Source organism: Scyliorhinus torazame, chromosome 3, assembly GCF_047496885.1.
Source record: "Scyliorhinus torazame isolate Kashiwa2021f chromosome 3, sScyTor2.1, whole genome shotgun sequence".
Taxonomy (NCBI): Eukaryota; Metazoa; Chordata; class Chondrichthyes; order Carcharhiniformes; family Scyliorhinidae; genus Scyliorhinus; species Scyliorhinus torazame.
The window spans coordinates 63,542,526-63,684,930 of NC_092709.1; the positions used below are offsets into that span (position 1 = coordinate 63,542,526).

Consider the following 142,405-nt stretch of genomic DNA (forward strand, 5'->3'; position numbering starts at 1 on the left):
CCAAAAATTCCTCCAGACTGCCAAAGCCTTGAACCTCACATACAACGAGGACAAATGCGTTTTTAGCACCGATCGGCTAGCCATTCTGGGCTACATAGTGCGCAATGGGATAATAGGCCCCGACCCCGAATGTATGCGCGCACTCATGGAATTTCCCCTCCCGCACTGCCCAAAAGCCCTGAAACGCTGTCTGGGGTTCTTTTCATACTACGCCCAGTGGGTCCCCCAGTACGCAGACAAGGCCCGCCCCCTAATACAGACCACGACTTTCCCGCTGTCGACAGAGGCTTGCCAGGCTTTCAGCCGCATCAAAGCGGACATCGCAAAGGCCACGATGCGCGCCATCGACGAGTCCCTCCCCTTCCAGGTCGAGAGCGACGCCTCTGACGTAGCTCTAGCGGCTACCCTTAACCAAGCGGGCAGACCCGTGGCCTTCTTCTCCCGAACCCTCCACGCCTCAGAAATCCGCCACTCCTCAGTGGAAAAGGAAGCCCAAGCCATAGTGGAAGCTGTGCGACATTGGGGGCATTACCTGGCCGGCAGGAGATTCACTCTCCTCACTGACCAACGGTCGGTAGCCTTCATGTTCGATAATGCACAGCGGGGCAAGATCAAGAACGACAAGATCTTGCAGTGGAGGATCGAACTCTCCACCTTCAACTATGAGATCTTGTACCGGCCCAGAAAGCTGAACGAGCCGTCTGATGCCCTATCCCGCGGGACATGTGCCAACGCACAAATTGACCGCCTCCAAGCCCTCCACGAGGACCTCTGCCACCCGGGGGTCACTCGGTTTTACCACTTCATCAAGTCCCGCAATCTCCCATACTCCTTAGAGGAGGTCCGTACAGTCACAAGAGACTGCCACATCTGCGCAGAATGCAAACCGCATTTTTTCAGGCCAGATGGAGCGCACCTGATTAAGGCTTCCCGTCCCTTTGAACGCCTCAGTCTCGATTTCAAAGGGCCCCTACCCTCCACCGATCGCAACGTGTATTTCCTTAATGTAGTGGACGAATACTCCCGCTTCCCTTTTGCCATTCCCTGCTCCGACATGACCGCGGCCACAGTCATTAAAGCCCTGAACAGCATATTCACACTGTTCGGTTACCCCGCATACGTCCACAGCGACAGGGGGTCCTCTTTCATGAGTGACGAGCTGCGCCAGTTCCTGCTCAGCAAGGGTATAGCTTCAAGCAGGACGACCAGCTACAACCCCCGGGGGAACGGGCAAGTAGAAAGGGAGAACGGCACGGTCTGGAAGGCCGTCCTACTGGCCCTACGGTCCAGGGACCTCCCAGTTTCACGGTGGCAGGAGGTCCTCCCGGACGCTCTCCATTCCATCCGGTCGTTATTATGTACAAGCACTAATCAAACGCCTCACGAGCGTCTCCTTGTCTTCCCTAGGAGGTCCTCCTCTGGAACGTCGCTGCCGACCTGGCTGGCGGCCCCAGGACCCATCCTGCTCCGAAAGCACGTGCGGGCACATAAGGCGGACCCGTTGGTCGAAAGGGTTCACCTCCTCCACGCAAACCCCCAGTACGCCTACGTGGAGTACCCCGACGGCCGACAGGACACGGTCTCCCTGCGGGATCTGGCGCCCGCCGGCACCACGCACCCCCCCCCGGCACCATCAACCCAACCGCCCCCCTCCCTGCCACCGCCGCACCCCGCGACCGCCCCCTTCCCAGGAGGATCAGTCCCCCTCCCCTTTGCACCGACAGCTGAAACCGTGCGGCTCCCGGAGGCGACAACGCTGGTACAAGCACCACCACCACCGCCGGGGCCGAGGCGATCGACACGGACGACCAGACCGCCCGACCGACTCGTGGCGTCGATGTAAAATAAAGATGGACTGTCCAATGAACATTTTGTTTTTCCTATATCCTCTGTAAATAGTTGTAACAGTACGATACTGTCCAATACGGTACTACCATGTAACTGTTCTATCCTCCCAGGACCAGTACTGTAAACCCTTACCACCATACGAAGCATCACCCCGCCGGGTTCATTTTTGACAAGGGGTGAATGTGGTAGTATGTATTGGGGGTCATGTGGGACTGGAAGCCCTAATGTCATTGGCTGACAGATCCCGGGTCCTGGTTGGCCGTTGACCTCATACTCCGCCCTGAAGGCGAAGTATAAGAAGCCGGTGCCTTCCCCCGCAGGCCAGTTTACTATCGGGCTGCTGGGGAACAGACACGCTTAATAAAGCCTCATCGACTTCACTCTATTTGTCTCACGGAGTCTTTGTGCGCCACACTGCTTAGGGGTATCCATTAGGATAAGTAGAGCAACAACTTAATAACTTTTTTAAAAATTGAGGAGGTTCAGGAATTTTTGATCAATAATTTCTCTGAATCAAAGTTGTAAATGGCACACTCCGGGGTGGGGGGATAGCCGGGTTATGGGTGTGTGGACATGAGTTATTGCCAGGGGCAAAGTTCTCCCTACTCACCCTGGCCGTCCTGAGGTGGCCGTGCAGTTTTTTCCGGCACTGCTGGCCCGTTCGGACGGTATTGCTCACGGTGCTGACAGCCTCTGCAACCTGCACCTAGGCACGGTGGTCAGCAACGGGCTGGCAGCCTCCTTCCCGGGCCAGAATACAGAGTCAACTGCCTCTCCTCCACCCCGTCCTGTAGTGTCTCCAGCTCAGCATCATTGCTGCCACCTTGTTGGCTGGGGTGGTGTGTGTGGGGGGAGTGAAGTGCGTATATGTGGCTGCAGCTTGTCAGCCTCCTGGGTGTCAATCTAGGACCATGCGAATCTCGCACCGTTTCTCATTGGAATCGATTGTGTTCCAGATGCTGCTGGTGACAGCCCCTTAACAGTTGCTGAAGCGGTCCAGATGTGGCGCCAGTTTTGCAGTCATGGATCTCCACGAATCCTCTGCCGGCGTCAACACTTAGTCTCAAGAACGGAGAATTCCACTACAGACATTTTCTGCAGAGTGGTATTTGAGTATCTGCTCAGTGCAACACCAGTGTGAGTATCCCACTAGTTCCCACTATCCATATACCTTCGAAGAGGACTGGTCCATTTTCAAGTGGGCTGCGGCCAAACATTGTGTTACGGTGTGCAGTTGTGATATTCAGAGCTTTATAAGACCTTTATTTCTTTAAACCTTGGGCTGAGTTTAATGGCTGCTTTCAAAATGGACTCTGAGGGCCACCTGACTCTCTTCCCCTGGATTTCTGGAATCCCTTCAGTTAACTAAAGAGGAGCAAGGCAAACTGGGACAGAGGGACCCACGCTAGGTTTGGGCATGTGCAAGGTCTACTCCTGTACCTCCTGGTCCCACTAGATTGAAAATAAGTCCCCCATTTAGGATCCACTTCAGCTCCTGTTTCCTCCACTGCCCCCTCACCCCCAACAATGACCAGAGGAGACATGCCAGTAAAATCAGGGTCTTACCCTGGACCTCAGGTGGTAAATATGTTGTACATATATTAGGAGATGTACAGTAAGACCCTTTACTACAGGTACAGCGGTAGACCCTGCCTGCTGGCTCCGCCCAGTAGGCGGAGTATAAATATGTGTATCCTCCGTGCAGCAGCCATTTCGCCAGCTGCTGTGGGTGGCCACACATCTTAGAGCAATAAAGCCTCAGTTGTATTCAACTCTCGTCTTTGTCCAATTGATCGTGCATCAATTTATTACTCTAAGATTTTCAGAAGATGGACCTCCGCATCAAGCCGGATCGCCTGCAGCTGGATCCGCAATCAAGCGGCGCCTAAAAGGACTTTCAGCACTGCCCATCTTGTTTCGAGGCGTACATCAGGGGCACGATTCTCCGACCCTCCACCGGGTCAGAGAATCGCCGGGGGCTGGCGTGAATCCCGCCCCCGCCGGTTGCCGAATTCTCCGGCACCGGATATTCGGCGGGGGCGGGAATCGCGCCGTGCCAGTTGGCGCCCCCCCCCCCCGACCCCCCCGGCGATTCTCCGGCCCGGATGGGCCGAAGACCCGCTGCTAGAATGCCTGTCCCGCCGGCGTGGATTAAACCACCTCTCTTACCGGCGGGACAAGACGGTGCGGGCGGGTTCCGGGGTCCTGGGGGGGGGGGGGCGTGGGGCGATCTGGCCCCGTTGGGGGGGGGCCCACAGTGGACTGCCCCGCAATCGGGGCCCACCGATCCGCGGGCGGGCCTGTGCCGTGGGGCAGTCTTTTCCTTCCGCCTTCGCCACGGTCTCCACCATGGCGGAGGCGGAAGAGACTCCCTCCACTGCGCATGCGCGGGGATGCCGTGAGCGGCCGCTGACGCTCCCGCGCATGCGCCACCCGGCAATGTCATTTCCACGCCAGCTGGCAGGGCGGAAATCAGTCCGGCGCGGGCCTAGCCCCTCAAGGTTAGGGCTCGGCCACTCAAGGGGCGGAGGATTCCGCACCTTTGGGGCGGCGCGATGCCGGTCTGATTTGCGCCGTTTTTGGCGCCAGTCGGCGGACATCACGCCGATTGCGGAGAATCCCGCCCCAGGTCTACACCAGGCCGAATTCTAGAAGCTCAGAAAATACAGACACTGTACTCGAGATTGAGCTCCAAAGTCTTTCCTCTGATCCAGGACGTGCCGAACTACGACAAAGCCATGGCGCTACTGACAGAGAATTACGCCCAGCGGACGAACACGCTCTTCGCCAGACACGTACTCGCCACTCGCTGTCAGCTCCCTGGTGAGTCTGTAGAAGATTTCTGGCGTGCTTTAATTCCACTAGTCAGAGACTGTGACTGGCAGGCCGTCACGGCCACGGAACATTCGAACCTCCTTATGCGGGACATTTTTGTTACGGGGATTGGGTCAGACCTCATACGCCAGCGACTCTTAGAGGGGGCCACTCTCGATCTCGCAGAGACAAAGAAGCTAGCACTATCCATGACGGTCGCCTCGCACAATATTCAGGCCTACACCCCCAGCCACGCGGCCCACCCCTCCTACGCATCGTGGACCCCACAGATGGCCGACCCAGCGGGGGCCTTACCCAGCCAATGCGCCTGCACCACGCGCCAGCCAGCCAACCCCGGGGGTCCCCGATGTTACTTTTGCGGCCAACAAAATCAACCCCGCCAACGCTGCCCGGCCCGCGCTGCCCTTTGTAAGGCCTGTGGTAAGAAGGGGCACTTCGCCGCGGTGTGTCAGGCCCGCGCAGTCGCCACTAACGCACCGAACCTCCTCATTTACGCACAATGGGTGCCACCATCTTCGCCTCCCTGGACCATGAGCGGCCAGTGGGCGCCGCCATCTTCTCCCCCTCAGACCACGCGTGGCCAGTGGGCGCCGCCATCTTCTCCCCCTCAGACCACGCGCGGCCAGTGGGCGCCGCCACCTTCCCCTCTGCGGAATACATGCGGCCCATGGGCGCCGCCATCTTTTTCAACCCCCGCCATGTGCGGCCAGTGGGCGCCGCCATTTTGACCACCCCAAGATCTCCAGGCACCGCCATCTTGTCCACCCCAAGATCTCCAGGCACCGCCATCTTGTCTCCCCCATGGCACATGGGCACCACCATCGTTCCGGGACCTGTGCCCCCCGGGCACCCCATCATCCGACACAAGCGACGACCAGCCAAGACTCGCCTCGGTCACCATCGACCAGTCTCGCCCGTAAAACCTGGCCACCGCATCGACCAGTGTTATGATCGATGGGCACATGACCTCTTGCCTACTGGACTCTGGGAGCACCGAAAGCTTCATCCACCCTGATACGGTAAGGAGCTGCTCCCTCGTGGTACACCCCGCCAATCAAAGAATCTCACTGGCCTCCGGATCCCACTCCATGGCGATCCGGGGGTACTGTATAGTCACGCACACGGTCCAGGGCGTAGAATTCAGTGGCTTCCGCCTCTACGTCCTCCCCAACCTCTGCACTGCCCTGCTACTCGGCCTGGACTTCCAATGTAACCTCCAGAGCCTAACCTTGAAATTTGGTGGGCCCCTATCACCCCTTACTGTGTGCGGACCCGCGACCCTAAAGGTTGACCCTCCTTCCCTTTTCGCAAATCTAAGCCCGGATTGCAAACTCGTCGCCACCAGGAGCAGACGATACAGCACCCAGGACAGGACCTTTATCAGGTCCGAGGTCCAGCGGCTGCTTCGGGAAGGCATCATCGAGGCCAGCAACAGCCCCTGGAGAGCTCAAGTGGTAGTAGTTAAAACTGGGGAGAAACACAGAACGGTCGTGGACTACAGCCAGACCATCAACAGGTACACGCAGCTCGATGCTTACCCCCTCCCACGCATATCTGATATGGTCAATCAGGTTGCACAGTCCCAGGTCTTCTCAACTGTAGACCTCAAATCCGCCTACCACCAATTCCCCATCCATAAGGCGGACCGTCCATACACTGCCTTCGAAGCAGATGGTCGCCTCTATCACTACCTCAGGGTTCCCTTCGGCATCACAAACGGTCTTCCAAAGGGAGATGGACCGAATGGTCAACCGGTACAGTTTGCGGGCCACCTTCCCGTACCTAGACAATGTCACCATCTGCGGCCACGATCAGCAGGACAACGATGCCAACCTTGCAAAATTCCTCCACACTGCCTCTCTCCTAAACCTCACCTACAACAAGGAGAAGTGCGTATTCAGCACAAACCGCTTGGCCATCCTCGCCTATGTGGTCCAGAACGGAGTTCTGGGGCCCGATCCCGACCGCATGCGCCCCCTCATGGAGCTCCCCTTCCCCCACTGCCCCAAGGCCCTCAAACGCTGCCTGGGGTTCTTTTCATACTACGCCCAGTGGGTCCCAAACTATGCGGACAAGGCCCGCCCACTCATCCAGTCCACCCATTTTCCCCTGACGGCCAAGGCACAACATGCCTTTGACCGTATCAGAGCCGATATCGCCAAGGCCGCGGTGCACACAGTTGACGAGACGCTATCCTTTCAAGTGGAGAGCGACGCATCAGACGTCGCTCTTGCCGCCACCCTCAATCAGGCAGGCAGGCCCGTGGCATTCTTTTCCCGCACCCTTCATGCCCAAGCTATCGTTGAAGCTGTGCAGCATTGTAGGCATTACCTGGCCGGCAGGAGATTCACTCTCCTCACTGACCAACGGTCGGTGGACTTCATGTTTAATAACACACAGCGGGGCAAGATCAAAAATGATAAAATCTTTAGGTGGAGGATCGTGCTCTCCACCTACAACTACGAGATTATGTATCGCTCCGGCAAGCTGAACAAGCCCCCAGACGCCCTATCCCGAGGTACATGTGCCAGCGCACAAGTAGACTGACTCCAGACCCTTCACGACAACCTTTGTCACCCGGGAGTCACACGGTTGTACCATTTCATAAAGGCCCGCAACCTGCCCTACTCCGTCGAGGAAGTACGGACAATCACCAGGGACTGACAGGTCTGCATGGAGTGCAAACCGCACTTCTACCGGCCGGACCATGCACGCCTGGTGAAGGCCTCCCGCCTCTTTGAACGCCTCAGCGTGGATTCCAAAGGGCCCCTCCCCTCCACCAACCGTAACACATATTTTCTTAGTGTGGTCGATGAGTACTCCAGATTCCCCTTCGCCATCCCATGCCCCGACATGACATCTGCCACAGTCATCAAAGCCCTCAACACCATCTTCGCTCTGTTCGGTTTCCCCGCCTACATCCACAGTGACAGGGGATCCTCATTCATGAGCGATGAGCTGCGTCAGTTCCTGCTCAGCAGGGGTATAGCCTCCAGCAGGACGACCAGCTACAACCCCCGAGGAAACGGGCAGGTAGAGAGGGAGAATGGGACGGTCTGGAGAGCCGTCCAGCTGGCCCGATGGTCCAGGAATATAAATGCCTCCCGCTGGCAGGAGGTCCTCCCCGATGCACTGCACTCCATTCGGTCACTACTGTGCACCACCACTAATGACACACCCCATGAGCGTCTCTTTGCCTTCCCCAGGAAGTCCACATCCGGGGTGCCGCTCCCGACTTGGCTCGCAGCTCCAGGACCCGTACTCCTCCGTAGGCACGTCTGACTCCACAAGGCGGACCCGTTGGTAGAAAGGATGCTGTTGCTCCACGCGAACCCCCAGTATGCCTACGTAGCGTACCCCGACGGCCGCCAGGATACTGTCTCCCTCAGAGACCTGGCACCAGCAGGTTCCACACACACACACACACACCTCTGGCCTGGCTCCACCCCCCCCCCCCCCCACTCCCCCGGCGCTCCCACCAGCAACCCCACCAGGACCATCCATCCTCCCACTGCCCACGCCCAAGGATGAAGAGGATTTCGGCACGCTCCCGGAGTCACCGAGGACCAGACCAGCATCGGAATCACCGCCACCACTGCATCGCTCCAAGCGGCACATCAAGGCCCTGGACCGACTAAACCTATAACTGGTTCGAGACTGTCTACCCTCTGGACTTCAAAATAATTTTTTTTTATTGCGATACTGTACATTAAACTCAAACTTGCTGTATATAGTTCTCCACCACCCCCGCCGGACTCAATTTTAACAGGGGGTAAATGTGGTAAACCACTGTTGTACATATATTAGAAGATGTACGGTAAGACCCTGTACTCCAGTTACAGCGGTAGTCCCTGCCTGCTGGCTCCGCCCAGTAGGCAGAGTATAAATATGTGTATCCTCCGTGCAGCAGTCATTTCACCAGCTACTGTGGGAGGCCACACATCTTAGAGTAATAAAGCCTCAGTTGTATTCAACTCTCGTCTTTGTCCAATTGATCGTGCATCACCTCAGTACCCTGTTTCACATGGTAAATGGGCCTGTAGTGCCTGACTCTGGTGTGTCCCCAGTGAACATTGCTGTAGCCACAGTGACAGCAGTAATATGCTGGTGGGTCATTGTCCACCAATTTGGGGGCGTTGCTTGTTTAATTTTCTCCAGGTGAAAGGGCTGACCGTGCAGCCAAATGTCTCAGTGCTGGCTAACCAGAGGAGCTGCAGGCATTTGTAAATCAAAACCAGTGTTGCCAGTCACACCTGAGTGGATGCCAGATGCTGCAATAATTACTCTAAAAAAGCCAAAATCTTAATCTTACAAGTGTTAGTTCATCACATTATAGTTCACCGTATAACCTTTGTTGCGTCTGACGCTATCCCTCTTCCATCTGTCATCGCCTTTCTGAAGCAAAACAAATTAAACCCCACACTGCGTAACTTCCTGCCTTTAGTGTGCTCTTGCATTTCTCTTTTCTCAGGTGACACACCTAATGATCGTGAATACAAACCAACCTCTGAGCCATTGTGGTCTACAACACAGGTAATGCAATAGCTGACACAAATTGGTGGAAAAGATTATAGTTCAAGCAATGTCTTCAGATTCCTTCACCATGTTAAAAACAAGGCACAACTTGCACATCCACCCTGAAGCAAAAGAAAAGAAAATATGTACAAATTAGAGGAAAGATTTCTTACTCGTTGATTATTGGCATGATTGCATAAACCTCTTTTTAGTTGCAAAATGTTCTAGCTTACAGTCACTCACTTTTCCATTGGGTCGAGTAGTTACATTAAAATGGCAAAGACAACTTCTAACTGGCGATTATCACAGAATTCAGTGCTGACAGGTTTCAGCAGAAACTGAGATTGTTTTAATGCTAAGTGGTAAAAACTGGTTTTACCAGCACAAAGTGGGAGTGTGGGGACTCAGTGGCATCCCTCTTATTTTCAAATTGTGCCCCCTGGTTCTAGACTCCCCAACCTGGGGAAACATCTTACCTGCTTAACCCTGTCTGTTCCTTTAAGTATTTTTTAGGTTTCAATGAGATCACCTCCCATTCTTCAAAACTTTAGAGAATACAGGCCTCAGTTTGCCTCATAAGACAGCCTGCCGTCCCTGAAACAAGCCTGGTGACCTGTCATTGAACTCTCTCTAAGCAATAATATCCTTTCTGAGGTACATCTACCAGATCTGCACACAGTACACTGGGTGCAATCTGAAAAATGAATACCGCCCACTGTCACAAGTAGGCTCCAAATGAAGTTACTGTGAAAAGCCCCTAGTCGCTACATTCCGGCGCCTGTTCAGGGAGGCTGGTATGGGAATTGAACCATGCTGCTGGCCTGCCTTGGTCTGCTTTCAAAGCCAGCGATTTAGCCCAGTGTGCTAAACCAGCCCCTAACCAAGCTTCTATACAATTGAAGCAAGTCCTCACTGTTCCTGTACTCAAATCCTCTTCCGATAAAGGCTAACATCCCATTAGCCTTCCTAATAGCTTTCTGCACCTGCATGCTAGCCTTTGGTGACTTATGGACAAGGACACCCTGGTCCCTTTGTACATCTACACTTCCTAATTTTTTACCATTTCGGGAATACTCTACACATCTTGTTCGAGAACTGCTCCAGGCGCCAAATTGGTGAGGATACCGGACGAGAACTCCAAACTCCAAATTTGTTTAAATTTGTAAAACTGAGGGAAGGATACTTCACCCCAGGAGTGATGACCCGCTTTGACAAAGGGTCTTCAGGACTCGAAACATTAACTCCCAGACCTGTTGAGATTTTCCAGCATTTTCTCTTTGGTTTCAGATTTCAGCAGACTCAGTAATTTGCTTTTACCTCAATAGAAATGCCTGGCTCACCAAAGGCAGGAGCATAATGGTGAAGAGGAAGGGGTGGCGTGGCCTGCTCCGCACACAGGGATGAACCACAGAGAGCCATCGTTTGGAGGCGCTTCGCGAGACCCGGGGTCTATGGACAGAATCTGACGGACCTGCAGATGTTCGAGACAACTTGCGCTGAAGACTATTCAGGCGGCATGGTGGCACAGTGGTTAGAACTGCTGTCTCACAGTGTCAGGGAACTGGGTTCGATTTTGATATCAGGTGTTGCTCGTTTTAGCCTTAGTTTAATTGCTCTTGTTCTGTCACCTTTGCTCTTGAGTCACCAGGTATCTTTCTGATACCGCCACGTGGTTCAAGTCCGAGTAATGATCAATAATCCAACACACCACTTAGTAAGAGTTAAATCAACGCACATTTATTATACCCAGTAATCAATACTTATACATTAATTCTACTTCTAAGCTACTTCCTACAACTAACAGGCCAATACTTAACTTTGGAAATGGCCCACCAGGTCAGGGAAACAAATGGCCTTTCGTATGGGTTCTGAGCCTGCGGGATTCAAAGCTGGTACAGGTCGACAGTCAGGAGTGCCTATCTCGTAGCGAGCGTTGGAGTAAGACTAACGATTCTGGCGGCTGTTGCAGAAGGTCAGCAGAAGGGTCTCGAAGGGTACGGAGAGGAGAAGGGTCGATTTGAACTTGGCCCCTATTCTTATAGTCCCCAGGGGCTTCCCGCCTCTCGGGGCGGACCTTGTACCTGGTTCCAAGTGATTGGATTTGGTCCCAATCACTTGGTTTGATATTCTCCAATGCTGGAGCAATTCCTTGATCGAGGGGTGGTCATTTACCTCTCTTTATGTAAGCTCCTGCTGGCGCCGAAAAGTCTGGGTCGGTTTTGTGTTACTAATTTGTAGCATATTGTTCCCGGGGATTGCTACTTATTATGCAGATGGCTGGTGTGTTGTTGTGTTGATGGCTGCAGGTATCGATTCTGTCTGGCTTCCCCAGAGGCGAATACACTGTTTTACCTGCAGCTGTCTGTTTGAGTCCTGTTGGCTGATTTTCCCATCAGCCTCTTCTATTCGCCATTTTAAGTCGGGGTTTGGCCATTCTAATCGGGAGTCAGCCATTTTAAGCGGCTACACAGGTGACAGTGCAGAGTCTGCACGTTCTCCCTGTGTTTGCGTGGGTTTCCTCTGGGTGCTCCGGTTTCCTCCCACAGTTCAAAGGTCTGCAGTTTAGGTAGATTTGCTATGCTAAATTGGCCCAAGGTGGAGTTGCGGGGATAGTTAGGGGTTTGGGCCTAGGTAGAGTGCTTTTTCGGAGGGTCGGTGTACACATGATGGGCCAAATGGCCCCCTTCTGCACTGGAGGGATTCTATGGTTCTATGCATGTCCAAGAAACTAGTTGGTCACATCTGCCTCCTGCTGGAGAATTTGATGTCACAGGGAATTGGAGGATATCCACTGCCATAGTCAGTAAAAGTGACTGTGATGCTATATTTTTACACCAGTGGGTCCATCCAGGGTTCTGCAGGTGACATCTATAGGATTTTACAAGCCTCCGCGCACAAGAATGCCTGGGAGATGAAGGTGTCTGTGGGAGAGTGTGTGGTGTTGTCCCTTGAGTTGACAGCGAGTGAGATCCCTGTGGATGTGTGATGGGTTTGTGAGTGTGTGATTTGAAAGTGGTGAGAAGAGTGGCGTGGATGGAAGTGATGATTAATCTCTCAGCACTGGGTGGCAGTCCTCATCTGCAGCGCTGGCCACCCTCCCACTGCCTCCCATGCTGGCTTGGTGACCTTGCTTGCAGGTCTTTGCCCAGAGGATGGGTATAGGATATTGCGGTAGGCCTCCACCATATCCCGCAGCATTCCAGGGAGGCCTCAGTGAATTTTGGAGCTTCTTAGCTTTCGCAGCCATGACATCCCAGTGGCGTCCTTGTACTTGAAGTGTGTTAGCTGTGTGCAGGGCTGTCTTTAAATACATAGAAACATTCATAGAAAATAGAAGCAGGAGGAGGCCATTTGGCCCTTCGAGGCTGCTTCGCCATTCATTATGCTCATGGCTGATCATCAAGTTCAATAACCTGAACCCTCCGTTCCCCCCCCATATCCCTTGATCCCTTTAGCCTCAAGAGCAATGTCTAATTCGTTTTGGCCTCAACTACTTTCTGTGGTAGCGAATTCCACAGATTCACCACTCTCTGGGTGAAGACATTTCTCCTCACCTCATTCCTAAAAGATTTACCCCTTATCCTCAAACTATGACCTCTGGTTCTAGACTCCCCCACCTTCAGGAACATTCTTTCTGAATCTACCTGTCTAATCCTGTTAGAATTTTATAAGTTTCTATGAGATCCCCTCTCACTCTTCCAAGCTCCAATGAATATAATCCTAACCGATTTAGTCGCTCCTCTTTTTATAGTCCTGTCATCCCAGGAATCAGTCTGGCAAACCTTCGCTACAGTCCCTGATGTGTTGGGTGTTCTGGATCACATACAGGTCACCAACACTTGAAATAGTGCAACACTATTTTATTGAATCATTAACTGTTTAACATACTCAGACTGTGGGTTAATACGATACTAGCTTTAACTAAAGACCTTTGCCTTGTCCTAACCAGTCGATGCACTCAGCACATGGTGAATGTCTGTGTTGCAGGCTGTGAGCTCTGTCTTCCTAGCTAGCTGCAACTCAAATGAGCGGGAACTTTGATGCCCCCTGTCTTTATAGTGCGTGTGCGCTCACTGGTGATTGGCTGCGGTGTTGTGTGTGTTGATTGGTCCCCATGTGTGTCCATCAGTGTGTGTCTGCACCATGATATACTGGTGTATATTATGACATCCCCCCTTTTATAAAAAATGTACCTGCGTGGCAATAAATAGTGTATAGTGAATGTTCCTGACTACGTGTGTGTGAAATATTTACAGGACTATGTACATAAAAACTAAGCTATTTACATGGGAAGGTGCCTGGTGCAGAAAAAAAACTGTGTGTCACAAGAATAATGAGATGAACACTATATACAAACCACTTGAACGATTAAACGGAAGAACAGAACAAATCAGAAAGTCCATGGGCGAAATTCTCCGACCCCCCGCCGGGACGGAGAATCGCCGGGGGCTGGCGTGAATCCCACCCCCGCCGGTTGCCGAAGTCTCCGGCACCCGAGATTCGGCGGGGGCGGGAATCGCGCTGTGCCGGTTGGCAGGCGCCCCCGCTCGATTCTCCGGCCCGGATGGGCCGAAGTCCCACCGCTAAAATGCCTGTCCCGCCGGCGTAAATTGAACCACCTACCTTACCTTAGACTGGCTGGCATCGGTCGAAATTTTTTGTCTCTCTCGCTGGATCAAAAAAAGCTAAGACCGGGGACGTGGTGAGTTTGGTTTTGAGTTCTCTCCATTCGTGCTCGTGGGCAGTCTGTCGTCTTCCTGACCAGGTTCCTGAGAGCCGTGGTATGAGAGGCGAGGTTGGGGATGAACTTCCCTAGGAAGTTGACCATGCCCAGAAATCGGAGGACCTCCTTTTTGTCCTCTGGCGTTTTCATTGCTGTGGTAGCTGCCACCTTGTCCACATCCGGCCGCACACCCAACTGGGAGATGTGGTCCCCTAGGAACTTGAGTTCCGTCTGACCAAAGGAGCATTTGGCTCTGTTGAGGCGTAGGCCCTGCTCCCGTAGGCGTTTGAACACGCGCTGGAGGCGACTGACATGCTCCTGCGGGGTGGTGGGCATAATTATAGAACATAGAACATAGAACGATACAGCGCAGTACAGGCCCTTCGGCCCACGATGTTGCACCGACATGGGAAGTCAAAAAACAAAAGCCATCTAACCTACACTATGCCATTATCATCCATATGCTTATTCAATAAACTTTTAAATGCCCTCAATGTTGGCGAGTTCACTACTGTTGCAGGTAGGGCATTCCACGGCCTCACCACTCTTTGCGTAAAGAACCTACCTCTGACCTCTGTCCTATATCTATTACCCCTCAGTTTAAGGCTATGTCCCCTCGTGCTAGCCATTTCCATTTCCGCGGGAGAAGGGTCTCACTGTCCACCCTAGCTAACCCCCTGATCATTTTATATGCCTCTATTAAGTCTCCTCTTAACCTTCTTCTCTCTAACGAAAACAACCTCAAGTCCATCAGCCTTTCCTCATAAGATTTTCCCTCCATACCAGGCAACATCCTGGTAAATCTCCTCTGCACCCGCTCCAAAGCTTCCACGTCCTTCCTATAATGCGGTGACCAGAACTGTACGCAATACTCCAAATGCGGCCGTACCAGAGTTTTGTACAGCTGCAACATGACCTCATGGCTCCGGAATTCAATCCCTCTACCAATAAAGGCCAACACACCATAGGCCTTCTTCACAACCCTATCAACCTGGGTGGCAACTTTCAGGGATCTATGTACATGGACACCTAGATCCCTCTGCTCATCCACACTTCCAAGAACTTTACCATTAGCCAAATATTCCGCATTCCTGTTATTCCTTCCAAAGTGAATCACCTCACACTTCTCTACATTAAACTCCATTTGCCACCTCTCAGCCCAGCTCTGCAGCTTATCTATGTCCCTCTGTAACCTGCTACATCCTTCCGCACTGTCGACAACACCACCGACTTTAGTGTCGTCTGCAAATTTACTCACCCTTACTCACCCCTCTAGGTCATTGATAAAAATGACAAACAGCAACGGCCCCAGAACAGATCCTTGTGGTACGCCACTTGTAACTGAACTCCATTCTGAACATTTCCCATCAACCACCACCCTCTGTCTTCTTTCAGCTAGCCAATTTCTGATCCACATCTCTAAATCACCCTCAATCCCCAGCCTCCATATTTTCTGCAATAGCCTACCGTGGGGAACCTTATCAAACGCTTTACTGAAATCCATATACACCACATCAACTGCTCTACCCTCGTCTACCTGTTCAGTCACCTTCTCAAAGAACTCAATAAGGTTTGTGAGGCATGACCTACCCTTCAAAAAGCCATGCTGACTATCCCTAATCATATTATTCCTATCTAGGTGATTATAAATCTTGGCTCTTATAATCCCCTCCAAGACTTTACCCACAACAGACGTGAGGCTCACCGGTCTATAGTTGCCGGGGATGTCTCTACTCCCCTTCTTGAACAAAGGGACCACATTTGCTATCCTCCAGTCCTCTGGCACTATTCCTGTAGCCAATGATGACATAAAAATCAAAGCCAAAGGCCCAGCAATCTCTTCCCTGGCTTCCCAGAGAATCCTAGGATAAATCCCATCAGGCCCCGGGGACTTATCTATTTTCAGCCTGTCCAGAATTGCCAACACCTCTTCCCTACGTACCTCAATGCCATCTATTCTAATAGCCTGGGTCTCAGCATTCTCCTCCACAACATTCTCTTTATCTTGAGTGAATACTGACGAAAAATATTCATTTACTATCTCGCCTATCTCTTCAGACTCCACACACAACTTCCCATCCCTGTCCTTGACTGGCCCTACTCTTACCCTAGTCATTCTTTTATTCCTGACATACCTTTAGAAAGCTTTTGGGCTTTCCTTGATCCTACCTGCCAAATACTTCTCATGTCCCCTCCTTGCTCGTCTTAGCTCTCTCTTTAGATCCTTCCTCGCTACCTTGTAACTATCAAGCACCCCAACTGAAACTTCACACCTCATCTTCACATAGGCCTCCTTCTTCCTCTTAACAAGAGATTCCACTTCTTTGGTAAACCACGGTTCCCTCGCTCGACGCCTTCCTCCCTGCCTGACCGGTACGTACTTATCAAGAACACGCAGTAGCTGTTCCTTGAACAAGCTCCACATATCCAGTGTGCCCAACACTTGCAGCCTACTTCTCCAACCTATCCCCCCCAAGTCATGTCTAATGGCATCATAATTGCCCTTCCCCCAGCTATAACTCTTGCCCTACGGGGTATACTTATCCCTTTCCATCACTAACGTAAACGTCACCGAATTGTGGTCACTGTCCCCAAAGTGCTCACCTACCTCCAAATCTAACACCTGGCCTGGTTCATTACCCAAAACCAAATCCAATGTGGCCTCTCCTCTTGTTGGCCTGTCAACATATTGTGTCAGGAAACCCTCCTGCACACATTGTACAAAAAACGACCCATCTAATGAACTCGAACTATATCTTTTCCAGTCAATATTTGGAAAGTTAAAGTCTCCCATAATAACTACCCTGTTACTTTCGCTCTTATCCAGAATCATCTTCGCCATCCTTTCCTCTACATCCCTAGAACTATTTGGAAGCCTATAGAAAACTCCCAACAGGGTGACCTCTCCTTTCCTGTTTCTAACCTCAGCCCATACTACCTCGGAAGAAGAGTCCCCATCCAGCATCCTCTCCGCCACCGTAATACTGTTTTTGACGAGCAGCGCCACACCTCCCCCTCTTTTGCCTCCTTCTCTGAGCTTACTAAAACACCTAAACCCCGGAACCTGCAACAACCATTCCTGTCCCTGCTCTATCCATGTCTCCGAAATGGCCACAACATCAAAGTCCCAGGTACCAACCCATGCTGCCAGTTCCCCTACCTTATTTTGTATACTCCTGGCATTGAAGTAGACACACTTCAAATCACCTACCTGAACACTGGCCCCCTCCTGCGAAGTCAAATCTGTGCTCCTGACCTCTATACTCTCAATCTCTCGTACCCTAAAACTACAATCCAGGTACCCATGCCCCTGCTGCATTAGTTTAAACCCCCCCAAAGAGCACTAACAAATTTTCCCCCCAAGATTTTGGTGCCCCTCAGGTTCAGATGTAGACCATCCTGTCTGTAGAGGTCCCACCTTCCCCAGAAAGAGCCCCAGTTATCCAGAAATCTGAATCCCTCCCGCCTGCACCATCCCTGTAGCCACGTGTTTAATTGCTCTCTCTCCCTATTCCTCATCTCATTATCACGTGGCACGGGCAACAACCCAGAGATAACAACTCTGTTTGTTCTCGTTCTGAGCTTCCATCCTAGCTCCCTGAAAGCCTGCCTGACAGCCTTGTCCCCTTTCCTACCTATGTCGTTAGTGCCAATGTGGACCACGACCTGGGGCTGCTCCCCCTCCCCCTTAAGGACCCGGAAAACACGATCCGAGACATCACGTACCCTTGCACCTGGGAGGCAACATACCAAACGTGAGTCTCTCTCGCTCCCACAAAATCTCCTATCTGTGCCCCTGACTATCGAGTCCCCAATTACTAATGCTCTGCTCCTCTCCCCCCTTCCCTTCTGAGCAACAGGGACAGACTCCGTGCCAGAGGCCCGTACCCCATGGCTTACCCCTGGTAAGTCATCCCCCCCACAAGTATCCAAAGCGGTATACTTGTTACTCAGGGGAATGACCGCAGGGGATGCCTGCACTGACTGCTTCTTCCCAGTCCCTCTTACAGTTACCCATCTATCTCCAATCTTTGGTGTAGCTAATTCCCTGAAGCTGCTATCTATGACCCCCTCTGCCTCCCGAATGATCCGAAGTTCATCCAACTCCAGCTCCAGTTCCCTAACTCGGTCTTGGAGGAGCTGGAGATGGCTGCACTTCCTGCAGGTAAAATCAGAAGGGACACTAACGGCATCCCTCACCTCAAACATCCTGCAGGAGGAACATTGCACTACCTTCCCTGCCATCCCTCTAGCCTCCAACCAAGATCTGGTTAATAAATAAATATTTTTAAAAAAATATATATAATAATAATATAATATGGCACTTACCTCACACCAATGGGTCTTATTATTAGGTTAGAGGAGGAGGGTGGGTGGGAGACACTACACCACCCTCCTCCGCCAAAATCCAAAGGGCTGCTCCTGCAAAGGTAAGGGTTTTTAAAGTAAATACTCACTTCCCAGAAGGCCCTTGCGCACCGCTCCCGCCGAAATCCAAAGGCCTATAGGATTATGTTGTCGACATAGACGCGATGCCTTCAATGCCTTCCATCATTTGTTCCATGATCCTGTGGAACACTTCTGAAGCCGATATGATCCCAAACGGCATCCTGTTGTAACAATGTCTGCCAAAGAGGGTGTTAAAGGGACACAGTTTCCTGCTGGATTTGTCGAGCTGGATTTGCCAGAAACCTTTCGAGGCGTCAAGTTTGGTGAAGAGCTTGGCGCGAATCATCTCGCATGTGATCTCTTCGCACTTGGGAAACGGATAATGCTCCCTCATGATATTGCGATTCAGATCCTTGGGATCAGCTCGCCGGAAGGCTTTTTTACGCACACCATGGAACTGACCTAGTCGGTTGGTTCCGTAACTCTGGAGATCACTCCTTGGTCTTGGAGGTCCTGCAGCTGCTGCTTGAGGCGGTCCTTGAGGGATGCTGGGACTCTGCGAGGTGCATGCACCACAGGCGTGGCGTTCTGTTTGAGTAGGATCTTGTAAGTATGTGGGAGCGTGCCCATGCCTTTGAAGACGTCGCGGTGCTGGTCGATGATGGCATCGAGTTGCGCCCTGAAGTCAGCGTCCTGGAAGGCAGACATCAGGAGAAAGAGAGTGAACTCTTTGAACGAGGGTCAACAGCTTGCATGCCTGTGCGCCAAGCAGGGAGTCCTTCGAGGAGCCCACGATCTCGAATGGAAGGATGGCTTTCCGTGACTTGTGCGTCACTTCAAGTTGGCACGAGCCGGTAGCAGGAATGATGTTGCCATTGTAGTCCAATAGCTGGCAGGCCGATGGAAGGATGGCTGGTTTGACACGAAGGCTTTGGAAAGCAGACCATGCCATGAGATTGGCGGAGGCACCAGTGTCCAGGCGGAATCATATTTGGGACCAGTTGACCGTCAGGGTGGCACACCACTCATCGTCTGGATCGATGCTGTATACCGATAGCAGCTGGTGTCTTTGCTTCGGGGACAGCCTGTTTTTCATTACGACACCGACTCAAAAAGGTGCCTTCGGGTCCTCGGTGTCACTGCTGTGTGGGAGGTCCGCATCGGACTCGGTGACCGTGTGTTGAATTGCCCGAACATACCTGCGAGGCTGGCTGAAGCTTTATGAATTGGCAGGCTGAGCTGCTTGACAGAAGGCAGCATAGTGGCCAAGTCTTCTACATCGTAGGCATTGTCGGGATTTTGCGGGGCATTGCCGCTTTAAGTGGGCGGAGCCACAGTTGCCTCACGTTGTGACGTCAGCACGTTCGTTGCGCCACTGTGCATGCGCGGTGCGGTCGTGCATGGTGCGCGCCTGCGCATTACGTTCCTCAGCGTCGCCGTCCCCTCGTTTGGTGCGTACAAGCACGGGAGTCCGCGAAAAGCGTGCAAAATGGCCGCCCTCTTCCAGGCTGAGGCCCTGGAGGTGTTCAATCACTTGGACCCATTCCGCCTCGTGGGGACCTTGCCGCGCCGTTCCAGCCACTTGTATATGGGCATACCAACTCGTTTTCATGCAAGACACAGGTCTCGATGGTGGTCGCTAGGGTGAGTTGCTTTACTTTGAGGAGCTGCTGACGTAGGTGTTCCGACTGAACACCGAAAATGATCTGGTCGCATATCATGGAGTTGGAGGTGGGCCCGTTGTTGCAAGATTGCACAAGGATGCGGAGGTGCGTTAGAAAGGATTGGAAAGGTTCATCCTTACCCTGCAAACGCTGTTGGAACACGTAGCGTTCAAAACATTCATTCACCTCTACGCTGCAGTGAGTGTCAAACTTGAGGAGGACCGTCTTGAACGTCTTATCTTCGTCATCTGCAAAGGTAAGAGAGTTGAAAATGTGGATGGCATGGTCCCCGTCCGTGGATAGGAGGAGAGCAATCTTCCTGGTATCCGACGCGTCCTCCCTGTCCATGGCTTCGAGGAAGTGCTGGAAGCGCTGTTTGAAAATCTTCCAGTTCGCCCCGAGGTTGCCGGTGATGCGGAGCAGCGGCGGGGGGCTGATGTTGTCCATGTTGCAGGATGATGGAATGCTGGCGGAAGACAGATCACTTGCAGGTAGGTCTAAGAAGTGCTGATATCCCACCACTCCTGGTATCATGATGTGTTGGGTGTTCTGGATCACATACAGGTCACCAACACTTGAAATAGTGCAACACTATTTTATTGAATCATTAACTGTTTAAACATACTCAGACTGTGGGTTAATACGATACTAGCTTTAACTAAAGATCTTTGCCTTGCCCTAACCAGTCGATGCACTCAGCACATGGTAAATGTCTGTGTTGCAGGCTGTGAGCTCTGTCTGCCTAGCTAGCTGCAACTCGAATGAGCGGGAACTCTGATGCCCCCTGTCTTTATAGTGCGTGTGCTCTCACTGGTGATTGGCTGCGGTGTTGTGTGTGTTGATTGGTCCCACTGTGTGTCCATCAGTGTGTATCTGCACCATGATATACTGGTGTATATTATGACACTCCCTACATAGCAAGAATATCCTTCTTCAGGTAAGCACACAATACTCGAGATGTGGCCTCACCAATGCCCTATACAATTGAAGCAAAACATCCCTATTCCTATGCTCAGTGCTCTCCCTATGAAGGCCAACATACCATTTGCCTTCGTTACTGCCTGCTGTACCAGCGCACTTGCTTTCAGCGACTGATGCACGGGGACACCAAGCTCTCACTGAGTATCCACCTTCCTCAATTTACATCCATTCAAATAATAATCTGACTTCCTGGGCGGGATTTTCTCAGCCCGGGGCCGGGCCGGAGAATCCCCGCGACTGGTGCGGATTGCGCCACGCCGTCCCGATGCTGGGACACGATTCTCCGCAGAGCAGAGAATCGGCGCCATTGGTGCTGGCATGGTTGGCGCTTCGCCAGTTGGGGGCCGCTCTACGCGGCTCCCCCGCCAATTCCCGGAACGGGGTGAGGCCGAGCGACCGTCGTAAAAAACTGAGTCCCGCCGACACCGTTCACATGTGCTCTCAGCCAGCGGGACCTCGGCATTGAAGGGTCCGGGCCGGCCTCTCGGGCTGGGGGCCCCCTTTCTTCCGCGCCGGCCCCTGTAGCCCTGCGCCATGTTGTGTCGGGACTGGCGCGTTGAAGGGAGCCACTGCGCATGCGCGCGTTGGCGTCGGTGCCGCTGCACATGCGCGGACCCCGCGCCACCCAGTTCACACCAGGATCAGCAGCTGGAGAGGCGTGGGCCGCTCCAGTGCCGTGCTGGCCCCCTGTAGGGGCCAGAATTGCTGATCCTGAGGTTGCGTTGTCGCCGTCGAGAAACGCGACGGCGTTTCCGACGACGTCAACACTTCGCCTCAGGATCCCGCCCCCTATTTGTGCTACTGAAGTGGATAACCTCACATTTATTCACATTATACTGCAACTGCCATGCTATTTCCCAAATCAGCCTGTCCAAATCCCGCTGAAGCATTTCTGCAACTTGCTCACAGTTCACCTTCCCACCCAACTATGCATCATCTGAAAATTTGGAGATAATACATTTAATTCCCTCATCCAAATCATTAATATATAATGTGAACAGTTGGGGTCTTAGCACAAATCTATGCAGTACCCCAGATGTCACTGCCTGCCAATCGGAAAAAGGCCCATTTATTCCACTTGGTGGCACAATGGTTAGCACGCTGCCTCACAGCACTAGGGACCCGGATTCAATTCCGGCCTTGGGTGACTGTCTGTGTAGAACCTGTACGTTCTCCCAGTTTCCATTGCTTTTGTATGCCTTTTCTTTGAATCTAATACTGTCTCTCATTTCCCTTGTAAGCCATTGTTCAGCCACAGTTCCCGTTCTACTCTTGCGCCAAATAGGAATGAAGAACTTTTGGAATTCACCCATTCGTTCCGTGAATACCAGCCATTGCCTGTCCACTGTCCTTCCTTTCAGCAATGTTTCTTTGTGCATCATAGCCAACTCATGCCTCATACCATCATAGTTACCTTTATAACGTTCAGGACCATGGTCTCAGAATCAACTAACTCACTATCTACCTTGATAAAGAATTCTCTCATATTACGATCACTCATCCAGAAAATGAAATGAAATGAAAATCGCTTATTGTCACAAGTAGGCTTCAAATGAAGTTACTGTGTAAAGCCCCTAGTCGTCACATTCCAGCACCTGTTCGGGGAGGCTGGTACGGGAATTGAATCATGCTGCTGGCCTGCCTTGGTCTGCTTTCAAAGCCAGCGATTTAGCCCAGTGTGCTAAACCAGCCCCATCCTGTACACATTCCAGAAATTCTTCCTCTATTGCACTGTGACTAAGTTGACTCACCCAGTCTGTATGCAGATTCAAGTCACCCAAAATCACAGATGTTCCTTTATCACATGCATCTCTGATTTCCTGTCTGATGCTATTTCCCAACATTACCACTGACTGACATTTGGTGGTCTGTCTACCACGCGTACAAAAGTTTTTGGTGTTTCTTAACTCGATCCAGGCATATTCCACATCGTTTGTGCTAATATGTTTCCTCAATATTGTATCAATATCTTCTTTAATCAACAATGCAATTCCACCACCTTTTCCTTTCTGTCTGCCCTTCCTAAAAACAGAATAGCCCTCAATGTTTAGTTCCCATCCTTGGTCACCTTGGAGACATGTCTCTGTAATCCCAACTATATCGTACCCCTTTACATCTATCTGCACAACTAATTCATCCGTTTTAGTTTGAATACTCCGCGCATTCGGGTACAAAACCTTAAGACGAGTCCTTTTAATGTTCCTTGTCCTGTCCCTGCTATTTTTTACAGTGTCATTATCTGATACAGGTCCTCGATTTCTTTGCCGACCAGTTTTCTTAATCTCTTTGCTGTCTTTTTCTCTTGCTCTTGATTCCCCCTGCTTTGAATCCTTACATAGGTTTGCATCCCCCTGTCAGTTTAGTTTAAACCCTCCCCAACCCCTCTAGCAAGTAGCCCCCCCCCCCCCCCCCCCCCGCCCCCCCGCCGCCAAGGACATCAGCTTTGGCCCTGCCCAGGTGTAACCTGTCCAATTTGTACAGGTCCCACCTCCCACAAAACCAGCCCCAATGCCAGGAATCTGAAACCCTCCCCCTCACACCATCCCTTTAGCCACGTATTCACGTAGTTGGTGCCTGGATCATTGAAGTGCTGAGGTTGGGTGTGGGGGGCAAATCAGAGGTCGCCCCCCAAGCTGTACAGCATGGAACCCTCGTGCTTGCAAATGGTTTTGACTAAGTGTCGCACGATATGATGTAATAAGCTGTCATAGCCGTCGGCAGACTCAATGCCACTTTCCCTCTCCAACACCGGACTTTTCAGATTTCAGAGATGATGCCCACATAGAATCCTGAGGGGTCTTGACACAGTGCATGTGGAGACAATGCTTTCTCTTGTGGGAGAATCTAGAAAAAGAGTGAGGGGTGTCACTGTTTGAAAATAAGCGTTTGTCCTCGCTTAGGCAGCGCTTATACCAAAGTTGGAATGATAGAGCCAAGATTAGCATGGCCCCTGCACAAGAATGACATGCTAATCCCTGAAGTGTTTCAGATTTTTTCCTGGAGTGTGGTTTGTGAAGGATGTTTATTGGTTTGTTTTTCTCTTTTCCTGGACATAATTTAAAACGGCTTGGGTAAAAATATTGAAACAAATTAAGGGGTCACCCATTTATAACGGATGTGAAGCAAAATCATTTCACTCAGAGGTCAGTCTTTGAAACTTTCTTCCTGAAATGGAGGTGAAGCAAAGTCCTTGGGTGGGATTCTCCGTCCAGCGACGCTGGAATCACGAATTGCGAACGGGTGGAGAATCGTGTGTCAGTCGAACATCGAGGTTGGCGCCGGGCGCCCAACGAAATGGCTTGCATGCTCCAGGAATGGGCCGTGAGGTCGGGGTGCCCCTTGGACTGGCGGGCTGGGCATGGACCGCTACTGCTGCGGCCTGCAAGGCAACCATCTGGCTGCGCACCCCACTGACTGCAGTTACGGTCCCAATGGGTGCCTACCCCTCTGGTCGAGCCCCACCCGTGGGCCCTGCCCGCACGCATGCCACCAAGGATAGTGCCTTTCGGTTGCGCACTGTGCCCAACCCACCCATAACCTGGTGCCACACTGCTGGCGGGGTATCACGTGGCCCACAGGAGGTCACAGGACAGGTGCCCGAGAGCATATTGCTGGCATGGGTAGCGTCAGCTATTGGTACTCCTGCCGGTAGGGATGGTGGCGGAGTTAAAGGCCCCCTGATGCCAGGCGCTGACAGGGCCAGGGGTGCGGTGTGGAGGGCTCAGTGTCAGGGGGAATGGCCGGGGGTGGGGATGGGAAGGCGGGGGGGGGGGAGGGACATGAGGGAACAGGGGTGACAGTGCAGGCCAGGGCCACCGTGAAGCCCATTGGATCTGGTCGGGCATGGGGGTACTCACTATGACAACATGTCTGCCCTTTACCCCCTGCAGAGAATGGATTTTGGTATCAAGAGAGGAGTGGTTGGCATCTACCTAGCCACAGCCCTAGCGGAGGCACTGAGGGTGCATGAGCAGGAGCTGCTTGGAGAAGACCCAGCAGGAAAAGAGCCTGCCCCAGAGGAGCAGAGGCCAGCTGGTGATGATGGAGAGCTGGCTGCCCAAAGGGCAAGGAGGAGGTGGGAAGGAGGCGATATATCAGGCCTTGTGTGTATCGGCAGCGTCTGTCATAACAGGACCTGCCGGACCGAGCGTGTTGCCGACGACTGCGGCTGAGCAGGGACACCGTGAGACAACTGTGCCGGATCATGGCACATCTGGAGCTGCGTGGGCATGGGGGAGGACATCCGCTCCCAATGGCTGTCAAGGTGACAGTCGCCCTGAACTTTATTGCAATGGAATCCTTCTAGGCGCCGAGTAGGCACCTATCTGTGATCACCCAGGCCTCATGCACAGGTGTATCCACACTGTTACATAGGCCTGTACGCCCAGGCTGCACAGTATATCCACCTATATATGGACCGAGCACACCAGGTTGCTAGGGCAACGGGATTCACCGCCATCGCCGAGATGCCCCATGTCCCCTTACGAGCACCGCCACCTGAGGGCATGCCCTTCACAAACCGGAAGGGATTCCACTCACTAAACCTGCAGTTGGTGTGATGACCACCAGCTTCACATCATGCAGGTCTGCATCCAATACCCGGGCCTTCATCCGAGCACATTTGGTGGTGCCCGGCACTTTGAAGGCACCCTCCTGGGTGAGGGGTTGGATCCTGGGTGACAGGGGCTATCTCTGCCAACGTGTCTGATGACACCTACCTGGAAGCCACGTACCAACGTGGAGAACCGCTATAACGACCCCGATGCAGCCACCAGGGGCATGATCGAGCGGTGCATTGGCGTCCTGAAGATGCGGTTCAGATGTGGAGGGGGTCTGCCAATACAACCCCAAAAGGGTCTCCCACATCGCAGTCGCCTGCTCTGTCCTCCACAACATCGCACAGCAGAGGGGTGACATGCTAGAGGAGGAGGAAGAACCCCAGGACTTATCCAAAGAGGAGGAGGGCCAGAATAAGCAGGACATGCTTAACCAACCAGGGGCTGGTTTAGCACAGGGCTAAATAGCTGGCTTTTAAAGCAGACCAAGGCAGGCCAGCAGCACGGTTCAATTCCCGTACCAACCTCCCCGAACAGGCCCCGGAATGTGGCGACTAGGGGCTTTTCACAGTAACTTCATTTGAAGCTTACTTGTGACAATAAGCCATTTTCATTTCATTTCATTTTCACATGGGTCCAGGGTAGCCACAGGAGGCAGCACAATGTGTGTGCCAGGGCTGCCACGCACGGAACACTCTGATCACCTCCAGGTTCACCCACTGGGGGGCCTGCCCCCCCCAAATATCTCCTGCACCTGCACCCCTCCCCCCCACCCATTGCTTCCCTCCTGCTTCACTACAGGGTGCTTGTCCTGGGTTGGCAGTATCAGTGAGTCTTGTCTATGGGATGGATAATAATGACAACCCGCTCAGCGATGATCTCTGGTGCTCCGCAGCATTTGATGAGGTCTGACCCCCCTCATCAGGAGCACTTTCCATCGGCCACCAAGGCCCTGTATAATTGCAAGAACACATCCCTGCTCCTGTACTCGAAACCACTTGCAATGAAGGCTAACATACCATTGGCCTTCTTTACCGTCTGCTGCACCTGCATGCTTACCTTCAGTGGAAGGTGCACAAGGACACCCAGGTCCCACAGCACACTCACCTTTCCCAATTTACAACCATTCAGGTGGTAATCTGCCTTCCTGTTTTTGCTTCCAAAGTGAGTAACCTCACACTTACCCAAATTATACTGCATCTCCCATTGATTTGCCCACTCGCCCAACTTGTCCATAGCATGCTGTCTGATCTCTGCATCCTCGTCACAGTTCACCCTCCCACCCAACTTCGCACCATCTGCAAACTTTGAGATGTTACGGGCGGGATTCTCTCAGACTGGGGCCGGGCCGGAGAATCCCCGCGACCGGCGCGGATTGGGCCACGACGCCCCGACGCCGGGACCCGATTCTCTGCAGAGCGCAGAATTGGCGCCATTAGCACTGGCATGGTTGGCGTGGCGCCGGTCGTGGGCCGTTCTACACAGCCCCCCCCCCCCCCGCCGACTCTCGGCCCGGGATGGGCTGAGTGGCCGTCGTTAAAAGACCCGAGTCCCGCCGGCGCCGTTCACACCTGCTCTCAGCCGGCGGGACCTCGGCGTGGAAGAGTCCGGGGGCCGCCTGTCGGGGGGAAGGGGGTCTCGACCCGGGGGGGCCTCCGAAGTGGCCTGGCCCGCAATCGGGGCCCACTGATCGGCGGGCCGGCCTCTCTGGCTGGGGGCCTCCTTTCTTCCGCGCCGGCCCCTGTAGCCCTGCGCCATGTTGCGCGGGGCCGGCGCGGAGAAGGAAGTCACTGCGCATGCGCACGTTCACGTCGGTGCCACTGCGCATGCGCGGACCCCGCGCCGCCCAGTTCACATTAGGATCAGCATATGGAGTGGCATGGATCGCTGCAGTGCCATGCTGGCCCCCTGTAAGGGCCTGATATTCCTGAACCTGAGGCCGTGTTGATGCTGTCGAGAAACCCGACGGCGTTTCCAACGGCGTCAACACTTAGCCTCAGGATCACAGAATCCCGCCCAACATTTTGTTCCCTCATCCAAATATGTTTATATACATCTTCAGCAATTTCACTACTTACAGTTTGTATCGGTGCTTTTGATAATGAATCTTCTTTAAATTGTGTTTCATTGGTGAATGGTAGTGCACTAAAATCAGTGAACACATCGCTGAATTAATGTTCCCAGAATCGTCGGAGTGTTGATCTAATCCTTTGTGGATGATATACCAATGGCACTAGACCTAATTCTTCACAGGACAGATCCCTAATAATGAATCCAAGCCCTCAGATACAATACAGACTGGGACAGAATAAACTGTGATCTTCACCACCACACTCAGGTCACAAGCACCATAACATTTAAAGGTTGAACCATTATAATCTCTGATGCGCATTCAATTACACTTAAGACAAAGTGATTCCATAACGGAAGGCTTTAATCTGCTAGAACCTTTTCCCCAACAGCTTCGATACAGAAAGTGAAGACTGCTGGGACGGCACTATCTCTTATACCCCGCCTTCAGCGTAGACCTGGTTTACAGGGCGGATGTAATGTCCTTCTAGCAGTTCGATAGCGGCAGCATAGTTCTCCGCCTCCTCGATAAGGGGGTAGATCCCAGGGCTGACCCGGGAGCACAGGAGATGCATCTTCTGTCGTTCCGTGGGGGTGCCCACGGCCGTGTCGAGGTAGCCCTTAAAGCACGCCAGCCAGTGTTTAAAAATAGCAGCAGAGTTATCCGCGTGGGGGCTGAGCTGGAGGCACTCCGGTTTGATTCGGAGATCCATCCTTCCAACTTAAGTTGTAGCAGATTAAATTGATGCGCAATCAATTACACTCAAGACGAAGTGATTCCATAACTGAAGGCTTTAATCTGCTAGGACCTTTTCCCCAGCAGCTTCGGTACAGAAAGTGAAGGCTGCTGGGACGGCACCATCTCTTATACCCCGTCTTCAGGGCGGAGCTACGTAATACAGCCAATGGTAGACTCCTGGGTCTAACCAATGGTCATCAGCCTCTCAGGTACCGCAATACCTGGTACTACCACAATCTCTCAGAGATATTTTGTGAAGGCAAGCAAATAGCTGGGGGCCTAGAGTCACCTGTGGGCCAGATTGGGTAAGTGCTGTCGACCTCATTCCTTAATGGACACCAGTGAACCTCATGGCTTAATATGACAACCCAACACTGCCATTAAATTGTCAATGTTACTGATGTGTGGCATTTCTTTTTAAATTCCAAATTTATTTCATAAACTGAGCTGCCATGATGGGATTTGAACTCACCTCGCCAGACAAGCTGTCAGTCCAAGCCACCGGTCAGTAAGATCGTAATTATGCCCCCCATTCCTAATAATTACGTAAATATGTCAGGAGTATGCTGAAAATGAAGTGTGGTCTTTGGTAGAGTAGTCAATTACCGCCTTATTGCTGATCGCTGTACCCACACAAAGTTAAATCAGTTATTTTGAGTTGTTCAATGCAAGCAAGATATAATTTACATTCGTGTTGTTAATTTTCACACATTAGAGTGTTAGGCCCTTGATTAATATAAACAAAGATACTTTAAAATGTTCGCTAGAAATTCAGTGAAATCAGTGCCTGCACAGAGTGTCCCTAACGCCTCAGTTTTGGAGAGGATTCACACCAGGTAGTCCTCCCAATTGAGACTTCCACAACATCAGAGAATATACACTGCATCTTTTTATTGAGTAAATTACCAACACCAATTTTTTTTCAGTGTTGCATATTTCATTCAATTTGAACCTGGATCTATACGGATAAATGATGCAAAAGCAGTGGTTAGCACTGCCGCCTCACTGCTCCAGGGTCCCAGGCTCAATTCCGGCCTCGTGTGACTCTCTGTGTGGAGTTTGCACTTTCTCCCCGTGTCTGCATGGATTTCCTCCGCATGCTCCGGTTTCCTCCCACAGTCCAAAGATGTGCAGGTTAGGTGGATTGGCCATCCTAAATTGCTCCTTCGTGTTGGGTGGGGTTAATGGGTTACAGGGAAGGGGTGGAGGTGTGGGCTTATGTAGGGGTGCTCTTTCCAAGGGACAATGAAGACTCGATCGGCTGAACAGCCTCCTTTGCACTATAAATTCTATGATTATATGAAGTAATTAACTTTTGTGAAGGTGCAAGATTTTGCATTGGTTCCACACATGTGACAATCTATGCCTCACATGCCAGTTACACTAATGGGAAGGAATTACAATTGTGTAACTGCACTAATATACAATCTTCCACATTGCATTTTGGTCACTTGCTCCCACCAAGTGCAGCAGACATCCCTTCTGCAGTACCTGATTATCTTCGCTATATTCCAACGACAGCTCCTGGGTGACAAGGCCTTTCCTCCCGTGGCTTAAAAGCTTCACTTTGTACCAACAACACTGCGGCAGGAGAGTGATTCAATGATGCTCTAATTATTGTAGGACATGCAATTAATTGGCCAAACCATTGGAATGGCAAAGAAATTGTTTTAGTGCCTGGAAACGTTGGTGATGTGGCCTACAGTAGGCACTCAGTAGAGTTATCGAGACGGTAGTTACTGTGCCTGCACAATTTTGCTTCCCAGAAAGGCCTGGGGTGCAAAGTCGTTGAGCAGGACGGAGGACCAAGTAAGGAAATTGGACGCAACCAAAATCAGGGTCAAGAAAAGGACCTTGCAGCAATCAAGCAAATAATATCAGGACATCTGCAAAATGATTCAGTCTTTGTCACATTTTACTTCACGTCATTGCAACGAGCTGATTGCAACATTCCCCAACATTAGCAATTCATCTTGGTATATGGCAGATCATGACAAATACCAACCAAAGCCAAACCACAACTATGTCTCGATTACGGGCTTTCTCAAGGTAAATAATGCAATCGGCAGCATTTTGCTTGTGTACCATGAAATTGCACCCATTTCATAGATCATAGAATTTACAGTGCAGAAGGAGGCCATTCGGCCCATCGAGTCTGCACCGGCCGTTGGAAAGAGCACCCGACTTAAGCGCACACCTCCACCCTTTCCCCGTAACCCCATCTAACCTTTTTTGGACACTAAGGGCAATTTAACATGGCAAATCCACCTAACCTGCACGTCTTCGGACTGTGGGAGGAAACCAGAGCACCCGGAGGAAACCCACAGACACGGGGAGAATGTGCAGACTCCGCACAGTGACCCAAGCCAGGAATCAAAACTGGGACTCTGTAGCTGTGAAGAAACAGTGCTAACTACTGTACTACCATGCCGCCCTGGATCTGGACGGATGAATGATGGAAAAGCAATGGTTAGCACTGCTGCCTCATAGCCTGTTGTGTCCCTATGAGAGCAGCTCAACTAATCGCACTGATCTCAGACCTTCCCCCGTCACTCTGCAAATCTTTTCTTTTCAGTTGTTCCTCCAATTTATTTTATAAACTTCCAATTGTATCTGCCATCACCACACTTGCAGCCAGTGTCTTTCACAGTGTCTTTTTGCTGGGTAAGATAGTGCCAACTAATTTTATTTTGCTGCCGTTATCCTGTGTTCTTGACTCCTCCTCCTCCTGTCTCATCTTATGTGACCTTGTTACCACACAATCAGGAAACACTCCAGGATGGTCCATTTTCAATCTTTCTGTCACTTGAATTTCTACAGGTTGTTCAACAACAGTAGGCATCACCATCATCTGTGACCCAGCTTTATCATTCCCTAAAATAAATTGAACCCCTGCAATGGACAATGTTTCTACCACATCTACAATCACCTCTCTTGCCTTTAAGCTGCTCCTCAAGTTCACTGTAGCCAAAGGAATTATTTTAACCGCACCGCGCATGTTGCTGATTAGAGCCTCTTCCTTCCATATCCCCTCTGGACAACGAATATCTTTATCCTACGACATTAGTGATTGACTTGCTCCAGTTTCTCTTCAAATTTTAATATCCTACCCATTTAATTCCGTAAACATGAAAAGACTTTCCCATCACACACAAAGTCCTTAAACACATCAGCACCTACTATTCGCTCTGTTCCTGAGCAAGTTGTGCACACACTCTCACAGCTTCATTGAGTCATATTGTTTGTATATCTTTATGGAAAAGTCATAACAGTTTTTCTTGCTCCCCAGTCTCTGACTTTCATTTCTTAAGACCTACAATTCCAACCGGTCTACATAATAAACCCCAGCACACTGACTTTGTATGGTCTAGTTTATTACAATTAAAACATCTAACTTTCCTCATATCCCTTGTACCCTCAGCATCTTATTTTTATTCTGAGGTGAAATCTCCTCGGACTATACTTTTTCTCATCTTCCCATTTTCTATCCCCTTCAAATCTGAAAGGGTTTGAATGAAGGGGCTTTGATCTATCCCAGTCTTTAGCAAGCTCCATGGCCTGCCTGACAGTGAGAGCCTTTCATTCCTCCACATGAGTCCTTATCACTGCACGTAATTAATCTTTAAATTCTTCCAAAATGATGGCTTCTCTAAGAACCTCATAGGTTCCATCTATCTTTAATGTTCTTACCCACCTATCAAAAGTATTCTGTTTAACCCTTTTGAATTCAATATAAGTTTGTCCAGATTATTTTCTTATATTTCAAAACTTGTATCCGTAAGCCTCCTAACTCATAAGCACTCAATATAGCTTTCTTCACTCTATCATACTTGCCAAACATTTCCTCTGACAAATATGGATAGACTTCAATAACCCTACTTATGAGTTTACTCCGTAAGAGCAATATCTCGTGACCATTTCATTTGTTTGGAAAAATTTTTTGACAGGTCCTCCGGGTGGGGCCCAGTTTTTTGCTCACCTCTGCGACATCCGCCAGCCTCCGCGTGGCTGACCGATCTGTCCCTGGCCACAGCCAAGGTCACCTCCAGGGCCCGCTCCTCAAAGGAGGTGAGAATTCTTAGGTCCAGTACCCCTCCGCCAGTCTGGGCCCCCTCCCGTCTAGTGTGGGAGAGCTTTGCCATACCACACGTATGGTTCACAGTTGTGGGAGAGGGTGTGTGAAGGCGGGGTGGGGCAGGGGGTTTGAGGGGGGAGGCGGGAGGGAGGGCTGGGGTCGCATGGGGAGTTGGGGGGGTGGCTGCTCCCTTGGGCGGGGGAGGGGTTGGCGCCGGGGTCTACGCACTTGCGCTGCCTGGTAGATCGTTGACCTTCTTCCTGAACTGAAGGCCAGCCCTCCTGGTCACACTGTCCAAGCTGACAGCTGCTGCCACCTAATCCCAGGCTGCACTGGCTGCCTTGCGACTTGTAGCCATGTAAAATGGCTGACTCCCGATTAGAATGGCCAAACCCCGATTTAAAATGGCGAACGGAAGAGGCTGATGGGAAAATCAGCCAACAGGACTCAAACAGACAGCTGCAGGTAAAACTGTGTATTCGCCTCTGGGGAAGCCAGACCGAATCGATACCTGCAGCCATCAACATAACAACACCCCAGCCACCTGCATATTAAGCAGCCATCCCCGGGAACAATTGCTACAATTTAGCAACACAAAGCCGACCCAGACCTTTCGGTGCCAGCAGGGGCTGTTACAAAGAAAGGTAAACGACCACCCCCCGATCAAGGAATCGCTCCAGTATTGGAGCATATCGAACCAAGTGGTTGGGACCAAGTCCAATCACTTGGAACCAGGTACAAGGTCCGCCCCGAGAGGCGGGAAGCCCCTGGGGACTATAAGAATAGGGGCCAAGTTCAACTCGACCCTTCTCCTCCTCTCTGCACCCTTCGAGACCCTTGCTGAAAGAAACCGTAAGTTTTACTCCAACGATCGCTACCAGATAGACACTCCTGACTATCGACCTGTACCAGCTTTTGAATCCCGCAGGCTCAGAACCCATTCGAAAGGCCATTCGTTTCCCTGACCTGGTGGGCCATTTCCAAAGTTAAGTATTGGCCTGTTAGTGGTAGGTAGTAGTTTAGAAGTAGAATTATTGTATAAGTATTAATTGCTGTATATAATAAATGAGCGTTGATTTAATTCTTACTAAGCGGTGTGTTGGATTATTAATCATTACTCGGCCTTGAACCACGTGGCGGTATCAGAAAGATACCTGGCGACTCAAGAGCAAAGGTGACAGAATTAGAGCAAATAAACGAAGGCTAAAACGAGCGACAGACTCACCCTCCGGGACCTTCAGGGGAACAGAACACCCCTCCTGGCCTCCACCACGTCCAGGAGCCTCCCCAGCTCAGCATCTCCGAACCTTGGGGCTGGTCTCCTCGGCGCCATTGTTGCGAGCTGGCTGGGGTTGGCTGAGCAAGTGCAGCTTAAGTGCTGCTCGACCCTGTTAGCGGGGGGTTGGCGAGTGCGGTCCTGGTGAATCAGCTTGCGAGCCTTCATTTACAGTGAGAACCCCGTGAGGCCTCATTAAGTGGACCAATTAACATTGAATTGCGTTGCCGGCTTCGTTGGGCCGAGTGGCGGGAAACACATGGCAAATCCCGCTGGCTACCACACTCAGAAATCTTTCCAGAGAATTGAGCAGTATTGGCCACTCTTCAGTCAGTCCCTGATGAGGAGCCATGGGCGAGCTCAGACTGAAAGGTAAGTTCGTCAGGCACCGGAGTGAGGTGGCCGTGAGGTCAGAAGAGGCTAACAAGGGTGTTGGCATGGGCGCGTGGTGGGGGATCTCCAATGGGCACATGGGGCATGGCTGGAGGGCCCCCCCCCCCCAAGCCTTCAACCCCGCCACTCGGTGTTGTAAAATCATAGAATCCCTACAGTGCAGAAGGAGGCCATTCAGCCCATTGAATCTGCACCAACCCTCTGGAAGAGCACCTTACCTAGGCCCACACCCTCACCCTATTCCCATAACGTCACCTAACGTTTGGACACGAAGGGGCACTTTTAGCGTGGCCAATCCACCTAACTCACACATCTTTTGGACTGCGGGAGGAAACCGGAGCACTCGGAGGAAACAGATGCAGAAATGGGGAAAAAGTGCGAAATCCACACAGACAACCACCTGAGGTCGGAATTGAACCCAGGTCCCTGTCGCTGTGAGGCAGCAGTGCTAACCACAGTACCACCGTGCCACCCAAAATCCCAGCGGAGTTGGGTTTTTGATGGGCATGGTGCCCTCCACCATGTCACCTGAGTCTATGCCCCTCAACCCTTGCCAGCCAGTTGAGAGGAGGGGGAATTCAAAAGTCCAGCCAAATTGTTATTTGCATTCAGTAATGAGAGTGACAAAGATTAATCATTCCAAACATTCTTATATTCATCATTCCTTCATTTTTTATTTATTCTCAGAGATTTGGTATCATTCAGTTAACAAGGTATTTTCAAATATATTTCATGACAGTATTTTGTTAGCTTTACAGTGATGAATTTCTATGGGTCAGATTGCAGAGTAGTTTTCTGGTACAATATTTAACATGTCTTCAGTATATTTGATGAAATACTGACTTGTGAATTTGGTCACATTAGTGTGGAATATGTTGTGGTTGTACTTCTGGTTTTACATGATTTCACAAACTGTCAAAACAACTACATTATTTATTCACATGATTTAACAGGGGGTAATTTCTAAATAACAATCACAAGTTGTTTGAACACATGATTCATAATAATAGGTGAAGGGATAAGAACTGGGGCAGATTATATCCATCATCCTGTGTGTGTGTGTCTGGGAGATTCAGATGAGGAAGTTGGATTTGGCACATGATCATCAATCCCTTTGATGTATATTTGGTGAGCGATACCCAGTGCAGACAGTAAGCTTCGGTCTGAGTCAAGCAGGAAGATTTACTCTTTGTAAATCATAGAATCACTACAGTGCAGAAGGAGGACATTCGGCCCATCGAGTCTGCACCAACCCTCTCAAAGAACACCCCACCTAGGCCCACAACACACCCTATCCCCATAACCCAATTTAGGTTAAGGGGTAATTTAGCATGGCCCGTCCATCTAATCTGCCCATCTTCGGAATGTGGGAGGAAACTGGAGCACCCGGAGGAAACCCACGCGGAGACGGGGAGAACATACAAACTCCACGCTCAGTGACCCAAGACCGGAATTGAACCCAGGTCCCTGGCCCCATGAGGCAGCAGTGCTGACCATTGTGCCACCGTGTCGCCCGTATGATGGGGGTACAGTATCATTCTGCATCTCACATCATTTTCAGGATGTTTGCCCAGCATGTGACAGAGAACAGAAACAGCCAGAGAAGGGAATGTTGGATAAAAGCAAAATACTGCAGATGCTGGAATCTGAAACGAAAGAGAAAATGCTGGAAAATCTCAGCCGGTCTGGCAGCATCTGTAGGGAGAAAAAAGAGCTAACGTTTCGAGTCCAATGACTCTTTGTCAAAGCTAACAGCCGGAGAATGTGGGGAATATTTATACTGTGGAGTGGAAATAAAAGATGAATCATAGCCACAGAAACCAGGGAAACGGGGTGCTAATAGCCACAGAAACCCAGGGAAGAGTGCTAACGGCAGTCCCCAGAGAGAACAAAAGGTGTGAGAGGCCAAGCAGCAGAACAACTAACATCAGAGGCTAAACTGTGGCGGATGGAGATGTGGGGGGAGGGGAAGGGGGAAGCAAAGGGGAGAAGGGGTAAGGAAAGGTGGATAAGAATAGGGGGGGGGGTTAAATATATATTCAGAAATACAAGAAAGAAAGAAATGGTAAGAGCCAGTTGAAATGAAATGGAATGAACACCTAGACCCATTTGTTTTCATCCCATTTCATTTCACCTGTCTCTTACCATTTCTTTCTTTCTTGTCTTTCCTAATATATATTTAACTCCCCCCCCCCCCATCTTATCCACCTTTCCTTACCCCTTCTCCCCTTTGCTTCCCCCTTCCCCTCCCCCACATCTCCATCTGCCACAGTTTAGCCTCTGATGTTAGTTGTTCTGCTGCTTGGCCTCTCACACCTTTTGTTCTCTCTGGGAACTGCCGTTAGCACTCTTCCCTGGGTTTCTGTGGCTATTAGCACCCCGTTTCCCTGGGTTTCTGTGGCTATGATTCATCTTTTATTCCCACTCCACAGTATAAATATTCCCCACATTCTCCGGCTGTTTGCTTTGACAAAGAGTCATTGGACTCGAAACGTTAGCTCTTTTCTCTCCCTACAGATGCTGCCAGACCTGCTGAGATTTTCCAGCATTTTCTCTTTTGTTAAAGGGAATGTTGGAGTTTACTGTCGGTCCTTTCAGATCGAAGGAGCTGGCAGCATTTTTTTGAAACCTCCTGGAATGTAAGTGTAAATGTTAGGTTGTGGTGGTGAGCTGAACGAAGGCTGCAAATCACTTGTTCTCTCAGACACTCACCAGTGTAGAGCTTGTTGGTAATTCCCATTGGTGCAGGGATTTTAGACCAGTGAAGGTGAACAATATGTAGCACCATCGATCACACACGAGGCGAGACGGAGAGAACTTCAATCAAGGCTTTATTGAGCAGACTTGTTCCCCAGCAGCTCAGTCACAGAATGCAGCTGCGGGGAGTAAACCGGGTTCTTATACCCCGCCTATCTGGGTGGAGCCCAGTAGGCGGCAGATCCAATCGGGACCCAGCATCTGTCCTCCAATAGCTCCTCGGCATTCATGGTGTACCGTATTACCCCTAATACATACCACCACACAACATAACCATTTATATGGGATATTTTAACTTCGCAAAACCAGCCATTGTCAATGTCCTCACCATGGGAATGACACTGGATTCAGCTCCTTTCATACTGGGTGAATTCAAGATGACAATCTTTTATTACGCTCCTGTATTATCTTTTATTACACTTCTCTGTGTCGCGATATACTATGGCGTGTAATGTGTGTTACTCAAATCTTGGTTACTGATGAGATCTTCTGAATCTCGGTGAACTAGACTCGAACTCGTCCAGTAGTAACAAAAGGTTTATTGAGTAACTATAACAGTAATTGTGTGAGTTCTTTACTTTAACATTGATACTAGTGATAAGGTTAACAAGATCTAACTACAGTAACTATGCTTGACTACACTAACCATCTGAACTAATCTGATAGTCCTGTCCTGGTCACAGTACATCCAAAAGAGAGAGAGAGAGACCCAATGTGGTTGCCTTTTATACCCCTGTTGGTCCGGCCCTCTAGTGATCATGTGGTGCTACTGATTACACATTAACCCCTTGTGTACATGCACTTACCGAGATTACTACAGACAACACCTGGCTTAAGCTGTGGTGAGGGTTGCAGGAAAATCATTCTAACTTTCTCATTTACCTTGAATTTCTGTTATGCTGTCAGGCATTTTCCTGTCTCTCCTATTTCTGTTTGTAAGTAAAATGTAATCTAGTTGTGGTACAGTCCAGTGAGTGGAGCTTACCACTGGTAGGAAGGTGGAGCAAAGAGGAAATCAGGACAAAGTGAGAAGAATTTTGACTGAAGACATCGGGCGGGATCTATTGGTCACGCTACGCCCGCAAAGCAGCACGGCACTCCGTCACGTGACCGGTTGATGCTGGGAGATCCTGCGAGACGTTGCGGTATGAATCCCACCCATTGTGAGAGAGATCACTTTCTGGCAAATTTGCATGTTCGAGTGAGACAGTTAGTCCCACTCTGATAATGTTTTCCCAAGATCTGCCCATGGCGTGGGATCTAACCCTTTCGCCTTGGAGACATTGGGCGACTGTCGTTCAGTACTGGTCTCCACAAACCGGGACCAGATGGGACGGTACTCGTGGGGTTTCCCTGGGTTTGAACGACCTGAGATGCATGTCCTCTGGGCAGGGTGGTACCCTGGCACTGTTGGTGCCACCTGGGCACCATGTAATGGCCAGCCTGGCACCCTGGGACTGCCAGACTGGCACTTCCCAGGTGGCATTGCCAGGGTGCCAGACTGGCATTTTTTGCACGGCAGTGATTGGGCTGGGGGGTGCCCTGTGCATAAAAATGGTGTCCCATTCTCTCGCTGCACTGAGGAGTTCTGGTGAGCAGAGCTCCTCAGTGTTGAAAACGGAGCTAAGTGTGGCCTCATCAGGGAGTTCCCCGCCGAGGCCCTCGATCTATCCAGATGGCCGTTAGATACCTGGCTAATCTCGCGCGAGGGGACTTTGTCCCCATTCAGGCAGATCGTTCCCATCATCACTGGAGATCATGTCGGACTTTTTAAAAATAAAGACAATTCAACAAACAGAGAGACACATATACACACAGGCATATGAAGACACATACACAAATACACACACAGACAGCCATACATAGACATATGTAGATACACATACCCAGACACACAAACACACAACAAAAAGAAACACATGCACACATGCACATAGACATGCGGAGAATCTCACAAAAGCAGACATGCATACACACAGACATACAGAGACACGCATATACAGACACTCATGTACACATGCTCACACACAAGCACTCATAGACATACAGAGAATCCCACGCTGACATATGCATGCACACATACACAGACACACCCACACACAGGTACGAATGTACACACACATGAACACACATGAACACACATATACACACGTCTTTAAGATGGTAGCCTCCTTGCCAATTGCATGCAGACATGCTGGGCGCGATTCTCCACTCCTGCCCCGGTTTGGGGAATCACCTGGGTCGCCAAATTTTCCCGCGACGCCGGTTCGACGCCCTCCCGCAATTCACGGAAGCGGCCAGATTGGCACAATCGCGTTTTGCGCGGCGTGGTCCAGTGAATCGCCCGAGACAGCCAAAATGGCGATTCACCGGTACCCCCGCGATTCTCAGTGCCGGATGGGCCGAGCGGCCTGCCCAAAACGGCGGGTTCCCCCCGGCGCCATCCACACCTGGTCGCTGCCAGCGGGAACGGCGCGGGAACGCTGGGGGGGCGGGGGGGGCGGCCTGCGGGGGGGGCGAGTGGGGATCCTGCACCGGGGGGGGGCCTCAAATGGGGTCTGGCCCACGATCGGTGCCCACCGCGTCATGTATGCGGCGCCGCCTTTACGCGGCGCCAAGGCCTGGCGCGCGTAAATGACGCGGCGCCGCTCCTAGCCCACGACGGCGCGAACACTCTGTCTCCATTTCAGAGAATCGCACCCCCTGTCTGCAACAACTTTCGTAGACAATGGCCTCTCCGGATATATGTAAAAAAGTTCTACGTGCCTTATCAAGATGCAGATAGTTGGCATGAACCTGGAGACAGCCCTCTGCTGAGAACAGGAAATTAACCATGACAGGAGCGATCAGACACTGAAACCCAATCGAATGACCTGATTCAAGGTATTACCTTATATGTCAAGGACCAGGATCAAAAGGGATTTATAAAGTTACAACCCACAAGAACATGGTAAAAATGTGTTTAACAGACTGACCACCCGGGAATGAGCTCCTGCTCATGGGTCTCACTAAGCAATTGGTAAGCTAATAATGGTTTTCCACATAAAGTGAAGTTGTATCCAATGTTATTTTATCTTCTGGTTGTGAGACCCCCTAGCACAGTGGTTAGCACAGATGCTTCACAGCACCAGGGTCTCAGATTCGATTCCCGGCTTGGGTCACTGTCTGTGCGGAGTCTGCACGTTCTCCCTGTGTCTGCGTGGGTTTCCTCCGGGTACTCCGGTTTCCTCCCACAGGTCCCGACAAACGTGCTGTTAGGTAATTTGGACACTCTGAATTTTCCCTCTTGTTATGGGCCAGGGTTTAGAGAACCCGAAAGTGTAGCATGGAGTTCACCTGACCCACAACTTTTAATAGATTGTGGCATGGGGAGCACACGGCCCACTCTACAGGTGTGGTACAGCAGAAATGGAAAAGTATTTTTTAAGGTAAAACAATGTTTATGCTATGAACTCAAGTTAACCTATTTAAAACATACAGTGAACATCTTAGCAACCATTAATTCAAATACAACCCCCAAAGAATACAACACTAAGTAATCCCCACAATTCGTTTTCGGAAGCGGTCCTACGCAATCAATTAGGACCCTTGTAAAAGGTTCCTCAAATGCTGGAATGGGTATTAAGGGTGCTGGTTTTATCACTGCTTGAGGTTTCCCTATCACTTGACATGTGTGACATGATTGAAAACATTTAACTACATCTTTATGTAGTCTAGGCCAATAAAAATGTTTCTGGATTTTAGCTTGAATTTTCCTTATTCCCAAATGACCTCCCACTGGTACCTCATGTGCAACTCGCAACACCTCCTTTCTATACCCTACCGGCAATACTACTTGATGAGCTTCTGCCCACTTTTCATCCGCCTGCATATGTAAAGGTCTCCATTTTCTCATCAAGACATCACTTTTACGGTAATAACACTCTGGTATACACTCAGATTCCTCTTCCGTATATGCTTTCTGATACATCCGTTTTATTTCTACATCTTTCTGTTGTAACTCCGCCAATTTTCCTGAACTAAAAATATCCACCTCATCCTCCACCTGTTCTTATTCTTTTTCAACCATCTGATCAAAAATTGTTTCTGATAATTGCACTGCAACTTCATCTTCACTCTTTGATTTCTCTGCTTGTCTTAACCTGTGACTTCGCGACCTTGTACTACACAATCCGGAAAAATCCCAGGATGTTTGTCCTTCAACACTTCAGTTGTCTGATTTTCCACTGGCTTATCAACCACAGTAGGCATCACTTCCACCTGCGATCCAGCTATATCATTACCCAAGATAAACTGTAGTCCTGGACAGGATAGTTTATCTATTACTCCTACTACCACTTCACCACTCTTCACTGGACTTTCCAATTTTACCTTATATAACAGAACACTACTCCTCTCACCCTGAATCCCACATATTACCACCTTTTCTGGCAACATTCCTCCCAAACTACATAACTCCTCATCTCTTACCATTAAAGATTGACTAGCTCCAGTATCTCTTAAAATTATGACTTCTTTACCTGCTCCTCCTGATATACATGAGTAAACTTTATCCACACAAGTAAATTATTTTAAGAGATCTGGCACCTTCTTATCAATCACCTCTTGATCAGGCTGTACAATCTTTTGCACCTCCTTCACTTCACTTGGGCTTTCCTTTACCACTCTAACAAACCCCACTGTCTTATCCTGTATTACCACTTTAGCCTTCCCAGTGCTTTTCTTCAACCACCAACACTGTGACTTTACATGGCCTAGTTTATTATAGTGAAAACATTTGAAACTTTTCATTTCTTTTCCACCCTCCTGGATTTCTTTTTTAATCTGAGGTACAGTCTCCTTATTATCTCCCATCAGATCACCTTTACTTTTACCGCTTGAGTATTTCTCATGTCCCCAGTTTCTATCCCTCACAAGCTGAAACTGATATCGGAAACCAAACTTTGATTTATGAACTAATTCATAATCATCTGCCATTTCTGCTGCTAATCTCGCAGTTTTAACTCTCTGCTCTTCCACATGAGTTCTCACTACATCAGGAATTGAATTTTTAAACTCCTCCAAAAGTATAATTTCCCTGAGAGCTTCATAGTTTTGGTCTATTGTCAAAGCCCTTACCTATCAAAATTACTCTGTTTGATCCTTTCAAACTCCATGTATGTTTGACCAAATGTTTTCCTTAAATTTCTGAACCTTTGTCTGGAGGCTTCGGGCACTAGTTCATATGCACCTAAGATAGATTTTTTTCACCTCCTCATATGTCCCAGATACCTCCTCCGGTAGTGATGCAAACACTTCACTAGCCCTATCTATCAGCTTTGTTTGAATCAGTAATACCCACATGTCCTGTGGCCATTTCATTTGTTTAGCCACCTTCTTAAATGAAATGAAAAAGGCTTCTACTTCCTTCTCATCAAACCTTGGCAATGCTTGGGCATATTTAAATAGATCCCCACCAAGCCTTCGACGATGACGCTCTTTCTCACTATCCTCATCACTATCTTCCAACTGTACGTTTCCCTTTACGTCTGCCAATTTTAACTGACTGTCATGTTTCATGGCCATTTTCTGAAGTTCAAACACACTCTCTTTATCTTTTGCACTGATCTGTATCTCCCTTTCTCTTTCTTTTTGTTCTGCTAGGGCTATTCTTTTTTTTCTTCTTTCTTCTCTCTTCTTTTCTTTTTCCTCTCTCTCTCTTTCATATTCAAGCTGCTTTAATTCTTTCTCATATTCCATTTGTTTAATTTGTAACTGAATTTTTGCCATTTCCAATGAGTCAAACTGTATCTCAGGCAACTTTAAATGCTTAGCCACTGCCATAATTACCTCATCTTTTCGCATTTTGTCAGGTGATGTTAACTGCAATGTTTTTGCCAAATCTAACAGTCTGCTTTTAGTCTCTGTCCGTCAGGTACTGCATGTGACCATCTCCACCCCCAAAAACCTCAGAGCCTCTGAAAGAGCCATTGTCCACAACACACTCCCCACTTAAACTAAAATACCACACCTGAAAAGCTCCCACAATATGCTCACCCCTCACTGTCTTTAAGTTCACGAAGCCAATTTAATAGATAGACTTTTCTCCCCCTCGAGCCCTCAATTTGTTATGGACCGGGATTAGAGAACCCCAAAGTGTAGCATGGAGTTCACCTGACCCACAACTTTTAATAGATTGTGGCATGGGGAGCACACGGCCCATTCTACAGGTGTGGTACAGCAGAAATGGAAAAGTATTATTAAAGCAAAACAATGTTTATTCTATGAGCTCAAGATAACCTTTTTAAAACATACAGTGAACATCTTAGCAACCATCAATTCAAATACAATCCCCAAAGAATACAACAAATCCTTAATAACTTCCGAAACAACATCCAGGAGACAAAAGAAACACCTTTTAACAGAAGCACATTGGGCGCGATTCTCCGCTCCCGCGCCGGTTGGGAGAATCGCCTGGCGTGCCAGTTTTCCCCGCGATGCCGGTCCGACGCCCTCCTGCGATTCACCCAAGCGGCGAGAACGGCCCCGTCGTGTTCCGCACGGCACAGGCTGGAGAATCGCCCGAGACACCCAAAATGGCGGTTCTCCGCCACCCCCGCTATTCTCAGGCTCGGATGGGCTGAAGTCCCGACGGTGTGACCCCAGTTCACGCCGTCGCCGTTCACACCTGGTAAATAAATTTGTCAGCCAGTCGTGCTGGCTGACGCTGAGCAGTGAGGAGGTGAGCGGACTGTAGCGCAGCGCCCAGAGATCGGGTCGGCTTACCCGAGAAGGCTGCGGCCAACGGGGGGATGAGGGAGAGTGTGCAGGTGGGAGGGGGGAGGGTGAAGGAGAGTGTGCAGGTGGGAGGGGGGGGTGAGGGAGAGTGTGCAGGTGGTGGGGGGGGGGGGTGAGGGAGAGTGTGCAGGTGGGAGGGGGGGTGAGGGAGAGTGTGCAGGTGGGAGGGTGGATGAGGGAGAGTGTGCAGGTGGGAGGGTGGATGAGGGAGAGTGTGCAGGTGGGAGGGGGGTGAGGGAGAGTGTGCAGGTGGGAGGGGGGTGAGGGAGAGTGTGCAGGTGGGAGGGGGGGTGAGGGAGAGTGTGCAGGTGGGAGGGGGAGTGAGGGAGAGTGTGCAGGTGGGAGGGGGGATGAGGGAGAGTGTGCAGGTGGGAGGGGGGCTGAGGGAGAGTGTGCAGGTGGGAGGTGGGTGAGGGAGAGTGTGCAGGTGGGAGGGGATTGAGGGAGAGTGTGCAGGTGGGAGGGTGGGTGAGGGAGAGTGTGCAGGTGGGAGGGGGGTGAGGGAGTGTGTGCAGGTGGGAGGGGGGGATGAGGGAGAGTGTGCAGGTGGGAGTGGGGTGAGGGAGAGTGTGCAGATGCGAGGGGGGTGAGGGAGAGTGTGCAGGTGCGAGGGGGGAGGGGGAGGGATAGTGTGCAGGTGGGAGGGGGATGAGGGAGAGTGTGCAGGTGGGAGGGGGGGAGGGAGAGTGTGCAGGTGGGAGGGGGGATGAGGGAGAGTGTGCAGGTGGGAGGGGGGTAAGTGAGAGTGTGCAGGTGGGAGGGGGGTGAGGGAGAGTGTGCAGGTGGGAGGGGGTGAGGGAGAGTGTGCAGGTGGGAGGGGGGATGAGGGAGAGTGTGCAGGTGGGAGGGGGGGTGAGGGAGAGTGTGCAGGTGGGAGGGGGTGAGGGAGGGTGTGCAGGTGGGAGGGGGTGAGGGAGAGTGTGCAGGTGGGAGGGGGGTAAGTGAAAGTGTGCAGGTGGGAGGGGGTGAGGGAGAGTGTGCAGGTGGGAGGGGGTGAGGGAGAGTGTGCAGGTGGGAGGGGGGATGAGGGAGAGTGTGCAGGTGGGAGGGGGGATGAGGGAGAGTGTGCAGGTGGGAGGGGGGATGAGGGAGAGTGTGCAGGTGGGAGGGGATGAGGGAGAGTGTGCAGGTGGGAGGGGGTGAGGGAGAGTGTGCAGGTGGGAGGGGGGTGAGGGAGAGTGTGCAGGTGGGAGGGGGGTGAGGGAGAGTGTGCAGGTGGGAGGGGGTGAGGGAGAGTGTGCAGGTGGGAGGGGGGTGAGGGAGAGTGTGCAGGTGGGAGGGGGTGAGGGAGAGTGTGCAGGTGGGGGGGGGGGTGAGGGAGAGTGTGCAGGTGGGAGGGGGGGTGAGGGAGAGTGTGCAGGTGGGAGGGGGGATGAGGGAGAGTGTGCAGGTGGGAGGGGGGGTGAGGGAGAGTGTGCAGGTGGGAGGGGGGATGAGGGAGAGTGTGCAGGTGGGAGGGGGGATGAGGGAGAGTGTGCAGGTGGGAGGGGGGGTGAGGGAGAGTGTGCAGGTGGGAGGGGGTGAGGGAGAGTGTGCAGGTGGGAGAGGGGTGAGGGAGAGTGTGCAGGTGGGAGGGGGGATGAGGGAGAGTGTGCAGGTGGGAGGGGGGGTGAGGGAGAGTGTGCAGGTGGGAGGGGGTGAGGGAGAGTGTGCAGGTGGGAGAGGGGTGAGGGAGAGTGTGCAGGTGGGAGGGGGGATGAGGGAGAGTGTGCAGGTGGGAGGGAGCGGCGTGCAGGTGGGCGGGGGGATGAGGGAGAGTGTGCAGGTGGGAGGTGGGTGAGGGAGAGTGTGCAGGTGGGAGGGGGGTGAGGGAGCGGCGTGCAGGTGGGAGGGGGGTGAGGGAGAGTGTGCAGGTGGGAGGGGGGTTGAGGGAGAGTGTGCAGGTGGGAGGGGGTGAGGGAGAGTGTGCAGGTGGGAGGGGGGTGAGGGAGAGTGTGCAGGTGGGAGGGGGTGAGGGAGAGTGTGCAGGTGGGAGGGGGGTGAGGGAGAGTGTGCAGGTGGGAGGGGGGTTGAGGGAGAGTGTGCAGGTGGGAGGGGGGTGAGGGAGCGGCGTGCAGGTGGGAGGGGGGTGAGGGAGCGACGTGCAGGTGGGAGGGGGGTGAGGGAGCGGCGTGCAGGTGGGAGGGGGGTGAGGGGGAGTGTGCAGGTGGGAGGGGGGTGAGGGAGCGGCGTGCAGGTGGGAGGGGGGTGAGGGAGCGGCGTGCAGGTGGGAGGGGGGTGAGGGAGCGGCGTGCAGGTGGGAGGGGGGTGAGGGAGCGGCGTGCAGGTGGGAGGGGGGTGAGGGAGAGTGTGCAGGTGGGAGGTGGGTGAGGGAGAGTGTGCAGGTGGGAGGGGGGTGAGGGAGTGTGTGCAGGTGGGAGGGGGGTGAGGGAGCGGCGTGCAGGTGGGAGAGGGGTGAGGGAGTGGCGTGCAGGTGGGAGGGGGTGAGGGAGCGGCGTGCAGGTGGGAGGGGGGTGAGGGAGCGGCGTGCAGGTGGGAAGGGGGTGAGGGGGAGTGTGGATGGTATCGTCCATCCGCGGATGCCACATGTCAGCCGCCCTGATATGGCAGGACGGTGACGAGGACACGGCCGTAGGTTGCCTTGTGGCTGATTGGCACACTGGTGAGGAGTATGGTGTGAACTGACTGTTGGACGCAGACAGTGACCAGGGGGGAAATTCTCCCCCAACGGCGCGATGTCCGCCGACTGGCGCCAATCAGACGGGCATCGCGCCGGCCCAAAGGTGCGGAATGCTCCGCATCTTTGGTGGCCTAGCCCCAACATTGAGGGGCTAGGCCAACGGCGGAGGGATTTCCGCCCCGCCAGGTGGCGGAAATGGCGTTCGTTGCCCCGCCAGCTGGCGCGGAAATGCGGTGCATGCGCGGGAGCGTCAGCGGCCGCTGTCAGTTTCCCGGCGCATGCGCAGGAGCGTCAGCGGCCGCTGTCAGTTTCCCGCGCATGCGCAGTGGGGAGAGTCTCTTCCGCCTCCGCCATGGTGGAGGCCATGGCGGAGGCGGATGGGAAAGAGTGCCCCCACGGCACAGGCCCGCCCGCGGATCGGTGGGCCCCGATCGCGGGCCAGGCCACCGTGGGGGCACCCCCCGGTGTCAGATCGCCCCGCGCCCCCCCCCCCCCCCCCTCCCCCCAGGACCCCGGAGCCCGCCCACGCCGCCTGGTCCCGCCGGTAAATACCAGGTTTGATTTACGTCGGCGGGACAGGCAATTTCTGGGCGGGACTTCGGCCCATCCGGGACGGAGAATCCAGCGGGGGGTCCCACCAACCGGCGCGGCCCGATTCCCGCCCCCGCCCAATCTCTGGTACCGGAGACTTCGGCGGGGGCGGGATGCACGGCGGCCAACGGCCATTCTCCGACCCGGCGGGGGGTCGGAGAATGACGCCCCAGGTGTTAGGCTGGCTGTGTATCTGCAGCACGACCATCCACCGGGGCACACAGGTATCCCATGCAACCCGGCTGGCGAGGTGTGGAAGAACCTCCGTGTAACATGTTGTTTCTCTGCCCCCCACCACCCTCCTGCAGGGCACCATGTATGCCAACCAGACAGCGATGTTCACTGCCGTGGTTGGAGCCGCTGCTCCTCGGGTGGCCATCCGGCAGCGTAGACTGCGACGGCCCACAGTGGCTGCAGATGCAGCGGTTGCTGCTGCTGCAGAGGGGATGGTTGCGGAGTGGCCCATCGTCGCCCCGCAGGCCGCAGGCGCTCAGGGCCGGAATGTCCAGGGGGATGCCGAGGGGAACATTGACCCCCCGACGGCGAGGAATGCACAGGAAGTGCTTGGGGGGAGGAGGAGGAGGAGGAGGAGGAGCCACTGATGGTGGTGCCAGGGTGCCACAGGCATCCAGCAAGGCCGAGGGTGTACCGTGACCGAATGTCGTTCAAGGCCCTAACGGACATCACATGCAGGAGGAGACTACGGTTCAGCAGGGAGATGGTCGCACATATATGCCACCTCGTGGCGCACCTCGCACCACTTGGAATGGGAGGAGGACACGCGATACCAGTCTCCGTCAAGGTGACGGTGGCCCTAAACGTTTACGCTACCGGTTCCTTCCAGGCGCCGAGCGGGGACCTATCCGGGATCTCACAGACATCGGCCCACAGGTGCATCAGGGCCGTGACCAACGCCTTGTACGCCATCGCGGACAGGTACATTCAATTCCCCGAGGACCGAGCACAGCAGGAAGCACGGGCACGTGGAATCGCCAAGGTGGCCGGGATACCGATGGTCCAAGGTGTCATCGATGGTGTGCCTGTCCCATTGCGCCCGCCAGCAGACGTGTTCATGAACAGGAAGGGCGCGCACTCCATGAACATTCAGGTGGTCTGCGACCCCCCACATGAAGATCATGCACGTGTGTGCAAAGTACCCCGGGAGTGTGCATTGCACCTACATTCTGGCACGGTCGTTCATCCCCGCAATGTTCGAGGGATGCCCCCCACCGGCTGAGGGGCTGGTTGCTGGGCGACAAGGGCTATCTTTTGAGGCCATGGCTGATGACACCAATACGGAGGCCTCAGAGCAACGCGGGGAGCCTATACAACGAGGCCCATGCAGCAACCAGGGGTGTGGTGGAGCGGTGCTTCGGCCTGCTGAAGGTGTGATTTAGATGCCTGGACCGCTCCTGAGGGACCCTGCAGTACCGGCCCGACAGGGTCGGTCGCATAGTTGTGGTCTGCTGTGCGCTGCACAACATTGCCATGCAGAGGGGAGATGCCCTGGTGGAGGAGTTGGAGGAAGGACCCGACGGCACCGGAGCCAACGCAAACGAGGGGGATGGGGAAGAGGAGGATGCGGAGGAGGAGGATGATGGCGCGCATCAGGGTGGGGGTAGGGGCGCAGGACGTAGACACTGCTCGGGTGCTGGTTATGTCCGGGAGGCTGCCCGACGGCACGACAGCGGGCACGCGACGCATTGGTGGCCGCACGGTTCACGCACTGTGGGGGTGGGATTCGCTGAACACTGCCACTTGCACCATTACTCCTGCACACGGGCACCACACAGCACCCACCCCCCTCCCCGCACTGCGTTCACAGCACCAATTCCACATCACCTTACCACTGCGGCACTACGGGATTGCACAACAGTGATGATTGGGTAAGCGGGTGTGATCAGTGCCATGTTGAATGATGACAGCCCGCTCGGCGATGAACTGTGTGCTCAGATTCGCCAGCCAAGGTCCGACTCATGGCTATAGCGGAACCACCCACCCCGGTGGTCACAGCCTTCGTGACGGATATTTCACCACATGCCCGTGTGGGGTGGCTGGCATCGATGTGCCGAGGACAACGGTGTCCAATTATGAGAGGCAGGGGGGAAAGGATCAGCACATCCGGAACGGACCTTGAACCGCTCGTATACCACTAAGCCAATCGGGCACCCTCACGAGCCCCCTGGCACCGGACATAGCACAGAGTCTTACAAGTCAAATTCAACAGTGAGTTTATTTGTGTGATTAACATAGGTGCCCTACCCCCTACAACTAAACCGTGCCCTGCACCCGTGCCAACTTCTTATGTGCCTAACTTCTTTGCCTTACGGGCCCTACCACTACGTCTAGGTGTCTCCCCAGATGGTACAGCAGGAGTGGAGGCGGACTGCTGAGAATCACGCCCTTCGACGTGGCTCCCCGTCGGCACGCGTTTCCGGGCCGGCCCGGCTTCGATGGGCCAGGCTGCTCGGCGGGCGTGCTGGATGGCATTGTGCCACCCTGCCCTGCCCACCAGATGTGCCAGGGACGGAACGGGGGGAGGCTGAGTGTCCCAAGACGTCCCTTGCTGGAGCTACCGGGACGGGCCCCAGAACCTTCTCCTCCCCCCTGGGGGAGCCCGGTGGTCCCTGGGCCTCACTGTGGGACGGAGATGCGATCGGAGACATGCCCCGTTGCACCACTGACACCTGGCGCTGCCAGTCCTGGAGGCCTGCAGCGGTATCGACCACGGTCCGAATGTTTGCCGAGACGGAGCCCAGGGAGTGCGACATTCCTGCCAGGGACTGTGCTATCTCAACCTGTGAGTGCGCTACGCCATCCATCACGTGCGCCAGGCGGTCAATGCTCTCAGCGACTGACTGCTGGGACTGTGCCATCGCTTGCTGGGAAGGGCCATGGCATGGTTAGACTCGGCCAGGGCCCGGAGGGCGGCGGCAATGTCGTGTTGGCTCTGGTGCATGGCTACCTGTGAGAGGGCAGCCCTCTCCTGGGCCATGGGTGACGTGTGCACGTTAAGCCCAACGCGTTGCAGAACCTGACCCATGGCCAAAACCCCTTCACCCATTGCCTCCACTGCGGACGCCACCCTTGCGGTGTTGGCCTGGGTGGCTGCGATGAGCGTCACCACTCCCTGCTCCTGAACGCGGATCGACTCCTCCAACTGCGTGTGCAGGTCCTGGAAGATGGCCCTCATCCCGTTATTCAGTCCCTGGGTGTCCACATGCATCGGTTGTCCGGGTGGGTCAAGTACATCCAGGAACCCGGGAACTGTCTGGGCGGCAGCTGTTTGCTGGACCTGGGCTGCCCTCCGACCGTTCAACCCCTCGGCTGCTCCAAACTCCACCTGCTGTACCGGGTAGGATGTGGGGTGCGCACCAGACCGTGACCCAGGAGCCTCATCACTTATATGCCCAACCGAGGTGAGTGTCTCTGTGATGGTGGATGGTGTGGGAGACAGCAGTGCCGCTAGCTCGAGGTCATCGTCAGTTAGGAAGTCTTGTCTGTTCTCCTCCCACTCATGGCCCGGCGCAAGCTGCATGCCGGCCATGTCGTGTTGACCTCCAGTTGATTCCACCGAGTGGGCGACCGTGATGTGCGATTCTTCATGAATGTCCGCCCTGTGCCCCACACTATTGTCTCTCTCGGTGCTGTGAGCATCCCGGTCCTGCGTCCCATACTGAGAGGATTGCCCTCCTGGCTGACCGACTGCCAACCTCTGGTGTGCATCCCTGGGTGCGCTTGACGTTGGCGATGTTCTGCTGTCTCTTGGCCGAGACGTCCCTGGACGTTCGGCGGCTGGCCCTGGGGAACATAAAGATTCGGGGTTCGTTAGACACGGTGGCCCGGGTGTATGGTGGTGGTGGGTGCACAGTGTGAGGGGAGGAGGGGAGCGAGGGTGCAGTGGCATGAGTGTGAGGGGGGAGGGGATCGAGGCTGCAGTGCGCAATGTGTGAGGGAGACGATGACGGGTTGGGGGGGGGGGGTGAGGACATGCAGGGTTGTCTCACTTGCTTCTGCGCCTCCGAGCTGGCATGTCGCGACCTCCCGGGTGGCGGATCCCCCAGCGAGGTCCAGGGCCCTCTGCTCGTGGACATTTAGCGGGTGCAGCACAGGGGAACCCCCTCTGGTTCTCAAACGCTCACGCTGGTTGTGAGCTGTCTTGTCCTGGGGTGGGGGGCGGGGGGGGTGGGGGGGGGGGGGGGGGGTGTTTGGATAAAGCATCACAATTAGGCGGGTATCATCAGGGCGTGCAGATATAAACTAAACTTTTGCTGGTTCAGGAGACAGCACGCCATGGCATCGCTCCGGTGGGGGGGTCCCGGGGCACATGGGGGTCGAGTAAATCGTTGGGCACCCTGACCCCCCCGAAACTCCCCCTGATGCCCCAACCCCCCTGACCCCCCCACACGCCCCCATCACCCCCCCTGATGCTCCAACCCCCCCTGACGCCCCCACCACCACCCCTGATGCCCCAACACCCCCCTGACCCCCCCAACCCCCTCTGACCCCCCACCACCCCACTTCCCCCCCTCGTGCCGGGGGGTGGCCTGGGGGCACCCTCATGGCACTTACCGTGGCAGCCCGAGTGAGGTCGCCGACACTGCTCCCGGGTCCGGGAGGTCTGCCCCACAGCACTGACAGCGGTGCCAACCTCACGCCAACCGCGCCTCACCGCGCTGGATGGCTGGCGATGCCCACGTCTTGGACAGAGGGTGTCCCTTCTCTGCTCGACCTCATCCAGCAGGGTGTCCAGGTCCGTGTCCCGGAACCTCGGTGCGGCTCGTCGGGGCTCAGCCATCTCTTCCTCTTTCTTCTCCTCCGGGTCCTCTGTGCGCCATTTGTGACGCAGCGCCGCGTCATTCGGGCGTTGCGCGGTGACGACGCGGCTTTCGCGACACGCCCCCCCCCGAGTTTATCGCGGCCCCGATCCTAGCCCATTTTCGGGCCCTGAATCGGTCGGGATTGGGGCCGTTTCGCGCCATCGTGAACCTCGATGGCGTTCGCGACGGCGTGGGCACTTAGTCGCGGGAGCGGAGAATCGCGCCCATTAGGTTTACATTCACTACTGAGAACATTTATAATTCTGAATTCACCAAATGATCAAGAGATAGTCTTTTATTGCAGAGAGATCAACAGTACACCTGCTCTGTCTGGCTTCAGCTCCAACACTGAAAACAAAACTAAAATACACCCTGCAGCAAACAGCCTAAAACAAAAGTAAAAAGCTGACAGACAGCCCAGCTCCACCCACACTCTGACATCACTGATAAACACCCATTTCTTAAAGGTACATTTCTTAAACACCCATTTCTTAAAGGTACATTTCTTAAACACCCATTTCTTAAAGGTACTCTCACATGACACTCTGTACCCGAACAGGTGCCGGAATGTGGCGACTGGGGGCTTTTCATAGTAACTTCATTGCAGTATTAATGTAAGCCTACTTGTGACAATAAAGATTATTAACAATTAAGAGTCTTACAATGAGTATAAATCATTCAGTGTGGGCATTTCAGTGATTGTGACCAAGATACTAGATTTTAGAAATTTCAATGAAGGACTATGAATTACAATTGTTAAAATAATAATGGTTAAAATAATAATTGATAATGAAATAATCAATTTTTTTGTTAAGTAAAATACTTTTCTACTCTGTGTGTATCAAGTGTGAAGAAAGGCTGGCAGTAAGTGTGTGACAGTGATTTAAGAGAACAAATTTTATTATCAAATTAAATAGTCAGATACACCAGTCCAGCTATCTGATTGGGTATTTCACACCCAATACCCTCTTTCTTCTTGGTCAAGTCATTGTTACACTGGGTAAAGTTGGGTTAATATAAATGATTGAACCAACTAGTTTGAATGAGGTTTGACTCTTTAATGGAATTTAGCTGAAAAAGATCCAAATGTGTTCGTCTCTTGCTGATGGCCGTGACAATCAGTGAGCTGTAAAACACTGAGGTGAACTTCCAGCGCTCGTGCAGGGAATCCATGAGGCTGTTATTCTGATTCTTGCCAGCTGCGATGTTGGATTTTTCCTCAGCCATCCTCACTTTGAATTGCAGGAAATATATGAATGAATTAAGTCATAAAAAATACATTTTGAATATGTCAGTTCAGAATTATTTCAGAATAAAGAAACAAGAGGAGTCTCCTCTGGTAGAGTACTGGTTAACATCTTACCCGTGCTTTTTAAAATTTTTAAAAGCATTAATCATTGTCTCAACATGTTCAACAAAGGGATTTTATGCAAATACATCTATCACTGTGGGCGGAGTTCTCCCACCTGGGACGATAGGCCCGTTGGCGAGGGCAGAGACTGGGAATGTTTCTGGCTGCAGAGGCTGATGGGAAACACACCATCTTCCAGCCCTGATCGAGTAATTATGATCCTATTGAAATCACCCTGAATGTATACGGCGAACCATTAAAAATGGAGGCCGATACTGGGGCTTCGGCGACAGTCGTGGGTGAGCAGGCCTTCAATTATATTGGTGTGGGAACCCAGGTCCTAAGCTGGAGCAACACCGAGGCATAAGCTATTGTCTTAATGGGGGGCGATCCTTAAAATCCTCAAAACTACAGAACCAGCAGTGACTTATAAGGGATAAGGAACCAATCGGTCTTAATTGTTATCGAAGGGCACAGATGAAAGGCACTGATTAAAGCAAATCTTTTACATTTCAGGTAGGGGACCCGGTTTTGGTTCGTAATTTTGCCTTGGGGCTCACCATGGCTAGCCGGGCACATCGTGGCCAAGTCAGGGCCTGTGCCATCCACGGTCAAGGTGAATGGCAGGACTCTCAAGAAACATGTCGGGCACATGAGGCGTTGAGGGGTGGCAACCCCCAGTCCAGAGCAGATGGGCCCTAGCATCATCAAGACCCCTGTGAGAGTCCTTGTGCAGGGGAGTTCAGTGCTCTGGAGGCGACCCAGGTGGCTGGGCCAGTGGAAGCTGGTGAGCCTGTGGTCCTACTATGGGGTCGACACCTGTGGAACCTTTGCCAGTTCATGACATTTCCGAGACTGCTGAGTGAGCGGTTGTATTGAGAGGATCCGGTCAGTCTATAAAGTCCCCGGATCGATTGACGCTTTAAAGGACCCTCCCTCTCCCTCCTGAGATTTGTCGCTATGTACATCAGGTTGTAAATAGTTCCATGTGTTGTGTTGTAAGGGACTTAAGGGGGGAGAGATACGGCAGCGCGGCACCTTTAAGGGAGCATGCTCAGTGGCCCATGTGACTGGTCTGGGATCAATCACGTGGGAGGGCACAAATCCAGGCCAATAGCACATCAGCGTGGGGCCAGAGAAGTTGGGGCCCGGGAAGAGTGAAACGCGGACTGGGAAGAGTGAAACCTGTATCATTGTCCCATCCCAGTATTATACGAGTCTTGTCTTCTACAATAAACCTCTTTGGTTTACACTGGAAACCTTCAGCATATCTGTCTCGAGCCCCGACAAGCTCCTTATTCCTGCTCTTCACTGACACACAAAAATCGAAACTTACTCAGAAAATTCTCTCAATTTTGCACCAGAAGCCTGTCAATCATTGGCTTCACCCAGCTGGCTTCAGGATCCACACAAACCTTTGTCCCGTCTTTAAGAGTGATTCTGTAAAGAGTTGTAAAATTATTTTAAATTCTCAGTAATGCAGCCACACTGTAAATACAATCTATCTATATAACTACTTCCTTGTATCCAACTTGTCTGTGTCTTTTTAATGTGGGTGGCTGGTTAACCTGCAAAATAGCAAAAGGTGAAAAGTGAAATTGGTGATAATGGGACAGTTTGATCAAATGGCAACAGTGATTGGTCTGAAATTGTGGAAGTCAAAGTTGAGTCTGGAAGGTTGGTGAAGTGTCCAATAGAAAGATAAGGAGCTGTTTGCAGAGCTTCTGTTGATCGTCAAGGAAACAGTTTAGGAGTTCAAGGTCAGAGAGGTCAGAGTGGGAGAGGGAACATCTTCCCCCAGACACCATAGATTATCATAGCATAGAATTTACAGTGCAGAAGGAGGCCATTCGGCCCATCGAGTCCGCACCGGCTCTTGGAAAGAGCACCCTACCCAAGGTCAACACCTCCACCCTATCCCCATAACCCAGTAACCCCACCCAACACGAAGGGCAATTTTGGACACTAAGGGCAATTTAGCATGGCCAATCCACCTAACCTGCACATCTTTGGACTGTGGGAGGAAACCGGAGCACCCGGAGGAAACCCACGCGCACACGGGGAGGATGTGCAGACTCCGCACAGACAGTGACCCAAGCCGGAATCGAACCTGGGACCCTGGAGCTGTGAAGCAATTGTGCTATCCACAATGCTACCATGGTCTCCGACAGGCTTGTCCAAGATGAGGGCCACATTCGAGCCACAAACTGGCTCCTTCAGCCGTTTTGAAAATGTCGATCAAACAGGAAAGTCCCAATGGGAGATTGTTCAAGGGAAAAGTCAACCAATCACAGCCTGGTTTTCCTACACTTGTGGAGCTCATGGGCTCAGTATTTGATTTGATTTGATTATTATTGTCACATGTATTAGTACACAGTGAAAAGTATGGTTTCTTGCATGCTGTACAAACAATGCAAACCGTACATAGGGCAGGAAGGAGAGACTGCAGGATATAATGTTACAGTTATAGCAAGGTGTAGAGAAAAGATCAACTTAATACGAGGTAGGTCCATTCAAATGTCTGATGGCAGTAGGGAAGAAGCTGTTCTTGAGTCGGTTGGTACGTGACCTCAAACTTTGGTATCTTTTTCCTGACGGAAGAAGGTGAAAGAGCGTATGTCCGGGGTGCGTGGGGTCCTTAATTATGCTGGCTGCCTTTCCGAGGCAGTGGGAATTGTAGACAGAGTCAATGGATGGGAAGCTGGTTTGCGTGATGGATTCACGACCTTTTGTAGTTTCCTGCGGTCTTGGACAGAGCAGGCTCCATACCAAGCTGTGGTACAACCAGAAAGAATGCTTTCTATGGTGCATCTGTAAAAGTTGGTGTGGGTCGTAGCTGAAATACCAAATTTCCTTAGTCTTCTGAGAAAGTAGAGTCGCTGGTAGGATTTCTTAACTATAGTGTCGGCATGGGGGGACCAGGACAGGTTGTTGGTGATCTGTACACCTAAAAACTTGAAGCTCTCGACCCTTTCTACTTCGTTCCCATTGATGTAGACAGGGGCATGTTCTCCACTACGCTTCCTGAAGTCGATGACAATCTCCTTCGTTTTGTTGACATTGAGGGAGAGATTATTGTCGTCGCACCAGTTCACCAGATTCTCTATCTCATTCCAGTACTCTGTCTGGTCATTGTTTGAAATCCGACCCACTACGGTGGTGTCATCAGCAAATTTGAAGATCGAGTTGGAGGGGAATTTGGCCACACAGTCATAGGTGTATAGTAGGGGGCTGAGGACACAGCCTTGTGGGGCACCGGTGTTGAGGATGATCGTGGAGGAGGTGTTGTTGCCTATCCTTACTGATTGTGGCCTGTGGGTTAGAAAGATCAGGATCCAGTCTCAGAGGAAGGAGCCGAGGCCAAGGCCACGGAATTTGGAGATGAGTTTCGTAGGATTGATGGTGTTGAAGGCTGAGCTGTAGTCGATAAATAGGAGTCTGACATAGTTGTCTTAGTTATCTACGTGTTCCAGGGGAGTGCAGAGCCATGGAGATGGTGTCTGCTGTGGACCTGTTGCAGCGATAGGCGAACTGTAGTGGATCAAGGCAATCCGGGAGGCTGGATATGATTCGTGCCATGACTAACATTTCGAAGCACTTCATGATGATAGATGTCAGAGACACTGGACGATAGTCATTAAGGCACGCTGCTTGGCTTTTAAAGCCAGAAAAACATCAATGCTGAGCCAATCAGCAGCGACTGCGGGAAGGAAACAATCTGTGATTGGAGGAAAGCTGACATGAAGGGCGGGGCCCAGGACACTGGGGAGCTGGAGAGAGGGGCCCGAATTGGAAGAGAGCCAGACAATGGGTCCATGGGAGGAAGAGAGCAGGGCGTGGAAAAGCAGGGAGGCAAAAAGCAGGTCCTGGGAAGAGCGGAGCTGGAGAGAGAGGCCAGAAGACCAGAGAACGGAGAGTGGGGCACGGGATAATCAGTGAGCCGGAGAGTGGGGCACGGGATAATCAGTGAGCCGGAGAGTGGGGCTGGGATCAACAGTGACCCGGAGAGTGGGGCCTGGGACAAACAGTGAGCCGGAGGATGGGGCCCGGGATAAACAGCGAGCCGGAGAGTGGGGCCCGGGATAAACAGTGACCCGGAGAGTGGGGCCCGGGATAAAGAGTGAGCCGGAGAGCCGGGCCCGGGATAAACAGTGAGCCGGGGAGTGGGGCCCGGGATAAAGAGTGAGCCGGAGAGCCGGGCCCGGGATAAACAGTGAGCCGGAGAGAGGGGCCCGGGATAAACGGTGAGCCGGATAGGGGGGCCCGGGATAAACAGTGAGCCGGAGAGCCGGGCCCGGGATAAACAGTGAGCCGGAGAGCGGGGCCCGGGATAAACGGTGAGCCGGATAGGGGGGCCCGGTATAAACATTGAGCCGGAGAGTGGGGCCCTGGATAAACAGTGAGCCGGAGACTGGGGCCTGGGATAAACAGTGAGCCGGAGAATGGGGCCCGGGATAAACAGTGTCCCGGAGAGTGGGGCCCGGGATAGACAGTGAGCCGGAGAGTGGGGCCCGGGATAAACAGTGAGCCGGGGAGTGGGGCCCGGGATAAACAGTGAGCCGGAGAGCAGGGCCCGTGATAAACAGTGAGCCGGAGAGCGGGGCCCGGGAGAAACAGTGAGCCGGAGAGCGGGGCCAAGGATAAACAGTGAGCCGGAGAGTGGGGCCCGTGATAAACAGTGAGCCGGAGAGTGGGGCCCGGGATAAACAGTGAGCCGGAGAGCGGGGCCCGGGATAAACAGTGAGCCGGAGGGTGGGCCCGGGATAAACAGTGAGCGGGAGAGTGGGGCCCGGGATAAACAGTGAGCCGTCGAGGGGGCCCGGGATAGACAGTGAGCCGGAGAGTGGGGCCCGGGATAAACAGTGAGCCGGGGAGTGGGGCCCGGGATAAACAGTGAGCCGGAGAGCAGGGCCCGTGATAAACAGTGAGCCGGAGAGCGGGGCGCGGGAGAAACAGTGAGCCGGAGAGCGGGGCCAAGGATAAACAGTGAGCCGGAGAGTGGGGCCCGTGATAAACAGTGAGCCGGAGAGTGGGGCCCGGGATAAACAGTGAGCCGGAGAGCGTGGGCCCGGGAAAAACAATGAGCCGGAGAGTGGGGCCCGGGATAAACAGTGAGCCGGAGAGCGGGGCTCGGGATAAACAGTGAGCCGGAGAGTGGGGCCCGGGATAAACAGTGAGCCGGAGAGTGGGGCCCGGGATAAACTGTGAGCCGGAGAGTGGGGCCCGGGAAAAACAATGAGCCGGAGAGTGGGGCCCGGGATAAACAGTGAACTGGAGAATGGGGCCCGGGATAAACAGTGAGCCGGAGAGCGGGGCCTCGGGTAAACAGTGAGCCGGAGAGTGGGGCCCGGGATAAACAGTGAACTGGCGAGTGGGGCCAGTGATAAACAGTGAGCCGGAGAGTGGGGCCCGGGATAAACAGTGAGCCGGAGAGTGGGGCCCGGGATAAACAGTGAGCCGGAGAGCGGGGCCCGGGATAAACAGTGAGCCAGAGAGCGGGGTCCGGGATAAACAGTGAGCCGGAGAGCGGGGCCCGGGATAAACAGTGAGCCAGAGAGCGGGGCCCGGGATAAACAGTGAGCCGGAGAGCGGGGCCCGGGATAAACAGTGAGTCGGAGAGTGGGGCCCGGGATAAACAGTGAACTGGAGAGTGGGGCCAGTGATAAACAGTGAGCCGGAGAGTGGGGCCCGGGATAAACAGTGAGCCGGAGAGTGGGGCCCGGGAAAAACAATGAGCCGGAGAGTGGGGCCCGGGATAAACAGTGAACTGGAGAATGGGGCCCGGGATAAACAGTGAGCCGGAGAGCGGGGCCTCGGGTAAACAGTGAGCCGGAGAGTGGGGCCCGGGATAAACAGTGAACTGGAGAGTGGGGCCAGTGATAAACAGTGAGCCGGAGAGTGGGGCCCGGGATAAACAGTGAGCCGGAGAGTGGGGCCCGGGATAAACAGTGAGCCGGAGAGCGGGGCCCGGGATAAACAGTGAGCCAGAGAGCGGGGTCCGGGATAAACAGTGAGCCGGAGAGCGGGGCCCGGGATAAACAGTGAGCCGGAGAGCGGGGCCCGGGATAAACAGTGAGCCGGAGAGCGGGGCCCGGGATAAACAGTGAGTCGGAGAGTGGGGCCCGTGATAAACAGTGAGCCGGAGAGCGGGGCCCGGGATAAACAGTGAGCCGGAGAGCCGGGCCCGGGATAAACAGTGAGCCGGAGAGTGGGCCCGGGATAAACAGTGAGCCGGAGAGCGGGGCCCGGGATAAACAGTGAGCCGGAGAGAGGGGCCCGGGATAAACAGTGAGCAGGAGAGTGGGGCCAGGGATAAACAGTGAGCCGGAGAGTGGGGTCCAGGATAAACAGTGACCCGGAGAGTGGGGCCCGGGATAAACAGTGACCCTGAGAGTGGGGCCCGGGATAAACAGTGACCCGGAGAGCGGGGCCCCGGATAAACAGTGAGCCGGAGAGGGGTCCGGAATGAAGAGTGAGCCGGGGCGGAGAGTGGGGCCCGGGATAAACAGTGAGCCGGAGAGTGGGGCCCGGGATAAACAGTGAGCCGGAGAGCGGGGCCCGGGATAAACAGTGACCCGGAGAGTGGGGCCCGGGATAAACAGTGAGCCGGAGAGCGGGGCCCCGGATAAACAGTGAGCCGGAGAGTGGGGCCCGGGATAAACAGTGAGCCGGAGTGTGGGGCCGGGATAAACAGTGAGCCGGAGAGCGGGGCCCGGGATAAACAGTGACCCGGAGAGTGGGGCCCGGGATAAACAGTGAGCCGGAGAGTGGGGCCCGGGATAAACAGTGAGCAGGAGAGTGGGGCCAGGGATAAACAGTGAGCCGGAGAGTGGGGTCCAGGATAAACAGTGACCCGGAGAGTGGGGCCCGGGATAAACAGTGACCCGGAGAGTGGGGCCCGGGACAAACAGTAACCCGGAGAGCGGGTCCCGGATAAACAGTGAGCCGGAGAGGGGTCCGGAATAAAGAGTGAGCCGGGGCGGAGAGTGGGGCCCGGGATAAACAGTGAGCCGGAGAGTGGGGCCCAGGATAAACAGTGAGCCGGAGAGCGGGGCCCGGGATAAACAGTGACCAGGAGAGTGGGGCCCGGGTTAAACAGTGAGCCGGAGAGCGGGGCCCCGGATAAACAGTGAGCCGGAGAGTGGGGCCCGGGATAAACAGTGAGCTGGAGTGTGGGGCCGGGATAAACAGTGAGCCGGAGAGTGGGGCCCGGGAAAAACAATGAGCCGGATAGTGGGGCCCGGGATAAACAGTGAACTGGAGAATGGGGCCCGGGATAAACAGTGAGCCGGAGAGCGGGGCCTCGGGTAAACAGTGAGCCGGAGAGTGGGGCCCGGGATAAACAGTGAACTGGAGAGTGGGGCCAGTGATAAACAGTGAGCCGGAGAGTGGGGCCCGGGATAAACAGTGAGCCGGAGAGTGGGGCCCGGGATAAACAGTGAGCCGGAGAGCGGGGCCCGGGATAAACAGTGAGCCAGAGAGCGGGGTCCGGGATAAACAGTGAGCCGGAGAGCGGGGCCCGGGATAAACAGTGAGCCGGAGAGCGGGGCCCGGGATAAACAGTGAGCCGGAGAGCGGGGCCCGGGATAAACAGTGAGTCGGAGAGTGGGGCCCGTGATAAACAGTGAGCCGGAGAGCGGGGCCCGGGATAAACAGTGAGCCGGAGAGCCGGGCCAGGGATAAACAGTGAGCCGGAGAGTGGGCCCGGGATAAACAGTGAGCCGGAGAGCGGGGCCCGGGATAAACAGTGAGCCGGAGAGAGGGGCCCGGGATAAACAGTGAGCAGGAGAGTGGGGCCAGGGATAAACAGTGAGCCGGAGAGTGGGGTCCAGGATAAACAGTGACCCGGAGAGTGGGGCCCGGGATAAACAGTGACCCGGAGAGTGGGGCCCGGGATAAACAGTGACCCGGAGAGCGGGGCCCCGGATAAACAGTGAGCCGGAGAGGGGTCCGGAATAAAGAGTGAGCGGGGGCGGAGAGTGGGGCCCGGGATAAACAGTGACCCGGAGAGTGGGGCCCGGGATAAACAGTGAGCCGGAGAGCGGGGCCCCGGATAAACAGTGAGCCGGAGAGCGGGGCCCCGGATAAACAGTGAGCCGGAGAGTGGGGCCCGGGATAAACAGTGAGCCGGAGTGTGGGGCCGGGATAAACAGTGAGCCGGAGAGCGGGGCCCGGGATAAACAGTGACCCGGAGAATTGGGCCCGGGATAAACAGTGAGCCGGAGAGTGGGGCCCGGGATAAACAGTGAGCAGGAGAGTGGGGCCAGGGATAAACAGTGAGCCGGAGAGTGGGTCCAGGATAAACAGTGACCCGGAGAGTGGGGCCCGGGATAAACAGTGAGCCAGAGAGTGGGGCCCGGGACAAACAGTGACCCGGAGAGCGGGGCCCCGGATAAACAGTGAGCCGGAGAGGGGTCCGGAATAAAGAGTGAGCCGGGGCGGAGAGTGGGGCCCGGGATAAACAGTGAGCAGAAGAGTGGGGCCCGGGATAAACAGTGAGCCGGAGAGCGGGGCCCGGGATAAACAGTGACCAGGAGAGTGGGGCCCGGGATAAACAGTGAGCCGGAGAGCGGGGCCCCGGATAAACAGTGAGCCGGAGAGTGGGGCCCGGGATAAACAGTGAGCCGGAGTGTGGGGCCGGGATAAACAGTGAGCCGGAGAGTGGGGTCCGGGATAGACAGTGAGCCGGAGAGCGGGGCCCGGGATAAAAAGTGAACCGGAGAGCGGGTCCCGGTATAAACAGTGAGCCGGAGAGTGGGGCCCGGGATAAACAGTGAGCCGGAGAGTGGGGCCCGGGATAATCAGTGAGCCATAGAGCGGGGCCTCGGGTAAACAGTGAGCCGGAGAGTGGGGCCCGGGATAAACAGTGAACTGGAGAGTGGGGCCAGTGATAAACAGTGAGCCGGAGAGTGGGGCCCGGGATAAACGGTGAGCCGGAGAGTGGGGCCCGGGATAAACAGTGAGCCGGAGAGCGGGGCCCGGGATAAACAGTGAGCCAGAGAGCGGGGTCCGGGATAAACAGTGAGCCCGAGAGCGGGGCCCGGGATAAACAGTGGGCCGGAGAGCGGGGCCCGGGATAAACAGTGAGCCGGAGAGCTAGGCCCGGGATAAACTGTGAGCCGGAGAGTGGGCCCGGGATAAACAGTGAGCCGGAGAGCGGGGCCCGGAATAAACAGTGAGCCGGAGAGTGGGGCCCGGGATAAACAGTGAGCAGGAGAGTGGGGCCAGGGATAAACAGTGAGCCGGAGAGTGGGGTCCAGGATAAACAGTGACCCGGAGAGTGGGGCCCGGGATAAACAGTGACCCGGAGAGTGGGGCCCGGGATAAACAGTGACCCGGAGAGCGGGGCCCCGGATAAACTGTGAACCGGAGAGGGGTCCGGAATAAAGAGTGAGCCGGGGCGGAGAGTGGGGCCCGGGATAAACAGTGAGCCGGAGAGTGGGGCCCGGGATAAACAGTGAGCCGGAGAGCGGGGCCCGCGATAAACAGTGACCCGGAGAGTGGGGCCCGGATAAACAGTGAGCCGGAGAGTGGGGCCCCGGATAAACAGTGAGCCGGAGAGTGGGGCCCGGGATAAACAGTGAGCCGGAGTGTGGGGCCGGGATAAACAGTGAGCCGGAGAGCGGGGCCCGGGATAAACAGTGACCCGGAGAGCGGGGCCCGGGATAAACAGTGAGCCGGAGAGTGGTGCCCGGGATAAACAGTGAGCAGGAGAGTGGGGCCAGGGATAAACAGTGAGCCGGAGAGTGGGGTCCAGTATAAACAGTGACCCGGAGAGTGGGGCCCGGGATAAACAGTGACCCGGAGAGTGGGGCCCGGGATAAACAGTTACCCGGAGAGCGGGGCCCCGGATAAACAGTGAGCCGGAGAGGTGTCCGGAATAAAGAGTGAGCCGGGGCGGAGAGTGGGGCACGGGATAAACAGTGAGCCGGAGAGTGGGGCCCGGGATAAACAGTGAGCCGGAGAGCGGAGCCCGGGATAAACAGTGAGCCGGAGAGCGGGGCCCGGGATAAACAGTGAGCCGGAGAGCGGGGCCCGGGATAAACTGTGAGCCGGAGAGTGGGGCCCGGGATAAACAGTGAGCAGGAGAGTGGGGCCAGGGATAAACAGTGAGCCGGAGAGTGGGGTCCAGGACAAACAGTGACCCGGAGAGTGGGGCCCGGGATAAACAGTGACCCGGAGAGTGGGGCCCGGGATAAACAGTGACCCGGAGAGCGGGGCCCCGGATAAACAGTGAGCCGGAGAAGGGTCCGGAATAAAGAGTGTGCCGGGGCGGAGAGTGGGGCCCGGGATAAACAGTGAGCCGGAGAGTGGGGCCCGGGATAAACAGTGAGCCGGAGAGCGGGGCCCGGGATAAACAGTGAGCCGGAGAGCGGGGCCCGGGATAAACAGTGAGCCGGAGAGTGGGGCCCGGGATAAACAGTGAGCCGGAGAGCGGGGCCCCGGATAAACAGTGAGCCGGAGAGTGGGGCCCGGGATAAACAGTGAGCCGGAGTGTGGGGCCGGGATAAACAGTGAGCCGGAGAGTGGGGCCAGTGATAAACAGTGAGCCGGAGAGTGGGGCCCGGGATAAACAGTGAGCCGGAGAGTGGGCCCGGGATAAACAGTGAGCCGGAGAGCAGGGCCCGGGATAAACAGTGAGCCAGAGAGCGGGGTCCGGGATAAACAGTGGCCGGAGAGCGGGGCCCGGGATAAACAGTGAGCCGGAGAGCTGGGCCCGGGATAAACAGTGAGCAGGAGAGTGGGGCCAGGGATAAACAGTGAGCCGGAGAGTGGGGTCCAGGATAAACAGTGACACGGAGAGTGGGGCCCGGGATAAACAGTGACCCGGAGAGTGGGACCCGGGATAAACAGTGACGCGGAGAGCGGGGCCCCGGTTAAACAGTGAGCCGGAGAGGGGTCCGGAATAAAGAGTGAGCCGGGGCGGAGAGTGGGGCCCAGGATAAACAGTGAGCCGGAGAGTGGGGCCCGGGATAAACAGTGACCCGGAGAGTGGGGCCCGGGATAAACAGTGAGCCGGGGAGTGGGGCCCGGGATAAACAGTGAGCCGGGGAGTGGGGCCCGGGATAAACAGTGAGCCGGACAGCGGGGCCCGGGATAAACAGTGACCCGGAGAGTGGGGCCCGGGATAAACAGTGAGCCGGAGAGCAGGGCCCCGGATAAACAGTGAGCCGGAGAGTGGGGCCCGGGATAAACAGTGAGCCGGAGTGTGGGGCCGGGATAAACAGTGAGCCGGAGAGCGGGGCCCGGGATAAACAGTGACCCGGAGAGCGGGGCCCGGGATAAACAGTGAGCCGGAGAGTGGGGCCCGGGATAAACAGTGAGCAGGAGAGTGGGGCCAGGGATAAACAGTGAGCCGGAGAGTGGGGTCCAGGATAAACAGTGACCCGGAGAGTGGGGCCCGGGATAAACAGTGACCCGGAGAGTGGGGCCCGGGATAAACAGTGACTCGGAGAGCGGGGCCCCGGATAAACAGTGAGCCGGAGAGGGGTCCGGAATAAAGAGTGAGCCGGGGCGGAGAGTGGGGCCCGGGATAAACACTGAGCCGGAGAGTGGGGCCCGGGATAAACAGTGAGCCGTAGAGCGGGGCCCGGGATAAACAGTGACCAGGAGAGTGGGGCCCGGGATAAACAGTGAGCCAGAGAGCGGGCCCCCGGATAAACAGTGAGGCGGAGAGTGGGGCGAGGGATAAACAGTGAGCCGGAGTGTGGGGCCGGGATAAACAGTGAGCCGGAGAGTGGGGCCCGGGATAAACAGTGAGCCGGAGAGTGGGGCCCGGGATAAACAGTGAGCCGGAGAGTGGGGCCCGGGATATACAGTGAGCCGGAGAGCGGAGCCCAGGATAAACAGTGAGCCGGAGAGTGGGGCCCGGGATAAACAGTGAGCCGGAGAGTGGGGCCTGGGATAAACAGTGAGCCGGAGAGTGGGGCCTGGGATAAACAGTGAGCCGGAGAGCGGGACCCGGGATAAACAGTGAGCCGGAGAGTGGGGCCGGGATAAACAGTGAGCCGGAGAGTGAGGCGCGGGATAAACAGTGAGCCGGAGATTCGGGCCCGGGATAAACAGTGAGCCGGAGAGCGGGGCCCCCGATGGATAGTGAGCCGGAGAGCGGGGCCCCCGATAAACAGTGAGCCGGAGATTGGGGCCCGGGATAAACAGTGAGCCGGAGATTCGGGCCCGGGATAAACAGTGAGCCGGAGAGCGGGGCCCGGGATAAACAGTGAGCTGGAGAGCGGGGCCCCGGATAAACAGTGAGCCGGAGAGCGGGGCCCCCGATAAACAGTGAGCTGGAGAGCGGGGCCCGGGACAAACAGTGAGCCGGAGAGTGGGGCCCGCGATAAACAGTGAGCTGGAGAGTGTTGCCCGGGATAAACAGTGAGCCGGAGAGTGGGGCCCGGGATAAACAGTGAGCCGGAGAGCGGGGCCCGGGATAAACAGTGAGCCGGAGAGTGGGACCGGGGATAAACAGTGAGCCGGAGAGTGGGGCCCGGGATAAACAGTGAGCCGGAGAGTGGGGCCCGGGATAAACAGTGAGCCGGAGAGTGGGGCCCGGGATAAACAGTGAGCCGGAGAGCCGGGCCCGGGATAAACAGTGAGCCAGAGAGCGGGGCCCGGGATAAACAGTGAGCCGGAGAGTGGGGCCCGGGATAAACAGTGAGCCGGAGAGCTGGGCCCGGGATGAACAGTGAGCCGGAGAGTGGGGCCCGGGATAAACAGTGAGCCGGAGAGAGGGGCCCGGGATGAACAGTGAGCCGGAGAGCGGGGCCCGTGATAAACAGTGAGCCGGAGAGCGGGGCCCGGGATAAACAGTGAGCCGGAGAGCGGGGCCCGGGATAAACAGTGAGCCGGAGAGTGGGGCCCGTGATAAACAGTGAGCCGGAGAGTGGGGCCTGGGATAAACAGTGAGCCGGAGAGTGGGGCACGGGATAAACAGTGAGCCGGAGAGCGGGGCCTGGGATAAACAGAGAGACGGAGAGTGGGGCCCGGGATAAACAGTGACCCGGAGAGTGGGGCCCGGGATAAACAGTGAGCCGGAGAGTGGGGCCTGGGATAAACAGTGAGCCGGAGAGTGGGGCACGGGATAAACAGTGAGCCGTCGAGGGGGCACGGGATTAACAGTGAGCCGGAGAGCGGGGCCTGGGATAAACAGTGAGCCGGAGAGTGCGGCCCGGGATAAACAGTGAGCCGGAGACTGGGGCCCGGGATAAACAGTGAGCCGGAGACTGGGGCCCAGGATAAGCAGTGAGCCGGAGTGTGCGGCCCGGGATAAACAGTGAGCCGGAGAGCTGGGCCCGGGATAAACAGTGAGCCGGAGAGTGGGGCCCGGGATAAACAGTGAACTGGAGAGTGGTCTGGAATAAAGAGTGAGCCGGAGAGCTGGGCTCGGGATAAACAGTGAGCCGGAGAGTGGGGCCCGGGATAAACAGTGAACTGGAGAGGGGTCCGGAATAAAGAGTGAGCCGGAGAGTGGGGCCCAGGATAAACAGTGAACTGGAGAGGGGTCCGGAATAAAGAGTGAGCCGGAGAGTGGGGCCCGGGATAAACAGTGAGCCGGAGAGTGGGGTCCGGAATAAAGAGTGAGCCGGAGAGTGGGGTCCGGAATAAAGAGTGAGCCGGAGAGTGGGGCCCGGGATAAACAGTGAACTGGAGAGGGGTCCGGAATAAAGAGTGAGCCGGAGCGGAGAGTGGGTCCCGGGATAAACAGTGAGCCGGAGAGTGGGGCCCAGGATAAACAGTGAGCCGGAGAGTGTGGCCCGGGATAAACAGTGAACTGGAGAGGGGTCCGGAATAAAGAGTGAGCCGGAGCGGAGAGTGGGGCCCGGGATAATCAGTTGATGCAGTCTCGATGGGCCAAGTGGCCTCCTTCAGCACTGCAAATTCTATGTCTTTATGCCTATCAAGCGTTCTCCATCTCTGATGAAAGGTCATTGATCTGACATATTGGGCAGAATCTCGCTGCGTGACGCGTTCGATGTCGGGTCATTTAATTGGACTGGAAAGTGGCAAGCAAGGACCCGATCATCCCCACCTAGATTAAGACCATGGAGAGAAAGTCCGTTGACGGCCTTCCCATACCGCCAACAATTGAGGCCCAATTAATTAATGTCCCCTTAAGGGCCGCAGGCTTTCACTGCTGGTATTAAGTCAGTACTGGTGGGGGCTCGCTGTGCAGGGAAGATCAAACCCTGGCATTTTTGCTTCCAGACTCCCAGTGGGCGGGTGACATGTTGAAAGGCACTCTGTGCCTGATTGAGGGACCCGGCATCAGGAAGGGAGAGTGGTGAAAATCACAACGTGGCAGGTGCAGTCTAATAAAATGGGGTGAGACAGAGATGCGGATTATTTCTGTCAGAGGGTAGTGAATCTGTGGAATTCTTTACTGCAGAGAGCTGTAGGTGTTGGGTCGTTCAGTATGTTCACAGCTGTGATAGACAGGTTTATAATAAGTAAAGGAATCAAGGGTTATGGGCATAAAGCAGGAAAGTGGAGTTGTGCATTATCCCATCCGATCAGTCAAGAATCTTATTGAATGGTGGAGCAAGCTCAATGGTCTGCTCCTGAAGTCAGTCCCCTTCCCCAAGACCCCCCCCCTGCTGCAAACACTTCCCTGCCATCCATACCTGTACCTGGGCCTACCTTTGATGCTTGGCTTTTAAAGCCAGAAAAACATCAATGCTGAGCCAATCAGCAGCGACTGCGGGAAGGAAACAATCTGTGATTGGAGGAAAGCTGACATGAAGGGCGGGGCCCAGGACACTGGGGAGCTGGAGAGAGGGGCCCGAATTGGAAGAGAGCCAGACAATGGGTCCATGGGAGGAAGAGAGCAGGGCGTGGAAAAGCAGGGAGGCAAAAAGCAGGTCCTGGGAAGAGCGGAGCTGGAGAGAGAGGCCAGAAGACCAGAGAACGGAGAGGGGGGCACGGGATAATCAGTGAGCCGGAGAGAGGGGCCGGGATCAACAGTGAGCCGGAGAGCGGGGCCCGGGATAAACGGTGAGCCGGATAGGGGGGCCCGGTATAAACATTGAGCCGGAGAGTGGGGCCCTGGATAAACAGTGAGCCGGAGACTGGGGCACGGGATAAACAGTGAGCAGGAGAGCGGGGCCCGGGATAAACAGTGAGCCGGAGACTGGGGCCCGGGATAAACAGTGAGCCGGAGAATGGGGCCCGGGATGAACAGTGTCCCGGAGAGCGGGGCCCAGGATAAACAGTGAGCCGGAGAGCGGGGCCCAGGATAAACAGCGAGCCGGAGAGTGGGGCCCGGGATAAAGAGTGAGCCGGAGAGAGGGGCCCGGGATAAACAGTGAGCCGGAGAGTGGGGCCCGGGATAAACAGCGAGCCGGAGAGCGGGGCCCAGAATAAACAGTGAGCCGGAGAGCCGGGCCCGGGATAAACAGTGAGCCGGAGAGTGGGGCCCGGGATAAACAGTGAGCCGGGGAGTGGGGCCCGGGATAAACAGTGAGCCGGAGAGTGGGGCCCGGGATAAACAGTGACCCGGAGAGTGGGGCCTGGGATAAAGAGTGAGCCGGAGAGAGGGGCCCGGGATAAACAGTGAGCCGGAGAGCCGGGCCCGGGATAAACAGTGAGCCGGAGAGCGGGGCCCGGGATAAACGGTGAGCCGGATAGGGGGGCCCGGGATAAACAGTGAGCCGGAGAGCCGGGCCCGGGATAAACAGTGAGCCGGAGAGCGGGGCCCGGGGTAAACAGTGAGCCGGATAGGGGGGCCCGGTATAAACAGTGAGCCGGAGAGCAGGGCCCGTGATAAACAGTGAGCTGGAGAGAGGGGCCCGGGATAAACAGTGACCCGGAGAGCGGGGCCCGGGATAAACGGTGAGCCGGAGAGTGGGGCCCGGGATAAACAGTGAGCCGGAGAGTGGGGCCCGGGATAAACAGTGAGCCGGAGAGTGGGGCCCGGGATAAACAGTGAGCCGGAGAGCGGGGCCCGGGATAAACAGTGAGCCGGAGAGCGTGGCCCGGGATAAACAGTGAGCCAGAGAGCGGGGCCCGGGATAAACAGTGAGCCGGAGAGTGGGGCCCGGGATAAACAGTGAGCTGGAGAGTGGGGCCCAGGATAAACAGTGTCCCGGAGAGTGGGGCCCAGGATAAACAGTGAGCCGGTGAGCGGGGCCCGGGATAAACAGTGAGCCGGAGAGTGGGGTACGGGATAAACAGTGAGCCGGAGAGTGGGGCCCTGGATAAACAGTGAGCCGGAGACTGGGGCCCGGGATAAACAGTGAGCCGGAGAGTGGGGCCCGTGATAAACAGTGAGCCGGAGAGTGGGGCCCGGGATAGACAGTGAGCCGGAGAGTGGGGCCCGGGATAAACAGTGTCCCGGAGAGTGGGGCCCAGGATAAACAGTGAGCCGGAGAGTGGGGCCCGGGAAAAACAGTGAGTCGGAGAGTGGGGCCCGGAATAAACAGTGAGCCGGAGAGTGGGGCCCGGGATAAACAGTGAGCCGGAGAGCGGGGCCCGGGATAAACAGTGAGCCGGGGAGTGGGGCCCGGGACAAACAGTGAGCCGGAGAGCAGGGCCCGTGATAAACAGTGAGCCGGAGAGCGGGGCCCGGGATAAACAGTGAGCCGGACAGCAGGGCCCGTGATAAACAGTGAGACGGAGAGCGGGGCCCGGGATAAACAGTGAGCCGGAGAGCGGGGCCCGGGATAAACAGTGAGCCGGGGAGTGGGGCCCGGGACAAACAGTGAGCCGGAGAGCGGGGCCCGGGATAAACAGTGAGCCGGAGAGCGGGGCCCGGGATAAACAGTGAGCCGGGGAGTGGGGCCCGGGACAAACAGTGAGCCGGAGAGCGGGGCCCGGGATAAACAGTGAGCCGGAGAGTGGGGCCCGGGATAAACAGTGAGCCGGAGAGCGGAGCCCGGGATAAACAGTGAGCCGGGGAGTGGGGCCCGGGATAAACAGTGAGCCGGAGAGTGGGGCCCGGGATAAACAGTGACCCGGAGTGTGGGGCCCGGGATAAAGAGTGAGCCGGAGAGAGGGGCACGGGATAAACAGTGAGCCGGAGAGCCGGGCCCGGGATAAACAGTGTGCCGGAGAGAGGGGCCCGGGATAAACGGTGAGCCGGATGGGGGGGCCCGGGATAAACAGTGAGCCGGAGAGCCGGGCCCGGGATAAACAGTGAGCCGGAGAGCGGGGCCCGGGGTAAACAGTGAGCCGGATAGGGGGGCCCGGTATAAAAAGTGAGCCGGAGAGCAGGGCCCGTGATAAACAGTGAGCTGGAGAGAGGGGCCCGGGATAAACAGTGACCCGGAGAGCGGGGCCCGGGATAAACGGTGAGCCGGAGAGTGGGGCCCGGGATAAACAGTGAGCCGGAGAGTGGGGCCCGGGATAAACAGTGAGCCGGAGAGTGGGGCCCGGGATAAACAGTGAGCCGGAGAGTAGGGCCCGGGATAAACAGTGAGCCGGAGAACGGGGCCCGGGATAAACAGTGAGCAGGAGAGCGGGGCCCGGGATAAACAGTGAGCCGGAGACTGGGGCCCGGGATAAACAGTGAGCCGGAGAATGGGGCCCGGGATAAACAGTGTCCCGGAGAGCGGGGCCCAGGATAAACAGTGAGCCGGAGAGCGGGGCCCAGGATAAACAGCGAGCCGGAGAGTGGGGCCCGGGATAAAGAGTGAGCCGGAGAGTGGGGCCCGGGATAAACAGTGAGACGGAGAGTGGGGCCCGGGATAAACAGTGAGCCGGAGAGCGGGGCCCAGAATAAACAGTGAGCCGGAGAGCCGGGCCCGGGATAAACAGTGAGCCGGAGAGTGGGGCCCAGGATAAACAGTGAGCCGGGGAGTGGGGCCCGGGATAAACAGTGAGCCGGAGAGTGGGGCCCGGGATAAACAGTGACCCGGAGAGTGGGGCCCGGGATAAAGAGTGAGCCGGAGAGAGGGGCCCGGGATAAACAGTGAGCCGGAGAGCCGGGCCCGGGATAAACAGTGTGCCGGAGAGAGGGGCCCGGGATAAACGGTGAGCCGGATAGGGGGGCCCGGGATAAACAGTGAGCCGGAGAGCCGGGCCCGGGATAAACAGTGAGCCGGAGAGCGGGGCCCGGGGTAAACAGTGAGCCGGATAGGGGGGCCCGGTATAAACAGTGAGCCGGAGAGCAGGGCCCGTGATAAACAGTGAGCTGGAGAGAGGGGCCCGGGATAAACAGTGACCCGGAGAGCGGGGCCCGGGATAAACGGTGAGCCGGAGAGTGGGGCCCGGGATAAACAGTGAGCCGGAGAGTCGGGCCCGGGATAAACAGTGAGCCGGAGAGTGGGGCCCGGGATAAACAGTGAGCCGGAGAGCAGGGCCCGGGATAAACAGTGAGCCGTAGAGCGGGGCCCGGGATAAACAGTGAGCCAGAGAGCGGGGCCCGGGATAAACAGTGAGCCGGAGAGTGGGGCCCGGGATAAACAGTGAGCTGGAGAGTGGGGCCCAGGATAAACAGTGAGCCGGAAAGCGGGGCCCTGGATAAACAGTGAGCCGGAGAGCGGGGCCCGGGATAAACAGTGTCCCGGAGAGTGGGGCCCAGGATAAACAGTGAGCCGGAGAGCGTGGGCCCGGGATAAACAGTGAGCCGGAGAGCGGGGCCCGGGCTAAACAGTGAGCCGGAGAGTGGGGCCCGGGATAAACAGTGAGCCGGAGAGTGGGGCCCTGGATAAACAGTGAGCCGGAGACTGGGGCCCGGGATAAACAGTGAGCCAGAGAGTGGGGCCCGTGATAAACAGTGAGCCGGAGAGTGGGGCCCGGGATAGACAGTGAGCCGGAGAGTGGGGCCCGGAATAAACAGTGTCCCGGAGAGTGGGGCCCAGGATAAACAGTGAGCCCGAGAGTGGGGCCCGGGAAAAACAGTGAGTCGGAGAGTGGGGCCCGGAATAAACAGTGAGCCGGAGAGTGGGGCCCGGGATAAACAGTGAGCCGGAGAGCGGGGCCCGGGATAAACAGTGAGCCGGGGAGTGGGGCCCGGGACAAACAGTGAGCCGGAGAGCAGGGCCCGTGATAAACAGTGAGCCGGAGAGCGGGGCCCGGGATAAACAGTGAGCCGGAGAGCAGGGCCCGTGATAAACAGTGAGACGGAGAGCGGGGCCCGGGATAAACAGTGAGCCGGAGAGCGGGGCCCGGGATAAACAGTGAGCCGGGGAGTGGGGCCCGGGACAAACAGTGAGCCGGAGAGCGGGGCCCGGGATAAACAGTGAGCCGGAGAGCGGGGCCCGGGATAAACAGTGAGCCGGGGAGTGGGGCCCGGGACAAACAGTGAGCCGGAGAGCGGGGCCCGGGATAAACAGTGAGCCGGAGAGTGGGGCCCGGGATAAACAGTGAGCCGGAGAGCGGAGCCCAGGATAAAATGTGAGCCTGAGAGTGGGGCCCGGGATAAACAGTGAGCCGTCGAGGGGGCACGGGATAAACAGTGAGCCGGAGAGTGGGGCCCGGGATAAACAGTGAGCCGGAGAGTGGGGCCCGGGATAAACAGTGAGCCGGAGAGTGGGGCCCGGGATAAACAGTGAGCCGGAGAGCGGAGCCCAGGATAAAATGTGAGCCTGAGAGTGGGGCCCGGGATAAACAGTGAGCCGTCGAGGGGGCACGGGATAAACAGTGAGCCGGAGAGCGGGGCCCGGGATAAACAGTGAGCCGGAGAGCGGGGCCCGGGATAAACAGTGAGCCGGGGAGTGGGGCCCGGGACAAACAGTGAGCCGGAGAGCGGGGCCCGGGATAAACAGTGAGCCGGAGAGTGGGGCCCGGGATAAACAGTGAGCCGGAGAGCGGAGCCCAGGATAAAATGTGAGCCTGAGAGTGGGGCCCGGGATAAACAGTGAGCCGTCGAGGGGGCACGGGATAAACAGTGAGCCGGAGAGTGGGGCCCGGGATAAACAGTGAGCCGGAGAGTGGGGCCCGGGATAAACAGTGAGCCGTCGAGGGGGCACGGGATAAACAGTGAGCCGGAGAGTGGGGCCCGGGATAAACAGTGAGCCGGAGAGTGGGGCCTGGGATAAACAGTGAGCCGGAGAGTGGGGCCAGGGATAAACAGTGAGCCGGAGAGTGGGGCCCGGGATAAACAGTGAGCCGGAGAGTGGGGCCCGGGATAAACAGTGAGCCGCAGAGTGGGGCCCGGGATGAACAGTGAGCCGGAGAGTGGGGCCAGTGATAAACAGTGAGCCGGAGACTGGGGCCCGGGATAAACAGTGAGCCGGAGAGTGGGGCCGGGGATAAACAGTGACCCGGAGAGTGGGGCCTGGGATAAACAGTGAGCCGGAGAGTGGGGCCCGGGATAAACAGTGAGCCGGAGAGTGGGGCCCGGGATAAACAGTGAGCCGGAGAGTGGGGCCCGGGATAAACAGTGACCCGGAGAGTGGGGCCTGGGATAAATAGTGAGCCGTCGAGGGGGCACGGGATAAACACTGAGCCGGAGATTGGGGCCCGGGATAAACAGTGAGCCGGAGAGTGGGGCCCGGGATAAACAGTGAGCCAGAGAGCGGGGCCTGGGATAAACAGTGAGCCAGGGAGTGGGGCCCGGGACAAGCAGTGAGCCGGAGAGCGGGGCCCGGGATAAACAGTGAGCTGGAGAGCGGGGCCCGGAATATACAGTGAGCCGGAGAGCCGGGCCCTGGATAAACAGTGTGCCGGAGAGCGGGGCCCGGGATAAACAGTGACCCGGAGAGCGGGGCCCGGGATAAACAGTGAGCCGGGGAGTGGGGCCCGGGATAAACAGTGACCCGGAGAGCGGGGCCTGGGATAAACAGTGAGCGGGAGAGTGGGGCCCGGGATAAACATTGAGCCGGAGAGCGGGGCCCGGGATAAACAGTGAGCCGGAGAGTGGGGCCTGGGATAAACAGTGAGCCGGAGAGTGGGGCCCGGGATAAACAGTGAGCCGGAGAGTGAGGCCCGGGATAAACAGTGAGCAGGAGAGTGGGGCCCGGGACAAACAGTGAGACGGAGAGCGGGGCCCGGGATAAACAGTGAGCTGGAGAGCGGGGCCCCAGATAAACAGTGACCCGGAGAGCGGGGCCCGGGATAAACAGTGACCCGGAGAGTGGGGCCCGGGACAAACAGTGAGCCGGAGAGCGTGGCCCGGGATAAACAGTGACCCGGAGAGCGGGGCCCCGGATAAACAGTGAGCCGGAGAGGGGTCCGGAATAAAGAGTGAGCCGGGGCGGAGAGTGGGGCCTGGGATAAACAGTGAGCCGGAGAGCGGGGCCCCGGATAAACAGTGAGCCGGAGAGTGGGGCACGGGATTAACAGTGAGCCGGAGAGTGGGGCCCGGGATAAACAGTGAGCCGGAGTGTGGGGCCGGGATAAACAGTGAGCCGAAGAGTGGGGCCCGGGATAGACAGTGAGCCGGAGAGCAGGGCCCAGGATAAAAAATGAACCGGAGAGTGGGGCCCGGGATAATCAGTGAGCCAGAGAGTGGGGCCCAGGATAAACAGTGACCCGGAGAGTGGGGCCCGGGATAAAAAGTGAGCCGGAGAGTGGGGCTTGGGATAAACAGTGAGCCGGAGAGCGGGACCCGGGATAAACAGTGAGCCGGAGTGTGGGGCCGGGATAAACAGTGAGCCGGAGAGCGGGGCCCCCGATAAATAGTGAGCCGGAGAGCGGGGCCCCCGATAAACAGTGAGCCGGAGATTTGGGCCCGGGATAAACAGTGAGCCGGAGATTCGGGCCCGGGATAAACAGTGAGCCGGAGATTCGGGCCCGGGATGAACAGTGAGCCGGAGAGTGGGGCCCGGGACAAACAGTGAGCCGGAGAGTGGGGTCCGCGATAAACAGTGAGCCGGAGAGTGGGGCCCGGGATAAACAGTGAGCCGGAGAGTGAGGCGCGGGATAAACAGTGAGCCGGGGAGTGGGGCCTGGGATAAACAGTGAGCTGGAGAGTGGGGCCCGGGATAAACAGTGAGCCGGAGAGTGGGGCCCGGGATAAACAGTGAGCCGGAGAGAGGGGCCCAGGATAAACAGTGAGCCGGAGAGCGTGGCCCGGGATAAACAGTGAGACGGAGAGTGGGGCCCGGGATAAACAGTGACCCGGAGAGTGGGGTCCGGGATAAACAGTGAGCCAGGGAGCGGGGCCCGGGATAAACAGTGAGCCGGAGAGCGGGGCCCGGGATAAACAGTGAGCCGGAGAGTGGGGCCCGGGATAAACAGTGAGCCGGAGAGTGGGGCCCGGGATAAACAATGAGCCGGAGAGTGGGGCCCGGGATAAACAGTGAGCCGGGGAGTGGGGCCCGGGATAAACAGTGACCCGGAGAGTGGGGCCCGGGATGAAGAGTGAGCCGGAGAGAGGGGCCCGGGATAAACAGTGAGCCGGAGAGCCGGGCCCGGGATAAACAGTGTGCCGGAGAGAGGGGCCCGGGATAAACGGTGAGCCGGATAGGGGGGCCAGGGATAAACAGTGAGCCGGAGAGCCGGGCCCGGGATAAACAGTGAGCCGGAGAGCGGGGCCCGGGATAAACGGTGAGCCGGATAGGGGGGTCCGGGATAAACGGTGAGCCGGATAGGGGGGCCCGGGATAAACAGTGAGCCGGAGAGCCGGGCCCGGGATAAACAGTGAGCCGGAGAGCGGGGCCCGGGATAAACGGTGAGCCGGATAGGGGGGCCCGGTATAAACATTGAGCCGGAGAGTGGGGCCCTGGATAAACAGTGAGCCGGAGACTGGGGCACGGGATAAACAGTGAGCAGGAGAGCGGGGCCCGGGATAAACAGTGAGCCGGAGACTGGGGCCCGGGATAAAGAGTGAGCCGGAGAATGGGGCCCGGGATGAACAGTGTCCCGGAGAGCGGGGCCCAGGATAAACAGTGAGCCGGAGAGCGGGGCCCAGGATAAACAGCGAGCCGGAGAGTGGGGCCCGGGATAAAGAGTGAGCCGGAGAGAGGGGCCCGGGATAAACAGTGAGCCGGAGAGTGGGGCCCGGGATAAACAGCGAGCCGGAGAGCGGGGCCCAGAATAAACAGTGAGCCGGAGAGCCGGGCCCGGGATAAACAGTGAGCCGGAGAGTGGGGCCCGGGATAAACAGTGAGCCGGGGAGTGGGGCCCGGGATAAACAGTGAGCCGGAGAGTGGGGCCCGGGATAAACAGTGACCCGGAGAGTGGGGCCTGGGATAAAGAGTGAGCCGGAGAGAGGGGCCCGGGATAAACAGTGAGCCGGAGAGCCGGGCCCGGGATAAACAGTGAGCCGGAGAGCGGGGCCCGGGATAAACGGTGAGCCGGATAGGGGGGCCCGGGATAAACAGTGAGCCGGAGAGCCGGGCCCGGGATAAACAGTGAGCCGGAGAGCGGGGCCCGGGGTAAACAGTGAGCCGGATAGGGGGGCCCGGTATCAACAGTGAGCCGGAGAGCAGGGCCCGTGATAAACAGTGAGCTGGAGAGAGGGTCCCGGGATAAACAGTGACCCGGAGAGCGGGGCCCGGGATAAACGGTGACCCGGAGAGTGGGGCCCGGGATAAACAGTGAGCCGGAGAGTGGGGCCCGGGATAAACAGTGAGCCGGAGAGTGGGGCCCGGGAGAAACAGTGAGCCGGAGAGCGGGGCCCGGGATAAACAGTGAGCCGGAGAGCGGGGCCCGGGATAAACAGTGAGCCAGAGAGCGGGGCCCGGGATAAACAGTGAGCCGGAGAGTGGGGCCCGGGATAAACAGTGAGCTGGAGAGTGGGGCCCAGGATAAACAGTGTCCCGGAGAGTGGGGCCCAGGATAAACAGTGAGCCGGAGAGCGTGGGCCCGGGATAAACAGTGAGCCGGAGAGCGGGGCCCGGGATAAACAGTGAGCCGGAGAGTGGGGTACGGGATAAACAGTGAGCCGGAGAGTGGGGCCCTGGATAAACAGTGAGCCGGAGACTGGGGCCCGGGATAAACAGTGAGCCGGAGAGTGGGGCCCGTGATAAACAGTGAGCCGGAGAGTGGGGCCCGGGATAGACAGTGAGCCGGAGAGTGGGGCCCGGGATAAACAGTGTCCCGGAGAGTGGGGCCCAGGATAAACAGTGAGCCGGAGAGTGGGGCCCGGGAAAAACAGTGAGTCGGAGAGTGGGGCCCGGAATAAACAGTGAGCCGGAGAGTGGGGCCCGGGATAAACAGTGAGCCGGAGAGCGGGGCCCGGGATAAACAGTGAGCCGGGGAGTGGGGCCCGGGACAAACAGTGAGCCGGAGAGCAGGGCCCGTGATAAACAGTGAGCCGGAGAGCGGGGCCCGGGATAAACAGTGAGCCGGAGAGCAGGGCCCGTGATGAACAGTGAGACGGAGAGCGGGGCCCGGGATAAACAGTGAGCCGGAGAGCGGGGCCCGGGATAAACAGTGAGCCGGGGAGTGGGGCCCGGGACAAACAGTGAGCCGGAGAGCGGGGCCCGGGACAAACAGTGAGCCGGAGAGCGGGGCCCGGGATAAACAGTGAGCCGGGGAGTGGGGCCCGGGACAAACAGTGAGCCGGGGAGTGGGGCCCGGGATAAACAGTGAGCCGGAGAGTGGGGCCCGGGATAAAGAGTGAGCCGGAGAGAGGGGCACGGGATGAACAGTGAGCCGGAGAGCCGGGCCCGGGATAAACAGTGTGCCGGAGAGAGGGGCCCGGGATAAACGGTGAGCCGGAGAGCGGGGCCCGGGGTAAACAGTGAGCCGGATAGGGGGGCCCGGTATAAAAAGTGAGCCGGAGAGCTGGGCCCGTGATAAACAGTGAGCTGGAGAGAGGGGCCCGGGATAAACAGTGACCCGGAGAGCGGGGCCCGAGATAAACGGTGAGCCGGAGAGTGGGGCCCGGGATAAACAGTGAGCCGGAGAGTGGGGCCCGGGATAAACAGTGAGCCGGAGAGTGGGGCCCGGGATAAACAGTGAGCCGGAGAGCGGGGCCCGGGATAAACAGTGAGCAGGAGAGCGGGGCCCGGGATAAACAGTGAGCCGGAGACTGGGGCCCGGGATAAACAGTGAGCCGGAGAATGGGGCCCGGGATAAACAGTGTCCCGGAGAGCGGGGCCCAGGATAAACAGTGAGCCGGAGAGCGGGGCCCAGGATAATCAGCGAGCCGGAGAGTGGGGCCCGGGATAAAGAGTGAGCCGGAGAGTGGGGCCCGGGATAAACAGTGAGACGGAGAGTGGGGCCCGGTATAAACAGTGAGCCGGAGAGCGGGGCCCAGAATAAACAGTGAGCCGGAGAGCCGGGCCCGGGATAAACAGTGAGCCGGAGAGTGGGGCCCGGGATAAACAGTGAGCCGGGGAGTGGGGCCCGGGATAAACAGTGAGCCGGAGAGTGGGGCCCGGGATAAACAGTGACCCGGAGAGTGGGGCCCGGGATAAAGAGTGAGCCGGAGAGAGGGGCCCGGGATAAACAGTGAGCCGGAGAGCCGGGCCCGGGATAAACAGTGTGCCGGAGAGAGGGGCCCGGGATAAACGGTGAGCCGGATAGGGGGGCCCGGGATAAACAGTGAGCCGGAGAGCCGGGCCCGGGATAAACAGTGAGCCGGAGAGCGGGGCCCGGGGTAAACAGTGAGCCGGATAGGGGGGCCCGGTATAAACAGTGAGCCGGAGAGCAGGGCCCGTGATAAACAATGAGCTGGAGAGAGGGGCCCGGGATAAACAGTGACCCGGAGAGCGGGGCCCGGGATAAACGGTGAGCCGGAGAGTGGGGCCCGGGATAAACAGTGAGCCGGAGAGTGGGGCCCGGGATAAACAGTGAGCCGGAGAGTGGGGCCCGGGATAAACAGTGAGCCGGGGAGTGGGGCCCGGGATAAACAGTGAGCCGGAGAGTGGGGCCCGGGATAAACAGTGACCCGGAGAGTGGGGCCTGGGATAAAGAGTGAGCCGGAGAGAGGGGCCCGGGATAAACAGTGAGCCGGAGAGCCGGGCCCGGGATAAACAGTGAGCCGGAGAGCGGGGCCCGGGATAAACGGTGAGCCGGATAGGGGGGCCCGGGATAAACAGTGAGCCGGAGAGCCGGGCCCGGGATAAACAGTGAGCCGGAGAGCGGGGCCCGGGGTAAACAGTGAGCAGGAGAGCGGGGCCCGGGATAAACAGTGAGCTGGAGAGAGGGTCCCGGGATAAACAGTGACCCGGAGAGCGGGGCCCGGGATAAACGGTGACCCGGAGAGTGGGGCCCGGGATAAACAGTGAGCCGGAGAGTGGGGCCCGGGATAAACAGTGAGCCGGAGAGTGGGGCCCGGGATAAACAGTGAGCCGGAGAGCGGGGCCCGGGATAAACAGTGAGCCGGAGAGCGGGGCCCGGGATAAACAGTGAGCCAGAGAGCGGGGCCCGGGATAAACAGTGAGCCGGAGAGTGGGGCCCGGGATAAACAGTGAGCTGGAGAGTGGGGCCCAGGATAAACAGTGTCCCGGAGAGTGGGGCCCAGGATAAACAGTGAGCCGGAGAGCGTGGGCCCGGGATAAACAGTGAGCCGGAGAGCGGGGCCCGGGATAAACAGTGAGCCGGAGAGTGGGGTACGGGATAAACAGTGAGCCGGAGAGTGGGGCTCTGGATAAACAGTGAGCCGGAGACTGGGGCCCGGGATAAACAGTGAGCCGGAGAGTGGGGCCCGTGATAAACAGTGAGCCGGAGAGTGGGGCCCGGGATAGACAGTGAGCCGGAGAGTGGGGCCCGGGATAAACAGTGTCCCGGAGAGTGGGGCCCAGGATAAACAGTGAGCCGGAGAGTGGGGCCCGGGAAAAACAGTGAGTCGGAGAGTGGGGCCCGGAATAAACAGTGAGCCGGAGAGTGGGGCTCGGGATAAACAGTGAGCCGGAGAGCGGGGCCCGGGATAAACAGTGAGCCGGGGAGTGGGGCCCGGGACAAACAGTGAGCCGGAGAGCAGGGCCCGTGATAAACAGTGAGCCGGAGAGCGGGGCCCGGGATAAACAGTGAGCCGGAGAGCAGGGCCCGTGATGAACAGTGAGACGGAGAGCGGGGCCCGGGATAAACAGTGAGCCGGAGAGCGGGGCCCGGGATAAACAGTGAGCCGGGGAGTGGGGCCCGGGACAAACAGTGAGCCGGAGAGCGGGGCCCGGGATAAACAGTGAGCCGGAGAGCGGGGCCCGGGATAAACAGTGAGCCGGGGAGTGGGGCCCGGGACAAACAGTGAGCCGGGGAGTGGGGCCCGGGATAAACAGTGAGCCGGAGAGTGGGGCCCGGGATAAAGAGTGAGCCGGAGAGAGGGGCACGGGATGAACAGTGAGCCGGAGAGCCGGGCCCGGGATAAACAGTGTGCCGGAGAGAGGGGCCCGGGATAAACGGTGAGCCGGATGGGGGGGCCCGGGATAAACAGTGAGCCAGAGAGCCGGGCCCGGGATAAACAGTGAGCCGGAGAGCGGGGCCCGGGGTAAACAGTGAGCCGGATAGGGGGGCCCGGTATAAAAAGTGAGCCGGAGAGCAGGGCCCGTGATAAACAGTGAGCTGGAGAGCGGGGCCCGGGATAAACAGTGAGCCGGGGAGTGGGGCCCGGGACAAACAGTGAGCCGGAGAGCAGGGCCCGTGATAAACAGTGAGCCGGAGAGCGGGGCCCGGGATAAACAGTGAGCCGGAGAGCAGGGCCCGTGATGAACAGTGAGACGGAGAGCGGGGCCCGGGATAAACAGTGAGCCGGAGAGCGGGGCCCGGGATAAACAGTGAGCCGGGGAGTGGGGCCCGGGACAAACAGTGAGCCGGAGAGCGGGGCCCGGGATAAACAGTGAGCCGGAGAGCGGGGCCCGGGATAAACAGTGAGCCGGGGAGTGGGGCCCGGGACAAACAGTGAGCCGGGGAGTGGGGCCCGGGATAAACAGTGAGCCGGAGAGTGGGGCCCGGGATAAAGAGTGAGCCGGAGAGAGGGGCACGGGATGAACAGTGAGCCGGAGAGCCGGGCCCGGGATAAACAGTGTGCCGGAGAGAGGGGCCCGGGATAAACGGTGAGCCGGATGGGGGGGCCCGGGATAAACAGTGAGCCGGAGAGCCGGGCCCGGGATAAACAGTGAGCTGGAGAGCGGGGCCCGGGGTAAACAGTGAGCCGGAGAGCGGGGCCCGGGGTAAACAGTGAGCCGGATAGGGGGGCCCGGTATAAAAAGTGAGCCGGAGAGCAGGGCCCGTGATAAACAGTGAGCTGGAGAGAGGGGCCCGGGATAAACAGTGACCCGGAGAGCGGGGCCCGAGATAAACGGTGAGCCGGAGAGTGGGGCCCGGGATAAACAGTGAGCCGGAGAGTGGGGCCCGGGATAAACAGTGAGCCGGAGAGTGGGGCCCGGGATAAACAGTGAGCCGGAGAGCGGGGCCCGGGATAAACAGTGAGCCGGAGACTGGGGCCCGGGATAAACAGTGAGTCGGAGAATGGGGCCCGGGATAAACAGTGTCCCGGAGAGCGGGGCCCAGGATAAACAGTGAGCCGGAGAGCGGGGCCCAGGATAAACAGCGAGCCGGAGAGTGGGGCCCGGGATAAAGAGTGAGCCGGAGAGTGGGGCCCGGGATAAACAGTGAGACGGAGAGTGGGGCCCGGGATAAACAGTGAGCCGGAGAGCGGGGCCCAAAATAAACAGTGAGCCGGAGAGCCGGGCCCGGGATAAACAGTGAGCCGGAGAGTGGGGCCCGGGATAAACAGTGAGCCGGGGAGTGGGGCCCGGGATAAACAGTGAGCCGGAGAGTGGGGCCCGGGATAAACAGTGACCCGGAGAGTGGGGCCCGGGATAAAGAGTGAGCCGGAGAGAGGGGCCCGGGATAAACAGTGAGCCGGAGAGCCGGGCCCGGGATAAACAGTGTGCCGGAGAGAGGGGCCCGGGATAAACGGTGAGCCGGATAGGGGGGCCCGGGATAAACAGTGAGCCGGAGAGCCGGGCCCGGGATAAACAGTGAGCCGGAGAGCGGGGCCCGGGGTAAACAGTGAGCCGGATAGGGGGGCCCGGTATAAACAGTGAGCCGGAGAGCAGGGCCCGTGATAAACAATGAGCTGGAGAGAGGGGCCCGGGATAAACAGTGACCCGGAGAGCGGGGCCCGGGATAAACGGTGAGCCGGAGAGTGGGGCCCGGGATAAACAGTGAGCCGGAGAGTGGGGCCCGGGATAAACAGTGAGCCGGAGAGTGGGGCCCGGGATAAACAGTGAGCCGGAGAGCAGGGCCCGGGATAAACAGTGAGCCGTAGAGCGGGGCCCGGGATAAACAGTGAGCCAGAGAGCGGGGCCCGGGATAAACAGTGAGCCGGAGAGTGGGGCCCGGGATAAACAGTGAGCTGGAGAGTGGGGCCCAGGATAAACAGTGACCCGGAAAGCGGGGCCCTGGATAAACAGTGAGCCGGAGAGCGGGGCCCGGGATAAACAGTGTCCCGGAGAGTGGGGCCCAGGATAAACAGTGAGCCGGAGAGCGTGGGCCCGGGATAAACAGTGAGCCGGAGAGCGGGGCCCGGGCTAAACAGTGAGCCGGAGAGTGGGGCCCGGGATAAACAGTGAGCCGGAGAGTGGGGCCCTGGATAAACAGTGAGCCGGAGACTGGGGCCCGGGATAAACAGTGAGCCAGAGAGTGGGGCCCGGGAAAAACAGTGAGTCGGAGAGTGGGGCCCGGAATAAACAGTGAGCCGGAGAGTGGGGCCCGGGATAAACAGTGATCCGGAGAGCGGGGCCCGGGATAAACAGTGAGCCGTGGAGTGGGGCCCGGGACAAACAGTGAGCCGGAGAGCAGGGCCCGTGTTAAACAGTGAGCCGGAGAGCGGGGCCCGGGATAAACAGTGAGCCGGAGAGCAGGGCCCGTGATAAACAGTGAGACGGAGAGCGGGGCCCGGGATAAACAGTGAGCCGGGGAGCGGGGCCCGGGATAAACAGTGAGCCGGGGAGTGGGGCCCGGGACAAACAGTGAGCCGGAGAGCGGGGCCCGGCATAAACAGTGAGCCGGAGAGCGGGGCCCGGGATAAACAGTGAGCCGGGGAGTGGGGCCCGGGACAAACAGTGAGCCGGAGAGCGGGGCCCGGGATAAACAGTGAGCCGGAGAGTGGGGCCCGGGATAAACAGTGAGCCGGAAAGCGGAGCCCAGGATAAAATGTGAGCCGGAGAGTCGGGCCCGGGATAAACAGTGAGCCGTCGAGGGGGCACGGGATAAACAGTGAGCCGGAGAGTGGGGCCCGGGATAAACAGTGAGCCGGAGAGTGGGGCCCGGGATAAACAGTGAGCCGTCGAGGGGGCACGGGATAAACAGTGAGCCGGAGAGTGGGGCCCGGGATAAACAGTGAGCCGGAGAGTGGGGCCTGGGATAAACAGTGAGCCGGAGAGTGGGGCCCGGGATAATCAGTGAGCCGGAGAGTGGGGCCCGGGATAAACAGTGAGCCGGAGAGTGGGGCCCGGGATAAACAGTGAGCCGCAGAGTGGGGCCCGGGATGAACAGTGAGCCGGAGAGTGGGGCCAGTGATAAACAGTGAGCCGGAGACTGGGGCCCGGGATAAACAGTGAGCCGGAGAGTGGGGCCGGGGATAAACAGTGACCCGGAGAGTGGGGCCTGGGATAAACAGTGAGCCAGAGAGTGGGGCCCGGGATAAACAGTGAGCCGGAGAGTGGGGCCCGGGATAAACAGTGAGCCGGAGAGTGGGGCCCGGGATAAACAGTGACCCGGAGAGTGGGGCCTGGGATAAATAGTGAGCCGTCGAGGGGGCACCGGATAAACAGTGAGCCGGAGATTGGGGCCCGGGATAAACAGTGAGCCGGAGAGTGGGGCCCGGGATAAACAGTGAGCCAGAGAGCGGGGCCTGGGATAAACAGTGAGCCGGGGAGTGGGGCCCGGGACAAACAGTGAGCCGGAGAGCGGGGCCCGGGATAAACAGTGAGCCGGAGAGCGGGGCCCGGAATATACAGTGAGCCGGAGAGTGGGGCCCGGGATAAAGAGTGAGCCGGAGAGAGGGGCACGGGATGAACAGTGAGCCGGAGAGCCGGGCCCGGGATAAACAGTGTGCCGGAGAGAGGGGCCCGGGATAAACGGTGAGCCGGAGAGCGGGGCCCGGGGTAAACAGTGAGCCGGATAGGGGGGCCCGGTATAAAAAGTGAGCCGGAGAGCTGGGCCCGTGATAAACAGTGAGCTGGAGAGAGGGGCCCGGGATAAACAGTGACCCGGAGAGCGGGGCCCGAGATAAACGGTGAGCCGGAGAGTGGGGCCCGGGATAAACAGTGAGCCGGAGAGTGGGGCCCGGGATAAACAGTGAGCCGGAGAGTGGGGCCCGGGATAAACAGTGAGCCGGAGAGCGGGGCCCGGGATAAACAGTGAGCAGGAGAGCGGGGCCCGGGATAAACAGTGAGCCGGAGACTGGGGCCCGGGATAAACAGTGAGCCGGAGAATGGGGCCCGGGATAAACAGTGTCCCGGAGAGCGGGGCCCAGGATAAACAGTGAGCCGGAGAGCGGGGCCCAGGATAAACAGCGAGCCGGAGAGTGGGGCCCGGGATAAAGAGTGAGCCGGAGAGTGGGGCCCGGGATAAACAGTGAGACGGAGAGTGGGGCCCGGGATAAACAGTGAGCCGGAGAGCGGGGCCCAGAATAAACAGTGAGCCGGAGAGCCGGGCCCGGGATAAACAGTGAGCCGGAGAGTGGGGCCCGGGATAAACAGTGAGCCGGGGAGTGGGGCCCGGGATAAACAGTGAGCCGGAGAGTGGGGCCCGGGATAAACAGTGACCCGGAGAGTGGGGCCCGGGATAAAGAGTGAGCCGGAGAGAGGGGCCCGGGATAAACAGTGAGCCGGAGAGCCGGGCCCGGGATAAACAGTGTGCCGGAGAGAGGGGCCCGGGATAAACGGTGAGCCGGAGAGGGGGGCCCGGGATAAACAGTGAGCCGGAGAGCCGGGCCCGGGATAAACAGTGAGCCGGAGAGCGGGGCCCGGGGTAAACAGTGAGCCGGATAGGGGGGCCCGGTATAAACAGTGAGCCGGAGAGCAGGGCCCGTGATAAACAATGAGCTGGAGAGAGGGGCCCGGGATAAACAGTGACCCGGAGAGCGGGGCCCGGGATAAACGGTGAGCCGGAGAGTGGGGCCCGGGATAAACAGTGAGCCGGAGAGTGGGGCCCGGGATAAACAGTGAGCCGGAGAGTGGGGCCCGGGATAAACAGTGAGCCGGGGAGTGGGGCCCGGGATAAACAGTGAGCCGGAGAGTGGGGCCCGGGATAAACAGTGACCCGGAGAGTGGGGCCTGGGATAAAGAGTGAGCCGGAGAGAGGGGCCCGGGATAAACAGTGAGCCGGAGAGCCGGGCCCGGGATAAACAGTGAGCCGGAGAGCGGGGCCCGGGATAAACGGTGAGCCGGATAGGGGGGCCCGGGATAAACAGTGAGCCGGAGAGCCGGGCCCGGGATAAACAGTGAGCCGGAGAGCGGGGCCCGGGGTAAACAGTGAGCAGGAGAGCGGGGCCCGGGATAAACAGTGAGCTGGAGAGAGGGTCCCGGGATAAACAGTGACCCGGAGAGCGGGGCCCGGGATAAACGGTGACCCGGAGAGTGGGGCCCGGGATAAACAGTGAGCCGGAGAGTGGGGCCCGGGATAAACAGTGAGCCGGAGAGTGGGGCCCGGGATAAACAGTGAGCCGGAGAGCGGGGCCCGGGATAAACAGTGAGCCGGAGAGCGGGGCCCGGGATAAACAGTGAGCCAGAGAGCGGGGCCCGGGATAAACAGTGAGCCGGAGAGTGGGGCCCGGGATAAACAGTGAGCTGGAGAGTGGGGCCCAGGATAAACAGTGTCCCGGAGAGTGGGGCCCAGGATAAACAGTGAGCCGGAGAGCGTGGGCCCGGGATAAACAGTGAGCCGGAGAGCGGGGCCCGGGATAAACAGTGAGCCGGAGAGTGGGGTACGGGATAAACAGTGAGCCGGAGAGTGGGGCTCTGGATAAACAGTGAGCCGGAGACTGGGGCCCGGGATAAACAGTGAGCCGGAGAGTGGGGCCCGTGATAAACAGTGAGCCGGAGAGTGGGGCCCGGGATAGACAGTGAGCCGGAGAGTGGGGCCCGGGATAAACAGTGTCCCGGAGAGTGGGGCCCAGGATAAACAGTGAGCCGGAGAGTGGGGCCCGGGAAAAACAGTGAGTCGGAGAGTGGGGCCCGGAATAAACAGTGAGCCGGAGAGTGGGGCTCGGGATAAACAGTGAGCCGGAGAGCGGGGCCCGGGATAAACAGTGAGCCGGGGAGTGGGGCCCGGGACAAACAGTGAGCCGGAGAGCAGGGCCCGTGATAAACAGTGAGCCGGAGAGCGGGGCCCGGGATAAACAGTGAGCCGGAGAGCAGGGCCCGTGATGAACAGTGAGACGGAGAGCGGGGCCCGGGATAAACAGTGAGCCGGAGAGCGGGGCCCGGGATAAACAGTGAGCCGGGGAGTGGGGCCCGGGACAAACAGTGAGCCGGAGAGCGGGGCCCGGGATAAACAGTGAGCCGGAGAGCGGGGCCCGGGATAAACAGTGAGCCGGGGAGTGGGGCCCGGGACAAACAGTGAGCCGGGGAGTGGGGCCCGGGATAAACAGTGAGCCGGAGAGTGGGGCCCGGGATAAAGAGTGAGCCGGAGAGAGGGGCACGGGATGAACAGTGAGCCGGAGAGCCGGGCCCGGGATAAACAGTGTGCCGGAGAGAGGGGCCCGGGATAAACGGTGAGCCGGATGGGGGGGCCCGGGATAAACAGTGAGCCAGAGAGCCGGGCCCGGGATAAACAGTGAGCCGGAGAGCGGGGCCCGGGGTAAACAGTGAGCCGGATAGGGGGGCCCGGTATAAAAAGTGAGCCGGAGAGCAGGGCCCGTGATAAACAGTGAGCTGGAGAGCGGGGCCCGGGATAAACAGTGAGCCGGGGAGTGGGGCCCGGGACAAACAGTGAGCCGGAGAGCAGGGCCCGTGATAAACAGTGAGCCGGAGAGCGGGGCCCGGGATAAACAGTGAGCCGGAGAGCAGGGCCCGTGATGAACAGTGAGACGGAGAGCGGGGCCCGGGATAAACAGTGAGCCGGAGAGCGGGGCCCGGGATAAACAGTGAGCCGGGGAGTGGGGCCCGGGACAAACAGTGAGCCGGAGAGCGGGGCCCGGGATAAACAGTGAGCCGGAGAGCGGGGCCCGGGATAAACAGTGAGCCGGGGAGTGGGGCCCGGGACAAACAGTGAGCCGGGGAGTGGGGCCCGGGATAAACAGTGAGCCGGAGAGTGGGGCCCGGGATAAAGAGTGAGCCGGAGAGAGGGGCACGGGATGAACAGTGAGCCGGAGAGCCGGGCCCGGGATAAACAGTGTGCCGGAGAGAGGGGCCCGGGATAAACGGTGAGCCGGATGGGGGGGCCCGGGATAAACAGTGAGCCGGAGAGCCGGGCCCGGGATAAACAGTGAGCTGGAGAGCGGGGCCCGGGGTAAACAGTGAGCCGGAGAGCGGGGCCCGGGGTAAACAGTGAGCCGGATAGGGGGGCCCGGTATAAAAAGTGAGCCGGAGAGCAGGGCCCGTGATAAACAGTGAGCTGGAGAGAGGGGCCCGGGATAAACAGTGACCCGGAGAGCGGGGCCCGAGATAAACGGTGAGCCGGAGAGTGGGGCCCGGGATAAACAGTGAGCCGGAGAGTGGGGCCCGGGATAAACAGTGAGCCGGAGAGTGGGGCCCGGGATAAACAGTGAGCCGGAGAGCGGGGCCCGGGATAAACAGTGAGCCGGAGACTGGGGCCCGGGATAAACAGTGAGCCGGAGAATGGGGCCCGGGATAAACAGTGTCCCGGAGAGCGGGGCCCAGGATAAACAGTGAGCCGGAGAGCGGGGCCCAGGATAAACAGCGAGCCGGAGAGTGGGGCCCGGGATAAAGAGTGAGCCGGAGAGTGGGGCCCGGGATAAACAGTGAGACGGAGAGTGGGGCCCGGGATAAACAGTGAGCCGGAGAGCGGGGCCCAAAATAAACAGTGAGCCGGAGAGCCGGGCCCGGGATAAACAGTGAGCCGGAGAGTGGGGCCCGGGATAAACAGTGAGCCGGGGAGTGGGGCCCGGGATAAACAGTGAGCCGGAGAGTGGGGCCCGGGATAAACAGTGACCCGGAGAGTGGGGCCCGGGATAAAGAGTGAGCCGGAGAGAGGGGCCCGGGATAAACAGTGAGCCGGAGAGCCGGGCCCGGGATAAACAGTGTGCCGGAGAGAGGGGCCCGGGATAAACGGTGAGCCGGATAGGGGGGCCCGGGATAAACAGTGAGCCGGAGAGCCGGGCCCGGGATAAACAGTGAGCCGGAGAGCGGGGCCCGGGGTAAACAGTGAGCCGGATAGGGGGGCCCGGTATAAACAGTGAGCCGGAGAGCAGGGCCCGTGATAAACAATGAGCTGGAGAGAGGGGCCCGGGATAAACAGTGACCCGGAGAGCGGGGCCCGGGATAAACGGTGAGCCGGAGAGTGGGGCCCGGGATAAACAGTGAGCCGGAGAGTGGGGCCCGGGATAAACAGTGAGCCGGAGAGTGGGGCCCGGGATAAACAGTGAGCCGGAGAGCAGGGCCCGGGATAAACAGTGAGCCGTAGAGCGGGGCCCGGGATAAACAGTGAGCCAGAGAGCGGGGCCCGGGATAAACAGTGAGCCGGAGAGTGGGGCCCGGGATAAACAGTGAGCTGGAGAGTGGGGCCCAGGATAAACAGTGACCCGGAAAGCGGGGCCCTGGATAAACAGTGAGCCGGAGAGCGGGGCCCGGGATAAACAGTGTCCCGGAGAGTGGGGCCCAGGATAAACAGTGAGCCGGAGAGCGTGGGCCCGGGATAAACAGTGAGCCGGAGAGCGGGGCCCGGGCTAAACAGTGAGCCGGAGAGTGGGGCCCGGGATAAACAGTGAGCCGGAGAGTGGGGCCCTGGATAAACAGTGAGCCGGAGACTGGGGCCCGGGATAAACAGTGAGCCAGAGAGTGGGGCCCGGGAAAAACAGTGAGTCGGAGAGTGGGGCCCGGAATAAACAGTGAGCCGGAGAGTGGGGCCCGGGATAAACAGTGATCCGGAGAGCGGGGCCCGGGATAAACAGTGAGCCGGGGAGTGGGGCCCGGGACAAACAGTGAGCCGGAGAGCAGGGCCCGTGTTAAACAGTGAGCCGGAGAGCGGGGCCCGGGATAAACAGTGAGCCGGAGAGCAGGGCCCGTGATAAACAGTGAGACGGAGAGCGGGGCCCGGGATAAACAGTGAGCCGGGGAGCGGGGCCCGGGATAAACAGTGAGCCGGGGAGTGGGGCCCGGGACAAACAGTGAGCCGGAGAGCGGGGCCCGGCATAAACAGTGAGCCGGAGAGCGGGGCCCGGGATAAACAGTGAGCCGGGGAGTGGGGCCCGGGACAAACAGTGAGCCGGAGAGCGGGGCCCGGGATAAACAGTGAGCCGGAGAGTGGGGCCCGGGATAAACAGTGAGCCGGAAAGCGGAGCCCAGGATAAAATGTGAGCCGGAGAGTCGGGCCCGGGATAAACAGTGAGCCGTCGAGGGGGCACGGGATAAACAGTGAGCCGGAGAGTGGGGCCCGGGATAAACAGTGAGCCGGAGAGTGGGGCCCGGGATAAACAGTGAGCCGTCGAGGGGGCACGGGATAAACAGTGAGCCGGAGAGTGGGGCCCGGGATAAACAGTGAGCCGGAGAGTGGGGCCTGGGATAAACAGTGAGCCGGAGAGTGGGGCCCGGGATAATCAGTGAGCCGGAGAGTGGGGCCCGGGATAAACAGTGAGCCGGAGAGTGGGGCCCGGGATAAACAGTGAGCCGCAGAGTGGGGCCCGGGATGAACAGTGAGCCGGGGAGTGGGGCCCGGGACAAACAGTGAGCCGGGGAGTGGGGCCCGGGATAAACAGTGAGCCGGAGAGTGGGGCCCGGGATAAAGAGTGAGCCGGAGAGAGGGGCACGGGATGAACAGTGAGCCGGAGAGCCGGGCCCGGGATAAACAGTGTGCCGGAGAGAGGGGCCCGGGATAAACGGTGAGCCGGATGGGGGGGCCCGGGATAAACAGTGAGCCAGAGAGCCGGGCCCGGGATAAACAGTGAGCCGGAGAGCGGGGCCCGGGGTAAACAGTGAGCCGGATAGGGGGGCCCGGTATAAAAAGTGAGCCGGAGAGCAGGGCCCGTGATAAACAGTGAGCTGGAGAGCGGGGCCCGGGATAAACAGTGAGCCGGGGAGTGGGGCCCGGGACAAACAGTGAGCCGGAGAGCAGGGCCCGTGATAAACAGTGAGCCGGAGAGCGGGGCCCGGGATAAACAGTGAGCCGGAGAGCAGGGCCCGTGATGAACAGTGAGACGGAGAGCGGGGCCCGGGATAAACAGTGAGCCGGAGAGCGGGGCCCGGGATAAACAGTGAGCCGGGGAGTGGGGCCCGGGACAAACAGTGAGCCGGAGAGCGGGGCCCGGGATAAACAGTGAGCCGGAGAGCGGGGCCCGGGATAAACAGTGAGCCGGGGAGTGGGGCCCGGGACAAACAGTGAGCCGGGGAGTGGGGCCCGGGATAAACAGTGAGCCGGAGAGTGGGGCCCGGGATAAAGAGTGAGCCGGAGAGAGGGGCACGGGATGAACAGTGAGCCGGAGAGCCGGGCCCGGGATAAACAGTGTGCCGGAGAGAGGGGCCCGGGATAAACGGTGAGCCGGATGGGGGGGCCCGGGATAAACAGTGAGCCGGAGAGCCGGGCCCGGGATAAACAGTGAGCTGGAGAGCGGGGCCCGGGGTAAACAGTGAGCCGGAGAGCGGGGCCCGGGGTAAACAGTGAGCCGGATAGGGGGGCCCGGTATAAAAAGTGAGCCGGAGAGCAGGGCCCGTGATAAACAGTGAGCTGGAGAGAGGGGCCCGGGATAAACAGTGACCCGGAGAGCGGGGCCCGAGATAAACGGTGAGCCGGAGAGTGGGGCCCGGGATAAACAGTGAGCCGGAGAGTGGGGCCCGGGATAAACAGTGAGCCGGAGAGTGGGGCCCGGGATAAACAGTGAGCCGGAGAGCGGGGCCCGGGATAAACAGTGAGCCGGAGACTGGGGCCCGGGATAAACAGTGAGCCGGAGAATGGGGCCCGGGATAAACAGTGTCCCGGAGAGCGGGGCCCAGGATAAACAGTGAGCCGGAGAGCGGGGCCCAGGATAAACAGCGAGCCGGAGAGTGGGGCCCGGGATAAAGAGTGAGCCGGAGAGTGGGGCCCGGGATAAACAGTGAGACGGAGAGTGGGGCCCGGGATAAACAGTGAGCCGGAGAGCGGGGCCCAAAATAAACAGTGAGCCGGAGAGCCGGGCCCGGGATAAACAGTGAGCCGGAGAGTGGGGCCCGGGATAAACAGTGAGCCGGGGAGTGGGGCCCGGGATAAACAGTGAGCCGGAGAGTGGGGCCCGGGATAAACAGTGACCCGGAGAGTGGGGCCCGGGATAAAGAGTGAGCCGGAGAGAGGGGCCCGGGATAAACAGTGAGCCGGAGAGCCGGGCCCGGGATAAACAGTGTGCCGGAGAGAGGGGCCCGGGATAAACGGTGAGCCGGATAGGGGGGCCCGGGATAAACAGTGAGCCGGAGAGCCGGGCCCGGGATAAACAGTGAGCCGGAGAGCGGGGCCCGGGGTAAACAGTGAGCCGGATAGGGGGGCCCGGTATAAACAGTGAGCCGGAGAGCAGGGCCCGTGATAAACAATGAGCTGGAGAGAGGGGCCCGGGATAAACAGTGACCCGGAGAGCGGGGCCCGGGATAAACGGTGAGCCGGAGAGTGGGGCCCGGGATAAACAGTGAGCCGGAGAGTGGGGCCCGGGATAAACAGTGAGCCGGAGAGTGGGGCCCGGGATAAACAGTGAGCCGGAGAGCAGGGCCCGGGATAAACAGTGAGCCGTAGAGCGGGGCCCGGGATAAACAGTGAGCCAGAGAGCGGGGCCCGGGATAAACAGTGAGCCGGAGAGTGGGGCCCGGGATAAACAGTGAGCTGGAGAGTGGGGCCCAGGATAAACAGTGACCCGGAAAGCGGGGCCCTGGATAAACAGTGAGCCGGAGAGCGGGGCCCGGGATAAACAGTGTCCCGGAGAGTGGGGCCCAGGATAAACAGTGAGCCGGAGAGCGTGGGCCCGGGATAAACAGTGAGCCGGAGAGCGGGGCCCGGGCTAAACAGTGAGCCGGAGAGTGGGGCCCGGGATAAACAGTGAGCCGGAGAGTGGGGCCCTGGATAAACAGTGAGCCGGAGACTGGGGCCCGGGATAAACAGTGAGCCAGAGAGTGGGGCCCGGGAAAAACAGTGAGTCGGAGAGTGGGGCCCGGAATAAACAGTGAGCCGGAGAGTGGGGCCCGGGATAAACAGTGATCCGGAGAGCGGGGCCCGGGATAAACAGTGAGCCGGGGAGTGGGGCCCGGGACAAACAGTGAGCCGGAGAGCAGGGCCCGTGTTAAACAGTGAGCCGGAGAGCGGGGCCCGGGATAAACAGTGAGCCGGAGAGCAGGGCCCGTGATAAACAGTGAGACGGAGAGCGGGGCCCGGGATAAACAGTGAGCCGGGGAGCGGGGCCCGGGATAAACAGTGAGCCGGGGAGTGGGGCCCGGGACAAACAGTGAGCCGGAGAGCGGGGCCCGGCATAAACAGTGAGCCGGAGAGCGGGGCCCGGGATAAACAGTGAGCCGGGGAGTGGGGCCCGGGACAAACAGTGAGCCGGAGAGCGGGGCCCGGGATAAACAGTGAGCCGGAGAGTGGGGCCCGGGATAAACAGTGAGCCGGAAAGCGGAGCCCAGGATAAAATGTGAGCCGGAGAGTCGGGCCCGGGATAAACAGTGAGCCGTCGAGGGGGCACGGGATAAACAGTGAGCCGGAGAGTGGGGCCCGGGATAAACAGTGAGCCGGAGAGTGGGGCCCGGGATAAACAGTGAGCCGTCGAGGGGGCACGGGATAAACAGTGAGCCGGAGAGTGGGGCCCGGGATAAACAGTGAGCCGGAGAGTGGGGCCTGGGATAAACAGTGAGCCGGAGAGTGGGGCCCGGGATAATCAGTGAGCCGGAGAGTGGGGCCCGGGATGAACAGTGAGCCGGAGAGTGGGGCCAGTGATAAACAGTGAGCCGGAGACTGGGGCCCGGGATAAACAGTGAGCCGGAGAGTGGGGCCGGGGATAAACAGTGACCCGGAGAGTGGGGCCTGGGATAAACAGTGAGCCAGAGAGTGGGGCCCGGGATAAACAGTGAGCCGGAGAGTGGGGCCCGGGATAAACAGTGAGCCGGAGAGTGGGGCCCGGGATAAACAGTGACCCGGAGAGTGGGGCCTGGGATAAATAGTGAGCCGTCGAGGGGGCACCGGATAAACAGTGAGCCGGAGATTGGGGCCCGGGATAAACAGTGAGCCGGAGAGTGGGGCCCGGGATAAACAGTGAGCCAGAGAGCGGGGCCTGGGATAAACAGTGAGCCGGGGAGTGGGGCCCGGGACAAACAGTGAGCCGGAGAGCGGGGCCCGGGATAAACAGTGAGCCGGAGAGCGGGGCCCGGAATATACAGTGAGCCGGAGAGCCGGGCCCTGGATAAACAGTGTGCCGGAGAGCGGGGCCCGGGATAAACAGTGACCCGGAGAGCGGGGCCCGGGATAAACAGTGAGCCGGAGAGTGGGGCCCGGGATAAACATTGACCCGGAGAGTGGGGCCCGGGATAAACAGTGAGCCGGAGAGTGGGGCCCGGGATAAACAGTGAGCAGGAGAGCGGGGCCCGGGATAAACAGTGAGCCGGAGAGTGGGGCCCGGGATAAACAGTGAGTCGGAGAGTGGGGCCCGGGATAAACAGTGAGCCGGAGAGTGGGGCCCGGAATAAACAGTGAGTCGGAGAGTGTGGCCCGGGATAAACAGTGAGCCGGAGAGCGGGTCCCGAGATAAACAGTGTGCCGGAGAGCGGGGCCCGGGATAAACAGTGACCCGGAGAGCGGGGCCCGGGATAAACAGTGAGCAGGAGAGCGGGGCCCGGGATAAACAGTGAGCCGGAGAGTGGGGCCCGGGATAAACAGTGAGTCGGAGAGTGGGGCCCGGGATAAACAGTGAGCCGGAGAGTGGGGCCCGGAATAAACAGTGAGTCGGAGAGTGTGGCCCGGGATAAACAGTGAGCCGGAGAGCGGGTCCCGAGATAAACAGTGACCCGGACAGTGGGGCCCGGGATAAACAGTGAGCCGGAGAGCGGGGCCTGGGATAAACAGAGAGCCGGAGAGTGGGGCCCGGGATAAACAGTGAGCCGGAGAGTGAGGCCCGGGATAAACAGTGAGCAGGAGAGTGGGGCCCGGGACAAACAGTGAGACGGAGAGCGGGGCCCGGGATAAACAGTGAGCTGGAGAGCGGGGCCCCGGATAAACAGTGACCCGGAGAGCGGGGCCCGGGATAAACAGTGACCCGGAGAGTGGGGCCCGGGACAAACAGTGAGCCGGAGAGCGTGGCCCGGGATAAACAGTGACCCGGAGAGCAGGGCCCCGGATAAACAGTGAGCCGGAGAGGGGTCCGGAATAAAGAGTGAGCCGGGGCGGAGAGTGGGGCCTGGGATAAACAGTGAGCCGGAGAGCGGGGCCCCGGATAAACAGTGAGCCGGAGAGTGGGGCACGGGATTAACAGTGAGCCGGAGAGTGGGGCCCGGGATAAACAGTGAGCCGGAGTGTGGGGCCGGGATAAACAGTGAGCTGAAGAGTGGGGCCCGGGATAGACAGAGAGCCGGAGAGCAGGGCCCAGGATAAAAACTGAACCGGAGAGTGGGGCCCGGGATAATCAGTGAGCCAGAGAGTGGGGCCCAGGATAAACAGTGACCCGGAGAGTGGGGCCCGGGATAAACAGTGAGCCGGAGAGTGGGGCCTGGGATAAACAGTGAGCCGGAGAGCGGGACCCGGGATAAACAGTGAGCCGGAGTGTGGGGCCGGGATAAACAGTGAGCCGGAGAGCGGGGCCCCCGATAAATAGTGAGCCGGAGAGCGGGGCCCCCGATAAACAGTGAGCCGGAGATTTGGGCCCGGGATAAACTGTGAGCCGGAGATTTGGGCCCGGGATAAACAGTGAGCCGGAGATTCGGGCCCGGGATAAACAGTGAGCCGGAGAGTGGGGCCCGGGACAAACAGTGAGCCGGAGAGTGGGGTCCGCGATAAACAGTGAGCCGGAGAGTGGGGCCCGGGATAAACAGTGAGCCGGAGAGTGAGGCGCGGGATAAACAGTGAGCCGGGGAGTGGGGCCTGGGATAAACAGTGAGCCAGAGAGTGGGGCCCGGGATAAACAGTGAGCCGGAGAGTGGGGCCCGGGATAAACAGTGAGCCGGAGAGTGGGGCCCGGAACAAACAGTGAGACGGAGAGTGGGGTCCGCGATAAACAGTGAGCCGGAGAGAGGGGCCCAGGATAAACAGTGAGCCGGAGAGCGTGGCCCGGGATAAACAGTGAGACGGAGAGTGGGGCCCGGGATAAACAGTGACCCGGAGAGTGGGGTCCGGGATAAACAGTGAGCCAGAGAGCGGGGCCCGGGATAAACAGTGAGCCGGAGAGTGGGGCCCGGGATAAACAGTGAGCCGGAGAGTGGGGCCCGGGATAAACAGTGAGCCGGAGAGTGGGGCCCGGGATAAACAGTGAGCCGGAGAGTGGGGCCCGGGATAAACAGTGAGCCGGGGAGTGGGGCCCGGGACAAACAGTGAGCCGGAGAGCTGGGCCCGGGATAAACAGTGAGCCGGAGAGCGGGGCCCGGGATAAACAGTGAGCCGGAGAGTGGGGCCCGGGATAAACAGTGAGCCGGAGAGTGGGGCCCGGGATAAACAGTGAGCCGGAGAGTGGGGCCCGGGATAAACAGTGAGCCGGAGAGTTGGGCCCGGGATAAACAGTGAGCCGGAGAGTGGGGCCCGGAACAAACAGTGAGCCGGAGAGTGGGGTCCGCGATAAACAGTGAGCCGGAGAGAGGGGCCCAGGATAAACAGTGAGCCGGAGAGCGTGGCCCGGGATAAACAGTGAGACGGAGAGTGGGGCCCGGGATAAACAGTGACCCGGAGAGTGGGGTCCGGGATAAACAGTGAGCCAGAGAGCGGGGCCCGGGATAAACAGTGAGCCGGAGAGTGGGGCCCGGGATAAACAGTGAGCCGGAGAGTGGGGCCCGGGATAAACAGTGAGCCGGAGAGTGGGGCCCGGGATAAACAGTGAGCCGGAGAGTGGGGCCCGGGATAAACAGTGAGCCGGGGAGTGGGGCCCGGGACAAACAGTGAGCCGGAGAGCTGGGCCCGGGATAAACAGTGAGCCGGAGAGCGGGGCCCGGGATAAACAGTGAGCCGGAGAGTGGGGCCCGGGATAAACAGTGAGCCGGAGAGTGGGGCCCGGGATAAACAGTGAGCCGGAGAGTGGGGCCCGGGATAAACAGTGAGCAGGAGAGCGGGGCCCGGGATAAACAGTGAGCCGGAGAGTGGGGCCCGGGATAAACAGTGAGTCGGAGAGTGGGGCCCGGGATAAACAGTGAGCCGGAGAGTGGGGCCCGGAATAAACAGTGAGTCGGAGAGTGTGGCCCGGGATAAACAGTGAGCCGGAGAGCGGGTCCCGAGATAAACAGTGACCCGGACAGTGGGGCCCGGAATAAACAGTGAGTCGGAGAGTGTGGCCCGGGATAAACAGTGAGCAGGAGAGCGGGGCCCGGGATAAACAGTGAGCCGGAGAGTGGGGCCCGGGATAAACAGTGAGTCGGAGAGTGGGGCCCGGGATAAACAGTGAGCCGGAGAGTGGGGCCCGGAATAAACAGTGAGTCGGAGAGTGTGGCCCGGGATAAACAGTGAGCCGGAGAGCGGGTCCCGAGATAAACAGTGACCCGGACAGTGGGGCCCGGGATAAACAGTGAGCCGGAGAGCGGGGCCTGGGATAAACAGAGAGCCGGAGAGTGGGGCCCGGGATAAACAGTGAGCCGGGGAGTGGGGCCCGGGACAAACAGTGAGCCGGAGAGCGGGGCCTGGGATAAACAGAGAGCCGGAGAGCGGGGCCTGGGATAAGCAGTGAGCGGGAGAGTGGGGCCCGGGATAGACAGTGAGCAGGAGAGTGGGGCCCGGGATAAACAGTGAGCCGGAGAGCGGGGCCCGGGATAAACAGTGAGCCGGAGAGTGGGCCCTGGGATAAACAGTGAGCCGGAGAGTGGGGCCCGGGATAAACAGTGAGCCGGAGAGTGAGGCCCGGGATAAACAGTGAGCAGGAGAGTGTGGCCCGGGATAAACAGTGACCCGGACAGTGGGGCCCGGGATAAACAGTGAGCCGGAGAGCGGGGCCTGGGATAAACAGAGAGCCGGAGAGCGGGGCCTGGGATAAACAGTGAGCGGGAGAGTGGGGCCCGGGATAGACAGTGAGCAGGAGAGTGGGGCCCGGGATAAACAGTGAGCCGGAGAGCGGGGCCCGGGATAAACAGTGAGCCGAAGAGTGGGCCCTGGGATAAACAGTGAGCCGGAGAGTGGGGCCCGGGATAAACAGTGAGCCGGAGAGTGAGGCCCGGGATAAACAGTGAGCAGGAGAGTGGGGCCCGGGACAAACAGTGAGACGGAGAGCGGGGCCCGGGATAAACAGTGAGCTGGAGAGCGGGGCCCCGGATAAACAGTGACCCGGAGAGCGGGGCCCGGGATAAACAGTGACCCGGAGAGTGGGGCCCGGGACAAACAGTGAGCCGGAGAGCGTGGCCCGGGATAAACAGTGACCCGGAGAGCAGGGCCCCGGATAAACAGTGAGCCGGAGAGGGGTCCGGAATAAAGAGTGAGCCGGGGCGGAGAGTGGGGCCTGGGATAAACAGTGAGCCGGAGAGCGGGGCCCGGGATAAACAGTGAGCCGGAGAGTGGGGCCTGGGATAAACAGTGAGCCGGAGAGCGGGACCCGGGATAAACAGTGAGCCGGAGTGTGGTGCCGGGATAAACAGTGAGCCGGAGAGCGGGGCCCCCGATAAATAGTGAGCCGGAGAGCGGGGCCCCCGATAAACAGTGAGCCGGAGATTTGGGCCCGGGATAAACTGTGAGCCGGAGATTTGGGCCCGGGATAAACAGTGAGCCGGAGATTCGGGCCCGGGATAAACAGTGAGCCGGAGAGTGGGGCCCGGGACAAACAGTGAGCCGGAGAGTGGGGTCCGCGATAAACAGTGAGCCGGAGAGTGGGGCCCGGGATAAACAGTGAGCCGGAGAGTGAGGCGCGGGATAAACAGTGAGCCGGGGAGTGGGGCCTGGGATAAACAGTGAGCCAGAGAGTGGGGCCCGGGATAAACAGTGAGCCGGAGAGTGGGGCCCGGGATAAACAGTGAGCCGGAGAGTGGGGCCCGGAACAAACAGTGAGCCGGAGAGTGGGGTCCGCGATAAACAGTGAGCCGGAGAGAGGGGCCCAGGATAAACAGTGAGCCGGAGAGCGTGGCCCGGGATAAACAGTGAGACGGAGAGTGGGGCCCGGGATAAACAGTGACCCGGAGAGTGGGGTCCGGGATAAACAGTGAGCCAGAGAGCGGGGCCCGGGATAAACAGTGAGCCGGAGAGTGGGGCCCGGGATAAACAGTGAGCCGGAGAGTGGGGCCCGGGATAAACAGTGAGCAGGAGAGCGGGGCCCGGGATAAACAGTGAGCCGGAGAGTGGGGCCCGGGATAAACAGTGAGTCGGAGAGTGGGGCCCGGGATAAACAGTGAGCCGGAGAGTGGGGCCCGGAATAAACAGTGAGTCGGAGAGTGTGGCCCGGGATAAACAGTGAGCCGGAGAGCGGGTCCCGAGATAAACAGTGACCCGGACAGTGGGGCCCGGAATAAACAGTGAGTCGGAGAGTGTGGCCCGGGATAAACAGTGAGCAGGAGAGCGGGGCCCGGGATAAACAGTGAGCCGGAGAGTGGGGCCCGGGATAAACAGTGAGTCGGAGAGTGGGGCCCGGGATAAACAGTGAGCCGGAGAGTGGGGCCCGGAATAAACAGTGAGTCGGAGAGTGTGGCCCGGGATAAACAGTGAGCCGGAGAGCGGGTCCCGAGATAAACAGTGACCCGGACAGTGGGGCCCGGGATAAACAGTGAGCCGGAGAGCGGGGCCTGGGATAAACAGAGAGCCGGAGAGTGGGGCCCGGGATAAACAGTGAGCCGGGGAGTGGGGCCCGGGACAAACAGTGAGCCGGAGAGCGGGGCCTGGGATAAACAGAGAGCCGGAGAGCGGGGCCTGGGATAAGCAGTGAGCGGGAGAGTGGGGCCCGGGATAGACAGTGAGCAGGAGAGTGGGGCCCGGGATAAACAGTGAGCCGGAGAGCGGGGCCCGGGATAAACAGTGAGCCGGAGAGTGGGCCCTGGGATAAACAGTGAGCCGGAGAGTGGGGCCCGGGATAAACAGTGAGCCGGAGAGTGAGGCCCGGGATAAACAGTGAGCAGGAGAGTGTGGCCCGGGATAAACAGTGACCCGGACAGTGGGGCCCGGGATAAACAGTGAGCCGGAGAGCGGGGCCTGGGATAAACAGAGAGCCGGAGAGCGGGGCCTGGGATAAACAGTGAGCGGGAGAGTGGGGCCCGGGATAGACAGTGAGCAGGAGAGTGGGGCCCGGGATAAACAGTGAGCCGGAGAGCGGGGCCCGGGATAAACAGTGAGCCGAAGAGTGGGCCCTGGGATAAACAGTGAGCCGGAGAGTGGGGCCCGGGATAAACAGTGAGCCGGAGAGTGAGGCCCGGGATAAACAGTGAGCAGGAGAGTGGGGCCCGGGACAAACAGTGAGACGGAGAGCGGGGCCCGGGATAAACAGTGAGCTGGAGAGCGGGGCCCCGGATAAACAGTGACCCGGAGAGCGGGGCCCGGGATAAACAGTGACCCGGAGAGTGGGGCCCGGGACAAACAGTGAGCCGGAGAGCGTGGCCCGGGATAAACAGTGACCCGGAGAGCAGGGCCCCGGATAAACAGTGAGCCGGAGAGGGGTCCGGAATAAAGAGTGAGCCGGGGCGGAGAGTGGGGCCTGGGATAAACAGTGAGCCGGAGAGCGGGGCCCGGGATAAACAGTGAGCCGGAGAGTGGGGCCTGGGATAAACAGTGAGCCGGAGAGCGGGACCCGGGATAAACAGTGAGCCGGAGTGTGGTGCCGGGATAAACAGTGAGCCGGAGAGCGGGGCCCCCGATAAATAGTGAGCCGGAGAGCGGGGCCCCCGATAAACAGTGAGCCGGAGATTTGGGCCCGGGATAAACTGTGAGCCGGAGATTTGGGCCCGGGATAAACAGTGAGCCGGAGATTCGGGCCCGGGATAAACAGTGAGCCGGAGAGTGGGGCCCGGGACAAACAGTGAGCCGGAGAGTGGGGTCCGCGATAAACAGTGAGCCGGAGAGTGGGGCCCGGGATAAACAGTGAGCCGGAGAGTGAGGCGCGGGATAAACAGTGAGCCGGGGAGTGGGGCCTGGGATAAACAGTGAGCCAGAGAGTGGGGCCCGGGATAAACAGTGAGCCGGAGAGTGGGGCCCGGGATAAACAGTGAGCCGGAGAGTGGGGCCCGGAACAAACAGTGAGCCGGAGAGTGGGGTCCGCGATAAACAGTGAGCCGGAGAGAGGGGCCCAGGATAAACAGTGAGCCGGAGAGCGTGGCCCGGGATAAACAGTGAGACGGAGAGTGGGGCCCGGGATAAACAGTGACCCGGAGAGTGGGGTCCGTGATAAACAGTGAGCCAGAGAGCGGGGCCCGGGATAAACAGTGAGCCGGAGAGTGGGGCCCGGGATAAACAGTGAGCCGGAGAGTGGGGCCCGGGATAAACAGTGAGCCGGAGAGTGGGGCCCGGGATAAACAGTGAGCCGGAGAGTGGGGCCCGGGATAAACAGTGAGCCGGGGAGTGGGGCCCGGGACAAACAGTGAGCCGGAGAGCTGGGCCCGGGATAAACAGTGAGCCGGAGAGCGGGGCCCGGGATAAACAGTGAGCCGGAGAGTGGGGCCCGGGATAAACAGTGAGCCGGAGAGTGGGGCCCGGGATAAACAGTGAGCCGGAGAGTGGGGCCCGGGATAAACAGTGAGCCGGAGAGTTGGGCCCGGGATAAACAGTGAGCCGGAGAGTGGGGCCCGGAACAAACAGTGAGCCGGAGAGTGGGGTCCGCGATAAACAGTGAGCCGGAGAGAGGGGCCCGGGATAAACTGTGAGCCGGAGATTTGGGCCCGGGATAAACAGTGAGCCGGAGATTCGGGCCCGGGATAAACAGTGAGCCGGAGAGTGGGGCCCGGGACAAACAGTGAGCCGGAGAGTGGGGTCCGCGATAAACAGTGAGCCGGAGAGTGGGGCCCGGGATAAACAGTGAGCCGGAGAGTGAGGCGCGGGATAAACAGTGAGCCGGGGAGTGGGGCCTGGGATAAACAGTGAGCCAGAGAGTGGGGCCCGGGATAAACAGTGAGCCGGAGAGTGGGGCCCGGGATAAACAGTGAGCCGGAGAGTGGGGCCCGGAACAAACAGTGAGCCGGAGAGTGGGGTCCGCGATAAACAGTGAGCCGGAGAGAGGGGCCCAGGATAAACAGTGAGCCGGAGAGCGTGGCCCGGGATAAACAGTGAGACGGAGAGTGGGGCCCGGGATAAACAGTGACCCGGAGAGTGGGGTCCGGGATAAACAGTGAGCCAGAGAGCGGGGCCCGGGATAAACAGTGAGCCGGAGAGTGGGGCCCGGGATAAACAGTGAGCCGGAGAGTGGGGCCCGGGATAAACAGTGAGCCGGAGAGTGGGGCCCGGGATAAACAGTGAGCCGGAGAGTGGGGCCCGGGATAAACAGTGAGCCGGGGAGTGGGGCCCGGGACAAACAGTGAGCCGGAGAGCTGGGCCCGGGATAAACAGTGAGCCGGAGAGCGGGGCCCGGGATAAACAGTGAGCCGGAGAGTGGGGCCCGGGATAAACAGTGAGCCGGAGAGTGGGGCCCGGGATAAACAGTGAGCCGGAGAGTTGGGCCCGGGATAAACAGTGAGCCGGAGAGTGGGGCCCGGAACAAACAGTGAGCCGGAGAGTGGGGTCCGCGATAAACAGTGAGCCGGAGAGAGGGGCCCAGGATAAACAGTGAGCCGGAGAGCGTGGCCCGGGATAAACAGTGAGACGGAGAGTGGGGCCCGGGATAAACAGTGACCCGGAGAGTGGGGTCCGGGATAAACAGTGAGCCAGAGAGCGGGGCCCGGGATAAACAGTGAGCCGGAGAGTGGGGCCCGGGATAAACAGTGTGCCGGAGAGTGGGGCCCGGGATAAACAGTGAGCCGGAGAGTGGGGCCCGGGATAAACAGTGAGCCGGAGAGTGGGGCCCGGGATAAACAGTGAGCCGGGGAGTGGGGCCCGGGACAAACAGTGAGCCGGAGAGCGGGGCCTGGGATAAACAGAGAGCCGGAGAGCGGGGCCTGGGATAAGCAGTGAGCGGGAGAGTGGGGCCCGGGATAGACAGTGAGCAGGAGAGTGGGGCCCGGGATAAACAGTGAGCCGGAGAGCGGGGCCCGGGATAAACAGTGAGCCGGAGAGTGGGCCCTGGGATAAACAGTGAGCCGGAGAGTGGGGCCCGGGATAAACAGTGAGCCGGAGAGTGAGGCCCGGGATAAACAGTGAGCAGGAGAGTGTGGCCCGGGATAAACAGTGACCCGGACAGTGGGGCCCGGGATAAACAGTGAGCCGGAGAGCGGGGCCTGGGATAAACAGAGAGCCGGAGAGCGGGGCCTGGGATAAACAGTGAGCGGGAGAGTGGGGCCCGGGATAGACAGTGAGCAGGAGAGTGGGGCCCGGGATAAACAGTGAGCCGGAGAGCGGGGCCCGGGATAAACAGTGAGCCGAAGAGTGGGCCCTGGGATAAACAGTGAGCCGGAGAGTGGGGCCCGGGATAAACAGTGAGCCGGAGAGTGAGGCCCGGGATAAACAGTGAGCAGGAGAGTGGGGCCCGGGACAAACAGTGAGACGGAGAGCGGGGCCCGGGATAAACAGTGAGCTGGAGAGCGGGGCCCCGGATAAACAGTGACCCGGAGAGCGGGGCCCGGGATAAACAGTGACCCGGAGAGTGGGGCCCGGGACAAACAGTGAGCCGGAGAGCGTGGCCCGGGATAAACAGTGACCCGGAGAGCAGGGCCCCGGATAAACAGTGAGCCGGAGAGGGGTCCGGAATAAAGAGTGAGCCGGGGCGGAGAGTGGGGCCTGGGATAAACAGTGAGCCGGAGAGCGGGGCCCGGGATAAACAGTGAGCCGGAGAGTGGGGCCTGGGATAAACAGTGAGCCGGAGAGCGGGACCCGGGATAAACAGTGAGCCGGAGTGTGGTGCCGGGATAAACAGTGAGCCGGAGAGCGGGGCCCCCGATAAATAGTGAGCCGGAGAGCGGGGCCCCCGATAAACAGTGAGCCGGAGATTTGGGCCCGGGATAAACTGTGAGCCGGAGATTTGGGCCCGGGATAAACAGTGAGCCGGAGATTCGGGCCCGGGATAAACAGTGAGCCGGAGAGTGGGGCCCGGGACAAACAGTGAGCCGGAGAGTGGGGTCCGCGATAAACAGTGAGCCGGAGAGTGGGGCCCGGGATAAACAGTGAGCCGGAGAGTGAGGCGCGGGATAAACAGTGAGCCGGGGAGTGGGGCCTGGGATAAACAGTGAGCCAGAGAGTGGGGCCCGGGATAAACAGTGAGCCGGAGAGTGGGGCCCGGGATAAACAGTGAGCCGGAGAGTGGGGCCCGGAACAAACAGTGAGCCGGAGAGTGGGGTCCGCGATAAACAGTGAGCCGGAGAGAGGGGCCCAGGATAAACAGTGAGCCGGAGAGCGTGGCCCGGGATAAACAGTGAGACGGAGAGTGGGGCCCGGGATAAACAGTGACCCGGAGAGTGGGGTCCGGGATAAACAGTGAGCCAGAGAGCGGGGCCCGGGATAAACAGTGAGCCGGAGAGTGGGGCCCGGGATAAACAGTGAGCCGGAGAGTGGGGCCCGGGATAAACAGTGAGCCGGAGAGTGGGGCCCGGGATAAACAGTGAGCCGGAGAGTGGGGCCCGGGATAAACAGTGAGCCGGGGAGTGGGGCCCGGGACAAACAGTGAGCCGGAGAGCTGGGCCCGGGATAAACAGTGAGCCGGAGAGCGGGGCCCGGGATAAACAGTGAGCCGGAGAGTGGGGCCCGGGATAAACAGTGAGCCGGAGAGTGGGGCCCGGGATAAACAGTGAGCCGGAGAGTGGGGCCCGGGATAAACAGTGAGCCGGAGAGTTGGGCCCGGGATAAACAGTGAGCCGGAGAGTGGGGCCCGGAACAAACAGTGAGCCGGAGAGTGGGGTCCGCGATAAACAGTGAGCCGGAGAGAGGGGCCCAGGATAAACAGTGAGCCGGAGAGCGTGGCCCGGGATAAACAGTGAGACGGAGAGTGGGGCCCGGGATAAACAGTGACCCGGAGAGTGGGGTCCGGGATAAACAGTGAGCCAGAGAGCGGGGCCCGGGATAAACAGTGAGCCGGAGAGTGGGGCCCGGGATAAACAGTGAGCCGGAGAGTGGGGCCCGGGATAAACAGTGAGCCGGAGAGTGGGGCCCGGGATAAACAGTGAGCCGGAGAGTGGGGCCCGGGATAAACAGTGAGCCGGGGAGTGGGGCCCGGGACAAACAGTGAGCCGGAGAGCTGGGCCCGGGATAAACAGTGAGCCGGAGAGCGGGGCCCGGGATAAACAGTGAGCCGGAGAGTGGGGCCCGGGATAAACAGTGAGCCGGAGAGTGGGGCCCGGGATAAACAGTGAGCCGGAGAGTGGGGCCCGGGATAAACAGTGAGCAGGAGAGCGGGGCCCGGGATAAACAGTGAGCCGGAGAGTGGGGCCCGGGATAAACAGTGAGTCGGAGAGTGGGGCCCGGGATAAACAGTGAGCCGGAGAGTTGGGCCCGGAATAAACAGTGAGTCGGAGAGTGTGGCCCGGGATAAACAGTGAGCCGGAGAGCGGGTCCCGAGATAAACAGTGACCCGGACAGTGGGGCCCGGGATAAACAGTGAGCCGGAGAGCGGGGCCTGGGATAAACAGAGAGCCGGAGAGCGGGGCCTGGGATAAACAGTGAGCGGGAGAGTGGGGCCCGGGATAGACAGTGAGCAGGAGAGTGGGGCCCGGGATAAACAGTGAGCCGGAGAGCGGGGCCCGGGATAAACAGTGAGCCGGAGAGTGGGCCCTGGGATAAACAGTGAGCCGGAGAGTGGGGCCCGGGATAAACAGTGAGCCGGAGAGTGAGGCCCGGGATAAACAGTGAGCAGGAGAGTGGGGCCCGGGACAAACAGTGAGACGGAGAGCGGGGCCCGGGATAAACAGTGAGCTGGAGAGCGGGGCCCCGGATAAACAGTGACCCGGAGAGCGGGGCCCGGGATAAACAGTGACCCGGAGAGTGGGGCCCGGGACAAACAGTGAGCCGGAGAGCGTGGCCCGGGATAAACAGTGACCCGGAGAGCAGGGCCCCGGATAAACAGTGAGCCGGAGAGGGGTCCGGAATAAAGAGTGAGCCGGGGCGGAGAGTGGGGCCTGGGATAAACAGTGAGCCGGAGAGCGGGGCCCCGGATAAACAGTGAGCCGGAGAGTGGGGCACGGGATTAACAGTGAGCCGGAGAGTGGGGCCCGGGATAAACAGTGAGCCGGAGTGTGGGGCCGGGATAAACAGTGAGCCGAAGAGTGGGGCCCGGGATAGACAGAGAGCCGGAGAGCAGGGCCCAGGATAAAAACTGAACCGGAGAGTGGGGCCCGGGATAATCAGTGAGCCAGAGATTGGGGCCCAGGATAAACAGTGACCCGGAGAGTGGGGCCCGGGATAAACAGTGAGCCGGAGAGTGGGGCCTGGGATAAACAGTGAGCCGGAGAGCGGGACCCGGGATAAACAGTGAGCCGGAGTGTGGGGCCGGGATAAACAGTGAGCCGGAGAGCGGGGCCCCCGATAAATAGTGAGCCGGAGAGCGGGGCCCCCGATAAACAGTGAGCCGGAGATTTGGGCCCGGGATAAACTGTGAGCCGGAGATTCGGGCCCGGGATAAACAGTGAGCCGGAGATTCGGGCCCGGGATAAACAGTGAGCCGGAGAGTGGGGCCCGGGACAAACAGTGAGCCGGAGAGTGGGGTCCGCGATAAACAGTGAGCCGGAGAGTGGGGCCCGGGATAAACAGTGAGCCGGAGAGTGAGGCGCGGGATAAACAGTGAGCCGGGGAGTGGGGCCTGGGATAAACAGTGAGCCAGAGAGTGGGGCCCGGGATAAACAGTGAGCCGGAGAGTGGGGCCCGGGATAAACAGTGAGCCGGAGAGTGGGGCCCGGAACAAACAGTGAGCCGGAGAGTGGGGTCCGCGATAAACAGTGAGCCGGAGAGAGGGGCCCAGGATAATCAGTGAGCCGGAGAGCGTGGCCCGGGATAAACAGTGAGACGGAGAGTGGGGCCCGGGATAAACAGTGACCCGGAGAGTGGGGTCCGGGATAAACAGTGAGCCAGAGAGCGGGGCCCGGGATAAACAGTGAGCCGGAGAGTGGGGCCCGGGATAAACAGTGAGCCGGAGAGTGGGGCCCGGGATAAACAGTGAGCCGGAGAGTGGGGCCCGGGATAAACAGTGAGCCGGAGAGTGGGGCCCGGGATAAACAGTGAGCCGGGGAGTGGGGCCCGGGACAAACAGTGAGCCGGAGAGCTGGGCCCGGGATAAACAGTGAGCCGGAGAGCGGGGCCCGGGATAAACAGTGAGCCGGAGAGTGGGGCCCGGGATAAACAGTGAGCCGGAGAGTGGGGCCCGGGATAAACAGTGAGCCGGAGAGTGGGGCCCGGGATAAACAGTGAGCCGGAGAGTTGGGCCCGGGATAAACAGTGAGCCGGAGAGTGGGGCCCGGGATAAACAGTGAGCCGGAGAGTGGGGCCCGGGATAAACAGTGAACTGGAGAGGGGTCCGGAATAAAGAGTGAGCCGGAGCGGAGAGTGGGGCCCGGGATAAACAGTGAACTGGAGAGGGGTCCGGAATAAAGAGTGAGCCGGAGCGGAGAGTGGGGCCCGGGATAATCAGTTGATGCAGACTCGATGGGCCAATTGGCCTCCTTCAGCACTGCAAATTCTATGTCTTTATGCCTATGAAGCGTTCTCCATCTCTGATGAAAGGTCATTGATCTGACATATTGGGCAGAATCTCGCTGCGTGACGCGTTCGATGTCGGGTCATTTAATTGGACTGGAAAGTGGCAAGCAAGGACCCGATCATCCCCACCTAGATTAAGACCATGGAGAGAAAGTCCGTTGACGGCCTTCCCATACCGCCAACAATTGAGGCCCAATTAATTAATGTCCCCTTAAGGGCCGCAGGCTTTCACTGCTGGTATTAAGTCAGTACTGGTGGGGGCTCGCTGTGCAGGGAAGATCAAACCCTGGCATTTTTGCTTCCAGACTCCCAGTGGGCGGGTGACATGTTGAAAGGCACTCTGTGCCTGATTGAGGGACCCGGCATCAGGAAGGGAGAGTGGTGAAAATCACATCGTGGCAGGTGCAGTATAATAAAATGGGGTTAGACAGAGATGCGGATTATTTCTGTCAGAGGGTAGTGAATCTGTGGAATTCTTTACTGCAGAGAGCTGTAGGTGTTGGGTCGTTCAGTATGTTCACAGCTGTGATAGACAGGTTTATAATAAGTAAAGGAATCAAGGGTTATGGGCATAAAGCAGGAAAGTGGAGTTGTGCATTATCCCATCCGATCAGTCAAGAATCTTATTGAATGGTGGAGCAAGCTCAATGGTCTGCTCCTGAAGTCAGTCCCCTCCCCAAGACCCCCCCCCTGCTGCAAACACTGCACTGCCATCCATACCTGTACCTGGGCCTCCCTTTGATCTGAGGCCTGGGTAGATGCTGTACCAGCAGCAGCCAGTGCTTCCCTGGTGGAGCAGCTGAGTACAGGAGAGCTGCTGGTCTCTGGGTCCGTGAACCCAGGGAAAGACCCATCAGTGACCTGTTCAGTGCCTCAGTAGCACTTCCAGAAAAGAGACCTGTTTCTCTGTCTTTCTGGTATTTTCTGTTGTATTTCAGATTTTCAATGACTGCAGTATTTTGCTTTTCTGTCAGTGGGGAAGGGAACTTGCTACATTTCAGATTGTGCAATATTGGTAACAATCCAGAGAGCCCCAGTTTCTATAGCAGCCATGTTACTCTGTCCAGTTCCTGTCTCCATTTGAGTCCTTAACTCAGCCCCCAGGAAATGTACATTCTTGGCCTGAACCGACGAACACCTTCGCTCATCCCATACTGACACCTTTACCCTTCCCGGCTCTCAATTGGTATCAAACTGATTCCAATAAAAACCTTGGTTCCTACTTTGAGAACATTCCAACATAAAATTATTCTTCTGCAGAGTTGGTCTTCTCTCTCTTGACTCCTTCATGTCTTGGGATCCTGTTCCAATCCCCACCTGATGACTCATTGGATTGTTCCTGCCACCGGGCTACCCACAAACAATGGGAAATAAACATATTGATCCTTTATAAATACTAGGATATTGTATATTCACAAACAGTTAGTTGGTCAATAAGACTTACATCACTTCTACCTGTGAACAATGGGGACTAATTGGAAGTATTTCAATATCTTTCATTCTGCATGGATTGATGGGTTCAGAAACGTAGTTGATACACTGGCAACGTGGCTCCACTCTCGACCTTATGGTAAGTGTGCCTGTAACAGGAAAAGATTACACACACTTAAACATTGTTGGAAGTATTTTCATTTCACAGAAGTATCCATTTATCTGTTTTTGATGATGTTTTCATCATGGAGGTGGAAATGGGAAGTCAGGAGCTTTCCCGTTCCCTCTATCCCACTTCCATCCCAGCAGGGCAGCTGGACGGGATTCTCATCTTCAGGAGGGTGGGACGACCTGGAGATGGATACAGAGCTGGGATGGTGCCGAGAGAGCCAGGTCCCCCCCCCCCCCCCTCACCCCTTTCACCCCCTCACCCCTGTCAGCCCCCTCAACTCCCTCATCCCAACCTCCTCCCACCCTCTGAATCCACTACCTCCTCCTTATCACCCTGTAACCCCTACCTCCTCCTATTCTATCCTACACACCCATTGAAGTCACAAGACTATAGTAACAATTGAATGTTTCCGAAAAGCTCATCAGTGGAAATCTCTGTCGGCGGGATCATCCGCTTTGCTGGCAGCGCACCCACGTCGCCGGGTTTCCCGATGGCATGGGCTGGCCACGATGTGAAACCCCATTGGTCGACTGATGGAACGGAGGATCCTGCTGTCAGCGGGGGGGGGGGCTATATTTTTGTCAAGATTCCCCATGACAACAGAGCAAGTAAACTCTCAGTACAGAATTCTTTAGTCCCTTTGAAAGCAGTTAAACACATTACAAAGTGACACTGAATTTGGAGCAGGTGTAGGCCACTCGGCCCCTCGAGTCTGTTGTAAAGGAGTGATCCCTTATTTTTAAATAGTGACCCCTAGTTCCAGATTCTCCGACAAGAGAAAACACCCTCTGCACATTCACCCAGTCAATACCCCTCAAGATCTTGATTGTGTCGATCAAGTCGCCTCCTATATTTCTGAACTCTCTCTCAGCCTTTCCTCATGTTGACAGTGCATAGGTCAGACTGTCATCTGTTTCTGTAGCAAATTAGCCCTGGAAAAGATCGCGAGTCTGTCTCCAGAGGCTTATAGCTTGAGGGACATTACACCACATCAAGCATAGTCAATATTCATGCACTCAGACAGAGTAAGGTGCAATTTAATGTAGCAAATCCACCAAACCTGCACGTCTCAGGACTGTGGGAGGAAACCAGCGAACTCAGCGAGAACCCACGCAGACAGGAAGAGACCATGCAAACTCCACACAGACAGACCCCAGGCCAGAGTCAAACAAGAGTCCCTGGGACTGTGAGGCAACAGCGCAAGCCAGAGCACCACCATGCCACCCCTTCTAAACTCTAATGGATACAAACTTAACTTTTTCAGCCTTTATTCACAAGCCAACCTGCCTATTCCTGGTATTAATCAAGTAAACCTTCTCTGAACTGCTAATTTACATTGTTCCTTAGATAAGGAGACCATTCCTGGACACAATACTGCAGATCAATGCCCTTTACAACTGAAGCATAACCTTGCTACTTTTATAACCAACTCCCCTCACAAGAATTGAAAATATTCTACTAGATTTCCTAATGACATGCTGCCTCTGTACACTAGCCTTTTATGATTCATGCACTAGGGCACCCAGATCCCTCTGCACCTCAAAGTTCTGCAATCTCTCATCATTTAGATACTATGCTTTTTTTATTCTTCCTGCCAAAATGGACAATTTCTCATTTGTCCACATTATGCTCCATTTGCCATTTTTGCCCACTCACTGAAACTATCTAAGTCCCTTTGTAACCTCCTTACGTCCTCTTCACAATTTACTTTCCTACCTACCTTTGCGTTCTCAGTAAATTTAGCAACAATACCTTCAGTCCCTTCATGCAAGTCATTTATATAAATTGTAAAAAGTTGAGGCCCCAGGACGATCACTATGGCACAGCATTCGTCACATCCTGCCAACCAGAAAAAGAGCCATTTATGCCAACTGTTTTATGTTAGCTAGCCAATCTTCAATCCATACCAATATGTTACTCCCTGCGCCATGAGCTTTTATTTTCTGTAATATGGCACATTATCAAATGCTGTCTGGAAACAAAGTATAATAAATCCATCAGTTCCCTTTTATCCCCAGCATATGTGATTCCTTCAAAGAAGTTCAATACGTTGGTTAAACATGATTTCCCTTTCACAAAACTATGTTGACTCCAGCTGATTGTATTGAATTTTTCCAAGTGCCCTGCTATAACATCTTTAAGAATAGATTCTAACATTTTCCCTCTCACAGATGTTATGAATTTAAAGTACAGTATGAACTCAAAACAGGAGCAGATAGTTAAACATCGAAATAACAGTAACAGAATATAATTAAAACTAATGGCAGATAAATGTGGATATACACAGACAACAACAACCACCAATGACATCACATCACTTACTGATAACATCAGCATTGGATTTAAAAAGAAGATGCACGATAATAACATTCTATAACACATCCAATCGAATGGAACCTTTCCTGAAACTAGGGAAGTTTGGAAAATTAAAACCAATGCTATCTAATTAGCCACTTCTTCCAAGATCAATGCTATCGCATTAGTAACTTCTTCTAAGATCTTAGGGCGAAGTCCATACATTCAGGGAATTTGTCAGCTCACAGACCAAATTTGTTCAAAACCACTTCCCCGGGTTATTGTCATTTTCCAGAGTTCCTCCCTCCCTCCCTTCCATTTCCTGTTTTACAGCTGTTTCGAGGATGTCATTTACATCCTCCATAGTGATGTCCGATGCAAAATATTGGTTCAATTTATCTGCCATAACCCAACTCACCATTATCAAATCCACAGACAAGACGTTCTATAGGACCAATGAAATGAAAATCGCTGATTGTCACAAGTAGGCTTCAAATGAAGTTACTGTGAAAAGCCCCTAGTCGCCACATTCCGGCGCCTGTTCGGGGAGGCTGGTACGGGAATTGAACTGTGCTGCTGGCCTGCCTTGGTCTGCTTTCAAAGCCAGCGATTTAGCCCAGTGTGCTAAACCAGCCCCAGAATGTTCCCAATGTTCACGTTGTTAACACTTGTCTCATTTAAATATCTATAGTAACTCTTATTATCTGTTTCCATTACTCTAGTTTTTCCCTCCTTACCAATCTTTTTGTTATTCTTTGCTGTTCTTTCTATTCTTTCCAATCTTCTGACCTGCCACTTGCCTTTACACAAACATTACTTTTTCTTTAAGTTTAATACATATACACACACTACGAACAAGCACACGCATACATACATACACACACACACACACACAATGGCACAAACACACATGCATAAACATGAAACACATGGAGACAGATAGACAGAAACACACACTCAAACAAACACATACTCAAACAAACACACTCAAACACAGACACATAAACACACACACAAATACACACATATACAAACATATACACAAACATATACACAAACCACAACACACACACAGACATATACACATACCACACACAAACACAACCACACACACCAGATACACACACGCACCACACACATGTGGAGTCAGATACACACACACACATACAACCACAATCACACCAAACACACACACACCACACATCTACACTCAAACGCACACACATAAACTTCACAAACACAAACACCCAGACACCACAATTGCACACACACACAAATGTGACTCTATGAAGCCATCTCCATGTTTCCGTGCAGTGAAGAGCAACCTGGCCACAGCCCCTAGCTGAGCAGATGACTAGATGAGTAAGACGACTAAATGATGGTTAAAGATACAATACACTTCTCAGAATGATTTCTTACATTGCGTTGGTGACAGGTACAGTATGAAGAAAGCGATGACGGTGACAGTAATTTTACTGTTCATTGTGATTTACTTGCAGAAAGTTCTTTACTCGTTCACTATTGTGCTGCTGTAGACTGCGCCTCACTCCAAACTGTTCTGTTATCACCAGAATTGCTTGGCTTAAATACAGGAACTTGCACAATCTTTAAATCAAAGGGAACAAACAGAGTGTTAATTATTGATTAATTCAGATAAAAAAAGTTGTTTCCCGGACAAACGATCTGTAAAATGAACACTTTCTGGAGATCACTCAGGCCACACAAAGCTCAGTTTCTGCTGAGGCAAAGCTCAGTTTCAAACCTTACGTCCCATCTGTCACTGAGGCTGGTTTATTTCTTCAAAAAACTCTTAACACATTTGTTAAATTGGGGCGAGATTCTCCGACCCCCTGCCGGGTCGGAGAATCGCCGGGGGCTGGCGTAAATCCCGCCCCTGCCGGTTGCCGAATTCTCCGGCACCGGAGATTCGGCGGGGGTGGGAATCGCGCCGCGCCGGTTGGCGGGCCCCCCCCGGCAATTCCCCGGCCTGGATGGGCCGAAGTCCCGCTGCTGGAATGCCTGTCCCGCCGGCGTGGATTAAACCACTTCTCTTACCGGCGGGACAAGGCGGCACGGGTGGGCTCCGGGGTCCTGGGGGGGGCGCGGGGCGATCTGGCCCCGGGGGGTGCCCCCACGATGGCCTGGCCCGCGATCGGGGCCCACCGATCCGCGGGCGGGCCTGTGCCGTGGGGGCACTCTTTTCCTTCCACCTTCGCCACGGTCTCCACCATGGCAGAGGCGGAAGAAACTCCCTCCACTGCGCATGCGCGGGGATGCCGTGAGCAGCCGCTGACGCTCCCGCGCATGCGCTGCCCGGCAATGTCATTTCCGCGCCAGCTGGCGGGGCACCAAAGGCCTTTCCCGCCAGCTGGCGGGGCGGATATCAGCCCGGCGCGGGCCTAGCTCCTAAAGGTTAGGGCTCGACCGCTCAAGATTCGGAGGATTCTGCACCTTTGGGGCGGCGCGATGCCAGACTGGTTTGCGCCGTTTTTAGCGCCGGTCGGCGGACATCGCGCCGATTACGGAGAATTTATGATTTCTCTTTCATAAATATCGGTTGACTAAACATAGGTGTAATAGCGCGGAGGTATCTACGAGGAGGCTGCTTGAATCAGAAAGTTATTTATTGGAACAATAATAAGGTTAAACTATGTACAGGTACAGTGGTAAATAATACAGGTCTTTACTTTGTCATGTGAGAGTACCTTTAAGAAATGGGTGTTTATAAATGGGTGTGTCTATAAATATCAGTAGTGAGAGTACCTTTAAGAAATGGGTGTGTACTACTGCAGTGACACCCAACGGGTGGAGCTGGGCTGTCTGTCGGCTTTTTACTTTTGTTTTAAGCTGTTTGCTGCAGGGTGTGTTTTAGTTTTGTTTTCAGTGTTGGAGCTGAAGCCAGACAGAGCAGGTGTACTGCTGTTCTCTCTGCCATCAAAAGACTGGGCGCAATTCTCCCATCGGGAGACTACGAGCGAAATTCTCCTACCCGCCCCGCCACATTTCTGCCCCGACCCGCCGGCGGGATGCTCCGTTACACCGGCCGGTCAATGGGGTTTCCCATTGTGGGGCAGCCCCACGCCGTCGGGAAACCCCCGGGCGCCGGCAAAACGGAGACTACCGCCGGCGGAGAATGACGCCCTACGTCCCGACGCTGGAGTGAAAACCGGGGGCGCTCCCAGCCCCCTATTCTCCCGCCCCCGGGGGGCTAGGAGCGGCGCCGTGTCATTTACGCGCGCTGGGCCTTGGCGCCGATTAAAAGCGGTGGCGCGTAAATCATGCGACCGGCGCCACGCAAATGATGTCGCCCGCGCATGCGCGGTTGCCATCCTCCCCTCAGCCGTCCCGCAAGAAGATGGCGGATCGATCTTGCCAGGCAGCGGAGGAAAGGAGGTCCTCCTTCAGAGAGGCCGGCCCGCCGATCGGTGGGCACCGATCGCGGGCCAGACCCCTTTTGAGCCCCCCCCCGGTGCAGGAACCCCCCTCGCCCCCCCACAGGCTGCCCCCCCAGTGTTTCCGCGCTGTTCCCGCCGGCAGCGACCAGGGGCGAAATTCTCCCGAAACGGCTCGATGTCCGCCGACTGGCGCCCAAAACGGCGCGGAAATGACATGTCGGGGCGGCGCATGCGCGGGGGCGTCAGCGGCCGCTGACAGTTTCCCGGGCATGCGCAGTGGAGGGAGTCTCTTCCGCCTCCGCCATGGTGGAGACCGTGGCGGAGGCGGAAGGGAAAGAGTGCCACCACGGCACAGGCCCGCCCGCGGTTCAGTGGGCCCCGATCGCGGGCCAGGCCACCGTGGGGGCACCCCCCGGGGTCAGATCGCCCCGCGCCCCCCCGGAGCCCGCCCGCGCCGCTTGTCCCGCCAATAAATAGGTGCTTTCATTTACTCCGGCGGGACAGGCAATTTATCGGCGGGACTTCGGCCCATCTGGGCCGGAGAATCGAGCGGGGGGGCCCGCCAACCGGCGCGGCGCGATTCCCGCCCCCGCCCAATCTCCGGTGCCGGAGACATTGGCAACCGGCGGGGGCAGGATTCACGGCAGCCCCCGGCGATTCTCCGACCCGGCGGGGGGGTCGGAGAATGACGCCCCAGGTGTGGACGGCGCCGGCGGGAACCTGTCGTGGTGGGCAGGCCGCTCAGCCCATCCGGGCCGGAGAATCGCCGCTCGCCCATTACTAACGGCAAGCGGCGATTCTCCCAGCGGCCAGCCGTGATTCGTGCCACGCCGGTTTGGAGGGGTGGGAGAATCGCGTGCGGGCATCGGGACGGCGTGGCGGGACTCGCACGGCGCCCGCCAATTCTCCCACCCGGCGTGGGGGGGGGGGAGAATTCTGCCCACTATCTCTTGATCATTTGGTGAATTCAGAATTATAAATGTTTTCAGTAGTGACTGTAACCTGATGTACTTCTGATAAAGGTTTTGTTTTTCAGTCATATGGAGGTTAAAAGGAAAGCTTAAAGGTTTACTTAGTGTTGTAGTCTTTGGGGGGTTGTATTTGAAATAATGGTTGCTAAGATGTTCACTGTATGTTTTAAAAAGGTTAACTTGAGTTCATAGAATAAACATTGTTTAGCTTTAAAAAATACTTTTTACTTTTCCATTTCTGCTGTACCACACCTGTAGAGTGGGCTGTGTGCTCCCCATACCATAATCTATTAAAAGTTGTGGGTCAGGTGAACTCCATGAGACACTTTGGGGTTCTCTAAACCCTGGCCCATAACAACTCCTTGACTCCCGTATCCACACTCACCGGGCTCCGCGCTCACTTCCCATTGATCAGGGTTTATGTGCTTTTTGTAAGGGCCCCGAAGAATCCAGCACGAGTTTTAAGGATACAAAATAATAAAGTTTATTTACTATAACAATATATACATAGCAGTAGCAGTAACTTCCCTTGCTACCTTCTCCTTCCTCCTGGTTCCTGGACTGGCCAGCTTATTTATAGTAGGAGTTTCTCCGCCCCCCTCATTGGGGAAGTTCATACTCCCATAGGATTGTGGGATAATCATTAGTCCCCAGCCAATCGTCAGTAGGCAGGTTATAACATCCCTCCCCCCCAAAGTCCAAGGAATCCACCGTAGGCCCTGGCGAAGGAAGGCGTCGAACTCGTTTGGCCGCAGGCCGGACGCCATTTGCACGCGGCGCTGGATCAGGCGGCGTATAACGAGACGGAGACCGGCGCTTCCGTGATGAACGGCGCGGTTGTACATCCACGGCCTGTGGACCCGAGGATTCCCCCTCTGATTCATCCTGTGTCTCCATCTCGGAGTCAGAGTCTGCTGCCTCCGTCATGTCAGCGTCTCTGTCCCCATTCGGTCCCGTCATGACCTGCGCAGGCTTTGAGTGAGGCACCAGTGGAAGATTTGGAGGACTACCTTCCCTTGTTTCTGGTCTTTGCCGCTGTTGAACTGAGCTCCGGGGGCGGGGAATCTTTTGCGGGGATGATCTTCTGGACCGGACGTGGTCTACATGTTTTCGCTGGAGACGACCCTGGGCTTGCACTTGGTACGATATAGGGCCCATTTGGCAAAAGATTACCCCAGGAACCCATTGGGCACCACCAGCAAAATTCCGCACGAATACTGGGTCACCGGGCGCAAACTGCCGAATCGGACGATGCTGAGACAATCCCGGTCCCTGCCGGTCTTGTGTGCGGCGTACTTTTGCGCCAATGTCCGGGAAGACCATACTAAGGCGGGTGCGAAGTCTCCGGCCCATTAGGAGTTCTGCGGGAGCTACCCCAGTCACTGTATGGGGGGTGGTCCTGTACGTAAACAAAAACCGAGCCAGTCTCGTGTCCATTGATCCGGAAGACTGCTTCTTTAGGCCTCTTTTGAATGTTTGCACTGCACGCTCTGCCAACCCATTTGAAGCCGGGTGGTAAGGGGCAGTGCGGATATGGCGGATGCCGTTCATCTTTGTAAACCTAGCAAACTCCTCACTCGTGAATGGAGTGCCATTATCCGTGACCAGCACCTCGGGGAGGCCATGCGTGCTAAATGATAAACGCATTTTTTCAATTGTTGCGCAGGACGTTGTCCCCTGCATCTTATGCACCTCCAGCCATTTGGACTGGGCGTCAATTAGTAGGAGGAACATGGATCCCTGAAAAGGGCCTGCGAAATCTGCATGTAAGCATGCCCAAGGCCGCCCTGGCCATTCCCAGTGATGTAGGGGCGTGGCCGGCGGAAGCTTCTGATGCTCCTGGCAAATGGAGCAGTTTTGGGCCACCTTCTCAATGTCGGTGTCGAGGCCTGGCCACCAGACATAACTCCGGGCCAACATTTTCATCTTGGTCACGCCCGGATGCTAATCCATTGTGCTTTGCACGCGTGGGTTCGAATCCCATCCTCGTCGCCAGTTTTGTAAAGGCCCCGAAGAATCCAGCACGAGTTTTAAGGATACAAAATAATAAAGTTTATTTACTATAACAATATATACATAGTCGTAGCAGTAACTTCCCTTGCTACCTTCTCCTTCCTCCTGGTTCCTGGACTGGCCAGCTTATTTATAGTAGGAGTTTCTCCGCCCCCCTCATTGGGGAAGTTCATACTCCCATAGGATTGTGGGATAATCATTAGTCCCCAGCCAATCGTCAGTAGGCAGGTTATAACAGTGCTCCAGTGCTATAGGCTCCGAGTGGGTCACGTGACCTACGAATAATCGCCCTTTAAAGGGGCCACACTACCAGAATAGGATTTTTGAAGTCCTCTGTTAATCATAGAATTTACAGTGCAGAAGGAGGCCATTCGGCCCACCGAGTCTGCACCGGCCCTTGGAAGGAGCACCCTACCCAAGCCCAAGCCTCCACCCTATCCCCGTTACCCAGAAACCCCACCCAACCTTTTTGGACACTAAGGGCAACTTAGCATGGCCAATCCTAACCTGCACATCTTTCGACTGTAGGAGGAATCTGGAGCACCCGGAGGAAACCCACGCAGACACGGGGAGAATGTGTAGACTCCGCACAGACAGTGACCCAGCGGGGAATCGAACCTGGGACCCTGGAGCTGTGTGGCAACTGTGCTAACCACTGTGCTACCGTGCTGCCCCAATACATGCAGGGAAGGCTAGACAAAGAAATGAGGGCAGTGAGAATAGAAGTTTACAATGGTAGTCTGAGAGAACGAAGAATGTGAGGAGGTTCAAGTGGAGCATAAATGCCAGCAAGAGCTGGTTGGGCAGAATGGCCTGTTTCTATGTTTTGTGTAATCCTATGAGCTGGGGATATCAAGCCAGGTGTTGCATGGCCCTTGTTTTGTGACGGTCAGAAGGAAGCAGAGGGCAGGGCAGTTAGACAGCAGCTGGTGGCTCACACATTGTCCAATGAGGAAAGCACGAAAATGCCTCTTTCCCACCCCCAGGAAATCAAGCCAATGGACAGGCAGGGTTGAAAGAGAAGCAGTGAACTTTTGTTGCAACTGCAGTGTAAACAACTGGGATTATGTGGTCAAGGTCGAAAGAAACATGAGTTTGTTGCTGTGATAACTGGCGGTAAGGACTTCATACAACACCAGGTAGGCAGGATAACAACTAGGTTTATTTACTCTACTCACAATACTATAATTACACTACTCCTCACCCCACAAGGTCACCCTCCCCAACCTGCTCCCAGGTCAGGGTTTATATCCTGTGAGTTTCCTCCCAATTAGGGGGAGGCTCCTGGGGAGTTTGTACTCCAAGGTGTAGGAGGAAAACCAAGGGTTTGGCCCCTGAGTGGTGGTAACAGTAGCGAAATTTCAATGGAAATTGAGGTAATTCATCTTTTTCTACATCAGCCTGACCTTCCCTGGGTTGCTATGTGGGCAGGATTGAGGGAAACCAGTCCCTTTGATCTGTCAGGTCAGTTATTTAGGTGATTAAAAAGCCAATTAAGTTTAGTTTTAACACTTCGTATCACACAGAGAAGCAGCCCCAGATTCCTATGGCAGACCATTCCCAATGGAGCAAGCGGGAATGGATTGTCAGAGAGGCCTGTCCATGGGAGGCTATCAAACCTGCTCGGGACTCTGCCCCTCACTAAATTGTCTGCTTTCTTCATCTGCAAGAGGAGAAAGGAGAAGACTTTGAGAGTTTGTAATAGCTTGTGAGGGGAAAAGGGAAGGACAGGGACTGTAAGGCATGGGTGTGGGAGGAATGGTTGTTAGCTATGAGGAGAGGTTGGATAAACTCGGATTGTTTTCCCTGGAACGACGGAGGTTGAGGGTGCGACCTGATAGAAGTTTACAAAATTATCAGTGGCATGGACAGAGTGGATAATCATAAGCTTTTCCCAGGGTGGAAAAGCCAATTCTGGGGGACATAGTTGTGGTGTTGTTTGTGATTCTTATTATCAGGATGAATCACAAAGACACAGAAGCTGAATTCAATAACAAAGCTAACATTTATTACACTACTTATTCAAGCGCGACCGCTTACTCCTAAAGCAAGCAATAATCTAGTAATCTACAATCTACACTCTACTAACACGAGTCTCTCTTTGAAAAAAATGTTTGAAACACTTCCAAGCATTTGATACTTTCATATACGAGAATGCGTTTATCCATAGCCTGTACAATGTCATATCAAATATCATAATTACAATTACAGAATGGCAGGTATCATTGTTTACAAGTTCAGACAATTAGGTTGTTTCCTTGTCCTTGTGGACCTTCTTAATACACTCAAAGTGCCATTAGAATTGTCCCTTGTCTGTTCATTAGTTCTATTTGACAACAAATCTGTCGGAAAGCCAACATGGGCCGTGATTCTCCGATCCCGCGCCAGTCGGTGGAAAATCGGCGGCAATCGTGCCTGCGCGATCGCCGCAGTGCCGGCCAGGGGCCGTTGAAAGTGGCCCACATGGTGATTCTCCGCGCTTGACGTGCCAAGTGCCCGCCAGCGTGGTTTATGTATGGTCCCACCCGGCGGGACCTTGCAGTTCTGGCTGTGGGGGCCGTCCTGGTTGCGGGGGGGGGGGGGGGGCGGGGGTGGGGGGGGTGGGGGGGGGGGGGACCTCCACAGTGGTCAGGCCCGGAATCGGGGCCTGCCGATCGGTGGACGGGCTCATTCCGGGGGGGCCTATGTTCCTCCGCCCCTGTAGGGCTCCGCCACGTTGCAGGCGCGTGGGTTGCCGTCTCCACGGCATGTGCGGACCCGCACCAGCCGTGGCGCGCATGCGCGGATCCACGCCGGCCTTGTCGGGCCGCCTTTCGGCGCCGGAGCAGCGCACAGCACTCCGGCGTCGTACTAGCCCCCGAGGAAGGGGAGAATTCCTGGGCCTGGAGGCACGTTGACGCTGGCATTGCTTGTGCCGTTTAAAAAAAAAATTTTAGAGTACCCAATTCATTTTTCCAATTAAAGGGCAATTTAGCGTGGCCAATCCACCTACCCTGCACATCTTTGGGTTGTGGGGACTGTCCAACTCAGTAAGAGATGAACCCATGACAACAGTTAAAATAGGAGATCATTTTGTGGCCCTTCTGGTCGATACCGGCGCTACTATGTCGTCTGTGCCCCCCTCCGTGGAATTAATCCCCGGTCAGTCCTCTATTGTCACTGTGGGAGTAGCCGGCATTCCCATGACTGAGCCATTATCACGCCCGACTAACCTGGAAATTGACGATATCCCCTTGGTCGATACTATGATTATTTCAAAAACTACGCCCCTCCCTCTGCTTGGCAGGCAGACCCTCTGCAAATTAGGGACAATAATTCATTGCACTAACAAAGGCATGTTTATGGAACTGACTCAGATACGCGCTCATCAGTTGTTGAATTTAATAGCTTCTGACCAAGAGCCAGATTGCTCTGTGTCTGTGTTATATTGCTGGCAGCTGGACATTAACCCTTACAGCACAATTGTTAAACAACTGCAGGAAGCATTGCAAAAGATTACTGACCCTTGGGCGCAGTTATTAAAACACCTGATAGAGATCAGCCGAGAGAGCACAGTGACCCACTGCACGGCGTGGTATGCTCGTAAAGACGAGCTGTCATACAATTTACAAGCGCAATGTCACCCAGGGAAGCAGACAACATTGCATGTCACCCCATTTTTATTTTTCACAGTTGTGGGATTAGGAATGTTAGTACAGTTGACGGATAGTCAGAGGGACCTCTTTAGGATGGGTGAAACTTCGGAACCCCATTTAACATTGGCCGTAAGACATCCCGCTAAGGCAAAGCAAATGGGAGAATCGATGAAAAGGGCCAGAGAAAAAAAGGTCCTACATCAAATTGATGTTGACATAGATGGACATAATTGCCGGATAGAGTTTTATGGCAAACAGGAGGGCAAAGTGACCTGGAAAGATGAACAATGGCCCGCTACATTTGAAAGACAACAACCGCCCCGAAACAGCCATCATTTACTCCCTTCAGTCCTGGCTCAGGTACCGGCAGATCTATGGGCACAGCATAAAAACCATGTTAGAAAGGTACATTCTGCCCCAGCGCACAGGGTACAGTTACAGAAGAACGTTGCCCTGCCATGGAAACAATACCGGTTGGCGTCAGACGTAGAGAAAGGATAGAGGGAGTGATCAGTGCACTATTACAGCAAAGGGTGCTGAAGAGAACACAAAGCCCCTGGAATACCCCTATACTCCCCATTCCAAAAGTGGGAAGACCCAACGAGTGGCGATTTGTACAGGATCTCAGAGCCGTCAATAAAATAGTTATCCCTATTGCTCCATTGGTGCCGGACACAAATGTCATTTTGTCTTCTATACCACCAGCAGCAGACACTTTCTCTGTCATAGATTTATGCTCAGCGTTTTTCTCCATACCACTGCACCCGGGCAGTCAATATCTATTTGCTTTTACATATCGGAATCAACAGTACACTTGGACGCGCCTGCCGCAGGGCTACACAGAAAGCACGGCAGTATATGCTGCGGCGGTTAAAAGAGACTTGGATGAGTGCCAGTTGTCATCCGGCTCAACGCTGTTGCAATATGCGGATGATTTATTATTGGCATCAGAGGGGAGTCTAACTTGCCAACAGGATACCCTTTTGTTATTGACACATCTGGCAAAAAGAGGGCATAGGGCTGAAGTGTTGGGTGCTCTGAGGTACAGACGAACCAACACGGTTGCGATTGGTACAACGCAGTTTTATTCCATTTAACTATTTATACATCTGACTTGGTACTCAGCGCGTTGTGACTGTGTGAGTGTCTTGCTAATGAGGTCCTGTGCTGTCTCCAGATGGACTGCCCAGGAAGTGTTGTGTTTCTTGTCTTATACTGTGTCTGCTCTTGTCTGTGATTGGCTGTCGTGTTATGTGTGCTAATTGATCCGTTGGTCTGTCTATCATTACGTATGTGTTATGATGTATGTTTGAATATCATGACATCCTTCCTTTTTTACAAGATTATGTGCCTACGTGGTTATAAATATAAATGTGTCCTGAGTGCAGCTAAAGGTGTGTGTGTGTGCGTAATATTTACATCATGTACACGGGGCTTAACTATATACAAGGGGCGATGTCAGGTGTGACATGCTAACGAGGTTGTACCATAACAAAAGAAGAACAACGTTGAAATTTGGAACGATCAAACGAGGCCTGGAACGATAAAACAGTGACATGTTATAAAACAGTGGTTGCGGACTTCCGGGTGCGGCGATGACCAGCTGAGTCGCACGTTTCGGCAGCTCCCTGTGAAACGGACTTTTGGGCTCTTGATAGGAGCCCCAACGGCAATTTTAACGGCTGAAAACACCGTGCGGTAAACCAGAAGGGTGTTCCCCCTGGACACGGATGGAAAAAGGAGAGGAAAGTGGCCGGATTGCAGCGGATCCTTTGGAACAACGGCAAGGAAGGCAAGCAGAAACCAAGATGGCGTCGGAAGGTGGCAGTTTCATATGGGGCCCTGAACAACAAGAGTTTTTGAAACGCTGCGTGGAGGAGATAAAAAAGGAAATGAAGAAAGAGTTGTTGGCCCCAATATTACAGGCGATTGAAGGGCTGAAAGAGGAACAAAAGACCCAGGAGCAGGAGCTTCGGGTCGTGAAGGCGAAAGCAGCAGAGAATGAAAACGACATACAGGGCCTGGTGGTGAAGTCGGAGATACAGGAGGCACACCAGAAACGATCTGTGGAGAGGTTGGAGGCACTGGAAAATAACGCAAGGAGGAACAACTTGAGGATTCTTGGCCTTCCTGAAGGTGTGGAGGGGGCGGACGTCGGGGCATATGTGAGCACGATGCTGCACTCGTTAATGGGAGTGGAGGCCCCGACGGGTCCGTTGGAGGTGGAGGGAGCATACCGAGTTATGGTGCGAGGATCGAGAGCAGGAGAAGCTCCCAGAGCCATAGTGGGGAGATTTCTCCGTTTTAAGGATAGAGAAATGGGCGAAGAAAACTCGGTGTAGTAAATGGGAGAACGCGGTGATCCGCGTCTATCAAGATTGGAGTGCGGAGGTGGCGAGAAGGAGGGCGAGCTTTAATCGGGCCAAAGCGGTACTTCACAAAAAAAAGATAAAGTTTGGAATGCTGCAACCGGCAAGACTGTGGGTCACATATCAAGGGAGGCACCACTACTTTGAGACGGCGGATGAAGCGTGGACTTTTATTGTAGAAGAAAAATTGGAATGATTGGACTACGAAAATGAACGTTTGGACAAAGTGGTGGGACGAGTGGGGGGGGGGGCGAAGAGGGATTGTATGATTAATCCTGCGGTATGGTAACTTTTCTTTCTCCCACAGGTGGTGATGGGGGGAGGTGGGGAGGGAGAGGAGATGGGGCGTTGGCCATGGGAGGCGGGGCCGAGGGAGAGGCGCGGGCTTGGTTCCCGCGCTATGATAATTATGGCGGGAATAGAGAAGCAGGAAGGAGGGGGCGCCGCACGGGGCGAGCCGTGATCACGGGGGGAAGCCGAGGTCAGCCAGAGTTTGCTGACTTCTGGGAGTAACATGGGGGGAGTAATTACGCTAGCGGGGGGTCTAGCGGGGGGGGGGGGAGGGGGGAATTACTGGGTTGCTGCTGCTGGGGAAAGGGGGGAGTGGGTACGGGAAAGGATGGGCGGGGGGGGCACCGTCTGGGAGAAATACAGCCGCGTGGGAACTGGGCGAGAAGCTGGAAAAAGATGATGGCTAACCGGCAAGGGGGGGGGGTGGGAAGCCCCCCAACTCGGCTGATCACGTGGAACGTGAGGGGGCTTAACGGGCCGATAAAGAGGGCACGAGTACTCGCACACCTTAAGAAACTTAAAGCAGATGTGGTCATGTTACAGGAAACGCACCTGAAACTGATAGATCAGGTTAGGTTGCGCAAAGGATGGGTAGGGCAGGTGTTCCATTCGGGGCTGGATGCGAAAAACAGGGGGGTGGCTATATTAGTGGGGAAGCGGGTAATGTTCGAGGCAAAGACTATAGTGGCGGATAACGGGGGCAGATACGTGATGGTGAGTGGCAAATTACAGGGAGAGATGGTGGTGTTGGTAAACGTGTATGCCCCGAATTGGGACGATGCCAATTTTATGAGGCGAATGCTAGGACGCATCCCAGACCTAGAGACCAGAAAGCTGATAATGGGGGGAGACTTTAACACGGTGTTGGAACCAAGGCTGGATAGGTCGAAGTCCAGGACTGGTAGGAGGCCGGCAGCAGCCAAGGTGCTTAAGGATTTTATGGAGCAGATGGGAGGGGTGGACCCGTGGAGATTCAGTAGACCTAGGAGTAAGGAGTTCTCGTTTTTCTCCTATGTCCATAAAGTCTATTCACGCATAGACTTTTTTGTGTTGGGTAGGGCATTGATCCCGAGGGTGAGGGGAACGGAATATACGGCTATAGCCATTTCGGATCATGCCCCACACTGGGTAGACTTGGAGATAGGGGAGGAAACAAGAGGGCGTCCACCCTGGAGAATGGACATGGGACTAATGGCGGATGAGGGGGTGTGCTTAAGGGTGAGGGGATGCATTGAAAAGTACTTGGAACTCAATGACAATGGGGAGGTTCAGGTGGGAGTGGTCTGGGAGGCGTTGAAGGCGGTGGTTAGGGGGGAGCTGATATCAATAAGGACACATAAAGGGAAGCAGGAGAGTAAGGAACGGGAGCGGTTGTTGCAAGAACTTTTGAGGGTGGACAGACAGTATGCGGAAGCACCGGAGGAGGGACTGTATAGGGAAAGGCAAAGGCTGCATGTGGAATTTGACTTGCTGACCACAGGCACTGCAGAGGCACAATGGAGGAAGGCGCAGGGTGTACAGTATGAATATGGAGAGAAGGCGAGCAGATTGCTGGCACACCAATTGAGGAAAAGGGGAGCAGCGAGGGAAATAGGGGGGGTGAGAGACGAAGATGGAGAGACGGAGCGGGGAGCGGAGAGAGTGAATGAAGTGTTTAAGACATTTTATAAAAAATTGTATGAAGCTCAACCCCCGGTTGAGGGAGAGAATGATGGAGTTTTTGGATCGGCTGGAAATTCCCAAGGTGGAAGAGCAGGATAGGATGGGATTGGGAGCACAGATCACGGTAGAAGAAGTGGTGAAAGGAATTAGGAACATGCAGACGGGAAAGGCCCCGGGACCGGACGGATTCCCAGTTGAATTTTACAGAAAATATTTGGACTTGCTCGCCCCGCTACTGACGAGGACCTTCAACGAGGCAAAGGAAAGGGGACAACTGCCCCCGACTATGTCAGAAGCAACGATATCGCTTCTTTTAAAGAAGGAAAAGGATCCGCTACAATGCGGGTCCTACAGACCAATCTCCCTCCTCAATGTAGATGCCAAGGTCTTGGCCAAGGTAATGGCAATGAGAATAGAGGAATGTGTCCCGGGGGTGGTTCATGAGGACCAAACTGGGTTTGTGAAGGGGAGACAGCTGAACACGAACATACGGAGGTTGTTAGGGGTAATGATGATGGCCCCACCAGAGGGTGAAACGGAGATAGTAGTGGCGATGGATGCCGAGAAAGCATTTGATAGAGTGGAGTGGGATTATCTGTGGGAGGTGTTGAGGAGATTTGGGTTCGGAGAGGGGTATGTTAGATGGGTGCAGCTGTTGTATAGGGCCCCAGTGGCGAGTGTGGTCACGAATGGACGGGGATCGGCATATTTTCGGCTCCATAGAGGGACAAGGCAGGGATGTCCTCTGTCCCCATTACTGTTTGCACTGGCAATTGAGCCCCTGGCGATAGCGCTGAGAGGTTCCAAGGGGTGGAGGGGAATACTTAGGGGAGGAGAAGAACACCGGGTATCTTTATATGCGGATGATCTGCTACTATATGTGGCGGATCCAGCGGAGGGGATGCCAGAAATAATGCGGATACTTGGGGAGTTTGGGGATTTTTCAGGGTATAAATTGAACATGGGGAAGAGTGAGCTGTTTGTGGTGCATCCAGGGGAGCAGAGTAGAGAAATAGAAGACCTACCGTTGAGGAAGGTAACAAGAGACTTTCGTTACCTGGGGATCCAGATAGCTAAGAATTGGGGCACATTGCACAGGCTAAATTTGACGCGGTTGGTGGAACAGATGGAGGAAGATTTCAAGAGATGGGATATGGTAGCATTGTCAATGGCAGGGAGGGTGCAGGCGGTTAAGATGGTGGTCCTCCCGAGATTCCTTTTTGTGTTTCAGTGTCTCCCGGTGGTGATCACGAAGGCTTTTTTCAAAAGGATAGAAAAGAGTATCATGGGTTTTGTTTGGGCCGGGAAGACTCCGAGAGTGAGGAAGGGATTCTTACAGCGTAGTAGGGATAGGGGGGGGCTGGCACTACCGAGCCTAAGTGAGTATTATTGGGCCGCTAATATTTCAATGGTGAGTAAGTGGATGGGAGAGGAGGAAGGAGCGGCGTGGAAGAGATTAGAGAGGGCGTCCTGTAGGGGGACCAGCCTGCAGGCTATGGTGACAGCCCCATTGCCGTTCTCACCAAGGAACTATACCACGAGTCCGGTGGTGGTAGCTACACTGAAGATTTGGGGACAGTGGAGACGACATAGGGGAAAGACCGGAGCACTGGGGGGGTCCCCGATAAGAAACAACCATAGGTTTGCCCCGGGGGGAATGGATGGGGGATATGGAATGTGGCAAAGAGCAGGTATAACGCAATTGAAAGATCTATTTGTGGATGGGAAGTTTGCGAGTGTGGGAGCGCTGACCGAGAAATATGGGTTGCCCCAAGGGAATGCATTCAGGTACATGCAATTGAGGGCTTTTGCGAGGCAACAGGTGAGGGAATTCCCGCAGCTCCCAACACAAGAGGTGCAGGACAGAGTCATCTCAAAGAAATGGGTGGGGGACGGTAAGGTGTCGGATATATATAGGGAAATGAGAGACGAAGGGGAGACTATGATGGACGAACTAAAAGGGAAATGGGAAGAAGAGCTGGGGGAGGAGATTGAGGAGGGGATGTGGGCAGATGCCCTAAGCAGGGTAAACTCGTCGTCCTCGTGCGCCAGGCTAAGCCTGATTCAGTTTAAGGTATTACACAGGGCACATATGACTGGAACACGGCTCAGTAAATTTTTTGGGGTGGAGGATAGGTGTGCGAGGTGCTCGAGAAGCCCAGCGAATCATACCCATATGTTTTGGTCATGCCCGGCACTACAGGGGTTTTGGATGGGGGTGACAAAGGTGCTTTCGAAAGTAGTAGGAGTCCGGGTCGAACCAAGCTGGGGGTTGGCTATATTTGGGGTTGCACAAGAGCCGGGAGTGCAGGAGGCGAAAGAGGCCGATGTTTTGGCCTTTGCGTCCCTAGTAGCCCGGCGCAGAATACTGCTAATGTGGAAAGAAGCCAAGCCCCCGGGGGTGGAGACCTGGATAAATGATATGGCGGGGTTCATAAAGTTAGAGCGGATTAAGTTCGTCCTAAGGGGGTCGGCTCAAGGGTTTACTAGGCGGTGGCAACCGTTCGTCGAATATCTTGCGGAAAGATAGATAGGGGAGAACAAAGAAGGCAGCAGCAGCGGCCCAGGACTTGGGGGGGGGGGGGGGGGGAGGGATGGGGGGGGATGGGGGGGGGGGGTGTGGCCTGAGACAAGGCAGTTGCCAATTAGGGCTAGTTTTTATTTTTTGTTATTTAATATTTATTTATTTGTTGTTGTTTTTGTTTAAATTTAAAAAGGTCATTATTATCTGTATTGTTACAATGTTGTGTAAAGGATGCACAATGTACTGTGTTGGTTGACCAAAAATTTTCAATAAAATATTATTTAAAAAAAATAAAATAAAACAGTGGTTGCAAAAGTTTGACGTGTGAACAGTCTCATAAGTCCAGTCTAGTAGGTGGGCGATGAATTCGGGTTGACCGCCTCAAGGGTGGGTCGAGAACCACCGGCTGAGGTGCGAGCCTGGCCACGGGCGGCGACAGAAGGGGCATGATCTGTGGCAGCTCCACGAAGTCGCTATCAGGAACCAGTGGAGGACACGGCGTCTGTGTAGGGTCCCGTTGCGAGCGTGGAAGTAAGCGAAGGGCTCGGCGATTGCGCCTACGCACGGATCCATCCGGCATGCGTACCAGGAACGAGCGGGGAGCCACGCGTCGGAGAACTTCGGCAGGTGCTGACCAGCCACCGTCTGGTAGGTGGATGCGGACGTTGTCTCCAGGGGCCAGGGAGGGAAGATCAGTTGCCCGTATGTCGTACGACCTCTTCTGGCGACCGCGCTGCAGTTGCATCCTATGCAGTACCGGAGCATGGTCTATTGTTGGTGCCAGGATGGAAGGCACAGTGGTTCTGAGGGCGTGACCCATCAGCAGCTGTGCTGGTGAGAGACCAGTGGCTAGTGGGGCCGAGCGATAGGCCAGCAGGGCGAGGTAGAAGTCTGACCCGGCAGCAGCAGCCTTGCAAAGGAGCCGCTTGGCAATGTGAACGCCCTTCTCCGCCTTTCCATTGGACTGGGGATGCAGAGGGCTGGACGTCACGTGTGTGAAACCATACGAAGCAGCAAAGGACGACCATTCATGGCTGGCAAAACAGGGCCCATTGTCCGACATGACAGTCATCGGAATGCCGTGGCGAGCAAAGGTGTCTTTGCAGGCCCTGATGACAGCAGACGACGTCAAATCGTGCAGGCGTATGACTTCAGGGTAGTTTGAGAAGTAGTCAACTATGATGACAGAGTCCATGCCGAGCGCGTGAAATAGGTCCACACCCACCTTCGCCCAGGGGGACGACCAGCTCATGGGGCAGAAGCGTCTCAGGAGGTTGCGCCAGCTGAAACCTTTGGCAGGTTGTACAGTTGAGCACCATGTTGGCAATATCGTCACTGATGCCCGGCCAGTATACCGCCTCTCGGGCCCTCCGTCTGCACTTCCCGACCCCCAAGTGGCCTTCGTGTAGTTGGTTGAGAACCAGCTGGTGCATGCTGTGCGGAATCACAATCCGGTCCAGCTTCAGAAGGACACCATCAATGATGGCTAGGTCGTCTCGTACATGGTAGAACTGCGGGCACTGTCCTTTGAGCCATCCTCCCGTCATGTGGCGCATCACTCGCTGCAGAAGGGGGTCGGCCGCAGTCTCTCGGCGGATACGGGCCAGACTGGAGTCGTCAGCCGGCAGATTTGCCGCTGTAAAAGCCACCTATGCCTCGACCTGACATACGAACCCCTCCGCATCTGGCGGCGTGCTCACTGTTCTGGATAGGGCATCCGCCACGATGAGGTCCTTCCCTGGAGTGTAGACCAGTTGGAAGTCGTACCTCCTGAGTTTAAGTAGGATGCGCTGGAGGCGAGGGGGTCATCTCGTTCAGGTCCTTGTTTATTATGCTGACCAGGAGGCAGTGGTCAGTTTCGACCGTGAACGGTGGAAGACCATAGACGTAATCGTGGAACTTGTCGAAACCGGTTAGCAAGCCCAGGCATTCTTTTTCGATTTGCGCGTAGCGCTGCTCTGTGGGGGTCATGGCCCGCGATGCATAGGCCCCTGGGGCCCATGATGCCGTGTCATCCCTCTGCAGGAGCACTGCTCCAATGCCGGATTGGCTGGCATCAGTTGAGATTTTGGTGGCACGAGACGTGTCAAAAAACGCCAACACTGGTGCCGTAGTGAGTATGCGTTTGAGCTCCTCCCATTCCAGCTGGTGTGTGTGTGTTGCCACTGGAACTCTGTGGATTTTCTGACGAGGTGGCGCAGAATCGTCGTGTGGGAGGCAAGGTTGGAAATGAACTTCCCCAGGAAGTTGACCATGCCAAGGAAGCGTAGGACAGCCTTCTTGTCGGCCGGCTGCGGCATGGCTGTGATGGCGCTCACCTTGTCTGCATCCGGACGGACCCCTGACCGGGAGATATGGTCCCCCAGGAACTTCAACTCGGTCTGGCCAAAGGAGCACTTGGCTCGGTTGAGGCGCAGGGCGTTTTCCCGTACGCGGGCAAAAACGCATTGGAGACGATGTATGTGCTCCTGCGGTGTGGTGGACCAGATGATGACATCGTCCACATATACGCGCACCCCTTCGATGCCTTCCATCATCTGCTCCATGATTCTATGGAAGACCTCGGATGCCGAGATGATGCCAAATGGCATCCGGTTGTAGCAGAACCTGCCGAAAGGGGTGTTGAAGGTACATAGCTTTCGGCTGGACGGGTCCAGTTGGATCTGCCAAAATCCTTTAGAAGCATCCAGTTTCGTGAATATCTTCGCCTGGGCCATTTCACTGGTGATCTCCTCCCGTTTGGGTATGGGATAATGTTCCCTCATAATATTATTATTGAGGTCTTTGGGGTCAATACAGATGCAGAGCTCGCCAGAGGGCTTCTTGACACACACCATGGAGCTGACCCATGGCGTGGGCTCCTTGACCCTGGATAGGACCCCTTGGTCCTGGAGATCCTGCAGCTGCTGCTTGAGGCGGTCTTTAAGTGGCGCAGGAACCCTGCGAGGTGCGTGAGCGACCGGGATGGCGTCCGGTTTGAGGCGAATTCGGTAGGTGTATGGCAGTGTTCCCATGCCTTCGAATGCCTCCTGGTTGTGGGCGAGGAGCGATTGGAGCTGTGCGTAGAACTCTGCATCCGGGAAGTTAGACGTGCCGTCTGGAGAGAGAGAGAGAATTTGTTGCACAAGGTGGAGAGCCTTGCATGCCTGTGCGCCCAGCAGGGAGTCCTTCGATGAGCCAACTATCTCGAACGAGAGTGTGGCCGTGTGTTTTTTGTGTGTCACCTGGAGCTGGCAGGATCCCATGGCCGGGATAACGTTCCCGTTGTAGTCGACCATCTTGCACCGGGATGGCTGGATTGGTGGTCTGACCTTCACGGCGCAGAAGGCTGACCTGCTATGAGATTGGCGGAGGCGCCAGTGTCCAGGCGGAAAGTGATCGGTGATCGGTTGACCATCCGGGTAGCACTCCATTCATCGCCCGGATTGATGGTGTTGACCCGGTTCGTATCAATGACCGCAACCCGGAAGGCGTCTTGGTCATCTGTGTCGTCGGTTTGGATGTCGTGATGTGGAGGCTGAATGGTCCGCCCGTTCCTGCGAGGTTGTCGGAGATGTGGAAGATCAACAGGTTGAGCCGCTCGACAGTAGGCAGCGTAGTGGCCCATCTTGCCACAGCGTAGGCATTGTCGGGTTTTTGCAGGACATTGCCCTTTTAAATGTACAGCTCCACAGTTGCCGCACGTCATGACGTCATCGCGTTCGTTACGCCACTGCGCATGCGCAGTTCGGTCTTGCGTCGGGCTCGCCTGCGCAGCACGTCCCTCAGTGTTGCCGTAGGTTTTGGAGCGCACAAACGCGGGAGGCCTTAAAAAGCGCGTGAAACGGCCACCGTCGTCCGGGCCGCGGGCCGGGAGAAACTCGATTGCCTGGACGAGTTCGGCCTCGTGGGCGGCCTGGCTTGCCGATTCGATCGCGTGGGACCCCCTCCGTGCCGATTCGGTGCCTGAAATTGGGCATAGCGGCTGGTCGCATTCTCATGCAGGACACAGGCTTCAACTGCAGATGCTAAGGTCAGGCCTTTAATTTTTAGAAGCTGCTGGCGTAGGCCATTGGAGGCAACGCCAAAAACGATCTGGTCCCAGATCATGGACTCTGAGGTGGTGTCGTAACCGCAGGACTGCGCGATTATGCGGATGTGCGTCAGGAAGGACTGAAAGAGCTCATCCTTTCCTTGCAGGCGCTGCTGAAAGACATACCTCTCAAAGCTTTCGTTGACCTCAACGTTGAAGTGCTTGTCGAGCTTGAGGAGGACCGTGTCATAGCTTTGTTCTCGCCTTCGCGAACACCAAGGAGTTGTATACGTCGATGGCGTCCTGACCTGCGGTAGTGAGGAGCATGGCAATCTTTGTTTTGTCCGAGGCGCCCTGTTTTTCATTGGCTTGCATGAAGAGTTCGAAGCGCTGCTTGAAGAGCTTCCAATTTGTGCCCAGGTTCCCAGCGACTTGCAACGGCTGCGGTTTGTTGCAGGTGTCCATGGCTCAGGATGGCAGATTTGCCGGTAGGTATCGATTCACTCCTGGTACCATGAAGTGTTGGGTGCTCTGAGGTACAGCCGAACCAACACGATTGCGATTGGTACAACGCAGTTTTATTCCATTTAACTATTTATACATCAGACTTGGTACTCAGCACGTTGTGACGGTGTGAGTGTCTTGTTATAAGGTCCTGGCCCTGTGCTGTCTCCAGATGGACTGCCCAGTAAGTGTCGTGTTTCTTGTCTTATACTGTGTCTGCTCTTGTCTGCGATTGGCTGTTGTGTTATGTGTGCTAATTGGTCCGTTGGTCTGTCTAGCATTATGTATGTGTTATGATGTATGTTTGAATATCATGACAAGGGCCTCCATGGAGAAGCTGCAATTCTGTCAGGAGACAGTTCAGTATTTGGGATTTCAGCTTCAGCAAGGACAGCGGAGGCTTGGGTCTGAAAGCAAGGGTTCCAACTCCGCGTACGAAAAAGGAAACCCTCACCTTCCTCGGCATGGTGGGCTATTGCAGGCAGTGGATACCGGACTTTAGAGAGATGGACGCGGTACTGCGCATGGCTACCCTACAGGACGTCCCTTCAGTTGTTACCTGGACCCCAGAGAGGGAGCAAGCATTTCGGAATTTGAAACAATCCATGATTAGCGCCCCTGCCTTGGGACTTCCTAATTACGCCAAGCCCTTTACTCTTTATGTGAATGAAGCAGGGGGATTTGCGAAAGGGGTCCTGGTACAGGAGCATGGAGGAGGGAAACGACCCCTTGCCTCCTACTCGGTCGCCCTATGTGCAGTGGTAAAGGGTATGCCAGGTTGCTTCAGAGCAGTAGCAGCCACGGCCGCCATAGTAGAAAAATCAGTCCCCCTTGTACTCGACCACCCATGTACAGTATTGGCTCCTCACTCTGTTTTGCTCCTGCTTAATTCATCCGCAACGCAGCATTTTTCTGCGTCTCGACGCATTGGGTACGAGGTAATCCTTCTCTCTAAGACTAACTTTGTCTACAAGCGAGCGCCAGCTATCAACCCTGCTACACTCTTACCCGCGCCCTCGGATGAAGAACATTTGTTTTATCATGACTGTGTACAATTGGTTGAAGCCACCACAACCCCTCGCCCTGATTTATTGAGTCACCCACTTGAAAATCCAGACATCATTTTTTTACTGATGGGTCCGCGAACCGACCAAATGATACGACCCTCCTGAACGGCTAACTCCATTCGAGATAGTGGAAGCTTTTGCTCTGCCTTCGAGAATGTCTGCCCAAGCGGCTGAATTATTCGCACTTACTCGGGCATGTATTCTAGCAAAGAGTAAGACAGTCAACATTTACACTGATTCTCGATACGCTTTTGAGGTAGTACACAATTTTGGCCAATTATGGAAAAACAGGGTGTTCATAACTTCCTCTGGTCAACCTATTAAACATGCTAAATTGGTTTTAAATTTATTAGATGCTGTTCAGCTGCCCAGCAAAATAGCTGCATTAAAGTGCGAAGCGCACACTACCGCAGACGATTAAATCTCCAGGGGAAACAGGGGCGTCATTCTCCGACCCCCCGCCGGGTCGGAGAATGGCCGTTGGCCGCCGTGAATCCCGCCCCCGCCCCCGCCGAAGTCTCCGGTACCGGAGATTGGGTGGGGGCGGGAATCGGGCCGCGCTGGTTGGCGGGACCCCCCGCTCAATTCTCCGGCCCGGATGGGCCGAAGTCCCGCCCAGAAATTGCCTGTCCCGCCGGCGTAAATCAAAGCTAGTATTTACCGGCGGGACCAGGCGGCGTGGGCGGGCTCCGGGGTCCTGGGGGGGGCGCGGGGCGATCTGACCCCAGGGGGTGCCCCCACGGTGGCCTGGCCCGCGATCGGGGCCCACCGATCCGCGGGTGGGCCTGTGCCGTGGGGGCACTCTTTCCCTTCCGCCTCCGCCACGGCCTCCACCATGGCGGAGGCGGAAGAGACTCTCCCCACTGCGCATACGCGGGAAACTGTCGGCGGCCGCTGACGCTCTTGCGCATGCGCCGCATTTCCGCGCCAGCTGGCGGGGCAACAAACGCCATTTCCGCCATCTGGCGGGGCAACAAACGCCATTTCCGCCATCTGGCGGGGCAACAAACGCCATTTCCGCCAGCTGGCGGGGCGGGAATCCCTCCGGCGTCGGCCTAGCCCCTCAATGTTGGGGCTCGGCCCCCAAAGATGCGGAGCATTCCGCACCTTTGGGCCAGCGCAATGCCCGTCTGATTGGCGCCGTTTTTGGCGCCAGTCGGCGGACATCGCGTCATTGGGGGAGAATTTTGCCCCTGATTTGCTGATAAAATAGCTAAGGAAGTAGCTCTCAAAAATCAGCCCCAACTGCAAGCTGCTGCAGTGGAACTTCCGTCCATTATAACAGAACCAAAGTTAAAGCAGGCACAGGAGCAAGCCTCCCCACAGGAGCATCGCTCTTGGCTCAAAGCCGGTTGCTACCAAAACAGCCATCAGATCTGGGTCCACCCCGATACCCGCGCAGTATGCCCCAGAAGTTTGTTTTTGCCACTATGCCGCCTTTCCCATGGACAGGCTCATGTCGGCAAAGAAGGGATGACACATGCAATATGTCAACAATGGTATGCTCCTGGTATTACGGTAACAATTGAAAAATATCCCGCACATGTATGATTTGTCAGAGGAATAACCGGGGCAAAACACCCGCTGTCTTTGATCACCTCCCACAACTCGAAATGCCTTTTGAAAGTTTGCAGATAGATTTTGTACACATGCCAATGGCTAAAGGATTCAAATACATGCTGGTAATAGTGGACATGTTTTCACGTTGGGTAGAGGCTTTTCCGACCAAAAGAGATGATGCTAGAACAGTTGTAAATATTCTGTTAAAAGAAATAATACCTAGGTTTGGAATACCGATAGGTATTAACAGTGACAGGGGAACTCATTTCACTAGCACATTGACCAAAGCCCTAACAGAAGCCACGGGATTTGATTGGAAATTGCATATCCCATATCAGCTACAATCCTCAGGAATGGTGGAAAGGGCGGATGGAATAATTAAAACTGCAGTTACAAAAGTGTGTCAACAAAATGGGCTGCTATGGCCAGATGCCATACCCATAGTGATGTATGCCCTGAGAAATCAGAGAAATCGTAATACAGGCCTAACCCCGTATGAGAAAATAATTGGAACATCCCATGGCAACTGGAACAAAACCCCCAATGACTCCAGCGGCAGTAGCCTTCATTTGGGTGGATGAGGCATCACTAAAATATGCCCAGGCCATGTGTGAAACCGCTGGAAAAATACATGAAAAGGTGCAACAGGCTCAGATGCATCCAAAAGAGGGAAATACTCACCCTTTAAACCTGGAGATCAAGTGTATGTGAAAGCACTAAACAAAGATTCTTTTTCTCCAGGTGGATTGGACCCTACCAAGTGCTGCTAACAACCCGAACAGCCGTTAAAGTAAAAGTAAAGCCAGACTGGATCCACGCAACTCGTGTAAACTACATCATACAGAACCTCAGCGCCGTGAGACTGCAGTGCTACCATTGCGCCACCGTGCTGCCCTGCTCGCGCCAGTTTTGACGCCGACGTCAACACTTGGCCGGGAGTTCGGGTTGTTAGCAGCACTTGGTAGGGTTCAATCCACCTGGAGAAAAATAATCTTTGTTTAGTGCTTTCACATACACTTGAGCATGTCTGCGATAAACGTGGCTTGTGCTTCCACATTTAGTATAACTTCTGAAGCTTTGTCATCATTGTAACTCATGGCTCTTGACATTTCATCTGCTACAACAGTGCTGAGCTGTGTTGGCAGTCTGAATTCTTTGCACCAAATTTAATTGAATGCATTTATACCAATTAGTTATGACTTTGTAACATCGACAATTTTCAAATTCTAATGGTATGCAGATGTCACAGTTCTGTACAATAAGACAGCAGGAACCTTTTGTTGCAATTGTGATCCCGTTGTAGCCTGTCAGCTGACATTTGGACTTCCTAATCTTTGGAAACTTGTTTACAAGTTTCAAATCTGCCTCTTGTTGCTAACTTTTGGTTGGCTCTTAAATGTTGCCCGTTGTATCTTTACTTAATTTGCTCTGTTTCTGTAACCTTTGCTCTAGAGTCGCCAGGTATCTTTATGATACCGCCACGAGGTTCAAGTTCAAGTACTGATCAATAACTCAACACACCAATTAGTAAGATTCAAATCAAAACACATTTATTATACACAGTAAATCACTACTCATGCATAAACTCTACTTTCTAGACTATTCTCTATCACTAAAAGGCCTATACATAGCTTTGGAATTGGTCCACCAGGTCAGGGGAACAAATGGTCTTTCGTTCGATCTGAGTCTGCAGGATTCAAAAGCTGGTATGGACTGGTAGCTAGGAGCGCCTATCTCGTAGCGTGCGTTGCCTGGAGACTTACTTGGTTGATGCGGCAGCTTAGACAGTTCACTCTCAAGGGTTGATTCGAGTTGCTGAGTGACCCTGCCAAGAAGGACGAATTGAACTTGGGGACTCTATTTTATAGTCCGCAGGGGCTTCCAGCCCCTTTGGGCGGACCTCGTACCTGGTTGCAAGTGATTGGACTGCGTTCCGATCACTTGGATCGCTTTCTCCAATACTGGAGGTGTTCCCTGATCGCTGGGCGGTCCCTGAGTGTCCGTTGGCCTTCCTTTGTCTTGGCTCCTGCTGGCGCCGAGGAGTCTGGCTTGGCCTTATTCACTTTAAATGTTTTGATTGTTCTCGGGGATCGCTCATTAGTATGCAGATGGCTGTGAGTTTCAGTGCTGTCTGGGCTTTTGCAAGTTCTAATACACAGGATTTCTGCACTTGCTAGTTTTTGCCTGTGTTGGCTGAATTTCCCTGCAGTCTTTGCGGTTCTCCATTTTAAGTCGGGAAGTGGCCAACCCAGGTGGCTACACACCCTCCTTGTGATCCCTAACGCGAAGCGTGAAGGATCACATAACTGCGTTGTCTTCACTTCCTGACCCAGGGAGCACTCTTCCATGGCCTCTACACTGATCATAACTATGTATGAAAATTTTTTAACTAACAATTCTAAGTGGCGCTATGTCAGACAGGGACATGCATTACAACAAAAAAAAACGGTACTTCTAACTATCTCTCATAAACTACACTCACTCAAACATTCAATCATACTAACTTCCTAACAATACAAAAATAATAGCAGCATTCACATTTTTCTTCTGGCTTGGCAGTCAAGCACAGAGGTGTACAATATTTCCGTTGTAACCAAAACACACTTCTTTATTTACAAAAGATGCAACACAAATGTTCTTTATTGTAGATCATGGGGTTCGGGGTCCTGGTGATAACCGAAAATAGGGGATCCTATCCTGTATACCGGGGTGCGAGAGCGGTAGGCTCTCCTTCGCCATTTCCTCATGCGGATAGTCTGCACGATGCTGCAGAGTATCGCCAATACTAGAAGGGATTCAATTACGTATGATAGTGAATACCAGGTTATGAACGCATCACACCATGATGGTGTGTCGGTGACTATCTTGGGGTTAACAATTTCAGGGTGTAGTGTATGGTAGGGGTGGGAATCATTCACGGCCTGTGTGGTAGGGGTCAGGGGGTTCGCATTCGCGTGGAACCGGATACAAATTACAATAACGACGAAAAACACGTATGACATCTTCATTGTTGTCTTCTTTCCTTTTCGTCTCTCCCTTTCCGTTTCTTCTCTCTTCCTGGAGCTTCTGGAATTCTGTGGATCAAGCATAGTTTCTGTCACTATCTTGGTTAACATCTCGTGCGTTAGCATGTCTGTCTTGTAGTGCCAATTTCCCTTTATAATTGGTCACCATGTGTGACTCCCTCATTTTTAAAAAAAATTTTAAACCGAAAATTTGGACTAGACATCTAAAAAAAAACTGCCATACTGCGAGCGTCTCGCAGCCTGTGTCATTTACCATCCTAGTGTTTGAGGATGTAAATAGCAGAGGGAAGCAACCATGGGTTGCCAAAACCAAACAAAAAGAATTTTGAACATAATGAGCCAGGAATGAGGTGCGTATGGGCACGGCGGGTAAGAATTGGATGGAATCCCCGGGTAGGACGGTGATCAATGCCGTATGTGCTCTACCCAAGTGTAGTTGACTAGAGGGGGGGGGGGGTCCTCAGGCAGGGCGGAGACCAATGCCGTGTCTCCACTGCCTGAGCAACAGGCAAGAATGGGCAAAAATGTAGTCATCGTGGGGGTTGCTGTAAAGGTTCTACCGTCGAACCAGAAGATCAGTTATGAACGGGGGCTGGCAAGCTCTCAGCGGTTTCTGCCAATAAGCGTGCTGGCACGTTTTCACAGGTTTAAGCCGACAAATATGGCGTGTGGCCGTGGAACTTCTGAGTGTACAAACAACACTTAACAATAATACTAACAAACAAACATTGAACAACATGCTGCAGGTTCCATCAGAAAGGACACCGTTTCTCCCAAGCGGTTCCTTTTTAAAACATCATCTGGGCACCTCGGTTAACAGCTGCGAACAGGGTCGCAAAGGGATTCTCGTTTTGGGAGTCAGACTCAAAGTCGTCCTATTCTCCCGGATGCCATACTCTGGAATGGATGACGGTTGATAAAGCTGCATGGTGTGACTTAGGGTCCATCTCGTCGTTTCGGACGAGCCTGTACGAATTGTCGCGGTGCCAAAAAGTTGTGTCTAATTCTGTGGGGACGGAGTGGGGGCCGTCATCGTAGGGCGGTGGTCTTTGGTGGGGTTTGTTGAGGAATGTGATCAGGAAGGGATCACTCGAATCGTGTTCAGATTCGCTGGGTGTGGGTCCTGTTGCATGGGGATAGTAAGGAGGCGTGCTGTGGCTATTGTCTATCTCACAGTCGCTGTCTCTGCTGCTGCTGTCTGTGGGCGTTCCGGGGCGGAGTCTAGAGTTCGGGGGTGGAGTCGAGGGCGAGTCCATGGGTGGGGTGGACACGTTGGGGGAAGGTAGGGATACGTTGGGTGTGGGTGGGGTGTGGTCTGCTGCATCGAGCATGACGTGGTGTGCGTGGTTGGACTGTGGGCCATATGCCTTAAGCTGGTTGATGTGGAACCACGCAGTCTTTCCGCTGGGGTACTTAATTTTATAGACGGAGGGACTTACTTTGTCCGCAATGGAGTACGGACCCGAATACTTCGGTGACAGGAATGTGCTGGAGTTATAAATGGAGAGCATGACCTGCTGTCCTACATCAAACTCAGTCGCATGCACTGTCTTGTCGAAACAGGCCTTGCTCTGTTTCTTCCTAGTGCCTAATCTTACTGCGGCTGCTAGCTGAGCCGTTTTCACATTTTCAACTAACTGTTTGACTGCGTTCTCGTGTGTGAGGGCCGTCACTTCGGGGCTGGTCAAGTCAAGTCAAGTCCTAATAAAAATTCTGTGCCTTTCATGGGGCGTCCGGTCATGAGAGTGTGTGGGGTGTAACCTGTGGATGCTGAAACAGTGTTACGTAAAAACATTAATGCAAAAGGGAGGAATCCCAAGTGGTGCTGTTCTGTTGGACCATTTTTCTGAGTGTTGCCTTTAGGGTCCGATTCATTCACTCCACAATACCACTTGACTGGGGGTGGTATGCGATGTGGAATTTTTGGGTAATGCCAAATATCGTGAGGACGTTCTTCACAACACGTCCCGTGAAATGGGAACCTTGGTCGGATTCAATGCTGCGGGGGAGTCCCCCATCTCGTAAAGATGTGATGGGTTAAAATCTTAGCGGTAGTCTTTGCCGTGTTCGTTCTAGATGGGAATGCTTCTACCCGTTTTGTAAACGTGTCTCTCACAACTAACACGTACTTGTAACCATTCCTGGAAGGGGGCAATGGTCCTATAAAATCAATCTGGAGGTTAGTCCAGGGGCCATTAACGGGGCGGGTGTGGCTAAGTTGAGCTTTCTTTGCGTATCTGTCCGGATTGTTTTGGGCACAGATAAGGCAATTTTCAACGTGGTGCCATTGTCCTTTAAATTTGGCCACCAACAGAGCTGCCTGAGGTGGGCTGTAGTGGGGTCAATTCCCTGATGCACATGACTGTCATGGAACAAACAAATAAGCTGATTCCTGCCCTGTTCAGGAACCACATAAAGGGTGGCTTTTCGAATCACATCGTCATGTGTGGTCAGTGCATTTTTAAACCTATCGTATGGGGCTGGAAAGCTTCCTTTTAAAATCTCCCTAAGATTCCTATCCTGCTTCTGGGCCTGCACTAAATCCTCAATATTAGTCTGTGAGACCTGGGGCGGGATTCTCTGACCCCCCACCGGGTCGGAGAATCGCCGGGGGCTGGCGTGAATCCTGCCCCCGCCGGTTACCGAATTCTCCAGCACCGGATATTCGGCGGGGGCGGGAATCGCGCCGTGCCGGTTGGCGGGACCCCCCGGCGATTCTCCGGCCCGCGATGGGCCAAAGTCCCACTGCTGGAATGCCTGTCCCGCCAGCGAGAATCAAACCACCTCTCTTACCGGTGGGACAAGGCGGCGCGGGCGGGCTCCGGGGTCCTGGTGGGGGCGCGGGGCGATCTGGCCCCGGGGGGTGCCCCCACGGTGGCCTGGCCCGCGATCGGGGCCCACCGATCCGCGGGCGGGCCTGTGCCGTAGGGGCACTCTTTTCCTTCCGCCTTCGCCATGGTCTCCACTATGGCGGAGGCGGAAGGACCCCCTCCACTGTGCATGCACGGGGATGCCGTGAGCGACCGCTGACGCTCCCGCGCATGCGCCACACGGCAAAGTCAATTCCGCGCCAGCTGGCGGGGCACCAAAGGCCTTTCCCGCCAGCTGGCGGGGCAGAAATCAGTCCAGCGTGGGCCTAGCCCCTCACGGTGAGGGCTCGGCCCCTCAAGATGCGGAGAATTCCGCACCTTTGGGGCGGCGCAATGCCGGACTGATTCGCGCCGTTTTTGGCGCCGGTCGGCGGACATCGCGCCGATTGCAGAGAATCCCGCCCCTGAACTGCACTCACTGGGGCGCTTTCGGGGGTGTTCCAAAAATGTCCATGTCTGGAACCTGCTTTAGCCAGTGCATCAGCTTTTACATTTCCAGGTAGGGAGGAACGGTGGTGACTTCGAACTTTAACAATTCCAAATGTCCTGTCCTGTACTTTCTCTGAAATGTGGCGGAGCAATGGGGCTGAAGGGAGGGGTTTTCCATCTGCGTAAACAAATCCTCTTGCTTTCCACAAGGGTAGGTATTCTGTAAGGCTGTTACAGACATAGAGGCTGTCCGAGTATATGTCTGCTGGGCTGGGGAAGGAATTTGGGTGATCCACAATGTATGCGACGGCTGCTAGTTCTGCCACCTGCGTGCCCAAGTGGCCTGGTAGTTTTAAAGAGATCTCTTCTAGGGCACGTCCCTGCGCATCCTCAACATAGATGCCGCATCCTGTAATGTGCTTCCCGTCTAATACAGTGGAAGAACCATCCACATATATCCTTAAGGGTTCGCACGTGTCTGTGCGCTGGGGGCTCTGGGGTGAACTACCTATCTATTTGGGGGGTGTTTTCGCAATAAAGGGGCCTGTGTTGTGGTGCGGTGAGATGATTTCACATTCGTGGGGGGTGCCTGGGTATTGAAGGTTATCTGCTAGGAAAATGTGGGTCTTGGTCCTTTGAACAGTGATGTCCCGTCCCTGCAAAAGAAGGGTCCATCTGGCTGCTCTAATCTGACTTACTGTACCGTCCTTAAGTCGTCCATCCAGTAAAAGTTGGGTGGGGGTGTGTTCCGTGAGGATTGTGATGGGGTTTAGTCCGGTTATGTAGGAAAAATACTGAACCGCCCAGAAAACTGCGAGCAGGTGCCTTTCACAGGCCGAAAATCCCTGCTCCACAGGATCTAAAAGTCTGGAGGCGTAAGCCACGGGTCTTAACTGTTCGTGCCGTTCCTGGAGGAGCACGGCTGAAAGGGTGTGGTCAGTGCTAGCTATCTCTATCGCATAGGGGGAAAGCGGGCCTGGAACCTGGGGCGAGATTCTCCAACCCCTCGCCGGGTCGGAGAATCGCCGGCGGCTGGCGTGAATCCCGCCCCCGCCGGTCGCCGAAGTCTCCGGCACCAGAGATTCGGCGGGGGCGGGAATCGCGGTGCGCCGTTTGGCGGGCCCCCCCGCTCGATTCTCCGGCCCGGATGGGCCGAAGTCCCGCCGCTAAAATGCCTGTCCCGCTGGCGTAAATTAAACCACCTACCTTACCGGCGGGACAAGGCGGCGTGGGCGGGCTCCGGGGTCCTGGGGGGGTGGGCGATCTGGCCCCGGGGGGTGCCCCCACGGTGGCCTGGCCCGCGATCGGGGCCCACCGATCTGCGGGCGGGCCTGTGCCGTGGGGGCACTCTTTCCCTTCCGCCTCCGCCACGGTCTCCACCATGGCGGAGGCAGAAGAGACTCCCTCCACTGCGCATGCGTGGGAAGCTGTCAGCGGCCGCT

General features: G+C 56.1%; 1 protein-coding gene and 1 non-coding gene across 2 annotated transcripts; one reads left to right on the forward strand and one right to left on the reverse strand.

The window, feature by feature from the left end:
• The first annotated feature begins 23,847 nt into the window (after positions 1–23,847).
• LOC140409705 (U6 spliceosomal RNA) lies at positions 23,848–23,950 on the forward strand. The gene has a single exon (XR_011940491.1). It is a non-coding gene; the product is annotated as a U6 spliceosomal RNA (small nuclear RNA).
• Positions 23,951–52,672: 28,722 nt separating this feature from the next.
• LOC140408486 (interleukin-8-like) lies at positions 52,673–112,222 on the reverse strand. Its single transcript, XM_072495739.1, has 4 exons — positions 112,055–112,222; positions 108,182–108,317; positions 54,317–54,420; positions 52,673–52,861 (listed from the first exon to the last, which is right to left on the reverse strand). The coding sequence occupies exons 1-3, from the start codon at positions 112,116–112,118 to the stop codon at positions 54,330–54,332; spliced, it is 291 nt and encodes a 96-aa protein (XP_072351840.1). The 5' UTR covers positions 112,119–112,222; the 3' UTR covers positions 52,673–52,861; positions 54,317–54,329.
• Positions 112,223–142,405: the final 30,183 nt, after the last annotated feature.

What these genes read in the sequence shown, in the direction of transcription:
- LOC140408486 (XM_072495739.1), bottom strand. Translation starts at nt 112,118, where the DNA reads ATGAACAGTAAAATTACTGTCACCGTCATCGCTTTCTTCATACTGTAC. An exon ending in GTACCTGTCACCAACGCAAT is followed by an intron (nt 108,318 to 112,054) that starts GTAAGAAATCAT and finishes TTCCTGTTACAG; the next exon opens with GCACACTTACCATAAGGTCG. An exon ending in TGTTCACAGGTAGAAGTGAT is followed by an intron (nt 54,421 to 108,181) that starts GTAAGTCTTATT and finishes AACTCTTTACAG; the next exon opens with AATCACTCTTAAAGACGGGA.